The 135,000-nt window shown below is 47.5% G+C and overlaps 1 protein-coding gene across 1 annotated transcript; it reads left to right on the top strand.

Annotated features, from left to right (window-relative positions):
* Positions 1 to 56,246: 56,246 nt before the first annotated feature.
* On the top strand, positions 56,247 to 112,884 carry CD2 (CD2 molecule; the record flags this gene model as incomplete). The annotated part of the gene is made up of 6 exons (XM_082246338.1): positions 56,247 to 56,349; positions 98,173 to 98,496; positions 104,656 to 104,901; positions 110,284 to 110,428; positions 110,836 to 110,894; positions 112,763 to 112,884. The coding sequence occupies exons 1-6, from the start codon at positions 56,277 to 56,279 to the stop codon at positions 112,882 to 112,884; spliced, it is 969 nt and encodes a 322-aa protein (XP_082102464.1). The 5' UTR covers positions 56,247 to 56,276.
* Positions 112,885 to 135,000: the final 22,116 nt, after the last annotated feature.

The raw sequence follows: 135,000 nt of genomic DNA, 5'->3' as shown, positions 1-135,000 counted from the left end.
TTACTAGTGATAAGTACCCCACAGGGGAATCCTCCATAACCTTACTTACACTATCTATCATCTGCACTGTTGCATAGATTGCTAGCTCTTGACTCTACTACCATCTACCATCTGCACTGTTACATAGATTGCTAGCTCTTGAGTCTACTACCATCTATCATCTGCACTGTTACATAGATTGCTTGCTCTTAAGTCTACTACCATCTATCATCTGCACTGCTACATAGATTGCTAGCTCTTGAGTCTACTACCATCTATCATTGCACTGGGTTAGTCTCTCCTGTATGTCATCTGCTGTCCTTACCACCTGTTACCATACTCGATTACTAACCTATCTGCATTCTACCTATTACCATCTAGTACTCTCCTGAACAAACCTATTAAGTGCTTACCATCTCTATCACTGTTCACACCTGTCCCTTCAGCACATCACCTTCATACTGTCATATACATCCTATCACTCCAGGAACATCTTATTGAGTGTGTATATATCTGTATGTTGAAGCTGACAGGCCTACAGTGATGAGTCTGGAGAGTTGGATCTGGTTATTCAACACATCTCTACATGACTACTGAGTGGAGATTTTGCAGCTGCAAATCTAGCCTACTACAAAAACGCAGGAGCGTTACAGACTGGCACTATACTAAAAGTGTAGTGCAAGCCGATGGGGACCCTTTTCGTGCGGGAGCCAGGAGAAGGCTGGTTTTTTTCCGTGCTGGGTGCAGATTTTTTGCTGCCCCCCTGCAAAGTGCAGCCCTAGGCCTGGGCCTTGTTGGCCTAGGCCAAGATACAGCACTGAATGTAGTGTGAGGAGAGGAAATGCAAGAAAAGGACAGAATGCAGGGAGAAAAGAGAGTGCGGGGAGAGGAAAGTGCAAGGACAGGATAGAATACAGGGAGAGAAGAGAGTGCAGAGAGAGAATGCAAGAAAAGAACAGAATGTAGGGAGAGGAGAGAGTGCAAGGAAAGGACAGAATGTAGAGAGAGGCGAGAGTGCAAGGAAAGGACAGAATGCAGAGAGAGGAGAGAGTGCAAGGAAATGACAGAATGCAGAGAGAGGCGAGAGTGCAAGGAAAGGACAGAATGCAGAGAGAGGAGAGAGTGCAAGGAAAGGACAGAATGTAGAGAGAGGCGAGAGTGCAAGGAAAGGACAGAATGCAGAGAGAGGAGAGAGTGCAAGGAAAGGACAGAATGCAGAGGGAGGCGAGAGTGCAAGGAAAGGACAGAATGCAGAGAGAGGAGAGAGTGCAAGGAAAGGACAGAATGTAGAGAGAGGCGAGAGTGCAAGGAAAGGACAGAATGCAGAGAGAGGAGAGAGTGCAAGGAAAGGACAGAATGCAGAGAGAGGAGAGAGTGCAAGGAAAGGACAGAATGCAGAGAGAGGAGAGAGTGCAGGGAAAGGACAGAATGCAGGAAGAAAAGAGTGCAGGGAGAGGAGAGAGTGCAAGGAAAGGACAGAATGCAGGGAGAGAAGAGCGTGCAAGGAAAGGACAGAATGCAGGGAGAAGAAAGAGAGCAATATGAGAAGAGAGTGCAGAAAGGGGAGAGAGTGCAAGGAAAGGACAGAATGCAGGGAGAGAAGAGAGTGCAAGAAAAGGACAGAATGTAGGGTGAGGAGAGGAAATGCAAGAAAAGGACAGAATGCAGGGAGAAAAGAGAGTGCGGGGAGAGGAAAGTGCAAGGACAGGACAGAATACAGGGAGAGGAGAGAGGAGTGAGAGTGCAAGGAAAGGACAGCATGCAGGGAGAGAAGAGAGTGCAGAGAGAGAATGCAAGAAAAGGACAGAATGTAGGGAGAGGAGAGAGTGCAAGGACAGGACAGAATGCAGAGAGAGGAGAGAGTGCAAGGACAGGACAGAATGCAGAGACAGGAGAGAGTGCAAGGAAAGGACAGAATGCAGGGAGAGGAGAAAGTGCAAGAAAAGGACAGAATGTAGGGAGAGGAGAGAGTGCAAGGAAAGGACAGAATGCAGAGACAGGAGAGAGTGCAAGGAAAGGACAGAATGCAGGGAGAGGAGAGAGTGCAAGAAAAGGACAGAATGCAGGGAGAGGAGAGAGTGCAAGGAAAGGACAGAATGCAGAGACAGGAGAGAGTGCAAGGAAAGAACAGAATGCAGGGAGAGGAGAGAGTGCAAGGAAAGGACAGAATGCAGAGAGAGTGCAAGGAAAGGACATAATGCAGGGAGAGGAGAGAGAGTGCAGGGAAAGGACAGAATGCAGAGAGAGGAGAGAGTGCAAGGAAAGGACATAATGCAGGGAGAAGAGAGAGAGTGCAGGGAAAGGACAGAATTCAAGGAGAAACAAGTGCAGGGAGAGGAGAGAGTGCAAGGAAAGGACAGAATGCAGGGAGAGAAGAGAGTGCAAGGAAAGGACAGAATGTAGGGTGATGAGAGGAAATGTTAGAAAAGGACAGAATGCAGGGAGAAAAGAGAGTGCGGGGAGAGGAAAGTGCGAGGACAGGACAGAATACAGGGAGAGAAGAGAGTGCAGAGAGAGAATGCAAGAAAAGAACAGAATGTAGGGAGAGGAGAGAGTGCAAGGAAAGGACAGAATGCAGAGAGGGGAGAGAGTGCAAGGAAAGGACAGAATGCAGAGGGAGGAGAGAGTGCAAGGAAAGGACAGAATGTAGAGAGAGGAGAGAGTGCAAGGAAAGGACAGAATGCAGAGAGAGGAGAGAGTGCAAGGAAAGGACAGAATGCAGAGAGAGGAGAGAGTGCAAGGAAAGGGCAGAATGCAGAGAGAGGAGAGAGTGCAAGGAAAGGGCAGAATGTAGAGAGAGGAGAGAGTGCAAGGAAAGGGCAGAATGTAGAGAGAGGAGAGAGTGCAAGGATAAGGCAGAATGTAGAGAGAGGAGAGAGTGCAAGGAAAGGACAGAATGCAGAGAGAGGAGAGAGTGCAAGGAAAGGACAGAATGTAAAGAGAAGAGAGAGTGCAAGGAAAGGACAGAATGCAGGGAGAGGAGAGAGAGTGCAAGGAAAGGACAGAATGCAGGGAGAGGAGAGACATGCATAGGGCAGCGCCTCCTCACTTAAACTTCTCCCTTTTCTTACATACTGTTCAATGTACAGACTTAAAAACTTGTAGCACTGTCCATCCGAGTACCAGAGGAGCAGTGGGGTCCTGTGTCCCCATCCATCCCCATACAGAATGACCGGGATCGCCCAGAAACAGGCCAAGGGACAGGCCAAAATTCCCATATAGGGTTTCTAATGAAATTGACAAACAACGCAGTGGGGGTTTCGTCAGCAATGACGTTGACCCTGACGACGTCATCACTGACGAAACACATAGGGAGGAGGTTGGATGTGTGACGTCATTGTGCACCCAGGCATGGTGGCCATCTTTTAGTTTGGAAACAATCGGTTTCCAGGAGACAACCGCGATTTTATATTTGCTAAAATGTGAGTTTTATTACTTGGACATTTGAATAAATTCATTCTTATATGAACGTACTACCCCATGAGGTGTTCCTCTTTATATTTTTGAGCCACACGAGTCTTTGGAGAAATATGAAGAAGATCTAGTGCCATAAGGACCCTTGGGGAACGAACGGGGCCTGTGTCCCAACTGCTAAGGATAGTGTCATGCCTTTTTGACCTTCTGTACCGGAGGTCCACATCTTGGGGTAAGAGGCAGTGGTTCGGTGTTGGTGGTGGCTTTCCTTGGACCTCTACTTGATCAACCCTCGCACTTGCTTCTATGATTATATCTGATCTTATTATATTCATTGGACTTTCAATTTTAGCGCTGCACTTTTCTTTGTTAATGCAGTGGGGGTATTTGCATGGAAAGTCAATGCTATAGGGGAAATTGCACTGATAGCCAATGCAACAGGGGTATTTATCCCAATGGCCAATTTGAAGGGGGCATTTACCTATAGGGGAAATGCAATCAGGAAATGTAAACTGGTGGTCAATGCCACAATTCTATTTGTTCTGGTGGCTAAAGGGAGTACAGTATTTACCTCGAAGGCCAAGGCCGCAGTGATATTTCCACCGATAGCCAATCCCGTGGGGGCCATTTGCCCTGATGGCCAATGCCACAGGGGTATTTGCACTGACAGCCAGTGCAACAGGGACATTCGCCCTGATGGCCAATGCCACAGGGGTATTTGCACCGACAGCCAGTGCAACAGGGACATTTGGCCTGATGACCAATGCCACAGGGGTATTTGCAACGATGGCCAGTGTAGCAGGGACATTTGGCCTGATGGCAAATGAGAAGAGGGAATTTATCCAGATTGCCAGTGCAAGAGGGATTTACCCTGACATCCAATGGAACAGGAGTACTTACGACGATGGCCAATTTGAAGGGGGCACAGAATAAATGCAATCGGGAAATTTACACTGGTGGTCAATGCCACAGTTCTATTTGCTCTGGTGGCCAAACAAAGGGAATATTTACTCTGAAGGCAAATTTCACAGTGATATTTTCACTGATAGCCAATCCTGTGGGGGCCATTTGCCCCGATGGCCAATCCCCTAGGGGTATTTGCACAGACAGCCAGTGCAACAGGGACAATTGTCCTGATGGCCAATGCCATAGGGGTATTTGCACTTGCAGCCAGTGCAACAGGGAAATTTACCCTGATGGCCAATGCAAAGAGGGAATTTATCCAGATTACCAGTGCAAGAGGAATTTACCCTGCCAATTCCACAGTGATATTTTCACTGATAGCCAATCCCGTGGGGCCATTTGTCCTGATGGCCAATGCCACAGGGGTATTTGCACTGACAGCCAGTGCAACAGGGACATTTACCCAGATGGCCAATGCAAAGAGGGAACTCATCCAGAATACCAGGGCAAGAGGGATTTACCCTGACGGCCAATGCAAAGGCGTCATCTGCACTCTGGTGGCCAATGAAATTGAGGCATTTGCATTGATAACCAATGCCATAGGGGCATTTGCACTGAGGGCCAATGCAATGGGGTACTTACCTTGAAAGAAAATGTGAAGAAGGCATTTACCCTGATAGCCAATGCCACAGTGGTATTTAATGTGACAGTCAATGTGACTATGGTGTTTTTCACTGACAGAAGCATTTACCATGATGGCCAGTGGGACAGGGGCATTTCCACTGATGGCCAATGCCACTTGAGCAATTGTCCAAATAGGCGATGCCATGAGGAAGATATTATGGAGACTCTGAACTCTGCGTTACCTATCATAGAAGATGGACACCAACCTTTAGCATATTTTAGCCTAACTTGTTTTCTTCTACTTTCAGTATTTCGGTAATACGTGGTTTTGCTTCAGTGACATCCTGTAGATAAGGACCATCTTGAGAAAACATCGTTTTGAGATTAGAACATTTTCTTTAGAATGTTGATTTCTCAATATAATGTATCTATTTACCCTGATGGCCAATGTACCAGGTTTATTTACCCCAAAAGCCAATAAAAAGAGGTAATGTACCCTGAAGGAGAACGTGAAAGAGGCATTTCTATGGATTGCCAATGCAAAGAGGGCATTTACTCTCATGGCCAATGCAAAGGGGGAATTTCACTCTGATAACCAATGAAAGCATTGAGGACAAATACAATGGGAGCATTTACATTGTCGGTCAATGCAACTATTTGTACTGACAGGGACTTTTTCTATGGTGGCCACTTTACCTTTACAGCCAATGTGATGAAGGCATTTACCCTGATGGCCAACGCAACTGGAGTGTTTACTCTGATGGCCAATGCAAAGGGGGAAATTATCCTGGCGGACAATGTGGTGGGGGCATTGGCACTGATGGCCAATGCCATAGAAGCACCTCTGGGACGTTTTCACTGATAGCCAATGCCATGGGGGTATTTTCCTTGAGGGCCAGTAGGACAGGGGCATTTTCACTGATAGCCAATGCCATGGGAATATTTACCTTGAGGGCCAGTAGGACAGGGGCATTTTCACTGATGACCAATGTAATGGGTTTATTTACACCAACAGCCAACGTAAAAAGACAATTTACCCTGATCCGAAGCATTTTGTGACATTGTGATGTCACACTAATGTAAAGGGGCATTTGCACTGAAGGCCAAATACCACAGGGGTATTTGTCTGCCAATGTAACTGGGGTAGTGACAGACAATGCGATGGAGGTACTTGCATGGTAAGTCAATGCCATAGGGGCATTTGCACTGAAGGTTGATGCCATAAGGATATTTGCACTGATGCCACAGGGGCATTTGTCTGCCAATGTAACTGGGGTATTGACAGACCATGCGATGGGGGTATTTTCATGGTAAGTCAATGCCATAGGGGCATTTGCATGGATGGTCAATGCAATAGGGATATTTACCCTGATGGCCAATTTGAAGGGATCATTTGCGCTGTTCGGCAATACAAATGGGAAATTTACACTTGCAGTCAATGCTGTGGTTCTGTTTGCTCTGTTGGCCACAGCAAAGGGAGGGGCATTTTCACAGATGACAAAGGTGATGGGTTTGCTTACATTGACAGCCACTCTAAAGAGGTAATGTACCCTGAAGGACAAGGCAAAAGAGGTATTTACCCTGATCCAAAGCAAAGGGGGCATTTACACTGATCCAAGGCAAAGGGGGCATTTACACTGATCCAAAGCAAAGGGGGCATTTACACTGATAGCCAATGCCAAAGAGATGCCACCTGGACATTTTCAACAGGGCAAGAGCGTAATTTCCATGATGGTCAATGTGTAGAGGGCATTTACTCTGAATTCCAGTACTAAAAAGGAAATTACCCTGGTGACCAAATTGAGGGAGGCATTCACCCTGGTGGTCAATGCAGTGGGGGTATTTATCCTGACAGCAAATGTAATGGGGTATTGCCCCGGTGGCCAATGGCACTGGGGTATTCCCAATAAAAGTCAATGTGATAGGGTAATAACCCTGATGGCCAATGCATGTAATGGACAGAGACGTTCCCATAGAATGGAAGAGGAATTGCCTGTGTGTTGGGTATCTGGTATTGGTCTTCACACTCTGTACAGAGACCTTTCCTACCCTCCTTCTCCCCTCTGCCCTGGAGATCAGCAATCTCATTGGCTGATTCTAACTTTCGGCTAATTTTCTGTGACTGTAATTATTTTGTGATTATCATCTCTGGAGTCCGTCCTCCTCAGATGTCCTCTCCAACACCATTCTCTGATCGTTATCATGGCCGCCCATCTGCCCAGTCTGACCTACGTTTGGGTGGAATGAAGTCCACACCTTGGCTTTATAGGGAGGACCTGGGCTGGTGCTGATAAAATAAAAGGGAACCTATGACTACATAAACCTGGAGGCCACCATTGCCACCCGTCTTTCTGAAAATCCCCGTTCCCTCCCTGACATTCTTATTCTTTGACTTCAATGTATTCCAAGTCACTGAAATGCAGAAGGATTCCAGACAGCATGGAACCCAAAGGATCGACCCCAGAAGACGTTATCTGTGACGAAACTCGTAGGGCGGGTCCAGGACGGTCACGTCATCACGTTTTTCACATCCGATTGTCTGGATTCCAATCTGAGTTTTACACACGAGCTGAAGCCCACGGGAACGCCGTTATTTGAATATACATGCCTAATACATCTTGGATTGTGTAAGTGCAACCTTATTTATCCATTAACCACTTGCAGACCGCCGCACGACTATTTACTGCGGCAGCCAGCCACTCCTGGGCAAACCGATGTAGGGGTACGTCGCTCGCCCAGGAGCCTGTAGGGGGTGAGTGCGTGCCGCCGGAGGCGCGCTCCCGCCCCCGCTCGTTCGCAGTGATACCCGCGTGAGTGACCGCCACTCACGATCTCCCGCTGCAGAGGGAGGAAGGCAGGCGGCTGATGTAAACAAAACCGTCTGTCATTCTCCCTGATGTAAGTGCAGAGATCATACGATCCTGCTATGTAGGATTGTATGTCTCTGTGGTTACATCACAAGCCACGCCCCCCCACAGTTAGAATCACGCCCCTAGGGATACATTTAACCCACTGATCACCAATAAAGTTAACCCCTTCCCTGCCAGTGTCATTATTACAGTAACAGTGCATATTTATAGCACTGATTACTGCAGTAATGTCACTGGTACCCCCAAAAGTGTCAAAAATGTCAGTCAAGGGTCCGATCTGTCTGCCGCAATGTCGCAGTCCCGCAAATAAAATCGCAGATCGCCGCTCAGTCGTTCTGGCAGTTGCATTGATTGTTGGTGGCACCCAAAAATGCAGCCAGCAGATGCACATGTGAACAGAACATGCAGGTAAAAATCACGCAAAGCTCCACCCCCCAGGAGGCGCGGGAGCTTCTCATTTGTTGTACATTCAGATGAATGGCTGCTCTATGTTTGCAGCAGGAAAACATGCAGGAAGAAAGACGCATTGACATGCGGCGTAGATGTGACCGGGTTAGAGGGAGGATTAGTGCTAGGAGAGGGGATTGGGGGAGGGGGGATTTGTGCTGGGAGAGGATTTGGAAGGGGGGGGGTTATATTTAGAGGGGAAGTTTAGAGGATTTGTTCTGGGAGAGTGGGATTTGGGGGGGGGGTTATATTTAGAGGGGAAGTTTAAAGGATTTGTGCTGGGAGAGTTGGATTTGGAGGGGGGGGGGGTTATATTTGGAGGAGAAGTTTAGGTGGTAGAGGATTTGTGGGGGGGGGGGGGATTAGGGGAGGGAAAGGATTTGAGCTGGTTTGGTGGATTTGTGTTAGGAAATGGGATTTGGGGGGGGGGTTTGTGCTAGTAGGGATGATTGGGGGGGATTTGTGCTGGGGGAGGTTGGGGGGAGTATTAGTGCTAGGAGAGGAGATTGAGGGAGTAGGGAATTTGTGCTGGGAAAGCGGGATTTGGAGGGGGGGAGGTTATATTTAGAGGGGAAGTTTAGAGGATTTGTGCTGGGAGAGCGGGATTTGGAGGGGGGGGGGTTATATTTAGAGGGGAAGTTTGGAGGATTTGTGCTGGGAGAGCGGGATTTGGAGGGGGGGGGGTTATGTTTAGAGGGGAAGTTTAGAAGATTTGTGCTGGGAGAGTGGGATTGGGGGGGGGGGGGTTATAGTTAGAAGGGAAAATGTTGTGGATTTGTGCTGGGAAAGCGGGATTTGGAGGGGGGTTATATTTGGAGGAGAAGTTTAGGGGGTAGAGGATTTGTGCGAGGGGGGGATTAGGGGAGGGAAAGGATTTGAGCTGGTTTTGTGGATTTGTGTTAGGAAATGGGATTTGGGGGGGGGGGGGGGGGTTTGTGCTAGTAGGGATGATTGGGGGGGATTTGTGCTGGGGGAGGTTGGGGGGAGTATTAGTGCTAGGAGAGGAGATTGAGGGAGTAGGGAATTTGTGCTGGGAGAGCGGGATTTGGAGGGGGGGGGGTTATATTTAGAGGGGAAGTTTAGAGGATTTGTGCTGGGAGAGCGGGATTTATATTTAGAGGGGAAGTTTGGAGGATTTGTGCTGGGAGAGCGGGATTTGGAGGGGGGGGGGTTATGTTTAGAGGGGAAGTTTAGAAGATTTGTGCTGGGAGAGTGGGATTGGGGGGGGGGGGGTTATAGTTAGAAGGGAAAATTTTGTGGATTTGTGCTGGGAAAGCGGGATTTGGAGGGGGGGTTATATTTGGAGGAGAAGTTTAGGGAGTAGAGGATTTGTGCGAGGGGGGGATTAGGGGAGGGAAAGGATTTGAGCTGGTTTTGTGGATTTGTGTTAGGAAATGGGATTTGGGGGGGGGGGAGATTTTCTAGTAGGGATGATTGGGGGGGGGATTTGTGCTGGGGGAGGTTGGGGGGAGTATTAGTGCTAGGAGAGGAGATTGAGGGAGTAGGGAATTTGTGCTGGGAGAGCGGGATTTGGCGGGGGGAGGGGATTTATATTTAGAGGAGAACTTTAGGGGGTAGAGGATTTGTGCGAGGGGGGGGGGATTAGGGGAGGGAAAGGATTTGAGCTGGTTTGGTGGATTTGTGTTAGGAAATGGGATTTTGGGGGGGGGGGATTTGTGCTAGTAGGGAAGATTGGGGGGGATTTGTGCTGGGGGAGGTTGGGGGGAGTATTAGTGCTAGGAGAGGAGATTGAGGGAGTAGGGAATTTGTGCTGGGAGAGCGGGATTTGGCGGGGGGGGGGGGGATTTATATTTAGAGAAGAACTTTAGGGGGTAGAGGATTTGTGCGAGGAGGGGGGATTAGGGGAGAGAAAGGATTTTAGCTGGTTTGGTGGATTTGTGTTAGGAAATGGGATTTGGGGGGGGGGGATTTGTGCTATTAGGGATGATTGGGGGGGATTTGTGCTGGGGGAGGTTGGGGGGAGTGTTAGTGCTAGGAGAGGAGATTGAGGGAGGAGGGAATTTGTGCTGGGAGAGCGGGATTTAGAGGGGGAAGGGGATTTATATTTAGAGGGGAAATTTAATGGGGTAGAGGATTTGTACGGTGGATTAGGGGAGGGAGAAAATTTGGGCTGGGAGGGTGGGTTTGTGTTAGGAAAGGGGATTTTTTTTTGGGGGGGGGGGGGTTTGTGCTAGTAGGAATGATTGGGGGAATTTAAGCTGGGGGGGGGGGGGGATTTGGGGAGAGGATTAGTGCTAGGAGAGGGGATTGGGGGAGGGTGTAATTTGGAGGGGGGGATTATATATAGGGGAAATTTAAAGGAGTAGAGGATCGGTGCTGGGGGGGGGGGGATTAGGGGAGGGAGTGGATTTGGGCTGGGGGGTGTGGGTTTGTGTTAAGAAAGGGGATTTGGGGAGAGGGAGGATTTGTGCCAGTAGGGATGATTGGGGGGATTTGTGCTGGGGGGGATTTGGGGGGAGGGAGGATTGGGGGATTAGCAGAATCACAGGACCTCCATCTTCCCCTCTGACAGAATCTCCATTCTGCCTCTTTTGGAAACGATTACCGGGTGCCAGCGTACATTGGGCTTGCTGGATCCGCTGATTGGCTCCAGCTGTCCAATCACAGCAGGAGGGGGGGTCGCCGGTGGCGCGCTTGCGTGACCCAGACCTAAAGGAAAAAAACAAAAAAGACATACAGGGATGTGATTTGGCGCTGAAGGGTCGCCCGGCTGTACTTTATGTGCATGGGGGCGGTCCGGTAGCCGGTAACCGCGGCATAGCGTGAAATCACGTACCTGTCATAGGAATAAAAGTGTTCAAATTTTTTTTTTTTTTTAGGGACAGTGTAAAAATAAAAGGTAAAAAAAAAAATTAAAGCGCCCCGCCCCCGCAGAAGCGAACGCATACGCAAGTCCCAGTCCCGCCCACATATGTAAACGGTGTTCACACCACACATGTAAGGTATCGCCGCGATCGTTAGAGCGAGAGCAATAATTCTATCCCTAGACCTCCTCTGTAACTCTAAACTGGTAACCTGTAGAAATGTTTAAAGCGTCGCCAATGGAGATTTTTAAGTTTGTCGCCATTCCACGAGCGTGCGCAATTTTGAAGCATGACTATTTACTCGGCGTAACATTATATTTCACATTATAGAAAAAAATCAAGCTAACATTTTTTTAACTGCAGCGAATTTTAATTTTTCCAAAAAAATTGCGTTTAACTGCTTCCCGACCACCCGCCGCTTTTTTTCTGCGGTAGGGTGGCTCTCCTGCGCAATCCGATGTAGGCCTACGTCAGTCCCGCACGAGACCCTAGGGGTTGAGCGCGCGCCACCACTCGTCAGCAGGGAAGCCAGTGTGGATGTCAGGTGGCTCCAATTGCCGCATGACACCCGCGATCGCTCCCCGCTGAGAGAGAAGGACGGTCGGATGTTGTAAACACAGCTGACCGTTCTTCTCCCTGGAATGATCATAGAGCACCTATGATCCTTCTATATAGGAACACAGGTCTCTATGGTCATCTCAGAAGCCACGCCCCCCACAGGTAGAATCACTCCCCTAGGCTCACATTTAACCCCTTGATCACCCACAGTATTAACCCCTTCCCTGCCAGTGTCATTATTACAGTAACAGTGCATATTTTTAGCACTGATTACTGTAATGTCACTGGTCCCCCCAAAAGTGTCAAAAATGTCAGTTAGGGGTCCGATCTGTCCGCCGCAATGTCGCAGTCCTGCAAAAAATCGCAGATTGCCACCATTACTCGTAAAAAAATAAATAAAAATTACATAACTCTTTCCCGTAGTTTGTAGACGTGATAAATTTTGTGCAAACCAATTAAAATACGCTTATTGCGATTTTTTGTACCAAAAATATGTAGCAGAAAACAAATTGGCCTAAAATGTTAACACATTTTGATTTTTAATTTTTTTTTGTTTTTGGGAATGTTCTATAGCAGAATGTGAAAAATATTGTTTTTTTTTTTCAGAATTGTCGCTATTTTTTTGTTTATAGCGCAAAAAATAAAAATTGCACAGGTGATCAAATACCACCAACAGAAAGCTCTGTTTGTGGGGAAAAAAGGACGTCAATTTCATTTAGGTACAGCATCGCACGACCGCACAATTGTCCATTAAAGTCACGCAGTGCCGAATCGCAAAATAGGCCCTGGTCATTAAGGGGGCAAATCCTTCCGGTCTTAAAGTGGTTAAAAGACCGCTGCGCAAATACCGCGTGACAAAAAATATTGCAATGACCGCCAGAGTCTTTGCAAAAAAAAATATAAATAATGTTTGGGGGTTCCAAGTCATTTTATAGCAAAAAATACAGATTTTAACTTGTAAACAAGTGTCGGGAATAGTCCTGGTCCTTAAATGGTTAACAAATCACTGCCCCTGCCCCAGTTTTCTTTGCGTTGATATATTTTGCACCCACCATGCTTTTTTTTTTTTTTTTTTTACACCCCCTTGCCTATCAGCCCAAAAAATTGCCTTTTTTTTTTTTTAACCACTTAAGCCCCGGAGGATTTGGCTGCTCAAAGACCAGGGCCTATTTTGCGATTCGGCACTGCGTGACTTTAACGGACAATTGCGCGGTCGTGCGACGCTGTACCTAAACGAATTTGACGTCCTTTTTTTCCCACAAACAGAGCTTTCTTTTGGTGGTATTTGATCACCTGTGCGATTTTTACTTTTTGCGCTATAAACAAAAAAAGAGCGACAATTTTGCAAAAATAACAATATTTTTCACATTTTTTTATATGAAATTCCCCCCCCCCCCCCAAAAAAAAATGTAAAAATCTAAATTTTTTAACATTTTCGGCCAATTTGTTTTCTGCTACATATGTTTGGTAAAAAAAAATCGCAAAAAGCGTATTTTGATTGGTTTGCGCAAAAGTTATTGCGTTTACTAACAAAGGGAAAGATTTTTGTCATTTTTGCTGGGTTTTTTTTAACGAGTAATGGCGGCAATCTGAGATTTTTTTTTTGCGGTACTGCGACATTGCGGCGGACAGATCGGACCCTTGACTGACATTTTTGACACTTTTGGGGTTACCAGTGACATTACTACAGTAATCAGTGCTATACATATGCACTGTTACTGTAAAAATGACACTGGCAGGGAAGGGGTTAACTTTTTTGGAGATGGAGGGGTTATGTGTGTCCCTAGGGGCGTGATTCTAACGGTGATTGGCTGTGGCTTGAGGTGTAAGAACTTTGATCAACGGTCCTACATAGTAAAACCGTATGATCATTGTTTCTACACTGGGGAGAATGACAGGCGGCTTGTTTACATTAGCCGCCTGCCTTTCTCCCTCTCCACCGACGATCACAAGTGACCGGCGGACGATCGGGTCCGCCGGTCACACACGCGGGGGGGTCCGGGAGCGCGCCTCCCGCGGCGCGCACTCGCTCCCAACACCCTCACAGACTAGTGACATAGACCAACGTCGCTCTGCCTGTGAGGGGCTGACCGCCGCAGTAAATAGTCGTGCGGGGGTCGGCAAGCGGTTAATGGACAATTGCGCAGTCGTGCGACGCTGTACCCAAACGAAATTGACGTCGCAATTGTATACACTGTATTGTTTTTTTCTTTATTTGCTATTTTTTCCCCCCACGAAAGTGGGGTTACTCTTTAAGTGCATCAATGCTTTTTAAAGAACCCCAACGATAGCCGGCTGAAGAACATAAAAGAGTGCCCCTCCTTTAAAACATCCTGCAAATCCTCTTTTTTTCCTTCTCCCATTTCCTTTATTTCTGTGGATAATGCACACCTAGTCGGTATACACCTAGCATAGTAGCCATTAATGCAGTTTGGCAGTATAGTTCTTGTGTTTGGTAAATCAAGCTTTGTTTATTGCTCACTGCTGCTCTTCAGATGACCTTGTTACTGTTTTTGCTCATCTAGACGCCAAAGGGTTGATTTTCTAAACCTGGAGAGTGCAGAATCTGGTGCAGCTGTGCTTGGCAGACAATCAACTTCTAACTTTGGCTGATTGGATTCTATGCAGAGCTGCACCAGATTTTGCACTCTCAAGTTTTAGTAAATCAACCCCCGAGTGTCATCCTATGCCTAGCCCTTATTACTAATCATTGAATGTTGAATTGTGTTATTTCCATTGTTAATCCATTTCTATACTTGCCAACCATATCAGGTGACAACATATTAAGTTTTGCCTTTACTAACTGGTTCAGTGCCTGTTTTATTCGATATAGTGCTAGTGTTGGGTACTGAGTATTATTTTCAGTAATCTTCTGTGATATTGCATGCTTTGTACTCTCAACCTGGTGTGTCAGATGGGCTGAAGTTCTTAAAAAGGTCAAGGCAAAGAACAAACCTTAAAAAAGTGAACATCACAGCAATCACAGCACACAAAAAGTGTGAATGGTCAGACCTCCAAAGAGGAACAGCCTCAGTCTCTGAACCCCCTTGGGTGCAAGGCTGCTGACAGGGGCAAAGTACTTTAGTTGACCTAGGCTGAAACCAGGCAGACTCTGCTCCTTAGGGACTGTGTCAGAGAAATGGCCATGCTACTACTGGCAACTTTGCCAGTACTCCCCATGGCCGCAATGGACTCAGGTCATAGACTCATTCACTGGCCTATAAAAGGACTCTGCTCAGCCCGTCAAATTGCTGGATTGTCTTCAGCTCCTCCTGTTTCCTGAGCATTGCTACTTCCTGGATTCCTGTTTGACCCGGCTTGTTCCTGACCTGTCTGCTCTCTCTCCTGGCTTTGACCCTCGGCTTAGTTTGACCATCCCTGCTCCAGTTTGGCTCTTCAGTTATCTGACCTCGGCTTGGCTCACGGACTTGCTTCCTGTCTACCTGCCCTCCAGTACCTGATCTCGGCTTTCCCACAGACTTGTCTGGTTCTGGCCTTCCTGCTACACCTTTGGCTTGCACCTGTTGCAGCTTCCTGCCGAGCCCTGTGTTTGACCCCCGGCCGGTCTTACACCTACTGCCTGGTTGTTCCTGGTTCCTCCTTGGACTGTCCGGTGTATTCCTGCCCAGCACTCTGCCAGAGATCAGAGGTGACCGGGGGACATCGGAGGCGCCGGTCACTCGCGCAGGGATGTCAGGGAACGAGCGGGGGCGGGAACGCGCCTCCGGCGGCGCGCGCTCGCCCCCTAGAGGCTCCTGGGTGAGCGATGTACCCCTACGTCACTTTGCCCAGGAGGGGCTGACCGCTGCGGGACATATACTGACGGCGGTCGGCAAGTGGTTAAAAGACCGCTGCGCAAATACCACGTGACAAAAAATGTTGCAATGACCGCCAGAGTCTTTGCAAAAAAAAAAAAATATATATATAATGTTTGGGGTTTCCAAATTATTTTATAGCAAAAAATACTGACTTGTAAAGAAGTCTCGGGAATAGACCTGGTCCTTAATGTTCCTGCCCCAGTTTTTTTTGCGTTGATATATTTTGCACCCACCATGCTATTTTCTGCCCACCACCACCCTATTTTTATTATTATTTTTATTTATTTTTTTACTTTTTTAATATTTTTTTATTCATTTCTTTCTATGGGGTGTGGATTCGGCATCTGAACTTCTGAACCCCGGGCAGTTATTGGTCAACAACCAACCCCGGTGCTTGCGGTCCACCATGGAGGGAGAAGTGCGATTTATATCTCTATCTATCGCTATCTGTATGAGATTTTACCTCTTCCTCATTCCTATTAAAAACTAAAACCTATTTTCTGCAGTTTGACTTTGAAGTGGAACTGAATCTGAAAAGTGAAGCTGTGTCATGATGTACGGGGAAGCTAGAACCCCCATCATAAAAATATACCATTAATAAATGGTGCATGCTGTTCAAAGTCACTATGGAATTCCTTTTCTACAGTATCTCACAAAAGTAAGTACACCCCTCACATTATCTTTTCATGTGACAACACTGAAGAAATGAGACTTTGCTACAATGTAAAGTAGTGAGTGTACAGCTTGTATAACACTGTAAATTTACTGTCCCCTCAAAATAACTCAGCACACAGCCATTAATGTCTAAACCGCTGGCAGCAAAAGTAAGGACACCCCTAAGTGACAATGTCCAAATTGGGCCCATAGTGTTATAATTTTGTGTGGCCACCATTATTTTCCAGCACTGCCTTAACCCTCTTGGGCATGGAGTTCACCAGAGCTTCACAGGTTGTCACTGGAGTCCTCTTCCCCTCCCCCATGATGACATCACAGAGCTGGTGGATGTTAGAGACCTTGCGCTCCTCCACCTTCTGTTTGAGGATCCCCACAGATACTCAATAGGGTTTAGGTCTGGAGACATGCTTGGCCAGTCCATCACCTTTACCCTCAGCTTCTTTAGCAAGGCAGTGGTTGTCTTGGAGGTGTTTGGGGTCGTTATGTTGGAATACTGCCCTGCGGCCCAGTCTCTGAAGGGAGGGGATCATGCTCTGCTTCAGTATGTCACAGTACATGTTGGCATTCATGGTTCCCTCAATGAACTGTAGCTCCCCAGTGCCAATAGCACTCATGCAGCCCCAGACCATGACACTCCCACCACCATGCTTGACTGTAGGCAAGACACACTTGTCTTTGTACTCCTCACCTGGTTGCCCCCACACACGCTTTACTCCATCTGAATCAAATAAGTTTATCTTGGTCTCATCAGAGCACAGGAGATGGTTCCAGTAATCCATGTCTTTAGTCTGCTTGTCTTCAGCAAACTGTTTGCGGGCTTTCTTGTCCATCATCTTTAGAAGAGGCTTCCTTCTGGGATGACAGCCATGCAGACCAATTTGATGCAGTGTGCGGCGTATGGTCTGAGCGCTATGCTCAGGTCTATGCTGGTTTACTAAAGCTGTTAAAGCATATTTTAATGCAAAACTTTTTTTTTTTTTTACATTTTGGATGGAGTGCCAAGGGATTAAAACATCTGTCATTTTATTTCTGCCGGCGCCCCTGTAATACTGCATTCACACCTCGGCATTTTGAATCGCGGGCAGATTTGTCATGATTCTGCTCACAATTTTAAAGCGCTGATGGGCACTGGTAGGCAGCACTGATGGGCACTGGTAGGTGGCACTCATGGGCCCTGATAGGCAGCACTGGTGGGCACTGATAGGCAGCACTGATGGGCACTGGTAGGCGGCACTTATGGGCACTGGAAGTGGGCACTGATGGGCATTGATAGGCAGCACTGATGGGCACTGATAGGCAGCACTGATAGGCAGCACTTATGGGCACTGGTAGGCAGCACTGACGGGCACTGACAGGCAGCATTGAAGGGCACTGGTATGTGGCATTGATGGGCACTCATAGGCAGCACTAATGGGCCCTGATAGGCAGCACTGATGTGCACTGATAGGCAGCACTGATAAGCACTGGTAGGTGGCACTGATGGGCACTGGTAGGTGGCACTGATGGGCACTGGAAGGGGGCACTGATGGGCACTGATAGGCAGAAATTTTACTTTCACTTTTAACTGCAGAAGCTGGGCTGTGAGTGCAGAGTTACCACAAGGCTGAAAAAACTCTGGGTACAGTGATTTGAATATCCAATTTATCCTAAACCTTGGCATCTTTTCCCTCCAGAAATTAGTCGCATTACTGGATATACATTGTCTATCAGCCACACTACAAGCTCTCAAGCGCAGGGGCAATAACTTCTCTATTTTTCAGAGCGTTTGGCAGCGGGCGTGTGGTGGGCGTGATCACGGGAGGCTGTCATATTACATTCTCCCGGAACTGGACAACTGCACTGTAGCTGTCATTCGGCTATAGCACGGTCTGCAAGTGGTTAAGAAGACTCACCCAGACTATTTGTCCTGTTTACCATTATCATAGAAAAGTAAAAGAGGGGAAATCTTCCAATGGGGACACTAATTCTGGTGACCTGGGGGGAGGGGGGGGGGGTCCCGGGGTCCCCCATGATATTCCCTTAATTTGCAGGGATTTACTCTCACGTCCTGTTTGGATATGGGACAAGAAGTGAAGGAAAATCTCTGAAATTGGACACAGATGGTGAAAAAAAAAAATCTGACAGGGGTTATAACCCTCCCTTACTCTATTCTAAATAATACAAAAAGTTTTGCCCATAGTTCTACTTTAAAGTGTAACTCCACTTTTGTTAAGAAAAAAACATTCCCCTCTGGGTGATCTCTGTACATGGCAGGGATTATAAAGAACTTTGTTGCAGATTCCTACCTTTTGTTATTCTGAAGAAATCATTGTTTGTTCCTCTGTGCTGAGTGGGTCTAATGGGAGTGGTTTCATAATTATCTATCAGCTGTGGCAGCTGCAGGGCTCTAATGAGGAAATCTGCTGGGCCTGCATCCCTTTAGACGTGTTCCTATTGGGAGGATCTCACCAAAAATGAAATTTTTATTGCAGGGGATGCCAGAAATCTGACTTGTATCTTAGTGCAGACTTCTGGGAAAATTGGTGAGCCAATCACACAAGCAGGAAATTATGTTTCTGGGGGTGTGGTCAGTATACATTCTGTGTACAGAACAGCTCCAGGCGGCCATATTGCATTTTCAGAAAATTACAACAGCTGCAGATTGAAAAGTAATGGTCATTTTTAATAACATTCAATTACAATATGATTTCTGTCGCAATTGTATACACTGTATTGTTTTTTTCTTTATTTGCTATTTTTTTCCCCCCACGAAAGTGGAGTTACCCTTTAAGTGCATCAATGCTTTTTAAAGAACCCCAACGATAGCCGGCTGAAGAACAACATAAAGGAGTGCCCCTCCTTTAAAACATCCTGCAAATCCTCTTTTTTCCCTTCTCCCATTTCCTTTATTTCTGTGGATAATGCACACCCAGTCGGTCTACGCCTAGCATAGTAGCCATTAATGCAGTTTGGCAGTATAGTTCCTGTGTTTGGTAAATCAAGCTTTGTTATTGCTCAGGGGAGGACTGGGCCAGGGGGGCGATTGCCCCCTGGGCCGCTCTGATGTCCTGTAAAAAGGCTGCACCGCTTCTGCCACAGGCATGCCTAAAGGATTCCTGGTGGAGAGAAGTCCCTGCCACTGACGTACTGAGTGCGGGTTGAAGACAAGGACATTTAACTGCCGAGTTTCTGGACTTTCGCTCTCTCCCCTTATTCTCCCGGTCTCCTTACAGGTGGCGGAACGGGAGGTCCAACTTTGAGCCATCGTTGACTCTGGGGCCTGCAGCTGTTTTCTGGACATTTCTTTGGCCAAGAGACTCCATAGTCCTCTTATCCCTAAGACACAAAGGCTTGAAGTCCATCTCGCCGATGGGTCCCTACCCAGTTCCGGACCAGTTATCCTAGAAACTGGACCCATCCTCACCACAGCAGACTCTGGTCATCTGGAGTTTATCCGTTTTGATGCCCTTTGTTCCCCCATGTTTCCCATCATCCTGGGACTTCCTTGGCTGCAAGCCCATAACCCCCAAATCAATTGGGCCAAGAAGGAACTCACCTTTTCTTCTGCCTACTGTCAGCAGCATTGCTTCTCTCAAAGACCTAGTGGGCTTGCTAGTTGCTTGTCTGTTCAGCCAACACCTGAGCCACTCCTGGATATCCCACCTGCTTATGAGGACTTCAGGGACGTCTTTGACAAGAAAAAAGCGAAGATCCTTCCTCCCCATCGGCCTTACGATTGCCCTATAGAATTGCTTCCCGGAGCCGAGATTCCGTTTGGAAGGATATTCCCCCTTTCTGAAAAGGAACTGGAGGCCCTACGGGTCTATATCGATGAGAATTTGGAAAAGGGGTTTATTCGCCCATCTTCTTCTCCTGCAGGTGCTGGTATATTCTTTGTGGAAAAGAAAGATGGCACCTTGAAACCCTGTGTGGACTATAGAGAGCTGAATAAGGTCACTATCAAAAACTGGTGTCCGCTCCCCCTTGTCCCTGAACTCTTCCAGAGGTTTCCGGACCGCCCGGGTCTTTACCAAGTTAGACCTGCGGGGAGCCTATAACCTTGTCCGGATAGACAAGGGAGATGAGCAGGCATGTGGAAGACCGCATTCAGAACTCGTTTTGGACATTATGAATACCTTGTCATGCCCTTCGGCCTGTGTAATGCCCCAGCCACATTCCAGCACCTGGTAAATGATATCTTTCGGGAGTTTCTTGACCACTTCGTCATCGTATACCTTGACGATATCCTCATTTTTTCTGCCTCACTGGAACTCCATCGGGTTCACGTTAAAAAAGTCCTTTCTACCTTGAGAAAACACGGACTCTATGCCAAGGCAGAGAAGTGTGACTTTGAAAAGGCGTCCATTCAGTTTTTGGGACTCATTTCCACCGATGGGATCGGCATGGACCCACAAAAAGTGAAGGCGATCCTAGATTGGCCTGCTCCTTGTGACAAGAAAGGTGTTCAGAGATTTGTGGGCTTTGCTAATTTTTACAGGCGTTTTGTGAAAAATTTTTCTTCCATCATTTTCCCCGTCACCCAGTTAACCCGTCATCAGTCCCGCTTTCTGTGGTCTCAGGAGGCCCAAATGGCATTTGACAGACTTAAACAGCTATTTATCTCTGCACCCGTCCTACAACGCCCTGATCCGGCTTTGCCCTATGTGTTGGAGGTCGATGCCTCGGAAGTGGCCACCGGGGCAATCCTGTCACAACGTCAAGGGCCCAAATCTCTCCTTCATCCTGTGGCCTTCTTTTCTAGGAAAATGTCACCTCCGGAGAAGAATTATGACGTTGGCGACCGAAAACTGTTGGCCATCAAATTTGCACTAGAAGAGTGGAAATATCTATTGGAAGGAGCCACCCATTCTATCATGATCTTCACGGACCACAAAAACTTGGAGTACCTCAGGACTGCCAAACGTTTGAGACCACGACAAGCCCGATGGGCGCTGTTTTTCTCCAGGTTTAACTTTCATATTTCTTATTGACCTGACTCCAAGAATGGGAAAGCAGATGCTCTCTCCCGGATGTTTCCAGATACCCCAGAAACAGCAGAACCTGATACCATCCTTTCTGCCCATAATTTTCTCCTTATCCAGCCTGACCTGATGACGGCAATCCGACAGGCCTCAGCCCTTTGCTTGGATCCTGAAGTACCCTCCTTGGAAGAACAGGAAGGGCTGCTGTGGCATCAGGATAAAATCGTTATCCCTCCCCAAGTAAAATATTTCATGACAGTAAAGAAAAATGCTGGGCATTTTGGGGTGCGGAAGACTTCGGAGCTTATCCAACGCTCTTTTTGGTGGCCCAACCTTGGGCAGGATTGCAAGGATTACATCGGCTCTTGTACCATCTGCCAACGTAACAAGGGGTCAAGTACCAAGACTTGGGGTTTGCTAAGACCACTTCCCATTCCTGAGCAACCCTGATAAAAGATTTCTATGGACTTTATTGTTGAACTACCCCCTTCAGAAGGATTTTCCACCCTCTTGGTGGTAGTGGATCGCCTTTCAAAAATGGCCCATTTTCTACCCATGGTTGGCACACCTTCAGCCCTGGACACAGCCAACATATTCATAAGGGAGATAGTCAGGCTACATGGTCTTCCAGACAACATTATCTCAGATAGAGGAGTGCAATTTACCTCCAGGTTCTGGAGGGATCTCTGTAAATCCCTGTCCATTGAAGTTTCTCTTTCTTCTGCATACCATCCTCAGAGCAATGGGCAAACAGAGAGGACTAATCAAACTCTAGGACAATACTTACAATGTTTTTGCACCTGTTCCCAAGACGACTGGGTCTCGCTCCTCCCCTGTGCGGAATTTGCTTACAACAATTCTCTTCATGCATCCACCAACCAGTCCCCTTTCTGGGCAAATTATGGATTTTATCCCTCCTTCCTGCCTAACACCCTTCCGGAAGCATCAGTTCCTGCTGTCCAAGATTGGATCAGCTTAATTCAAACCAATTATCAAACCCTACAGGAAGCCATGCGTAAGGCCCAGGAGGACTATAAAAAGTTTCACGACTGTAAAAGAAAGAAGGGTCCGAACCTCAAGATTGGAGACAAAGTCTGGCTGTCAGCCTTGAACCTTAAACTCTCATGCCCATCCAGGAAGCTTGGGCCAAGGTTCATTGGTCCATTTGAAGTCAAGAGGGTGATCAATCCTGTGGCTTTTGAGCTGGCACTTCCCGACTCCTTTAAGGTACACCCAGTTTTCCACATCTCCTTGCTCAAACCAGTTGTCCCCAGTCCATTTCATGGGAGAGACGAGCTACCTCCACCTCCGGTCTCGATCGAAGGGGAGACGGAATTTGAAGTTGAGATCATACTGGATTGCCCAAAGAGAGTGAGGAAAACTCAGTATCTTATTAAATGGAAAGGTTACCCCCCTGAAGACAATTCCTGGGAACCCGCTAGTAACCTGCATGCCCCCAGGCTGGTACAGGAATTCCACTGCAGATTCCCAGGAAGCTTGGCACGGTTGGGCAACCAGAGGCTGCCCCTTGGGGGGGGGGCACTGTCAGAGAAATGGCCATGCTACTACTGGCAACTTTGCCAGTACTTCCCATGGCCGCAATGGACTCAGGCCATAGACTCATTCACTGGCCTATAAAAGGATTCTGCTCAGCCCATCAAATTGCTGGATTGTCTTCAGCTCCTCCTGTTTCCTGAGCGTTGCTACTTCCTGGATTCCTGTTTGACCCGGCTTGTTCCTGACCTGTCTGCTCTCTCTCCTGGCTTTGACCCTCGGCTTAGTTTGACCATCCCTGCTCCATTTTGGCTCTCCAGTTATCTGACCTCGGCTTGGCTCACGGACTTGCTTCCTGTCTACCTGCCCTCCAGTACCTGATCTCGGCTTTCCCACAGACTTGTCTGCTTCTGGCCTTCCTGCTACACCTTTGGCTTGCACCTGTTGCAGCTTCCTGCCGAGCCCTGTGTTTCACCCCCGGCCGGTCTTACACCTACTGCCTGGTTGTTCATGGTTCCTCCTTGGACTGTCTGGTGTATTCCTGCCCAGCACTCTGCCAGAGACCGCCTGCCTACCATCAGGATCCTGCCGGCAACCAGTGCTTCTGTGGGTGCTACACCCTCTGTCTCAACCCCAGGGGTGTGCCGCACACAGCTGCAAGGGGAGCCCTCTCTGCATCTCGGCCTCGAATCAGGTACATGACAGACTGTGACAGTACTCACCGTCACTGGGAATTAAAGTCAGACACTATGTGTGGGGCCCTTGGAGTAATGTTACTTTGGATTCAAGTCCATGTCTCCCCAAAACAGTCAGACTCATAGCAGATGCTAATATCATCAGCTCAACCACCTGTCTTCCACACATTGAATATGTTGATTTACTCACCCGTTATCTACTGTGGGTTCTGTGTTTACACTTATGATAATGTGTATTGTACTTCAGGAGCTCAAGGATGGCAGTCTGCTAGTTAATTGGCTCAGGTTGATTGAATCATTGTCAGCTATTAGTTACTGGTGGTCTCTTCCTATTGTCTGTGTATTGAGACGTGATGTGTTTTCTGTTAAGCCGTCCCATTGTTAGTTGTTAATGAACTCACATATTGTTCTTTCCAGATGGCTAGATAATTAGTTCAGGTTAATTCTATTTCTGTATACAGTTTCATCTGCATATGATAATGTAATCAGGCACCTGACCTGGTGGGGTAATCTGATCAGGAGGGTGATGTCCATCCTGTATATATTCAGGGTGAGCTCTTCAATAAAGGTCCCAGTTCTCTACAAGCCAAGTTCTGTCTACTTTTGTATGGAGGCAGCTGGAATATTTGATATCTATGTTACATAGTTACATAGTTACATAGTTAGTGAGGCTGAAAAAAGACACAAGTCCATCCAGTTCAACCTATGATGTGTGTGTGTGTTTGCTTTTAACCGTACATTGTATACCCCTGTATGTTGTGGTCTTTAAGGTGTCCATCCAATAGTTTTTTGAAACTATCAAGGCTCCCCGCTGATACGACTGCTTGCGGAAGAGAATTCCACATCCTTACCGCTCTTACAGTGAAGAACCCCTTACGCACTTTAAGGTTAAACCGCCTTTCCTCAAGTTTTAGTGAGTGGCCACGTGTCTTATTGTATTCCCTTACTCTGAATAGTTTGTTCCTTATGCTAGGGTCACCAGTACAGTATTTGTACATTGATATCATATCCCCCCTCAATCGTCTCTTCTCCAGAGAGAATAAGTTCAGTGCTTGTAGTCTTTCCTCATAGCTGATGTCCTCCATTCCCCTAATTATTTTTGTTGCCCTTCTCTGGACTTTCTCCAGTTCCAGCACATCCTTCCTGAGGACCGGTGCCCAGAACTGGACAGCATACTCCAGATGTGGCCGGACCAGAGTTTTGTAGAGTGGAAGAATAATCTCTTTATTTCTGGAGTGAATCCCCTTTTTTATACATGCCAGTATTCTGTTGGCTTTGCTTGCAGCGGCTTGGCATTGCATGCCACTTCCAAGCCTGTTGTCTACCAGTACCCCCAGGTCCCTTTCCATCCTAGACTCACCCAGAGGTTCCCCCCCTAGTGAGTAGCTTGCTTTCTGGTTTCTGGCCCCCAAGTGCATTACTTTACATTTTTCTACATTAAATCTCATCTGCCATGTAGTTGCCCACCCCGTTATGTTATGTTATGTTCAAGACTGGAGGAAGTCGTATACTGACCGAAGCCCACAAACACAGTGTGGGTCGCAGTTCCGTTACAGGGACCTACCAAATTAGTCCACAAAGAACTTGGTGAGAACCAAAGAGAGACCCACAATGAGGGAAGGAAAATATAGCAACATTTTTTCCTGAAATCAGGGCAGGCCTAAAAAATCCTGCACGCTCCATATCTGTGAGTAAAAACATATGCAGTACAATTTTGTGTTCAATAAATAAGTGAAACATAAAAATAGTGCAGTACACATAACAGGCCTTTCAGCCGGTATAAAGACTGCTCTAAGCTAGCCAAAAGGTCTGCTGAAGAAGCGTGTACATGTAAAGTAACGTGAATTAAATGCCAGTAAAAACTTACTGGGGTCCCAAATCTATATTCATTTTCTGGACCAACACCCCCAGGGGGCACATCAGCATGAGTTCCTTGTGCCTTTTCATCTCCTGGCCAGACAAGGACTGCTCCATCCCTACTAGAAAGACTTTATTACTTTGGGTGAGTCCTACCTACAAATGGGGATAAGCCTGGTGCACTTGGACTGAACCAACTTGGAAGGAAAGGATCACCCCCCAGGGCCCAACCTAATACATCCAGAATTACTACCTGGTGCCCCCTGTGCAAGGAACAATCTCATTCTAAAAACAGATAAGACGAGATACAACACTTGATCTTAGCCAAAATGTAGAGTAGCTCCTCTTATGTGCCTGACCTCCCCAGGTGTCTTTCCATCTCAGGTCCCCCTAGTGTCCCTCCCGTACCTATCTTAGTTACTTCCATTCACTATCATTAAGGGATCTCTGATTGGTCCAAAGTGCACAATCAGGAAAGTGATTGGATAGTAACTCACAACACCAACCCCCCCCCCCTTTTGATATGATAAAGGCTTGAAAAAGTATTCATCCCCCTTGAAACTTTCCGTATTTTGTCATGTTACAACCAAAAAACGTAAATGGATTTTATGTGTTAGACCGACACAAAATGACACATGATTGTGAAGGGGAAGGAAATTGATAAATGATACAAATAAATCTGTGAAAAGTGTGGCTGCGTTTGTATTCACCCCCTTTACTCTGATCCCCCTAACTAAAATCTAGAGGAAGCAATTGCCTTCAGAAGTCATCTAATTAGTAAATAAATTCAACCTGTGTGTCATTTATTCTCAGTATAAATACAGCTGTTCTGTGAAGCCCTCAGAGGTTTGTTAGAGAACCTTAGTGAACAAACAGCATCATGAAAGCCAAGGAACACACCAGACAGGTCAGGGATAAAGTTGTGGAGAAGTGTAAAAAAGGGTTAGGTTATAAAAAAATCTCCCAAGCTTTGACTGTGACAGTATTCACCGTCACTGGAATTTAAAGACAGATAAGTAATGGTTTGGATTGCTTCATATTTGCCAGCAATATCTCCATATAGAAATATTAAGATTTATTCCCATTTGCCATGAAATCTGTAATTCCTAAATGCTGTGTATATTACATATCTTTCAATGTCAGCAAGGTTTTCCTTTTGTTTGTGTATTGGGAGGGAATGTGGATTGCCCTGTCTCATTGTAAGTGCTAATGACCTCCCATTGTTCTGTGTCTGGCTATTGTGTACATTGATTGCCCCCTGGGGGCTTCTGTCTCATTGCACATGGCAGTCCTTCTGGTCAAGCTATCGGACCAATCCCTGCTGACTCATTTTCAAGTCCTCATTTGCATGGCTAAGGAGGACCTGAAGGAGGACCACAGGTACTTTACAATTGACCAATAGGAAAGCGGTTGATGGGGGCGGGATGTTCCAAATTCTGTATATAAGTCTTGTTCAATAAAGTTGTTCTAGAGTTCCTTCACCTCAATCTAGAGTTCTGTCTCTTATTGGGGGAATCTGCTGCAAGGGATTGCTATGTCCTCCATACTCCCTTGGATAATCACTGAGCTCTTGTAAGAGCTTGTGTAAGAGCTTGTTCTGCTGCACTCTCTAGGGAAAGAGAGGTTCACCCACAGGAACCTGGAGCCTTGTCGTAGGTCCAGGGTGGGTAGGAGATGCCAAGACCCTAACCAAGCTGCGGCGGTTCGTGGGGTCTGAAGTGGTTACGGTGTCTGGTGGAGTGCTTGGAGCTCTCGGGAAGCACTAGGAGCATCTGTCAATGGAGGTACCCGCTCAGGGGTGCCCTGTTCCGTTACATTATCTCACGGAGAGCTGTTCAATCCATCATAAGAAAATGGAAAGAGTATGGCACAACGGCAACCCTACCAAGACATGGTTGTCCATCTAAACTGACCGGCCGGGTAACCCTACCAAGACATGGCCGTCCACCTAAACTGACCGGCCGGGCCCCAACCAAGACATGGCCGTCCACCTAAACTGACCGGCCGGGGCCCCAACCAAGACATGGCCGTCCACCTAAACTGACCGGCCGGGCCCCTACCAAGACATGGCCGTCCACCTAAACTGACCGGCCGGGCAAGGAAAGCATTCATCAGAGAAGCAGCCAAGAGGCCCATGGGAACTCTGGAGGAGCTGCAGAGATCCACAGCTCAGGTGGGAGAATCTGTCCACAGGACAACTATTAGTCGTGCGCTCCACAAATCTGCCCTTTATGGAAGCGTGAGAAGAAGAAAGCCATTGGTGGAAGAAAGCCATAAGAAGTCCTGTTTGCTGTTTGGGAGAAGCCATGTGGGGGACACAGCAAAGATGTGGAAGAAGGAGCTCTGCTCATAGGAGACCAAAATTCCACTTTTTGCCTAAATGGAAAATGCTATGTGTGGGGGAAAACTAACACTGCACATCACCCTGAACACACCATCCCCACTGTGAAACATGGTGGTGGCAGCATCATGGTATGGAGATGCTTTTCTTCAGCAGGGACAGGGAAGCTGATCAGAGTTGATGGGAAGATGGATGGAGACAAATACAGGGCAATCTTAGAAGAAAAGACTTGAGACTGGGGGGAGGTTCAACTTCCAGTAGGATAAAGACCCAAAACATCCAGCCAGAGCTACAATGGAATGGTTTACATCAAAGCATATTCATGTGTTAGAATGGCCCAGTGACAGTCCAGACCTAAATCATATTAAGAATCTGTGGTGAGACTTGGAAAATTGCTGTTCACAGACGCTCTCCATCCAATCTGACAGAGCTTGAGATATTCTGCAAAGAAGAATGAGCAGAAATGTCCTCTCTAGATGTGCAAAGCTGGTAGAGACATCCCCAAAAAGACTCGTAGCTGTAATTGCAGGGAAAGGCGCTTCTACAAAGTATTGACTCCGGGGGGGGGGGGGGGGTGGGGGGGGGGGTGAATACAAATGCAGCCACACTTTTCACAGACTTATTTGTATCATTTATCATTTTCCTTCCACTTCACAATTATGGCCACTTTGTGTCGGTCTATCACATAAATTTCGAATAAAATAAATTTACGTTTTTGGTTATAACATGACAAAATGTGGGAAATTTCAAGGGGTGTGAATACTTTTTCAAGGCACTGTAACTATTCTGTATTCATTACAATCTCCCCTTGGTGTTCAGAGAAATGACGTCTCTACCAGTTTAGAAGTTTATTAAAAGTATTCTCCGCCTCCGGCCATCACACATGGACCTTTGGGCTATGAGTTGGTCAGGTTACCATTTCAGACCCATATGACCTTCATGGAGATCACACCAGAATAATAACTGATCCCCATCAGCTGTCTTTGCCCTTGAAGATGAAGACGAGATCCTAATCATAATATGTGGTTTTAGCTTACTACTGAAAACATCTACAGGAAATCCTTTATAGTTCTTGAGAAACATTACATAAGCAAGAAACTGACCAGTTCTGACCCCGGGTGCCTCACCTATATACTTTTGTATTTACCTATTCAAATACATTGATCACATACAGTGCATCACTTTTTCCACATTTTTTATGTTACAGCCTTATTCCAAAATGGAATAAATTCATTATTTTCCTCAAAATCCTACAAACAATCCCCCATAATGACAACGTCAAAGTGCAAATTTATTAAAAATAAAAAATCCCATGTACATAAGTATTCACACCCTTTGCCATGACACTCAACATTGAGCTCAGGTGCCTCCTGTTTCCACTGATCATCCTTGAGATCTTTCTACAACGTAACTGGAGTCCACCTGTGGTAAATTAAGTTGATTGGACATGATTCGGAAAGGCACACACCTGTCTATAGAAGGTCCCACAGGTAACAGTGAATGTCAGAGCACAAACCAAGCCATGAAGTCCAAGGAATTGTCTGTAGACCTCGGAGACAGGATTGTATGGAGGCACAGATTGGGGGAAGGGTACAGAAACATTTCTGCAGCATTGAAGATCCCAATGAGCACAGTGGTCTCCATCATCTGTAAATGGAAGAAGTTTGGAACCACCAGGACTCTACCTAGAGTGGGTCGTCTGGCCAAACTGAGCGATCGGGGGAGAAGGGCCTTAGTCACGGAGGTGACCAAGAACCCGATGGTCACTCTGACAGAGCTCCAGTGTTTCTCTGTGGAGAGAGGAGAACCTTCCAGAAGAACAACCATCTCTGCAGCACTCCACCAATCAGACCTGTATGGGTGTGGCCAGACGGAAGCCACTCCTCAGTAAAAGGCACATGGCAGCCTACCTGGAGTTTGCCAAAAGGCACCTGAAGGACTCTCAGACCATGAGAAACAAATCTCTCTGGTCTGATGAAACAAAGATTGCACTCTTTGGTCTGAATGGCAAGCACTATGTCTGGAGGACACCAGGCAACGCACATCACCTGGCCAATACCATCCCTACAGTGAAGCATGGTGGTGGCAGCATCATGCTGTGGGGATGTTTTTCAGCGGTAGGAACTGGGAGGATTGAGGGAAAGATGAATGCAGCAATATACAGAGACATCCTTGATGAAAACCTGCTCCAGACTGGACCTCAGACTGGGGCGAAGGTTCATCTTCCAACAGGACAACGACCCTAAGAACACAGCCAAGATAACAAAGGAGTGGCTACGGGACAACTCTGTGAATGTCCTTGAGTGGGCCAGCCAGAGCTCAGACTTGAACCTGATTGAACATCTCTGGAGAGATCTGAAAATGGCTGTGCACAGACGCTCCCCATCCAACCTGATGGAGCTTGAGAGGTCCTGCATAGAAGAATGGGAGAAACTGCCCAAAAATAGGAGTGCCAAGCTTGTAGCATCATACTCAAAAAGACTGGAGCCTGTAATTGGTGCCAAAGGAGCTTCACCAAAGTATTGAGCAAAGGGTGTGAATACTTATTGTGAAGGAATCCGGACACCACCGACTGGGTATCTCCGCCAGTAACCTGCTTCCTAAGCTCTGGAACACGGGATCTGTGATTCTGGCTATAGTTACCAACTTTAAGACTTTTATAAACACTTTGAGAATACAACATGATTTAATTACACAGATCCACCCACCACATCACACAATGTTTTCTATACGATCCCCAATACACATTATTCTGTGTAATTTAATCCCCTAGCAGACAGACAGGTGGGCACATTAGCACACTTAACAATAGGTGAATGGAAAAGCTGTCTCAGACCCTATTTTAGACAAAAACACTTCAATGATTAGCAGACATGGTGTCTCTCATAGTTCCTGGACACCCAAATTAGGAGCTGCACTTCCTGTGCCTGACAGTGTAAAGAAATAAGATAGATCTCCATATTTCCTGATAGATATGGTTAATGCATATTATTGTCCCATTTGAAGTAGTCCACACCATATTCTCAGTGTTCACCACCCTCTTGGTCACCCTGCATCTATAAAAGATGCAGAGTGACTTAAACATAAGAGAGCCCCATAAGGCTGGGCATGGTGCCCCCCAACCTCTCTAAAGGAATTTGGAGTCCACAAACTCCATGCCCAAAGTGACTCCTGTCACACTTATGTACATGGGAGTTTCTTGTAGTGGGTTGTATACATTGTACAGATGGGCCACTTCACAGGCAGGACACCCCCCAGGCACGTTATTTACGAGAATTTAGCATTTTAATTTTGCCCTTTAAGCATTAATAAAATCCCTGATCCGCATCAAGCAACATTTTTAATACTTTTATTTTTGTTTTGATACATGTTCCCTAGAACAGTGCCCATCCCCCATATCATTTTCTTGACAATCCCTTGCCTAATCATTTAGAACAATGTTTCCAAACTGCGGCCACAGGCCAGATGTGTCCCTTCCCTTGCCTTTATTTGGCCCTTAGTGCCCCATCATTGGTGTTAGTGGGAGGACTAATACCCCATCAATGGTGTCAGTGGGAGGAATAGTGCCCCATCATTGGTGTCAGTTGGAGGAATAGTGCCCCATCATTGGTGTCAGTGGGAGGAATAGTGCCCCATCATTGGTGTCAGTGGGAGGAATAGTGCCACATCGTTGGTGTCAATGGGAGGAATAGTGCCCCATCGTTGGTGTCAGTGGGAGGAATAGCTCCCCATCATTGGTGTCAGTGGGAGGAATAGTGCCCCATCATTGGTGTCAGTTGGAGGAATAGTGCCCCATCATTGATGTCAGTGGGAGGAATAGTGCCCCATTAATGGTGTCAGTGGGAGGAATGGTTCCCCATCATTGGTGTCAGTGGGAGGAATAGTGGCCCATCATTGATGTCAGTGGGAGGAATAGTGTCCCATCATTGGTATCAGTGGGAGGAATAGTGTCCCATCATTGGTGTCAGTGGGAGGAATAGTGTCTCATCATTGATGTCAGTGGGAGGAATAGTGCCCCATTAATGGTGTCAGTGGGAGGAATGGTTCCCCATCATTGGTGTCAGTGGGAGGAATAGTGGCCCATCGTTGGTGTCAGTGGGAGGAATAGTGTCCCATCATTGATGTCAGTGGGAGGAATAGTGTCCCATCATTGGTATCAGTGGGAGGAATAATGTCTCATCATTGATGTCAGTGGGAGGAATAGTGTCCCATCATTGGTATCAGTGGGAGGAACAGTGTCTCATCATTGATGTCAGTGGGAGGAATAGTGCCCATCATTGGTGTCAGTGGGAGGAACAGTGTCTCATCATTGATGTCAGTGGGAGGAATAGTGCCCATCATTGGTGTCAGTGGGAGGAACAGTGTCTCATCATTGATGTCAGTGGGAGGAATAGTGCCCATCATTGGTGTCAGTGGGAGGAGTAGTTTCCCATCATTCAGCTTCGGGTGTGGCTGCAGGAAGGTTCTCTGGCTGTGTGTCTGGAGCTGCTCCAGGTGATCTGTTTGAGAGGGGAGTCTGGTAAAATCTCTCCCAGCTCTGCTGGCCCCTATCTGGGGAGGCCATGCAGGCCAGCAGGGCCTCTCCTGCTGGAAGCTCTCAGCCATCCCCTGGGCAGATGGATGACATACCTGCTCCTGGACAAGCCATGGCTGGGGATCTCTCTGCCCCTGGTGAGGATGAGGATACCGAGTCCATTCGGGAGCGAGTGGTGGCCGGGATCAAGGTCCTGAATAGGGAGAGAGACCAGCTCTACAAACTGAGAGCGGAGTTGAAGCGTCTGCGAAAGCAACGTGAAGGTTTGTACAGCCGCAACCGTGGATCTATGGATCCGGAAATCCAGTTGGCAAAGGTCCGGGTTCAACACCAGGAAACCATTGTGTCCATGATGGAAGGTAAAGAGGGGCCCTTTAAGGAAAAGTTTTGCAATGACCGCAGATTTGCAAGGATGGCAAAGATGGAGGTGGAGGAGGGGACCCCAAGTTCTGACCCCCTGCCCCCCCAAGGTGAGGTAAGCAACCCGTTGCCTTCTCAGGGCTCAGGAGGCATGCTGACAGTGATCCAGGCAGTGGAGTCTCCATTACGGGCGGATCAGCTGGTGTTTGGTGAGGAGAACTTTCCTGACAATGTGCCTGATAAGGTAAAACCTAGCAAGTCACAAGTGACTGATAAAACTATTTTTGTGCCATTTAACACCTTGGCTAATACTGATGTTTTGCCCAATGACACCCAGGCTGGTAATATTATATCCAGCAATACTTCAGCTGCTGATGTTTCCACTGAGGAAAAATTGCGTTTAAAAAATGACATTGCAGCAAAGGAACTACAAGAGCCAGAACAACCAGTTAACCCCCCTTTTGCTGAGTCAAAGGCTGTTTGTCCAGTCACAGCTGCTGTCTCTATACTGCAGCATCAGGACACCTGTGGTACTACAGCAGAAACTGTGATAGTGAATACTGATTGTTCTGACATTTCTTCCAACACAGGTGTTCTGAATAATCCTACTAATGTTTGTGTAATGGGAAATCCTACTGGCTCAGTACAAGCAATTAATAATAAGGATAATAATAATAATGTACCAGCTAAAGTTACATCGGTGTGGGGTCTTGGCCCTGATAAGCCTTCTTTTGCTCAGGTGGTACGCTCTGCTCCTGGTAATATTATTAAGCCAGGGCTGCAGCCAATGAGGAACCCTGCTTCCAGGCAGAGATTTACACCACAAACTGCCACTTTGAGCACCCCTGGTTCCGGTCTTGGGTCTCTGGCTTCTGCTGGGGGTCCAAGACGTAATGTCGTTATACTTAAATGGGAAGGTGGTGCAGTCTCTCCAGCACGGCGTGTGGTGGTGGATATGATTTTGGAGATGGGCTTTGGGGCGAATGACCTTTATGCCCTAATACATGTAGCTGGGAGCCGGGAGTACACAATCAGCTTCACCAGGCCGGAGGGTCTTGACCTGTTCTGGGAACGATATGAGGCTCGGTGCAGGTCAAGACCCGAATGGGAAGATCTGGCACCAGTTGCTGTTTCGCAGAGATCAACGGTTAAAAAAATAACCATCATCCTCAATAATGAGAGTGTTCCTGCTCGGGACCTAGAGGTCTGGTTAAGGAACTATGGTGAGGTTTTGACAAGGCTAGAAAAAATCCTTGATGAACGTGACATCTGGACCGGGGGTTGGTCAGTAACGGTTAGGTTGGCCAGGGATGGGAATGTTGTCCGTCACCTGCCCTCCTCGGCTTTCATAGGGAGGGATAGGATGACTATTTTTTATCCTGGTCAGCCAAAGCTATGTCACCGCTGTGGAGAAAAGGGGCATTTTAGCTCCTCCTGTTCAGCCTTAATATGTTCAGTATGTCGGGGACAGGGTCATGTGGCCAGGGACTGTACCCAGGCGATAAGGTGCAACCTGTGCCTGCGCCTTGGCCACCCCTACAGCCGATGTCCGGAGGCCTGGCACAACATGGAGAAGGAGGTAGTAGATGAACTGTTGAGGCTGGACGGGATGGAGGATGAGGCCCCTGGTGTACCATCCTCCTCAGCGGTGACTGACCCCCCAGGTCCTGTTCAGGATCCCTCCCCAGTTTCTGTGGCCAACCCTCCTGTGTCTGTAGGTATTCCTTCTGTGACTGTCTCTGTGTCCCCCCAGCCTACTGTACCGGCTCCTCTTGTGTCAGAACCTTCTAAGTCTGTCCCCCCTGAGTCAGTCTTGCCCCATGAGTCATCCCCTCCTAGGTCTGACTTAAGGGAAGGTCCCCCCCCACCAGGAGTGGTAGAGGGTACCAAAAAGGGTGCTGCGGTTTCCTCTGTAAAGAAGTCTTCTGTGAAGACTTCAAAAAAGAAGAAAACAAGAGATAACATCTCTGAATCTGACCTGCAGTACCTGGAGGAGAGAAGGAAGGTTGTGAGGCGGAAGAGACAGGCGGTGAGGACGGAACAGGGACAGGATGCCCCAGTGTCTGTCCCCAACCGTTCTAGGGCTTCTGCATGGGATATCTCCACATCTGGAGCTTCTTCTGAGCAAAATTCTGATTCAGAAATGGAATTGGAGGAGGCCTCAAGAAAGAGAGAGGCTTCTGGTGATGAGCAGCAGAGGGGAGCTAAGAAGCAATCCACCCAATAACCCAAATGGCGGTTCCCCCTCCGTTAAAAGTGGTGACAATAAATGTTGCCAGCATTAAGTCGGTAAGAGCTCGTTCTATGGCCTTCTTTTTGTTCAGCCAATTAGATGCTGAAATTTTATTTTTGCAGGAGACTAGGCTCACCTCCTTGGCAGATATTCATATGGCCAAGAGAGAGTGGAGGTATGGTCCATCTTACTGGTCTCTTGCGGCCGAGCCTTACGGCGGGGTGGCGGTGTTGTTTAAAACCGGCATGGTAACTGTCCGGCGGGTTATTGAGGTGGAGATTGGGAGATGTATGGTCTTAGACGTTCTTGTGGGAGGGCAGGACCTGCGCCTAATTAATATTTATGGGCCACACACAAAGTGGGACAGGAAATGCCTTTTTACAAGGATCAAGCCATTTCTTTTTACATCCCGGCAAGTGGTTTTTGGAGGTGACTTTAATACTGTGACTAGGCCCAAGGACAGGAAGGACTTCAATGACAGGCTGGGATATGATAGCGTTTTTTTAAATAGTATGGTTAGGGATGCTGGTCTTGTGGATGTGCACATTAAGCACCTTCCGGATGACACAGGGTTCACCTTTCATCGAGGTAATAGCCAGAGTAGAATAGATAGGTTTTTTTTGAAGGAGGCCTCTGCTTTCTCACCCCCAGTGGTGCAGGCAGTGGAGTTCTCTGATCACTGTATGCTATCTGTGGTCTTGAATGCTTCAGACTTCCCTCAGAGGGGCAAAGGCATCTGGAGATTGAATTCGACTCTCCTTGAGGAAGAACATGTTAGACAATCCTTTGAGGAATTCTTTCAGGCACAGGTGACCATCCTGGACTTTTGTAGCAGCAAGGCTGAGTGGTGGGAGCTGACCAAAAAGAGGATTGCTGGATTCTTCAGGGGCCTAGCCAATAAAAAACAGTTTAATAGATACATGACCTACCAACGTTTGCGGAGGAAGCTGGATATTCTTGTCTCGAGAGGAGGAGATCCTGGGGCAATCTCTGAAGTGAAAATCCTCCTCAGGAAGTGTCAATATGACCGGCATACCTCTTTGGTTCTGGAGAGGGACTATGGGAAATACCACTCGCCTGACCCTTACCAGAACTGCAAACAGGGTGTAGCTGTTAAGATGGTCGTTGGCCTTAAGGATAGTACAGGTTCCTTGACAAAGTCCAGGTCAGGGATCCTGGAGGTCGTGAGGTCTTTTTATGCTGAACTTCTTGGGAGGAAAGAGCTTGACCGTGACAAGATGGAAAGCTTTTTGGACTCTACTCCAGGTCTAAATGGTGGAGATGTCCTCTTGATGAATTTGACAGAAGAGATCACAGTTGAAGAGGTGACGAGGGCAATTGAACAGCTTGCCATCAAAAAGTCACCTGGACCGGATGGTCTGACGGCTGAGTTTTACAAAGCCTTTAAGTCTATTCTGGCCCCACATTTGGTAGAGATTTTTAACAGTTGTCTTGCTGAGGGGGTGCTTCCCCCTTCCATGAGACTCTCAGCTGTGATTCTTCTTTCAAAAGGTAAAGATCCTTCGATGATTGAGAATTGGCGCCCCATTAGCCTTCTCAATGTCGATAGAAAGGTGCTGGCGAAGATACTTTTCTGGCGCCTATCGGCAGTAGCAGAGTCTTTGCTTTCTCGCCATCAGCACTGTTCGATCCAGGGTAGGAGCACCTTCACAGCGGTTTTAGCTGTCCGGGAGGCCTTGGAGCAGTGCAGGGCTGCAGGCTGGGGAAAGTATTTACTGGCATTGGATCAGGCAAAGGCTTTCGATCGTGTCAACCATGAGTACCTGTGGTTGCTCTTTAGTAAGTACGGTCTGCCGGGTGGTTTTGTCGATTGGTTAAAAGTCTTGTATAAGGGGGCAGAAAGCTTCCCTCTTGTTAATGGTTGGGTTGGACAGTCCTTTGAGGTTGGTTCTGGGGTGCGCCAGGGTTGTCCCCTGAGTCCCCTGCTCTATGTGTTTGCAATCGACCCCTTCATCAGGAGGCTAGAGAGCAGCATGTTGTGTGGGGTACCAGTGGGAATCCCGGGTGAGCCGCCTTTGAGGGTTGTTGCCTATGCGGATGATGTGTCAGTGATTGTCACTGGGACAGATGAAGCGGAGGAGGTGGTCTCTCTGACATCACGGTACTCTGAAGCATCAGGCTCCAAGATCAATCAGGAAAAGAGTGAAGTTTTTTGGATGGGAAAGGAAGGTGAGGGGTTTGATCTCCCGGACAACTTTCCAGTGCCCCAGGAAAATATTAAGATATTAGGCATTGAATTTGGACCTGGCGATTATGGCCTCAAAAACTGGGAAGGCAGGCTGGAAGTTGCCAATACTAAGGTGGTCAACTGGAAGAGATGGAAGTTATCTCTGAGGGAAAGGGTTGATCTGATTAAGACTTACCTGATACCGATCTTCTTGTATGTCAGCCCTGTCTGCATCTTGCCAGTGTCTCTCTATGCTAGGATCTATAGTGTGTTCTTCCAGATGCTGTGGGGGAACAGACTGAACCCCATCAAGAGGAATGTTACCTATCTATCCAGGAGGGAGGGTGGCTTGGGTATGGTCAACCCCGTTCTTTTCTTTTCACTGCTATTTCTCAAGTTTAACATTGGTAGTATGCTTACAGTGGAACCTCCTGGATGGGCAGGCATGTTTAGATCTTGGTTTAGGCCTTTTCTGCGACTTTGGGAAGAAGGTGGCCAAGTGAAGAATCTCAGGGGTCATCGTGGTCAGCTCCCAGCCTATGTCGCTCCGTGTCTGAAGTTACTGCGGCAGTGGCGACTGTCGGCTGAAGATCTCAGATCCGCTCCGAGGAAAGTCCTTATGAGCCGAGTCTTGAGCGAAGTCTTTCATGACCCACTGGCCTTAAGGGATTGCCCAGGCCCAATTTTGAGGGAAGGGTTAAGACTGATTAATTTGGCTAGAGTCCCCCTTAAATTCAGGGATCTGGCCTGGTTGTGCTTCCACGGGAGGCTCTATGTTCGGGGCAATTTGAAATTCCGCAGTGGGATGGATCGTGGTTGTCCTCGGGAGGAATGTACAGGTGAGGAGGAGACTATGGACCATTTTTTGCTTCGTTGCCCTTTTAACATAGAGGTATACAAACAGGTTGGGCGGGCCCTCGGTGTTCCTTTCCTCTCCAGGCTGGGTTATGCTGAGTGGGTGTACGGAGCATTCAATACTGGTGGGGGCTTTTGTTTGGATACACTTTTTTTAGTTAGTTTAGTAGTCCGTTATTACACCTGGAACGCACGGTGTCAGGTCACCCTTCGGCGTAAAATCCTTCCTGTTCAGGTGGTGGTGTGTGACATTCTGCATGAGGTGGGGAAGATTCGGGCGCTTGAGAGAGACAAGTGGGGTCAGAGGGCTTGGCTGAAGGCGTGGAGGGGTTTCAAGCCTCCCTGACTGCCAGGAGTCTCTTTCCCGGGTGTGGCTTTCTGTCTCTTATCACCCTAGATTTTTTCTTAATGCTCAGTTTTTGATAAATGGCTGCATACATAGGTGATGGGTTGTGCCTCTTAGGCCCTCTCTGCTGCTTTATGTAAATAGTTTTCTAAAAATGTTGGAAGTGGATTATGTATATATTGTATATATTCTGCACATGAATGTGTATTCCTTTGTTTTCTGTTGGAATATTGTACTATAGTTATGTTTTTTACTTTTGTATAAAATATGTTGCTTGATTCTTTTCAATAAAAGATCAATAGTGTCCCATCCCTTGCCTAATCATTTAGAACAATGTTTCCAAACTGCGGCCACAGGCCAGATGTGTCCCTTCCCTTGCCTTTATTTGGCCCTTAGTGCCCCATCATTGGTGTTAGTGGGAGGACTAATACCCCATCAATGGTGTCAGTGGGAGGAATAGTGCCCCATCATTGGTGTCAGTTGGAGGAATAGTGCCCCATCATTGGTGTCAGTGGGAGGAATAGTGCCCCATCATTGGTGTCAGTGGGAGGAATAGTGCCCCATCGTTGGTGTCAGTGGGAGGAATAGCGCCACATCGTTGGTGTCAATGGGAGGAATAGTGCCCCATCGTTGGTGTCAGTGGGAGGAATAGCTCCCCATCATTGGTGTCAGTGGGAGGAATAGTGCCCCATCATTGGTGTCAGTTGAAGGAATAGTGCCCCATCATTGATGTCAGTGGGAGGAATAGTGCCCCATTAATGGTGTCAGTGGGAGGAATGGTTCCCCATCATTGGTGTCAGTGGGAGGAATAGTGGCCCATCATTGATGTCAGTGGGAGGAGTCGTTTCCCATCATTCAGCTTCGGGTGTGGCTGCTGGAAGGTTCTCTGGCTGTGTGTCGTTTGCTGCTGCAGGTGATCTGTGTAAGAGGGTGTGAGGTGAAATCCCTCCCAGCTCTCCTGGCCCCCTTCTGGGGAAGCCATGGAGGCCAGCAGGGCCTCTCCTGCTGGAGGCTCTCAGACATCCCCTGGGCGGATGGATGGCACCCCTGCTCCTGTGCAGCCCGTGGTTGGTGATCTCTCTGCACCTGGTGAGGATGAAGATGCTGGATCCATTCGGGAGCGAGTGGTGGCCGGGATCAAAGTCCTCAATAAGGAGAGAGACAAGCTCTACAAGCTTAGAGCGGATTTAAAGCGCCTGAGAAAGCAGCGTGAAGGCTTGTTCAGCAAGAACCGTGGATCAATGGATTCAGAGGTCCAATTAGCGAAAGTCCGTGTGGATCATCAAGAAACTATCGTGGCCATGATGGAAGGCAGGGATGGTCCCTTCAGGGAGAAGTTTTGCAATGAACGGAGGTTTGCAAAGATGGAGGTGGAGGAGGAGACCCCCGGTTCTGACCCCCTTCCCCCTCAAGGTGAGGTAAGCAGCCCATTGCCATCTCAGGGCTCAGGAGGCATGCTGAAAGTTATACAGGTAATGGAGTCTCCAATGCAGGAAGATCAGCTGGTGTTTGGTGATGTGGAGGACTTACCTGAGAGTGTGCCTGATAAAGTAAAGTATATAAAGCCCCAGCTTACAGATAAAACAGTTTTTGTGCCTTTTAGCACCTTGCCTAATGATGGGTTTCCTAATGACACTCCGGGTGATTCCCCTATGCTCAGCAATGTTGTGCCTGCTGCTGATGTCTCTAAACAGGAAAAGTTGTGTTTAAAAAATGACATTTCTGCTGAAGAACCACAAAACCCAGAAGAGCCGATTAACCCCCCTTCTGCTGAGCTTAAAACTATTTCAGTCACTGTTGTACAGGACTCTACAGCGCAGCAGCAGGAAACATCTGGTACTGCATCAGAAACAGTTATCCCTAATAACATTGCAGGCATGGTGGATCCCACCATTATATGTGGAACTGATAATGCTGCTTGTTTAGGCCAAGCTGGTAAAAATAATAATAGTAGTGTACCTGATAATGTGACATCAGTGTGGGGTCTTGGCCCTAAAAAACCTACATTTGCACAGGTGGTAAGCTGTGCTCCTGGCAATATCACCAAGCCAGGGTTACAATCAAGGAGGAGCTCTGCTTCTAATCAGGGTTTTCCCTCGCGGGCTGCCACTATGAGCGCCATTGGATCTGGTATTGGATCTATGGCTTCTGCTGGGGGTCCAAGGCGGAACGTAGTCCTCCTTAAATGGGAAGGTGGTGCAGTCCCTCTAGCAAGGCGTATGGTGGTGGACCTGATCTTAGATATGGGTTTTGGGGCTAATGACCTATATGCCCTGATACATGTGGCTGGAAGCCGGGAATACACAGTTAGTTTCACCAGACCAGAGGGTCTTGACTTGTTCTGGGAACGATATATGGCTCGGTGCAGGTCAAGACCCGAATGGGAAGGTCTGGTGCCAGTGGCAGTTTCCCAAAGGTCAACAGTGAAGAAAATTACTATTGTCCTTACAAATGAGAGTGTTCCTGCTCGGGACTTAGAGGTCTGGTTGAGAAATTATGGGGATGTTTTGACCAGGCCGGATAAAATTCATGATGAGCGTGGCATCTGGACCGGGGGTTGGTCGGTAACGGTCAGGTTGGCTAGGGATGGGAATGTTGTCCGTCACCTGCCCTCCTCTGCTTTTATAGGGAGGGATAGGATGACTATTTTTTATCCCGGTCAGCCAAAACTGTGTCACCGCTGTGGAGAAAAGGGGCATTTTAGCTCCTCTTGTTCAGCACTGATCTGTTCAGTGTGTCGGGGACAGGGTCATGTGGCCAGGGACTGCACCCAGGCGATAAGGTGCAACCTGTGCCTGCGCCTTGGCCACCCCTACAGCCGATGTCCTGAAGCCTGGCATAATATGGATAGAGAGGTGATAGATGATCTGTTAAGGCTGGACAGGATGGAGGATGAGGCCCCTGTTGTACCACCCTCCTCTGCGGTGACTGACCCCCCTGGTCTTGTGCAGGATCCCTCCCTAGTCCCTGTGCCCACCCCTCCTGTATCTGTAAGTTTTCCTTCTGTGTCTGTCCCTGTGTCCCCCCAGCCTACTGTACCGGCTCCTCTTGTGTCAGAATCTGCCAAGTCTGTGCCCCCTGAGTCAGTTATTCCTGATCAGTCTTCCCTTCCTAAGTGTGACCTTAAAGAAGCCCCCCACCCACCAGGAGTGGTAGAGGGTACCAAAAAGGGTGCTGCTGCGGCTTCCTCTGTAAAGAAGTCTTCTGTGAAGACTTCAAAGAAGAAGAAGAAAACAAGAGATGAAAGCATCTCTGAATCTGACCTTCAGTACCTGGAGGAGAGAAGGAAGGTTGTGAGGCGGAAGAGACAGACGGTGAGGACGGAACAGGGACAGGATGCCTCAGTGACTGTCTCCAACCGTTCTAGGGCTTCTGCTTGGGATATCTCCTCATCTGGGGATTCTTCTGAGCAGAATTCAGATATTGAAATGGAGTTGGAGGAGGCTTCAAGAAAGAGAGAGGCTTCTGGTGATGAGCAGCAGAGGGGAGCTAAGAAGCAATCCACCCAATAACCCAAATGGCGGTTCCCCCTCCGTTAAAAGTGGTGACAATAAATGTCGCCAGCATTAAGTCGGTAAGAGCTCGTTCTATGGCCTTATTTTTGTTCAGCCAATTAGATGCTGAAATTTTATTTTTGCAGGAGACTAGGCTCACCTCCTTGGCAGATATTCATATGGCCAAGAGAGAGTGGAGGTATGGTCCATCTTACTGGTCTCTTGCGGCTGAGCCTTACGGCGGGGTGGCGGTGTTGTTTAAAACCGGCATGGTAACTGTCCGGCGGGTTATTGAGGTGGAGATTGGGAGATGTATGGTCTTAGACGTTCTTGTGGGAGGGCAGGACCTGCGCCTAATTAATATCTATGGGCCGCACACAAAGTGGGACAGGAAATGCCTTTTTACAAGGATCAAGCCATTTCTTTTTACATCCCGGCAAGTGGTTTTTGGAGGTGACTTTAATACTGTGACTAGGCCCAAGGACAGGAAGGACTTCAATGACCGGCTGGGATATGATAGCGTTTTTTTAAATAGTATGGTTAGGGATGCTGGTCTTGTGGATGTGCACATTAAGCACCTCCCGGATGACACAGGGTTCACCTTTCATCGAGGTAATAGTCAGAGTAGGATAGATAGGTTTTTTTTTGAAGGAGGCCTCTGCTTTCTCACCCCCAGTGGTGCAGGCGGTGGAGTTCTCTGATCACTGTATGCTATCTGTGGTCTTGAATGCTTCAGATTTCCCTCAGAGGGGCAAAGGCATCTGGAGATTAAATTCGACTCTCCTTGAGGAAGAACATGTTAGACAATCCTTTGAGGAATTCTTTCAGGCACAGGTGACCATCCTGGACTTTTGTAGCAGCAAGGCTGAGTGGTGGGAGCTGACCAAAAAGAGGATTGCTGGATTCTTCAGGGGCCTAGCCAATAAAAAACAGTTTAATAGATACATGACCTACCAACGTTTGCGGAGGAAGCTGGATATTCTTGTCTCGAGAGGAGGAGATCCTGGGGCAATCTCTGAAGTGAAAATCCTCCTCAGGAAGTGTCAATATGACCGGCATACCTCTTTGGTTCTGGAGCGGGACTATGGGAAATACCACTCGCCTGACCCTTACCAGAACTGCAAACAGGGTGTAGCTGTTAAGATGGTCGTTGGCCTTAAGGATAGTACAGGTTCCTTGACAAAGTCCAGGTCAGGGATCCTGGAGGTCGTGAGGTCTTTTTATGCTGAACTTCTTGGGAGGAAGGAGCTTGACCGAGACAAGATGGAAAGCTTTTTGGACTCTATTCCAGGTCTAAATGGTGGAGATGTCCCTTTGATGAATTTGACAGAAGAGATCACAGTTGAAGAGGTGACGAGGGCAATTGAACAGCTTGCCATCAAGAAGTCACCTGGACCGGATGGTCTGACGGCTGAGTTTTACAAAGCCTTTAAGTCTATTCTGGCCCCACATTTGGTAGAGATTTTTAACAGTTGTCTTGCTGAGGGGGTGCTTCCCCCTTCCATGAGACACTCAGCTGTGATTCTTCTTTCAAAAGGTAAAGATCCTTCGATGATTGAGAATTGGCGCCCCATCAGCCTTCTCAATGTCGATAGAAAGGTGCTGGCGAAGATACTTTTCTGGCGCCTATCGGCAGTAGCAGAGTCTTTGCTTTCTCGCCATCAGCACTGTTCGATCCAGGGTAGGAGCACCTTCACAGCGGTTTTAGCTGTCCGGGAGGCCTTGGAGCAGTGCAGGGCTGCAGGCTGGGGAAAGTATCTACTGGCATTGGATCAGGCAAAGGCTTTCGATCGTGTCAACCATGAGTACCTGTGGTTGCTCTTTAGTAAGTACGGTCTGCCGGGTGGTTTTGTCGATTGGTTAAAAGTTTTGTATAAGGGGGCAGAAAGCTTCCCTCTTGTTAATGGTTGGGTTGGACAGTCCTTTGAGGTTGGTTCTGGGGTGCGCCAGGGTTGTCCGCTGAGTCCCCTGCTCTATGTGTTTGCAATCGACCCCTTCATCAGGAGGCTAGAGAGCAGCATGTTGTGTGGGGTACCAGTGGGAATCCCGGGTGAGCCGCCTTTGAGGGTTGTTGCCTATGCGGATGATGTGTCAGTGATTGTCACTGGGACAGATGAAGCGGAGGAGGTGGTCTCTCTGACATCACGGTACTCTGAAGCATCAGGCTCCAAGATCAATCAGGAAAAGAGTGAAGTTTTTTGGATGGGAAAGGAAGGTGAGGGGTTTGATCTCCCGGACACTTTTCCAGTGCCCCAGGAAAAAATTAAGATATTAGGCATTGAATTTGGACCTGGCGATTATGGCCTCAAAAACTGGGAGGGCAGGCTGGAAGTTGCCAATACTAAGGTGGTCAGCTGGAAGAGATGGAAGTTATCTCTGAGGGAAAGGGTTGATCTGATTAAGACTTACCTGATACCGATCTTCTTGTATGTCAGCCCTGTCTGCATCTTGCCAGTGTCTCTCTATGCTAGGATCTATAGTGTGTTCTTCCAGATGCTGTGGGGGAACAGACTGAACCCCATCAAGAGGAATGTCACCTATCTATCCAGGAGGGAGGGTGGCTTAGGTATGGTCAACCCCGTTCTTTTCTTTTCACTGCTATTTCTCAAGTTTAACATTGGTAGTATGCTTGCAGTGGAACCTCCTGGATGGGCAGGCATGTTTAGATCTTGGTTTAGGCCTTTTCTGCGACTTTGGGAAGAAGGTGGCCAAGTGAAGAATCTCAGGGGTCATCGTGGTCAGCTCCCAGCCTATGTCGCTCCGTGTCTGAAGTTGCTGCGGCAGTGGCGACTGTCGGCTGAAGATCTCAGATCCGCTCCGAGGAAAGTCCTTATGAGCCGAGTCTTGAGTGAAGTCTTTCATGACCCACTGGCCTTAAGGGATTGCCCAGGCCCAATTTTGAGGGAAGGGTTAAGATTGATTAATTTGGCTAGAGTCCCCCTTAAATTCAGGGATCTGGCCTGGTTGTGCTTCCACGGGAGGCTCTATGTTCGGGGCAATTTGAAATTCCGCAGTGGGATGGATCGTGGTTGTCCTCGGGAGGAATGTGCAGGTGAGGAGGAGACTATGGACCATTTTCTGCTTCAATGCCCTTTTAACATAGAGGTATACAAACAGGTTGGGCGGGCCCTCGGTGTTCCTTTCCTCTCCAGGCTGGGTTATGCTGAGTGGGTGTACGGAGCATTCAATACTGGTGGGGGCTTTTGTTTGGATACACTTTTTTTAGTTAGTTTAGTAGTCCGTTATTACACATGGAACGCACGGTGTCAGGTCACCCTTCGGCGTAAAATCCTTCCTGTTCAGGTGGTGGTGTGTGACATTCTGCATGAGGTGGGGAAGATTCGGGCGCTTGAGAGAGACAAGTGGGGTCAGGGGGCTTGGCTGAAGGCGTGGAGGGGTTTCAAGCCTCCCTGACTGCCAGGAGTCTCTTTCCCGGGTGTGGCTTTCTGTCTCTTATCACCCTAGATTTTTTCTTAATGCTCAGTTTTTGATAAATGGCTGCATACATAGGTGATGGGTTGTGCCTCTTAGGCCCTCTCTGCTGCTTTATGTAAATAGTTTTCTAAGAATGTTGGAAGTGGATTATGTATATATTGTATATATTCTGCACATGGATGTGAATTCCTTTGTTTTTTTTGTTGGAATATTGTACTATAGTTCTGTTTTTTACTTTTGTATAAAATATGTTGCTTGATTCTTTTCAATAAAAGATCAATAGTGTCCCATCATTGGTATCAGTGGGAGGAATAGTGTCCCATCATTGGTGTCAGTGGGAGGAATAGTGTCTCATCATTGATGTCAGTGGGAGGAATAGTGCCCCATTAATGGTGTCAGTGGGAGGAACAGTGTCTCATCATTGATGTCAGTGGGAGGAATAGTGCCCATCATTGGTGTCAGTGGGAGGAACAGTGTCTCATCATTGATGTCAGTGGGAGGAATAGTGCCCATCATTGGTGTCAGTGGGAGGAATAGTGTCCCATCCCTTGCCTAATCATTTAGAACAATGTTTCCAAACTGCGGCCACAGGCCAGATGTGTCCCTTCCCTTGCCTTTATTTGGCCCTTAGTGCCCCATCATTGGTGTTAGTGGGAGGACTAATACCCCATCAATGGTGTCAGTGGGAGGAATAGTGCCCCATCATTGGTGTCAGTTGGAGGAATAGTGCCCCATCATTGGTGTCAGTGGGAGGAATAGTGCCCCATCATTGGTGTCAGTGGGAGGAATAGTGCCCCATCGTTGGTGTCAGTGGGAGGAATAGCGCCACATCGTTGGTGTCAATGGGAGGAATAGTGCCCCATCGTTGGTGTCAGTGGGAGGAATAGCTCCCCATCATTGGTGTCAGTGGGAGGAATAGTGCCCCATCATTGGTGTCAGTTGGAGGAATAGTGCCCCATCATTGATGTCAGAGGGAGGAATAGTGCCCCATTAATGGTGTCAGTGGGAGGAATGGTTCCCCATCATTGGTGTCAGTGGGAGGAATAGTGGCCCATCATTGATGTCAGTGGGAGGAATAGTGTCCCATCATTGGTATCAGTGGGAGGAATAGTGTCCCATCATTGGTGTCAGTGGGAGGAATAGTGTCTCATCATTGATGTCAGTGGGAGGAATAGTGCCCCATTAATGGTGTCAGTGGGAGGAATGGTTCCCCATCATTGGTGTCAGTGGGAGGAATAGTGGCCCATCGTTGGTGTCAGTGGGAGGAATAGTGTCCCATCATTGATGTCAGTGGGAGGAATAGTGCCCCATCATTGGTATCAGTGGGAGGAATAATGTCTCATCATTGATGTCAGTGGGAGGAATAGTGTCCCATCATTGGTATCAGTGGGAGGAATAGTGTCTCATCATTGATGTCAGTGGGAGGAATAGTGCCCATCATTGGTGTCAGTGGGAGGAATAGTGTCTCATCATTGATGTCAGTGGGAGGAATAGTGCCCATCATTGGTGTCAGTGGGAGGAATAATGTCAAATGCTACATATACGCACAAACAAACTTAAACAAATGCATTGGGGTGCCTACGTATGAAAATGTTGATTGTGATATACATGTTATATATCACCACACGCCAGATTGGGAGCAATAATCCTAGCACCAGATTACCACTAACACTAAAAATTACCACTAACCCTAATGATTACCTCTTGTCAGGGAAGAAGAAGCCCAGGCACATAGTTATGTGCAGATGGAGAAAGCCTATTAGCCGAACCCATGGACAGAGAATTCCTGTTCACATGACTCGCGAATGCGCGCATGCGCTCTGTTCCTGATGTGCCGGCTAGTTACCGACCCGGCTTGCCTGAACGTGCTGTGTAACCGGCCATCCTTATATCTTCTGTCTGCTTCCAGTCAGCCTGCCCAGTACCCGCTGCCCTGCGTCACAATCCTGCCTGCATCCAAGTACGCACAGACCTCACATCTGCAGCCTTCACTATCCAAACTTCTAGGCACTCATGCCACTCCAGGCTTCTGTGCCTCCTGTTATATTATCAGGGGTACCAGGCCGGAGGTACTGGTACCCTTGATAATTGCCTTCCTCTCCAGGTCAGGCTCCATCTCCAGGTACGTGACACCACTAACCCTAACAATTACCACTAAGCCTAACCCTAATGATTACCAATAACCCTCACAATTACCGCTAAGCCTAACCCTAATAATTACCAATAACCCTAAGGCTCCATGTACAGGGGACGTTAGAAAAAACGTCCTGCAAAGCTAGTTCTGACGCCGGGAAAAAGCAGCTGTTAAATATGCTTTCAGTAGCCTTTTCCATTGGCGTTATTTCACGTTTGGCCACGTTGCTTTTAGCAGCGTTTTTTCTGCCTCCATTCAAAATCGATGGTTCCCTATGGAAGCCTATTGATTTGAATGGAAGTCGCACCGCAAGTCGGATCAGGATGATCCGACTTGCGACGCGACTTGCACTGTGAGAATCTTGAGGGGGAACTCCACACCAAAAATGGGAAAAAATCTGCGTGGGGGTCCCCCCCAGGTTCCAAACCAGGCCCTTTGGGTCTGGTATGGAATTTGAGGGTAGCCCCATGCCGAAAAATGGCGTGGGGTCCCCCCCAAAATCCATACCAGACCCTTATCCGAGCATGCAGCCCGGTAGGGCAGGAAGGGGGAGGGGACGAGCGAGCGGCCCCACCCCCCCTGGACCATACCAGGCCACATGCCCTCAACATGGGGGGGTGTTGGTGCTTTGGGGCAGGGGGAGCTCTGCACCCCCCACCTCAAAGCACCTTGCCCCCATGTTGATGGGGACAAGGGCCTCATCCCTACAACCCTGGCCGGTGGTTGTGGGGGTCTGCGGGCAGGGGGCTCATCGGAATCTGGAAGCCCCCTTTAACAAGGGGGCCCCCCAGATCCCGGACCCCCTCCCTATGTGAATGGGTATGGGGTACACTGTACCCCTTCCCATTCACCCCATAAAAGGCAGTGTATGGAAATAACGACAGGAGACGTTTTGGAAAGTTTATTAAAAATCTTCATCTGTTCTTCTCTGCTCTGGTCTTCTCCCTCTCCTGGTCTTCTGGTCTTCTGCTCTTTTTCTGTCCGCTCTTCTGCTCTTTTGCTGTCCGCTCTTCTGCTCTTTTTCTGTCCGCTCTTCTGCTCTTTTGCCCTCAGCTCTTCTCTTCTTCTTCTTCCTCCGGTCCTCCTCCAACGATGTCTCCGGTGATTATGCCGGTCTCCAGTCTCTGCAGCTTGTTATATAGCCATTGTGGGCGGGGCCCCCGATGACGTCATCGGGAGGCCCCGCCCCCTCATGTCACAGATGACGTCATCTGTGACATGAGGGGCGGGGCCTCCCGATGACATCATCGGGGGCCACGCCCACAATGGCTATACTGCATGCTCGGATAAGGGTCTGGTATGGATTTTGGGGGGGACCCCACGCCTTTTTTTCGGCGTGGGGCTACCCTCAAATTCCATACCAGACCCGACTTGTGGTGCGACTTCCATTCAAATCAATAGGCTCCCATAGGGAACCATTGATTTTGAATGGAAGAAAAAAAACGTATAACGTTCGGTCACGTTTGGTCACGTTCGGCCGCGTTTCTGCGTTTGAAACGCCGGGAAACACACGTTCTAAAAAATGTCCCTGAACTCAACTGCCTGCAAATGACTGTAAACGACCCTGTGTACATGGACAGATAAGATAAAATGCAGATGGGTTCAGGGGCCTCTGAAAAAAAACGCCCAACTGCTCCCAAACGGCCATTTACAACGTCCCGTGTACATAGAGCCTAACACTTACTACTAAGCCTAACCCTAATGATTACCAATAACCCTAACAATTACCACTAAGCCTAACCCTAATGATTACCAATAATCCTAACAATTACCACTAAGCCTAACCCTAATGATTACCAATAACCCTAACTATTACTACTAAGCCTAACTCTAATGATAACCAATAATCCTAACAATTACCACTAAGCCTAACCCTATGTTTAAGTCCCCGCTCACACTGAATCCGACTTTGTAATTGTGCATCTTCATGCAAAGCTGCATGTTGCAGCAACTTGGCTAACATCTGTGTGACTTCATGCTCAGATGTCTATGCAAGTCGCACCTGAAATCGCAAAAACTTGTGCAGGACCCTTTTTTAAAAATGGGGCGGCACCGCAAAGCCGCTGTTGCACCGATTTGGACAGTTCCATTGCCGACAATAGGGTGCGACTTGTCATGCAATTTGGACCTGGCAAACCGCATGACAAGTTGCACCGTTTTGAACGGGGGCAAAAAAAGGAATTGAAGTTTGAAAAAGCTGATAAGAAAAATATACTAAGAAAGAAAGAATGGAAGTTATTGAACCCTACTTCATGTCAGATCATACTGTATATTGCTTACCAAAAATCCTGGCAGTCTGTAGTCCCAAGCTGCCCTCCATGCTAATAGGGGAGGATTCTTTGAGCTGGTGTGTCTTTTCCTGAGAAAGATAGGTATTTCTGTCTGGTGAGTGCAGATCTGATCACTGTGGTTTATTCTGGTAAATGCGGATCTGATCACTGTGGTTTATTCTGGTGATTGAGGATTTAATGACTGTAGTTTATTCTGGTGAGTGTAGATCTGATGACTGTGGTTTATTCTGGTCAGTGCGGATCTAATGACAGTGGTTCATTCTTGTGAGTGTGGATGTGATCACTGTGGTTTATTCTGGTGAGTGCGGATCTGATGAGTGTGGTCAATTTTGGAAAATGCGGATCTGATCATTGTGGTTTATTCTGGTAAGTGCGGATCGTGATATATATATATATATATATATATATATATATATATATACATACATACAGAGGGAGAGAGAGAGAGAGAGAGAGAGAGATGTAGAGAGAGATAGATATATACATACAGAGAGAGAGAGAGATACAGAGAGATAGAGACAGGGGCGTAACTACAGGGGATGCAGGGGTTGCAATCGCTACCGGGCCCCATGCTCCAGGGGGCCCGGTAGCAAACCAGTGGGTGAACTTCCAGGATCGCAAGGGTCACACTTGCGACCGGACCCTGGCATTGCACCACTGTGGGGAGGCCCTAAGATTGCAAGAAGGGGGCCCACAAGATTGCAGGAAGGGGGCCCACTGCAGAACTTGTGAAAGAATCCTGCTGCGGGACCGTAATAAAAGGCCATGCAACGAGTGTAAAGAGCCCCAGGATTAGTGGGAAGAGCCCTGGGCTTGAAGGTAAGGGCCCCGGCCAGGGGTCTGGGGGGCCCTTCATGGTTTCTTGCATCAGGGCCCTGAAGGTTCTAGTTACGCCTCTGGATAGAGAGATAGAGAGAGAGAGAGAAAAGGTTTGAAGATAGATAGAAAAGGTTTGAAGATAGATAGATAGATAGATAGATAGATAGACAGACAGACAGACAGACAGACAGACAGACAGACAGACAGACAGACAGACAGACAGATAGACAGATAGACAGATAGACAGATAGACAGATAGATAGATAGATAGATAGATAGATAGATAGATAGATAGATAGATAGATGTAGAGTGAGATAGATGTAGAGAGAGAGAGAGATACAGAGAGAGAGAGATAGATAGATTTTAAAGAGCAATAGATAGATTTTTGAAAGAGGAAGTAAAGTCTTCCATTTTTTTTCCTTCCCTGCAAAGTAAATGCATAATGTGCTAGTATGCATAGCATACTAGCACATTATGTGACACTTACCTGCTAACGAAGCCCGTATTGTCCCCGCTGGCAGCCGCATCTATCTTCGCCCGTCTTCCATCCGGTGTCATGTGACTCGTTAGTGTTACAAGGTCTCAGGTGTGAATGGGGGGCAGGTGTGTTAAATTTGGTGTTATCGCTCTCACTCTCTCATACTGGTCACTGGAAGTTCAACATGGCACCTCATGGCAAAGAACTCTCTGAGGATCTGAAAAAAAGAATTGTTGCTCTACATAAAGATGGCCTAGGCTATAAGAAGATTGCCAAGACCCTGAAACTGAGCTGCAGCACGGTGGCCAAGACCGTACAGCGGTATAACAGGACAGGTTCCACTCAGAACAGGCCTCACCATGGTCCACCAAAGAAGTTGAGTGCCGTGCTCAGCGTCATATCCAGAGGTTGTCTTTGGGAAATAGACGTATGAGTGCTGCCAGCATTGCTGCAGAGGTTGAAGGGGTGGGGGGTCAGCCTGTCAGTGCTCAGACCATACGCCGCACACTGCATCAAATTGGTCTGCATGGCCGTTGTCCCAGAAGGAAGCCTCTTCTAAAGATGATGTACATGCTGCCCCCCCTATCCATGCGTCCGGCCCCTAATCTGCATGCAGGGGCGCCGGACGCATGGAGTTCAATGGGGCTTTTTTTTATTGCATCACCTGATTAGAGCCAGAGGCTCTAATAGGCTGCAGCAAAGGGTGGACCCGGGGCACCGAGCAGTGCGCTCCGACCCCACCCATTGTGTGACAATAGCGAATGAAAATTCACTATTGTCACACGGATCCTCCTCCTGGCCAATCAGGGAGCGGGTCTAATACCTGATTCCTGATTGGCCGCAAGGCAAACCTCATGCCATTGGCCGAGGAGGAGGCGGGAGCGGGAGGACTGGAGGAGACACGCCGGGGGATTGAGGAGAAGGCGGCGCCGCCACTGCTGATCCAGGTAAATGCACTGGTCTCGGGGGGGCCACACTGCATTGAAGGGGGCACGCACGCTAGTCTCTGCATTGAAGGGGGCATGTATGCTGGTCACTGCATTGAAGGGGGCATGTACGCTGGTCACTGCATTTAAGGGGGCATGTACGCTGGTCACTGCATTGAAGGGGGCATGTATGCTGGTCACTGCATTGAAGGGGGCATGTACGCTGGTCACTGCATTGAAGGGGGCATTTACGCTGGTCACTGCATTGAAGGGGGCACGCACGCTAGTCACTGCATTGAAGGGGGCATGTACGCTGGTCACTGCATTGAAGGGGGCATGTACGCTGGTCACTGCATTGAAGGGGGCATGTACGCTGGTTACTGCATTGAAGGATCCTCCTCCTGGCCAATAAGGGAGCGGGTCTAATACCTGATTCCTGATTGGCTGCAAGGCAAACCTCATGCCATTGGCCGAGGAGGAGGCGGGAGCGGGAGGACTGGAGGAGACGCGCCGGGGGATTGAGGAGAAGGCGGCGCCGCCGCTGCTGATCCAGGTAAATGCACTGGTCTCGGGGGGCCACACTGCATTGAAGGGGCATGCACGCTGGTCTCTGCATTGAAGGGGGCATGTATGCTGGTCACTGCATTGAAGGGGGCATGTAAGCTGGTCACTGCATTGAAGGGGGCATGTATGCTGGTCACTGCATTGAAGGGGGCACGTACGCTGGGCACTGCATTGAAGGGGGCATGTACGCTGGTCACTTCATTGAAGGGGGCACTCACACTGGTCACTGCATTGAAAGGGGGCATGTACGCTGGTCACTGCATTGAAGGGGGCAAGTACGCTGGTCACTGCATTGAAGGGGGCATGTATGCTGGTCACTGCATTGAAGCGGCACGCTGGTCACTGTTTTGAAGGGGGCACACTGGTCACTGTGCATTGAAAGGGGGCAGGCTGGTCACTGTGCATTGAAAGGGGGCACACTGGTCACTGTGCATTGAAAGGGGGCACGCTGGTCACTGTGCATTAAAAGGGGGCACGCTGGTCTCTCTGCATTGAAAGGGGGCACGCTGGTCTCTGCTTTGAAAGGGGGCACGCTGGTCTCTCTGCATTGAAAGGGGGCACGCTGGCATCTCTGCATTGAAAAGGGGCACGCTGGTCTCTGTGCATTGAAAGGGGGGCACGCTGGACACTCTGCATTGAAAGGGGGCACGCTGGTCACTCTGCATTGAAAGGGGGCACGCTGGTCTCTCTGCATTGAAAGGGGGCACGCTGGTCTCTACTTTGAAAGGGGGCACGCTGGCATCTCTGCATTGAAAGGGGGCACGCTGGCATCTCTGCATTGAAAGGGGGCACGCTGGTCTTTGTGCATTGAAAGGGGGGCACGCTGGTGACTCTGCATTGAAAGGGGGCATGCTGGTCACTCTGCATTGAAAGGGGGCACGCTGGTCTCTCTGAATTGAAAGGGGGCACGCTGGTCTCTGTGCATTGAAAGGGGGCACGCTGGTCTCTCTGCATTGAAAGGGGGCACGCTGGCATCTCTGCATTGAAAGGGGGCACGCTGGTCTCTGTGCATTGAAAGGGGGGCGCGCTGGTCACTCTGCATTGAAAGGGGGCACGCTGGTCACTCTGCATTGAAAGGGGGCACGCTGGTCTCTTGGCATTGAAAGGGGGCACGCTGGAATCTCTGCATTGAAAGGGGGCACGCTGGTCTCTCTGCATTGAAAGGGGGCACACTGGTCTCTGTGCATTGAAAGGGGGCACGCTGGTCACTCTGCATTGAAAGGGTGCACGCTGGTTTCTCTGCATTGAAAGGGGGCACACTGGTCTCTGTGCATTGAAAGGGGGCACGCTGGTCACTCTGCATTGAAAGGGTGCACGCTGGTTTCTCTGCATTGAAAGGGGGCACGCTGGTCTCTGTGCATTGAAAGGGGGCACGCTGGTCTCTCTGCATTGAAAGGGGGCACGCTGGTCTCTCTGCATTGAAAGGGGGCATGCTATACCTTAATTACTGAAGGACCCTTTCACACTTTTGCGAGCCTCAAAGTCACGCAATTTTTTACCGCGTGCAATGCCTATTACATTTTTCTGTTTGCGCCCCCCTAAAAATTTTGAGCGCCAGCCGCCACTGTGTGCCTCCCACTTTTTAAGGGACCAAAAGTAATGGGACAGAATAACAATCATAAATCAAACTTTAGCTTTTTAATACTTGGTTGCAAATCCTTTGCAGTCAATTACAGCCTGAAGTCTGGAACGCATGGACATCACCAGACGCTGGGTTTCATCCCTGGTGATGCTCTGCCAGGCCTCTACTGCAACTGTCTTCAGTTCCTGCTTGTTCTTGGGGCATTTTCCCTTCAGTTTTGTCTTCAGCAAGTGAAATGCATGCTCAATCGCGGATTCAGGTCAGGTGATTGGCTTGGCCATTGCATAACATTCCACTTCATTCCCTTAAAAAACTCTTTGGTTGCTTTCGCAGTATGCTTCGGGTCATTATCCATCTGCACTGTGAAGCGCCGTCCAATGAGTTCTGAAACATTTGGCTGAATATGAGCTGATAATATTCCCCGAAACCCTTCAGAATTCATCCTGCTGCTTTTGTCAGCAGTCACATCATCAATAAATACAAGAGAACCAGTTCCATTGGCAGCCATACATGCCTACGCCATGACACTACCACTGCCATGCTTCACTGATGAGGTGGTATGCTTCGGATCATGAGCAGTTCCTTTCCTTCTCCATACTCTTCTCTTCCCATCACTCTGCTACAAGTTGATCTTGGTCTCATCTGTCCATAGGATGTTCCAGAACTGTGAAGGCTTTTTTAGATGTTGTTTGGCAAACTCTAATCTGGCCTTCCTGTTTTTGAGGCTCACCAATGGTTTACATCTTGTGGTGAACCCTCTGTATTCACTCTGGTGAAATCTTCTCTTGCTTGTTGACTTTGACACACATACACCTACCTCCTGGAGAGTGTTCCTGATCTGACACACATACACCTACCTCCTGGAGAGTGTTCTTGATCTGACACACATACACCTACCTCCTGGAGAGTGTTCTTGATCTGACACACATACACCTACCTCCTGGAGAGTGTTCCTGATCTGACACACATACACCTACCTCCTGGAGAGTGTTCCTGATCTGACACACATACACCTACCTCCTGGAGAGTGTTCTTGATCTGGCCAACTGTTGTGAAGGGTGTTGTCTTCACCAGACAAAGAATTCTTCGGTCATCCACCACCGTTGTTTTCCATGGTCTTCCGGGTCTTTTGGCGTTGCTGAGCTCACCGGTGCGTTCTTTCTTTTTAAGGATGTTTCAAACAGTTGATTTGGCCACACCTAATGTTTTTGCTATCTCTCTGATGGGTTTGTTTTGTTTTTTCAGCCTAATGATGGCTTGCTTCACTGATAGTGACAGCTCTTTGGATCTCATATTGAGAGTTGACAGCAACAGATTCCAAATGCAAATAGCACACTTTAAATTAATTCTGGACTCTTTATCTGCTCCTTGTAAATGGGATAATGAGGGAATAACACACACCTGGCCATGGAACAGCTGAGCAACCAATTGTCCCATTACTTTTGGTCCCTTAAAAAGTAGGAGGCACATATACAAACTGTTGTAATTCCTACACCTTTCACCTGATTTGGATGTAAATACCCTCAAATTAAATCTGAAAGTCTGCAGTTAAAGCTCATCTTGTTTGTTTCATATCAAATCCATTGTGGTGGTGTATAGAGCCAAAAATATTAGAATTGTGTCGATGTCCCAATATTTATGGACCTGACTGTAAATCTTTCCCCTAGTTTGTAGACGATATAACTTTTGTGCAATATACGCTTATTGGGATTTTTTTTTTTTTAAACCAAATGTATGTACCAGAATACAAATTGGCCTAAATTGATGAAAAAATTAGATTTTTTCATTTTTTTTATTGGGAATGTTTTATTGCAGAAATGAAAAAATATTGTTTTGTTTTCTGAATTGTCGCATTTTTTTGTTTATAGCACAAAAAATAAAGATCGCACAGGTGATCAAATACCACCAAAAGAAAGCTCTATTTATGGGGAAAAAAGGACGTCAATTTTATTTGGGTACAGCGTCGCACGACCGCGGAATTGTCAGTTAAATTAATGCAGTGCCGAATTGCAAAAAACGGCCTGGTTTAAAACCTTCTGGTCCAGAAGTGGTTAAAATAAGTGTTTTTAGAATTCATCTCGGAGAGGGAAGTGAAAACTTTTTGATGTGTGAAGGTGGAGATGTCTCTCCTCTCTATAATGTGTATAGAAGGGGCCGATAGTCTGCCACCTCTGGGTGTGACGTGTGATGGTGGAGATGTCTCTCCTCTCTATAATGTGTATAGAAGGGGCCGATGTTCTGCCACCTCTGGGTGTGACGTGTGATGGTGTAACGTCTCTCCTCTCTATAATGTGTATAGAAGGGGCCGATGTTCTGCCACCTCTGGGTGTGACGTGTGATGGTGTAAAATCTCTTCTCTCTATAATGTGTATAGAAGGGGCCGATGTTCTGCCACCTCTGGGTGTGACGTGTGATGGTGTAAAGTCTCTTCTCTCTATAATGTGTATAGAAGGGGGCCGATGTTCTGCCACCTCTGGGTATGACGTGTGGTTGTCCTGTAGACTCGTCCCCCAGAAATGGCCTGACCACATTATTATTTCCTCTCTATACATCCTCTATTTGTGTCATTTGCTGCATGAGAGCCCCAAACACCATGAGATCCCAGACCGCTCTCCTCCTGCTCTGTGTCCTCCTCCAACCCTTGTCTGGTGAGTATAGACATTCCGGCCTTTTCTAGGATTCTGATTGGTTGTCCAATCCAGTCTTATATACATTGTATACTGTTATTGTTCTGGGGTTATACATGATGGATACTTTTATATCACTGCTGTAACCATGGAGAATATTCTATATAACTGAACCAGCCTGGGGAAGTATTTTATAACAAATAGAAAGTTTGGAGTTTAAATGAAATATTTTATTGATTAATTTACACTGAACAAAATTATAAATGTAACACTTCTGTTTTTGTAAAGTAAATAATATTGCTGCGCCAAGTCAATAAATCAATTTTTGAAGATAAAATATATATGTTTTATGTTTTGTGTTCAAATCTTATCACAATGAATCTAAATGAGTCCATAAACTGTGATATGAAGTGATAAATCAAAAACGTGAACCGTGATTATGAAATAAATATTAATAGTCCCAATTCACAGTGAAAAAAGTGACAGGTGATAACTGAAATAAATCTTCATCTGTGAATGTGATCAAAGGTGCTGCATGCTTCACTCCAGGTGCTCCTGGTGACAAGTGACAGATTAGCAGCTCACCTTAGAGATAGACTCCTGAGAGTCAATACACGCTCTGGGATAATCACAGTTGCCTGGTTCACCTTCCCATCACCGCCTCCTGATACTCTCTCCAGGTATATACGGCATCGGTATGGAAATAAAAAAGAATCTAGTGCTCTCTGATTTATAAGGCTAATTTATTGTACATAAAGAATGAAATCGCACTTATACTTTTAAGCACTTAGAGTAGTGCGGACTTTCAGAGTATCAAACACTGCCTGTGGTCTCCGGGAATCGGCGTGATGACGTGCAGGCTCCTTCCCCTGTACGCGTTGCGTCATAGACTTCGTCAGCTGCACATCATCACGCCGATTCCCGGAGATGTATATTTGTATACTTATGTTTTTGTCCCCCCAGCATGTTCTTCTACGTCTCCCCGGCATGTTCTTCTATGTCTCCCCGGCATGTTCTTCTATGTCTCCCCAGCATGTTCTTCTATGTCTCCCCAGCATGTTCTTCTATGTCTCCCCGGCATGTTCTTCTATGTCTCCCTGGCATGTTCTCCTATGTCTCCCCGGCATGTTCTTCTATGTCTCCCCAGCATGTTCTCCTATGTCTCCCTGGCATGTTCTTCTATGTCTCTCCAGCATGTTCTCCTATGTCTCCCCAGCATGTTCTTCTATGTCTCTCCAGCATGTTCTCCTATGTCTCCCCAGCATGTTCTCCTATGTCTCCCTGGCATGTTCTCCTATGTCTCCCCAGCATATTCTCCTATGTCTCTCCAGCATGTTCTCCTATGTCTCCCCAGCATGTTCTCCTATGTCTCCCTGGCATGTTCTTCTATGTCTCCCCGGCATGTTCTTCTATGTCTCCCTCGCATGTTCTTCTATATCTCCCCCGGCATGTTCTCCTATGTCTCCCCAGCATGTTCTCCTATGTATCCCCAGCATGTTCTCCTATGTCTCCCCGGCATGTTCTCCTATGTCTCCCCTCCATGTTCTCCTATGTCTCCCCTCCATGTTCTTCTATGTCTCCCCAGCATGTTCTTCTATGTCTCCCTGGCATGTTCTTCTATGTCTCCCCTCCATGTTCTTCTATGTCTCCCCTCCATGTTCTTCTATGTCTCCCCTCCATGTTCTTCTATGTCTCCCCAGCATGTTCTTCTATGTCTCCCCGGCATGTTCTTCTATGTCTCCCCAGCATGTTCTTCTATGTCTCCCTGGCATGTTCTTCTATGTCTCCCCAGCATGTTCTCGTATGTCTCCCTGGCATGTTCTTCTATGTCTCCCCTCCATGTTCTTCTATGTCTCCCCGGCATGTTCTTCTATGTCTCCCCGGCATGTTCTTCTATGTCTCCCCAGCATGTTCTCCTATGTCTCCCCAGCATGTTCTCCTATGTCTCCCCAGCAGGTTATCCTATGTCTCCCCAGCATGTTCTCCTATGTCTCCCTGGCATGTTCTCCTATGTCTCCCCGGCATGTCCTCCTATGTCTCCCCAGCATGTCCTCCTATGTCTCCCCAGCATGTTCTCCTATGTCTCACCAGCATGTTCTATGTCTCCCCAGCATGTTCTCTTATGTCTCCCCAGCATGTTCTTCTATGTCTCCCCAGCATGTTCTTCTATGTCTCCCCGGCATGTTCTCCTATGTCCCTGGCATGTTCTCCTATGTCTCCCCAGCATGTCCTCCTATGTCTCCCCAGCATGTTCTCCTATGTCTCTCCAGCATGTTCTATGTCTCCCCAGCATGTTCTCCTATGTCTCCCCAGCATGTTCTTCTATGTCTCCCCAGCATGTTCTCCTATGTCCCTGGCATGTTCTCCTATGTCTCCCCAGCATGTCCTCCTATGTCTCCCCAGCATGTTCTCCTATGTCTCTCCAGCATGTTCTATGTCTCCCCGGCATGTTCTCCTATGTCTCCCCAGCATGTTCTCCTATGTCTCCCTGGCATGTTCTCCTATGTCTCCCCGGCATGTTCTCCTATGTCTCCCCGGCATGTTCTCATATGTCTCTCCAGCATGTTCTCCTATGTCTCCCCAGCATGTTCTCCTATGTCTCCCCAGCATGTTCTCCTATGTCTCCCCAGCATGTTCTCCTATGTCTCCCCAGCATGTTCTCCTATGTCTCCCCAGCATGTTCTCCTATGTCTCCCCGGCATGTTCTCATATGTCTCTCCAGCATGTTCTCCTATGTCTCCCCAGCATGTTCTCCTATGTCTCCCCAGCATGTTCTCCTATGTCTCCCCAGCATGTTCTCCTATGTCTCCCCAGCATGTTCTCCTATGTCTCCCCAGCATGTTCTCCTATGTCTCCCAAGCATATTCTCCTATGTCTCCCCGGCATGTTCTATGTCTCCCCAGCATGTTCTCCTATGTCTGTGAACAGCCATGCGATGTAATTCTGGCAAGCATTGCATTGTCACTAAAATAGCAGAGGTGATTTTTAGCTAAAAACGTAAAAGAAAATGATACTGCCAAAAAACGCTAAAAATAACGCTGAAAAACTCACTACAAAGCTACAGGCATTTTTATAATGTCCAGAGTGCATGAGACCTAAAATGTGCAGTTTTATCACAAAGCACAATGCCACAGATGTGGCAAGTTTTGAGGGAGGGTGCAATTGGCATGCTGACTGCAGGAATGTCCACCAGAACTGTTGCCCGTGAATTGAATGTTCATTTCTCTACCATAAGGCTCCATGTACACGGGACGTTGTTAAAAGTCCCTTTGAATGCTGGAATTTTTAGAACGTTTGAAACGTCCGTTCGGTCGCGTTTGTACCCGCGTTTAGCAGCGTTTGCGGGCGTTTGCGTTTAGAAGCGTTCCTAGAGGTCAAAAAAATGATTCCCCTTTAAAATGGAAAAACGCGAACGCTAAACGTGGGTCATCGCGTTCGGACGCGTTCAGACGCGTTCGGACGCGTTTGTGCGTTTGAAACGCCGGGAAACACACGTTCGAACGCAAATAATTGCGTTCTAAAAAAACAGTCCCTGAACGCAACTGCCTGCAAATGACTGTAAACGACCTGGTGTACATGGACAGATAAGATAAAATATAGATGGGTTCAGGGGCTTCTGAAAAAAACGCCCAACTGCTCCTAAACGGCCATTTCCAGCGTCCCGTGTACATGGAGCCTAAGCCGTCTCCAAAGGCGTTTCAGAGAATTTGGCAGTACATCCAACTGGCCTCACAACCGCAGACCACGTGTAACCACACCAGCCCAGGATCTCCACATCCAGCATCCTCACCTCCAAGATGGTCTGAGACCAGCCCAGGACCTCCCCATCCAGCATCTTCACCTCCAAGATGGTCTGAGACCAGCCCAGGACCTCCCCATCCAGCATCTTCACCCCCAAGATGGTCTGAGACCAGCCCAGGACCTCCACATCCAGCATCTTCACCTCCAAGATGGTCTGAGACCAGCCCAGGACCTCCCCATCCAGCATCTTCACCTCCAAGATGGTCTGAGACCAGCCCAGGACCTCCACATCCAGCATCTTCACCTCCAAGATGGCCTGAGATCAGCCCAGGACCTCCCCATCCGGCATCTTCACCTCCAAGATGGTCTGAGACCAGCCCAGGACCTCCACATCCAGCATCTTCACCCCCAAGATAGTCTGAGACCAGCCCAGGACCTCCACATCCAGCATCTTCACCCCCAAGATGGTCTGAGACCAGCCCAGGACCTCCCCATCCAGCATCTTCACCCCCAAGATGGTCTGAGACCAGCCCAGGACCTCCACATCCAGCATCTTCACCTCCAAGATGGTCTGAGACCAGCCCAGGACCTCCCCATCCAGCATCTTCACCTCCAAGATGGTCTGAAACCAGCCCAGGACCTCCACATCCAGCATATTCACCTCCAAGATGGTCTGCGACCAGCCCAGGACCTCCACATCCAGCATCTTCACCCCCAAGATGGTCTGAGACCAGCCACCCGGACAGCTGCTGCAACAATCGCTTTGTATAACCAAAGAATTTCTGCACAAACTGTCAGAGATCGTCAAAGGGAAGTTCATCTGCATGCTCGTCATCCTCATCAGGGTCTCCACCTGACTGCAGTTCCTCGTTTTAACTGACTTGAGTGGCCAAATGCTCACATTGGATGGCGTCTGGCACTTTGGAGAGATGTTCTCTTCACGGATGAATCCTGTTTTTTACTGTACAGGGCAGATGGCAGACAGCGTGTATGGCGTCATGTGGGTGAGCGGTTTGCTGATGTCAACGTTGTGACATGAGTCACTTTGGTTGGGGGGCTTGTGGAACCCCAATGGCTTTAGGGAGGTTGGGAGACCCCTTGTCCAGCATCCCCAGTCCCTCTTATGTGTAAATCACCCTGTGTCTATTAGGGGCACAGGGTGACCAAAAACCCCAGTCAGGCCAGCTCTGCACTAATCAGACTCTTGCTAGTGGGGGTGGGGGTTTGTTGTTGTTGAATACCTGCATTCCATTGTTATATTGTTATTATGGGATGGGTATGTTGAGTGGATTGACTAAGGGTTGTCCCTGAAGTGTTCATCTCCTTGTGCTTTGTGTTTGAATAAACAGTTCATTCTGGTTTCACTCCAAAACTTGTACTGTCTAGTTCTTGGTGTAACTATAGCCAGAATCACGGATCCCGTGTTCCAGAGCTTAGGAAGCAGGTTACTGGTGGAGATACCCAGCCGAGGTGTCCGGATTCCGTCACATTGGTGGCAAGCGGTGGGATGCTTCCTGCAGTCTGGGACATCCAAACCTCCACCGGGATCCAAGATCGGGATAGCAGACTCTGGTGGCTACAACGGAGATATGGACCTGGCACCAGAGTTTGAGGGGGTGCTGCGGATCTCCCTTTCTGTATACCCCAGGACGGTCTCTGCGGATCAATACCTGGAGCTCAGGCAGCAGATTCGGGTGGGGCTCTGGAGTGGCGCCCTCCAGCTTGCTGGTATATACCAGGGCAAGTGCTTTCCAACCCCTGGGGAACAGGCCAGTGATCAACGGAAGTTGCGGATGGCATTCCTGGGAGAGCGGCCCCAGGAGCAATGGGTTTCTAAGTTGGACAGGCGGGTCCAGCAGGAGATAGAGCTGGACAATCAATATCGGGCTCTGCAATGGCACACAGAACAGAAATATTTAGGAGAGACATCAGAATGCTCTCCGGAGGGATATGACTTTGGTGGCCCTGGATTACTGTGGGAGAGCCTTACAGATGTGTTTGTGTTTGGTGACGAAGGGGAACCTACCCTTGAGAACCTGCGAGAATACAGAGAGGCTATGCTCCGTCTCACAGGGGTCTCAGAGCTTGAACCTGATCTAGAACACTTGCTAAGGAAAGAATAGCATCTGGAAAGGGCATACAGGAAACTGCTAGAATGCGTTCAGCAGCATGCCTATGAGTCGGCAGTGGAAACTCCGGAGATTGTTGTTCCCAAAGCTGAAGTGCTGACAACAGGGCAGAGCTCTGCTAGCCTCTGCCCAGCACCACTAACATCTTCTGGATTCCACAGACAGGAGATGGTGAACCTCGATCCCCAGACACCACCAGAGACTGGGGATTTAATAGACTTTTCTATTGAGGAGGAACAACCCGGTGAGCCTCCTGCAGAAGAGCTGACTTCAGAGCATGGCGCTGTGGACCCCTGCATACAACAATCGATGGCCCTGAAGGATTTGTGCAAGGTCACCAATGTTTCACTTTACTTCCCAGTGGAACAGCTGGAAGCTGGGCAGAATGCTACTGGCCTCTGCCCACAACAGTCACCTTTGCAGGAGTTCCAGGGAGAGAATGCAATCGGCACCTCACAACTGCAGCTTGAGCTGATATCAGTGGATGGGACTGCGGTATTCACTGACAGCAATCCAGCAGAAGAGCTGGCAACATGGCAGAGTGCTGCTGGCCTCTGCCCCCAACTAATAGAAGATGGATTCCCTGTGGTAGTGGATGGGACTTCGGTTTCCACTTACACAACCCCAGAAAAAGGTCTGGCATTGGGACAGGAGGATGTCAGCCTTGTTGTACAATCACTGGGGGATTTTCATACAGAAAAAGTATATGAGACTACTGTCTCCACCTGTGTACCCCAGGGATGCTGGGCAGTCGGCCCAGATCCCCAACAGCATGATGAAGTGAGCCCAGCCCCCCTGTCTTCTCTCCAGCGGCTAAATGGACTCCAGAGAGAAGGACCAGTCCACACTTCTATACAGCAGGGGTTGTGTTCTACAAGAGAGGCAGAGGTTGGCTGGGTGAGTAACGATCTGTTCCAGACAATTTGTTTGGGGTACTGTGTGGGTGCAGACATTGGGGGACTGGAACTACAGACTAACTTCAAAGTCAACCCGTTTGGGGTCTCCTTCTATGTTAGTCTCCTGCCGAAAGGGGAGATATGTGACGTGAGTCACTTTGGTTGGGGGGCTTGTGGAACCCCAATGGCTTTAGGGAGGTTGGGAGACTCCTTGTCCAGCATCCCCAGTCCCTCTTATGTGTAAGTCACCCTGTGTCTATAAGGGGCACAGGGTGACCAAAAACCCCAGTCAGGCCAGCTCTGCACTAATCAGACTCTTGCTAGTGGGGTGGGGGTTTGTTGTTGTTGAATACCTGCATTCCATTGTTATATTGTTATTATGGGATGGGTATGTTGAGTGGATTGACTAAGGGGGAGGGGTTGTCCCTGAAGTGTTCATCTCCTTCTGCTTTGTGTTTGATTAAACAGTTCATTCTGGTTTCACTCCAAAGCTTGTACTGTCGGGTTCTTGGGGTAACTATAGCCAGAATCACGGATCCCGTGTTCCAGAGCTTAGGAAGCAGGTTACTGGTGGAGATACCCAGTCGGGGTGTCCGGATTCCATCACAAACGTTGTGTATGGAGTGGCCCATGGTGGTGGTGGGGTTATGGTATGGGCAGGTGTATGTTATGGATGGAGTGGCCCATGGTGGCGGTGGGGTTATGGTATGGGCAGGCGTACATTGTGGATGGAGTGGCCCATGGTGGCGGTGGGGTTATGGTATGGGCAGGTGTATGTTGTGTAATGAGTGGCCCATGGTGGCGGTGGGGTTATGGTATGGGCAGGCGTACATTGTGGATGGAGTGGCCCATGGTGGCGGTGGGGTTATGGTATGGGCAGGTGTATGTTGTGGATGGAGTGGCCCATGGTGGCGGTGGGGTTATGGTATGGGCAGGCAGGGGTGTACCGTGGGGTTGGCGAGAACGGTGCCCAGCAGGGGCGCAGGCTGAGGGGGGGGCACAAAAACATTGGCAGTGTAGCAGTAAATCACCGCTCCTCCGTGCAGCCTGCGCCCCCGGTGCCCCCCTCCTTTTCTTTACCTCACCTTCGACTTCGGAAAAGGGTGCGCCCCGAGCCCCGCCCACCCATTGTGTGACAATAGCGAATGAAAATTCGCTATTGTCACACAGATCCTCCTCTTGGCCAATCAGAAAGCGGGTCCTAGACCCGCTTCCTGATTGTCCGTAAGGCGAACGCATGCCATTGGCCGAGGAGGAGGCGGGAGGACTCGAGGAGACGCCGGGGGACTGAGGAGAAGCCGCCGCTGCAGGTAAGTCTCTCTGCATTGATGGGGGCACGATGATCTCTCTGCATTGATGGGGGCCCGCTGGTCACTGCATTGATGGGGGCACGCTGGTCACTGCATTGATGGGGGCACGCTGGTCTCTGCATTGATGGGGGCACGCTGGTCTCTGCATTGATGGGGGCATGCTGGTCTATGCATTGAAGGGGGCACACTGGTCACTGTATTGATGGGGGCACGCTGATCCCTGCATTGAAAGGGGGCAGTGATCCCCCCTTCTAGCACAAATCTTCTTCCCCCTTGCTCCCTCCCAGCACAAATCACCCTAAATCACCCTTCGGCACAAATCCCCCCCCCAACAAATTTCCCCTTTTTTAAACAAATCTTACACACGCCACCCCCCAAATTCCCCCTTCAGGTCAAAACTCGCCACATTTTTCCTTTCACCACAAGAACCTGGTGGGGAGAGAGAACACAGCGAGACCTCATCCAATCTCTCTCCTCCTCTCCAGCTCAATGCTGACCGTTGTAGGAAAGTTGATGTCAAAATTTCTGTCAGATTGTAGCGGCAGGTAGACTCCACATGGCGCCCCCCCACCTCACATGATACCACTGCGCCCAGGGCTGCCACCCCTCCTGCCCCGGATCTCTGAAGTGTGGAAAAGACTCGTACTTTGTCATTGAGCGAAACTGAACAATTTCATGGAGATTATTCTGATTGGTCTGGATGGTAAATCCAGTCATAGGGAAATGGGGAGATTGATACGGTTGTTATAGTGCAATCTTTTCATTGTATTTTGATGGATTTATAAATTGTTGTGTGTATGGTCACCATTAGATCCCTTCTTCAAGTTTTAACCATTTATGAAAATGGTTCTGAACTCCTCATATTTATACCCAGAGATACGAGGAGGAGCAATAAGATATAAATAATAAAATTAAAATTAACAAAAAAATGAAAGGTGTTGTACAGGGTTGGGTTATACAGATTGGATCCGTTTAGAAGTGCTGTTGGGGTAATTGATTTGAAAATCCAGTAATGGCTGACCCACCCCCGAGGAACCCATAGATAGACGCTCTCCTTGCTTTGAACTTGTTAAGCCCCGTTTAGCTCTCTAAAGTGTACAGAGTCCTACAACCTTCAGTTGCCTCGTATCTCCTCCCGCCTGATGCAGTTTCCCATATCTGCCCCCTTTGCCCTTCTCCTCCCCCCTTCTCTTATACATTTCTTTCACCTCTACCCTCCATTTTCCCTACAGGCTGGAATCTGTTTTTATATTCCATGATTGGGTAAGGCTATCATACCCTAGACCGGTGTTCTCCAAACTGTGGCCTGAGGGCCGGATGAGGCCCCTTTGCTTGCCTTCATCCAGCGCTTGGGGCATTTTCCTCCCACTGATGCAAGAAACTGTTCCTCCCTCTGACACCAATGATAGGGCATGGTTCCTGTCACTGACACCAACAATGGGGCACTAATACTCCCATTGACACCAATGAAGGGACACTATTCCTTCTGCTAAGACCAATAATGGGGCACTATTTCTCCTACTGACACCAGTGAGAGGGTATTATTCTCCACTGACACCAATGATGGGCATTATTCCTCCCGCTGATACCAATGATGGGACACTATTCCTCCCACTGATACCAATGATGGGACACTATTCCTCCCACTGATACCAATGATGGGACACTATTCCTCCCACTGACCCCAATGATGGGGCACTATCCCTCTCACTGATACCAATGATGGGACACTATTCCTCCCACTGACACCAATGATGGGACACTATTCCTCCCACTGACACCAATGATGGGACACTATTCCTTCCACTGACACCAATGATGGGACACTATTCCTCCCACAGACACAAATGATGGGACACTATTCCTTCCACTGACACCAATGATGGGACACTATTCCTCCCACAGACACAAATGATGGGACACTATTCCTCCCACTGACACCAATGATGGGGCACTATTCCTCCCACTGACACCAATGATGGGACACTATTCCTCCCACAGACACAAATGATGGGACACTATTCCTCCCACTGATACCAATGATGGGACACTATTCCTCCCACTGACACCAATGATGGGGCACTATTCCTCCCACTGATGGGACACTATTCCTCCCACTGACACCAATAATGGGGCACTATTCCTCCCACTGATACCAATGATGGGGCACTATTCCTCCCACTGACACCAATGATGGGGCACAATTCCTCCCACTGACACCAATGATGGGGCACTATTCCTCCCACTGACACCAATAATGGATTATTATTTCTCCTCCTAATGCCAAAGATACACTCTTTACTGTCCACTGACACCAGGGCCATTCCAATTGCCACTGGCCACAGTCCAGTAAACAGGCCCCTTGTTTAGAAGGTGTGGAGACCCTTGCCCTAGACAGTAGAAACCAGGCTCATGATTTGGTTTCTATTAGCTAAGACACATTTTTATTGCTGTTCAACATGTTGATGTTAGACATAACTCACGGAATGGCGTTACTCATTGAGTCCCCCCCCCGCCCCCCTCCCTTACTTGTGGGCTTTGAGATTCTATTGATGTGGTTTTGCACCGCCGTTATGCTCTGCCTGTAGAATTGCTCCTTGTACCTCACTCAGAATGTCTTTAATTTTTGCCTGATCTCTTGGTGTTCATTGTTTTTTGTATCTTCTAACGCTAACTGTGTTTTTTTTTATGAAATCCTTTCTGATAAATAAATGATGAAATTAAAAAAAAATAAAAAATCAGTGGAAATGACAGTGATAGATGAAATCTCTGTCCCGGATCAGACCACAGTCTGGAGGTTAGAATTTGTGTACGGATTGTCATTCCTATACCAGCCACTTCCCCATCAGTGATAGGGCCTGGAGATGCCGTGTCCTTCGCTGCAGAAATGGGCCGCAACAGGCAGTGCCGGGACAAGGTCACCCAGTGCAAGGGCAAAGATAGGAAACTTCCCCCCTACCCCACCCCAGCAGCCCACCAACCCACAATCCCTCACCTATCAGACACCACAACCCCCCAATAGGGGCAATAGGGGCCAATAGCAGTGCATGCAAAAATTATGTAATGTTTGTGGCCTGCAATAAAATAGTGAACTGAAAGTTTAGAATCAGTGCACAAATATGGGGGGGGGGGGGGATGTCCCTGGGCTAGAGGTGTCACTCAAAGGAAAAAGATATGTCCTTGAGTCAGTGGTGTCACTGAAATGAAAAAACGAACTGGAAAGAAGTCATCAGCAGTCACTTCCGGTTCCGGTACACCTTCCATCCATCCCTAAAAAAAAAAAACAACAAAAAAAAAAACACAACAAAACAAGAACAGGCATAAAACAGTAACTAATATTTGTCCAATACAGTCCTCCAACTCAGGAGATTTACATGGCTTCTTCCGCGTCCGGATGTGAGAACAACTTCCAGGGACGCTACGGGGAGAACATGGCAGCGGATCACTTTCGGCGGGCCCGTCAAAAGTCTCGTAACCAGTCTTGCAGCTGAAACCGGTCAGGAGGGCGACAGCGTAGTTGAGGACGGGCACCCAGTGACTCGGGGCAGGAGGAAGCAGGGCTGGCCGGAATGGACACCGGCGGGGCCAAGAGGGGATCCCCTAGCTCAGAGGGTGCACAGACCTCTGGACCAGGGCTGGAGGGCTCTGTTGGAGCTTAGTTCAAATCTTCAGAGTCCCCCCAAGCATCAGTCTCAATGCATCCTGATCCGGTAGGAGCAGATCCTTGAGACACTGGAGGTGCAGCCGATGTAAGGGATTCAGGCAGCTGAGAACGAGGACGCAATTGGTCTGTATGCCGTCTACAAATGGAACCATCTTCCAGGCAGACCCGATACATTTTGGGTCCCAATGTCTCTGCGACGATAGCAGGAAGCCAACGAGTGTTGGAAGCACCATAAGATTGGGCCCATACCTTTTGCTGGGCTGTAAACCGGGGAATCTCGTCGTGTTCGACCCTCTTGTCTTGGGACTGCCGTATATGTTCCTGGACCGTTTGAGGGCGGAGCATGTCCAAAACAGTCCATGGCTGCCAACCCAAAAGAAGTTCAGCTGGAGTTTTCCCAGTGGTTGCATGTGGTGTGTTTCTGTAAGCAGAAAGGAAGGAGTCCAGCTGCTGGGGTGACAGGGATTGTTGTTTACTTGTAGCCACAGTAGCTTTGAAATAGCGTTTGAAGGTCTGTACAAACCTTTCTGCTTGACCATTTGTAGCCGGGTGGTAAGGTGCGGTCAACTTGTGTTTGATGTTGTGGGCAGTCAGGAAACTCTGAAACTCCTGGCTTGTGAATTGTTCACCGTTGTCTGTGACAATTTCTCTGGGGTATCCAAACATAGCAGCGAGATGTAACAGTATGGAAATCGTCACCTTAGTCATCGGCTGGGTAACAGGAATGACCTCAGGCCACTTTGAATGAGCATCAATAATGATCAAAATGGTGTGTCCTCTGATCGGGCCTGCAAAGTCCAAGTGTAGGCGAAACCAGGGAACCGTGGGCCAAGTCCAGGGCTGGACGCACCCTCAAGGAGGGTCTCTTGCAGTTTGTGCACATCCAGCACACGCATTCACATATGTCGTGATATCTGAGTCGAGGTTAGGCCACCACACATAGCCTCGGGCCTTTTGTTTCATATGTGTGCCCCCGGGATTACCAGTATGTAGCAAGTCCAGAATGTGTCTCCGGAGGGTCTGTGGAACGATCACTCGGTCTCCCCATAAAACACAGTTGCCAGCCACAGTTAGTTCCAGACGCCTACGGAAGTAAGGTTCATAATCCTGTGTGACAGTTGCAGGCCAACCGTACCGTACCCAAGAGAGTATTGTCTTAAGGAAGGTATCCTTGGCTGTATGGGCTGCTACCTCCCCAGAAGACAGAAAGGAGAGGCTGGTCTAACGACAACTCTTGACTGGTGGAGAAGAGTCTGTTAATGTCCTTGTAAGACGGGACATGGCGTCTGCATTAGCATTGGCATCATGGCTGCGATACTGGATTTTGTAGCTATAGGCTCCCAAGAATAGGGCATAGCGTTGAAGACGGGCCGCAGTCGTCTGGGAGATGCCTTTGTCAGGGCTAAAGATCTGAAGGAGTGGTTTATGATCAGTCAGTATGGTGAATTCCCTACCATACAGGTAAAGATGAAACTTTTTAATTGTCCATATGAGCGCTAGAGCCTCTTTGTCAATGTGAGAGTAATTGATTTCTGCTTTTGTCAAGGACCTGGAGGCGAATGCCACTGGTTTCTCCGACCCATCTGGTGAAACGTGAGATAGCACAGCCCCTAGACCATAGGGTGAGGCATCACAAGCCAAGGTGAGAGGCCTTTGGAGGTCATAGTGCACGAGCATGCGTGACGCCAACAGCTTTCGCTTAGAAACTTCAAAAGCACGTTGGCATGCAGCCGACCAGTTTCATCTGGAGTGTTTCTCCAAAAGCTTGTTCAACGGGAACAAAGTGTGTGCTAGATCTGGCAGGAATTTGTGGTAATAGTTCAGCAAGCCCAGGTATGATCGCAGCTGTTGGTTGGGGCTGGAGCTTTTACTAAAGCATCAACTTTGGCTTCCGTGGTGTGTATACCCTCTGCATCCACAAGGTGGCCACAAAACTCCAATTTAGGTACCATGAATTGGCATTTCGCCAAGTTCACTTTTAGACCCTGCTCTTGGAGTCTCGCCAACACAAGCTCCACGTTACACTTGTGTTTCTGGTCCGTCAGGCCCGTGATAAGCATGTCTTCTAACAGGCACTGTGTGAAAGGAATGTCCGCCAAAATCTCATCCATTTTGCGTTGCCAAATGGGGGGGGGGGGGGGGGGCGGAGGCTACACCAAACACCATCCGATTGTATTCATACAGTCCCTTGTGAGTGTTGATGGTTAGAAACTTGCGGGATGAAGGGTGGACCTCAAACTGTAAATAAGCTTGCCTGAGATCAAGCTTGGTGAACTTTTGACCTCCTGCAAGAGAGGCAAAAATGTCATCTACTCTGGGTAGGGGATACTGGTCTATCTCCAGTTGAGAATTTAGTGTCATGCAGAAATCGCCACAAATGCGTAAGTCCCCATTCGCTTTCTTTACTGGTACAACTGGTGGTGCTCACTCGCTGTGCTCTACCTTTGAGATGACACCTTCTTCCTCCAGCCGGCTTAGTTCAGCTTCCACGCCTGCTCGGAGTGCGAAAGGTACCGTCTGAGCTTTGAAGAACCTAGGCTGGGCGTTGGGTTTCAGCCTGAGTCTCACACAGTCATGCTTTATTTTCCCCAAATGGTTATCAAAGACTTGCGGGAATCGCTGTTTCAGGGATTCCACCCATCCCTCTTTATCTCCTGATGGGATGGTCACGGTGTTGCAGGGGTTGATGGCGATGTCTGGCATGCCAAAGTGAGCAATCCAGTCTCTCCCAAAGAGAGGGGGTCCCCCATGTTCTAGGATCTATAATGGCATTCTCTTCATCTGACCCTTGTAGGATACCTGTAGTTTCACGTACCCCAGTGGGTGGAGTATCTGCTTTGAGTATGTCTGCAGTTTGATTGGTGTTGGACGGACAGTTGTTCGGATCAGAAGTTTTCTCCATTGTTTCTGGGTGATAACTGAAACTGCTGCTCCTGTGTCTACATCCATCTTGAGTTTCTTTCCTTCCATGGTTACCTCTACAGTCATTGCAGAGGGTGCTGAATGCATATGATGTATGTCCAATCTGTGGAGCACTTCCTCATCCTCTGATTCAGATGATGATGTATATCTTCCCATCACATATGCCTTTGTCCTGGTGTTCAGAGGTTGTTTATTTCGCACCTGCTTACTACGGCAGACTCGTTTCAGATGGCCTGCCTTACCACAATTATGACAGAGCTGATCCTTAAACCGGCAGACTTTGTGATCATGGTCTGTATTCCCACAACGGTAGCAAGCTGACTCCCGGCTTGGTGAGGGTCTATATTTCCAGTTTGCTGCTGTTGGCTTGACTGCTGTTCTGCAAACTTCCTCTTTAACCTCTTCCCTTCTGCTCTGGGGGTTCAATGCCTCTGTATCTTTCACAGCCATTTCCATCACTGAATTGCCTTTGTCTCTTTTGGCTAGACTCACTATTTAGTCCCATGACAAACTTATCCCTCAGTGCAGTCGGTAAATACTCCCCAAAAGAACAGGTTGAGGCTAGTCTGAGAAGGGCGAGCACATAAGCCTTAATATCTTCACCGGCTGTTGCTGCCGCTGATAGAACCTGAATCTCTCTGTAATCTCTAGTGGTTTAGGCTGGAAGTGATTCCCTAACAGTGTCAGGAGCTCTGCCAAAGTCTTAGTTGCTGGTTTTTCAGGGAAAAGGAGATCCCTAAGAGTGTCATATGTCCTAGCACCAACCAGTGTCAGAAATACTGCTACTTGCCTGTCGCCTGGGATGGCATTTGCACAAAAATACTGTTCCAGTCTCTCAATCCAGGAACTCCAGCATGTCTGTTCTCCATCAAATTCACTTAATGTCCCGATCAATGACATTTTCCTGCTGAGCTCTGTGGGTGTTTGTATCCAGCTGACAATCCAGAGTTTTTTTCTTCTTTTCTTTTCTCACACAGATAGTAACCTTGTAAATCCCATCCTCGTCGCCACTGTTATATTCTCCGTGTTGTGAGAGACACAGGACTCTGATCTGGAACAACGGATGTTTATTCAGGACTCACTGTACACTCCAACATGCATTACAGGACAGCTCTGTATATCAATGCATCCCTTACATGTCTCTAAGTTGGCCACTCTGCCCCTTGACCCTTGTCATCACTCCTGGGTGGAGCCAGCCTTAAAGTAACAGTACATGTGAAACCCTTCAGGTATAACATCTGGTGTGCAGGGTGAAGCAACAGCAGGGTTAGCGGGCGGGGTCCAGACTGGAGCGGAGCAACTAGCAGACAGCACACATAGTGTGCAACATGGGAACGCTATAGCAGAAGGTAAGCAGGGACTGGAGAGAGAGGACTGAATGGCAGAGGATCAGCAGAGCTGGGGGACCAGGGCAGGAGAAAATAGCAGATATCACACGTGGTGTGCAGTGTGGTCACAATATAGCGGGAGGTGAGTGGGACCAGAGAAGGAACAGCAAACAAGAGGATCAGCAGAGCTGGGGGTACTACTGAGAAGGGGATCTGCTGAACAAGGGTACAAATGAGCTATGTTGGGATCGGATAAGTTGGGGTACTACTGAGCCGGGGGTTCTACAGGGACCCTTTACAGTGCCATCTAAATAATATCATGGACCCCTGGGCAAAGTAAAGCACTGGGGGGCCCTACTAGGGAGATTGTTTCTGGCGAGGCGTTATGCGTGTGCCATGGCAAAAAATAGGTGTGGCTAAATTATGTTATGTATTGGGTATGACTTTTTAATGGAAACAATGTACAATATAAAGGTAAAATATAGAAAAACACTAAAAAGAAGAAAACATGCAATAGCAAGGACCATAAACAATCCATCAGATTGAAGGAACTAGAAATTAATGCTGCGCTATGGTGATAAAATTGTGCCTCAAAAATGCTGCTGTGCATAAAAATCAAAAGGATTTTGAACGTGATGATACAGAGAAACAGCGCAAAATTGATAATAATTGGCAATAAATTAGTAAACAGCTAAAGTGCTTAGCGTGAATAAGTAAATAAATACACCCAAATAACAAATCACATACTCAATCACTAAAATGCACCCGTGAAGTGAATATGCAAAATTCATGAAAAATACAGTCCATAAAAGCTCAATATAATAAGTAAACTCAGAAAAAATAGTCCAAAATATATTGCAAAAATGCTTTAGCGGGTAGCCAGTGAAAGGTATCAACCAAAAACCAAAAAAAGACAAAAAAAAAAACAAAACACACAAAAATGTGCAAATTCATGCTGCCATGGTGTAGTGATAAAGGTGACTTTTCCTCTCCCCCAGGACGTTGCACTTACCGAACAAAATAATACAATGACAACACAATACTGTCTAGGGGTCCATTTTGTCCGGTAAGTGCAACATCCTGGGGGAGAGGAAAAGTCACCTTTATCACTACCCCATGGCAGCATGAATTTGCACATGATTTCCAGCACTTGAGCACTTTTTTTTGGTTTTTGGTTGATACCTTTCACTGGCTACCCGCTGAAGCATTTTTGCAATATATTTTGGACTATTTTTTCTGAGTTTACTTATTATATTGAGCTTTTATGGACTGAATTTTTCATGAATTTTGCATATTCACTTCACGGGGTGCATTTTAGTGATTGAGTATGTTATTTGTTATTTGGGTGTATTTATTTACTTATTCACGCTAAGCACTTTAGCTGTTCACTAATCCATCAGATTGCATATGTAGCGGAGTAGCAGTACGATCCACGATATCTCCACTGGTAGTCAGGCACAGCATACAATAATCCTGGTAGCGTATAATATTAACAACTCTATAATAACCAGCAGACACATGGCTTGAAGGTAAACACTAGACTGCCTTGTTTATTGAAAAACACAGGGATTTACACTCAGCCAAACCCCTCCCTCTTCGAGACATTCCACACACAAAACTGAACATCCCATAATACCTTACTCTGCCAGACAAACAATAGGACAATATCCAGTGGCTGTGTTTGCCACACGGGGTCTCCACAGAGGGGCAGCAGGGGTTTCCAATACACATTCATGAGCCAGTAGCTAACACAATACAAAATCCTACAGGTGCTGCACGGGTTACGTTTACACATACAATACACACATACTACAGTTGGACAATCATTCCTGACAGAATACTCTGTAGGTGGCGATGCTTGCCACAGCATATAACCAAATAAACAAAGAGCATGTAACCCATGCAACCGGGGGTGTGAAATGACATAAGGGAATCGCGTTCTGGGATCAAACATAGATTTTGAGTGCGCCATATTGTAGGCTCCTAAAGGCACATTTGATGTGTAGAAGGAATGGGAGGAACATTGCTGGGACTCTATCATGTAGTTCCAGCTGTAGACCAACCACTTGAGGGGTTTATTGCGGAAGCAGTCACGGTTACGGTCAGCCGCAACACCCCATTAGGCAGGGAGCTTTGATGCTTCCTCTGGAGATTTTAAAGTATACGTGTGACCTTGATGCATTATGGTTAGTTTGGTAGGAAATCCTCATTGGTATGTAATGTTACCCTCTCCTAGCTGGGCAGTGATGGACGAAAACGGCTTATATTGCTGTATTTTTGCAGCTGAGAGGTCAGCAAAAATCTGAAACTTGGAGAAGGGGGTCTGGACGGTTCCCCATCTTTCTGGTGGCTATGAATGCCCATTCTTTAATATGAAAAAAAAAATTGATTGTGATTACATCCCTGGGCACAGAATCTGGTAGTGAAGCAGGTTTGGCCAGCCTATGGGGCTTGTCGAGAATAAAATTCTTGGGTTTTTCCAGGGGAAGTAAAGCTTTTAATATTTCCTGCAAGTATAGGATCAGCTCAGGAGTGGTAACAGATCTGGAATTCCCCCAAATTTCAGATTCTTACGCATTAATCTGTTCTCAAGATCTGCGATTTTGGTTTTTACCCACTGAATATCAGTGCTGTGCTCCTGGAACCAATCTGCCAAGCTATTATGAGCTTGTGCAAAATCAGTGGTCGAAAAAAGTGGTCGAAATCTCCAATTATTCCTGGTGTAGAGTCCCCTGAAGTGGTTGGAGGTCTCGGCAAGCTGGAGTTTTCGGCAGAACATCGGCCCTTTGGATGGTGGGGAAGAAGTCCATGAGCCGTTTTGGCTGGGTGTAGCCTGCTGATTGCCGGGTAGAAGTGCTACCAAACATTTCGCTGCAAACGGCACAATATTCGGTCCGAGTCTGCGGGTGTCTGATGACAGGCGCTGCTGTTTAGTTGCCGATCCCCGCTGGAGCTCCCTGGTTAAGCAGCCATATCGTTCCATGGCCAAGCTCTGATTCCCCCCCCCCCCCCCCGGGCGTGGCTTTTTAAATCTGATTAGAAACAAGAAATAAACACAACTAGGGAATTATCCCAAATTAAATTTACCCCCTGTGTATACTGTCCCACCCTCTCTACACACTGCCCCCCTGTACACACTGTCCCACCCTCTCTACACACTGCTCCTCTGTACACAATGTCCCACCCTCTCTACACACTGCCCCCCTGTACACACTGTCCCACCCTCTCTACACACTGCCCCCCTGTACACACTGTCCCACCCTCTCTACACACTGCCCCCCTGTACACACTGTCCCACCCTCTCTACACACTGCCCCCCTGTACACACTGTCCCACCCTCTCTACACACTGCCCCCCAGTACACACTGTCCCACCCTCTCCACACACTGCCCCCCTGTACTGTCCCACCCTCTCTACACACTGCCCCCCTGTATACACTGCCCCACCCTCTCTACACACTGCCCCCCTGTACTGTCCCATCCTCTCTACACACTGCCCCCCTGTATACACTGCCCCACCCTCTCTGCACACTGCCCCCCTGTACACACTGTCCCACCCTCTCTACACACTGCCCCCCTGTACACACTGTCCCACCCTCTCTACACACTGCCCCCCTGTACACACTGTCCCACCCTCTCCACACACTGCCCCCCTGTACTGTCCCACCCTCTCTACACACTTCCCCCCTGTATACACTGCCCCACCCTCTCTACACACTGCCCCCCTGTATACACTGCCCCACCCTCTCTACACACTGCCCCCCTGTATACACTGCCCCACCCTCTCTACACACTGCCCCCCTGTACACACTGTCCCACCCTCTCTACACATTGCCCCCTGTACACACTGTCCCACCCTCTCTACACACTGCCCCCCTGTACACACTGTCCCACCCTCTCTACACACTGCCCCCCTGTACACACTGTCCCACCCTCTCTACACAGTGTCCCCCTGTACACACTGTGCGACGAGCCAGAACCACAGGGGCGACACGTGAGGTGCACGGTGGGCCAGTGAGAGACAGCAATAATACAGTTCATCGGTTTACTCACGGTTAGCAGAAAGCCTCCCTGGGCTGGTCGCACAGTGAAGAGGAAGACAGCACGAGATCCTCCGGGGCACGCTCTGTGATAGGGAAACGCCAGCCAAGATGGTGGTTGAGGTGCCCGTGATGACAGGGGTGTTTAGAGTGCTTGTGGTGGCTGGGTCCCTTGATGGAATTTGTCGTGACGCCAGTACCGTTAATGGTGGTACAACCAGTTGTAATAGCAATAGTGAAGAATGAGGTAGACAGTGGTAGAATACAACTTTTACTGTGACTGGTTTTGGTTGCAGTACAAACATCCAGTTAGAATACAGTCTCTGGGTAAATAGAGGAATTTTGCAGATCCACTGTTAATAGGCTTTAGTAATGCTGGACTCAGGCTGTGGTTCAGTATAATGCTTACTTGTTTCTGATCCCTTTAGAATCCAGTGACATTGGTGAGCTTGCCAGTGGCTAAGAAATCCTTCACCTTTATTCTCAAAGGTCTTGCTGCCGTTTGGTGGCTTTTACCCTTTGATTTAAGCAGTTCCAATTTGTCCCTTCTCTGGACTGACCTTCACTAACCTTCTACATGGTGCTTCTCTCCTCACACTCACTTCCTGAACTAACCAACTGACCACAGATAAACCTGAGCTGGGATAGATATCCCAGAGTGGTGCTATCCCCATCTTGTGGTGGGAAGTATGAAGCACACTTGACCAGCCTATGAACAGGGATTAACAAATGACAAATGCAAAATGACATGCAATACAGCGATGACAAAGAAATAAATACATTTGCAGTTCCCACGTGTCATGAGTGGGACGCTGCATACCCCCATGGTAAAACGTGTGTCGACCTCGACACATTTTTGACTCGATGTTGTGTCTTCCTGTAAGATATAAGAGAAAGGGAAAAGCATGCATGCATAGGAAATAACAACATAACCCCAATCTTGTACTTCTTGTATCTGCAAGTAAAATGGGTTAGGCAAACATATCTCAGGCAACAACGAAATGTGACAAAAGGTGACAAAAAGGGGTGTAGTTTTTCCTCTAAAGACTGGTGATGTATGGCAAAACCAGAATAGTCCACGATGAGATGGAAAAAGGAAAAACAAAACAAAAATAACATCTCAGGAGGCTCACAGGGTATGAGTCCGTTCCCTGGGCACAGGAAAACGTCAAAAGAAGAATATCACGGAGGCTCAGGTATGTGAAAGTCTATCTCCGGGTGCAGGCTTGAACGTTGCAAAACAGTAGGTAAGTAGTCCTTTTAAAAAGTCCTTTAAAGGAAGTGAACATGACATCACAAGTAAGTCTTCTTCTCACTTTGGAACTTCAGACGATGTAAGGATGCATTTAACGATGAGATGGCAGGGCTGGTAGTTGTCTTCTTGGCTGCTGGTGCAGGAAATCCTTAAAACGGACAGGTGGTTGTCCTCTTGTAGTCCTTTCAGATCTTCGTAGCGGCTGAGTTTCTACAGGCCTTGTTTCAAGGGAACTTGGTGTCTCTTGAGCTGTAGTAGACACTTCTTGAGATAGCTCCTCTGGTTGAAGTGCGTTTGTATTGGTCTTGGCAGGCACTAAGATATTGAGCCATGGTGTAAGGAACCATTGTAAAGGATCAGAGTCTAATAATGCTTTTCCAAAGGACTGTAGTGGATTCTCTGAATCAGATGATTTTGTAGGCTCTGGTTCTATGGATTTTGTTTCCTCTTGGACAGCTTCTTCTTGAAGAGTTTCTTTTTGAGAACTTTCCTTGAGACATAACTTAAGGCGATTGCGATGTACTACACGTGATTTGTTTTCTTTGGTGATCTCATAAGTATGAGTCTCTGGATTGAGAATGGCTGTAATGGTGTAAGGTTCTCTCTCCCATTTGCTATCTAACTTGCTGGTGCGATGGTCGTTTTTTAACCATACATGGTCACCTATTTTGAGAGGTTCTGCTTTGGCAGATTGGTTATAATCTTTTTGTTGCTTTTCATGAGCATGTTCCATGCGATGTTGAACAATTTCTTGTGCATCAATTAGACGTCTTTGGTGCTCACTCACCCAATCAGTCTTTGGTAGAGGGTTGATTGCATCAGGCACTTGTACGCCCAAAGTATGGTCAGCAGGTAGTTTACCTTGTCGGCCAAACATGAGATAGTAAGGTGTATACCCAGTAGAACAGTGAATGGTGTTATTGTAGGTGTACATCAATTGAGGCAATAGAGTAGGCCAATCACTTCTTGTAGCAGGTGGTACTGCTCTTAACATCTCAATTAAAGTTTGGTTCATTTTCTCACAAAGTCCATTCCCTTGGGGGTGGTAGGCTGTGGTCCTGATTTTCTGGCAATTGTGAAGTGTACACAGTTCTTTGAAGAGTTGTGACTCAAAGGCAGATCCCTGATCTGTAAGGATTCTTTCTGGGCATCCATATGGCAATAGGAAATGTTTCCAGAAGGCATCTGCAGTTGTCTTAGCAGTCAAGTCCTTGACAGGTACGGCTACAACAAATTTGGTATAATGATCAATGATGGTCATGGCGTATGTGTAACCTGAACGACTTGGTTCCAGCTTCACATGGTCAATTGCAACTATTTCTAGCGGTGTTCGGCTTACAATGGGATGTAAGGGTGCTTTTTGGTCATGTTTTTCATTTCTTCCAACAGCACAGGTGGAACATTCTCGACACCACTGTTCAATGTCTCCTCTCATCCCAATCCAATAGAATCTTCTACGGACGGTAGCTTCTGTCTTCTGCACACCAAAGTGTCCCGATTGATCATGATACATCTCAAGAATGATTCTTGCATCTCGGCGTGGTATTAAGATTTGGTATAGACGATCCCAGGTAATTGGGTCTAAAGTTCTTCTTAATAGTAGGCCCTTCTGTAGGAAGAGATGTTTTCTGTGTCTCCAAAGTTTTGACAATTCTGGATCAGCATTTCTTCTGCGAATTCTTTCAGGTGTTCTTCCGCTGGTGAAGAAATCTTGCAGTTCTCCCAATACTCTGCTTTCATTTTGCAGCTTGATCCACTTTTCTTTGTCCACTTGGGATCTTAGATCCACTTGTTGTTGAAGGTTAAGGACTTTTCTTCCTTTGATGGTGATAATGTCTTGTTGGGCAAAATTTTTGTAAAAAGCTGGCATTTCTACCTCTTCCCAAACATCTTCCTGTGTAGTAGGGTCTTCTTGGGTAGGCAGACGAGATAATGCATCCGCATTTTCATTTGCTTTTCCTGTTCTGTATTTTATGGTGAAATCGTAGTTGGCTAGGCGTGAGGCCCATCTTTGTTCCAATGCTCCCAGCTTAGCGGTATTAAGATGTGCTAGCGGGTTGTTATCTGTGAAGGCCACAAATGGTGTTGCGGCAAGGTAATCTTTAAATTTTTCTGTAACAGCCCACACGAGTGCGAGGAATTCCAATTTGAAGGAACTATAGTTTTGGTCGTTTCTTTCAGTACCTCTAAGAGATCTACTAGCGTAGGAAATTACTCTTTCTTTACCTTCTTGTACTTGCGACAGGACAGCTCCCAGACCTTTCTTACTAGCATCTGTGTAAAGATGAAATGGCTGCTGGTAATCTGGATAGCCTAGGATTGGTGGTTCTGTTAACTTCTTCTTCAGGAGCTGGAAGGCAATTTCTCTTTCTGTGTTCCATTCAACTGGTATTGGAGACTTTTGGTACCTCTTAGGATGTCCTCTCAGAAGTTCTAGTATTGGCCCCGCAATTTGGGCAAAATGAGGAATAAAGCGTCTGTAGTATCCTGCGAAACTGAGAAAACTCCTCACTTCTTTCACTGTAGTAGGAGTAGGCCAATTTCGAACTGCGGCTATCTTTTCTGGATCCGGTTTAACACCTTCAGAGCTTACAATATGCCCTAAGTATTTGACTTCTGACTTCAGTAGATAGCACTTAGATGGTTTGACTTTGAGTCCATGTTTAATGAGGACTTGAAAAACTTCGGCCAAATGTCTCAAGTGATCTTCATAAGATTTGGAGTAGATGATGACATCGTCTAAGTACAACAGGACGGTTTCAAAATTTTTGTGTCCTAAGCAACGCTCCATTAATCTTTGAAAAGTTCCGGGCGCATTGCAAAGTCCAAAAGGCATGTAGTTGAACTCAAATAGGCCCATAGGGGTGGTAAATGCAGTCTTTTCACGATCTTCAGGTGCCATTGGTACTTGCCAGTATCCACTTGTTAAATCAAGGGTAGAGAAGTAGGCTGAAGATCCTAAAGCTGTCAAAGATTCCTCTATGCGTGGTAAAGGGTAAGCATCCTTGTGGGTGATTTGGTTAATTTTTCTGTAATCCACACAGAATCTGATGTTACCATCCTTTTTACGGACAAGGACTAGAGGTGCAGCCCATGGACTATGGCTGTCTCTAATGACATTGGAGTCCTTCATCTCTTGGATCATTTGCTTTACGGATTGGTACATAGTTGGTGGTATAGGCCGATATCTTTCCTTGATCGGTGGGTGTGAACCTGTAGGGATGGAGTGCTTGATGATATCCACTTCTCCATAGTCTGTGGAATGCTTACTGAAGGCACAGTGAAGCTCCTTCACAATTTTTAGTACTCCCTCAATTTGGTTTGCTGGTGTGGAAGCATCTCCCACATGAAGTTCTTTCCACCAGGATGTGTTTACATTTTGGTCCTGTGGGTTCTGGCTCTTTTTAATTTGCTCTGTGGTAGCTGTAGCCACACTGATGACATCTTGAAAAGTGACTTGGATTAGCTGTGCAATAGGACGGTGTTTTGTTAGTGTTACACTGCTATCACTCAAGTTTAGGAGTCGTATAGGCACTTTACCTTCAGAGACGGTTACTAGGCTCCTTGCAGCTCTAACTAGAGGATAGTCTTCCAAAACAACAGGCTCTACCAGGGCTTGGTAGTCTTGACCTTGAATTCCGACTACAGCTCGGCACCACAGAAGAGTTTCGGTGTTGGGTTTGAGGATCACAGGTTGCTTATCCCGGATGCGGGCACAGCAAATTTCTCCTTTTTCGTTGGTGAATCTCTGTTGCGCATTTAGTACACGGATGGTTTGTTGGATAACCTTCTTAGAATCAGGAGAGGCAGTAGGCACTAACTGGTGCAAGGCTTCTAGCATCTCAACATAACAGTTCCTGAGGACATTCATTCCTAGGACTATTGGAGGGTTAGGGTTATTGTCTCTGACTCGTACCACAATAAAGCCTTGTCGAGGAAGTGTAGTTCCTCCTACTTGAATGGTAGGTTCCCAATAACCATGGACTGGTACGGGTTTGCCGTTACTGGCTATGAGACTCAGCCAGGATTCTGGAGGCTGGGTAAGCTGATTTTGATCCCAATATTTTTCAAAGGCTGCTTGTTGGATAGTGGTGACTTGGGATCCAGTGTCAACTAGGGCAACAAAAGGAACTCCATTTATTTGAAGTGCCACTTCAGGACGGGATCCAACATATCTTGGCATCCAGTGGGGATCTTCTGGACCTATTGGTTTAACTCCCGAGGGGTGGTCCTTGGCCTCGGGGGTTTCCCTGTTTAACTGCCAGCAGGTTGCGTCTGTATGGCCTGGCTTGTGACAGTACGTGCAGATAGGCCGCTTAGGGGTACTAGTGCGGTCAGGGGGGCGTCCGCCAGAATTTCTGGAAAAAGTCTCTCTATAATTAGAGGGGAAGAGTCTTCTGGACACAGGTTTCTCATCCTCTAGCATTAATGGTTTCTCCCATTGTTCCAACTTTCGGTGGACTTTCTCCAGACTTTTTGTCAGGAAATGGACTTGCTCAGTCAAGGCAGCAACTGCGTCAGGAACTGGAGCTTGGGTTGCCTGACTGACTATAGGTAAAGACTTTACAGGGGTAACCAGCTGTGATACAGGCACTTCAACAGATCTAACAGGTTCTGTTGGTGGGCTTTTTCCCAGTATGCTGATAGCTAATTCTTTAAAATCTAAGAAGGTAGCTCCTGGATGTTGGGCGGCTAACATTCTTAGTTGGCTTTTTAGATTGTCTGTATTGACGCCTTCAATAAATTGTTCTTTTAGGGTTTTGTCCTGATTCTCTGCCTCACGGGGGTCTACTTGGACAACAGCTCTAAGGGATTCCTGCAAAGATAATGCAAAGTCTCTGAGTGACTCACCAGATTGCTGTTTCTTGCTGAAGAACCTCATCTTGACCTCTGACACGGTTCTGGGTTCAAAGGTGGTGTAGAGACGTTCAAAAATCTGCTCCATGGTCTTTCTCTCTGAGCTCGGCCAAGATTTCACTTCTCTGAGCGCAGCTCCTTCCAATTGCGCAAGAAGAATCTCCATCTGTTGCTCTGAGGATACAGGGTACAATCTGAACACAGCAAGAATTTTTTCTTTAAAGTCCATTAAAGTATGAATTTCTCCAGAATATCGTGGGAACCAGGGGGCCCCAAAATAATAAGGCATGGTTAAAGGCATTAAGCTTGGTGCTGCAGCGGTTGGTATTGTACTGGGACCGACTGCGGCTGCTGCAGGGGGTCCGCTGAGGTCAGGCTGCACGTCATCTTCCTGCACAGACATGGTGACAGCAGGTGAATTATAGTTAGATAAGTCAAATGCGTTTTTAGACACTTTTTGTGCGGCGTTGCTATGGGCGACTGCTGTCTTGCGGGTGTATGGCCCTTTAAGAATTTAATGTCGGCTGAATACAATGCTGCAGCAATGTTGATTTTGGGTCTCTGGCAGAGTTCCTGCTATTAGTGCTGCTTATAGTTAGTAGAGGCAGCTGACAGGTTGCGATTACTGCTCGGAGGATGGCAAGCAATGCGATTATTTTCTCTTCTTTTGCTCGCATGCGAAGTCTCGCGACTTCTGGGGCGTGCGCTTGTCACAGTCTCCTCCCAGGATTGACACAGCAAAGGTAAGGCGGACTGGCCGGACAATTTTGCATAAATGGGTGGCACCAAAATTTCCCGCTATTCAGGGGGTGTCACTAACTTATCCACAGTGATGGCGCAGAAATTTTTAAACAAGAAGGTCTCCGGCAGCCATTTTAAGTGAAAAGAAACAGTCAATTCAAATACAGCAAGCAGTTTTGTTGACACACCAATGTCTGATTTCCTCTCTTTGGATGCTGCGATTTTTATGCTGATAACTGGGATAACACTTCCATGCGACTTTGAAACAGTTTAAACAGTTCTGTGGCCCCACACAGTGTGCAATAAGTAAACAGTCTCTCAATAAAGCAAAGGGGCTTATTCTGATGCGACAGTCTTTTAGATAAGGCGCAGGGGTTAATAATCCTGTTCGTGACGCCAAATTTTTATGCGACGAGCCAGAACCACAGGGGCGACACGTGAGGTGCACGGTGGGCCAGTGAGAGACAGCAATAATACAGTTCATCGGTTTACTCACGGTTAGCAGAAAGCCTCCCTGGGCTGGTCGCACAGTGAAGAGGAAGACAGCACGAGATCCTCCGGGGCACGCTCTGTGATAGGGAAACGCCAGCCAAGATGGTGGTTGAGGTGCCCGTGATGACAGGGGTGTTTAGAGTGCTTGTGGTGGCTGGGTCCCTTGATGGAATTTGTCGTGACGCCAGTACCGTTAATGGTGGTACAACCAGTTGTAATAGCAATAGTGAAGAATGAGGTAGACAGTGGTAGAATACAACTTTTACTGTGACTGGTTTTGGTTGCAGTACAAACATCCAGTTAGAATACAGTCTCTGGGTAAATAGAGGAATTTTGCAGATCCACTGTTAATAGGCTTTAGTAATGCTGGACTCAGGCTGTGGTTCAGTATAATGCTTACTTGTTTCTGATCCCTTTAGAATCCAGTGACATTGGTGAGCTTGCCAGTGGCTAAGAAATCCTTCACCTTTATTCTCAAAGGTCTTGCTGCCGTTTGGTGGCTTTTACCCTTTGATTTAAGCAGTTCCAATTTGTCCCTTCTCTGGACTGACCTTCACTAACCTTCTACATGGTGCTTCTCTCCTCACACTCACTTCCTGAACTAACCAACTGACCACAGATAAACCTGAGCTGGGATAGATATCCCAGAGTGGTGCTATCCCCATCTTGTGGTGGGAAGTATGAAGCACACTTGACCAGCCTATGAACAGGGATTAACAAATGACAAATGCAAAATGACATGCAATACAGCGATGACAAAGAAATAAATACATTTGCAGTTCCCACGTGTCATGAGTGGGACGCTGCAACTGTCCCACCCTCTCTACACACTGCCCCCCTGTATACACGGTCCCACCCTCTCTACACACTGCCCCCCTGTACACACTGCCCCACCCTCTCTACACAGTGTCCCCCTGTACACACTGTCCCACCCTCTCTACACACTGCCCCCCTGTACACACTGTCCCACTCTCTCTATACACTTTCCCCTGTACACACTGTCCCACCCTCTCTACACACTGCCCCCCTGTACACACTGTCCCACCCTCTCTACACACTGCCCCACTGTACACACTGTCCCACCCTCTCTACTCAATGCCCCACTGTACACACTGTCCCACCCACTCTACACACTGCCCCCTGTACACACTGTCCCACCCTCTCTATACACTGCCCCCCTGTACACACTCTCCCACCCTCTCTACACACTGCTCCCCTATACACACTGTCCCACCCTCTCTACACACTGCCCCCCTATATACACTGATCCTCTTTTCCCCTGTACACACTGCTCCCGCTCCTTTTTTACATTACCCCCCTTCCTGTACACTGCCCCCTGCCATAAATGCCTCACCTAGCCTATCAATGGCTTGTATATATGTATGTCTGTACACAGTACAGAGTGGACAAGAGGGCACAGTACAGGGCGGGTAGGAGGGCACAGTACAGGGGGAAGGAGGACACAGTACAGGGTGGGTAGGATGGCACAGAACAGGGGGGGAAGAGGGGACAGTAGAGGAAGGGCAGGAGGGCACAGTAAGGAGTGAACAGGAGGGCACAGTACATGGAGGACAGAAGGGCACTGCAAAGGGCGAGCAGGAGGGCACAGTACGAGGCGGGCTGGAGGGCACAGCACACAGGGGACAGAAGAGCACAGTACAGGGCAAGCAAGAGGGCACAGTACAGGACAGGTAGAAGAGCACAGTACAGAGCAGGCAGGAGGGCACAGTACAGGGTGGGCTGGAGGGCACAGTACACAGGGGACAGGAGGACACAGCACAAGGCGGGCAGGAGGGCACAGCACATGGCACAGTACAGGTAGAGCACAGTACAGAGCGGGTAGAAGAACACAGTACAAGGCAGACTGGAGGGCACAGTCAGGTCATTATTATGTAGGGCAGTATACAGAGGTCAGTAGTATGTAGGGCAGTGTACAGAAGTCAGTAGGATGTAGGGCAGTGTACAGAGGTCAGTAGCATGTAGGGCAGTGTACAGAGGTCAGTAGTATGTAGGGCAGTGTACAGAGGTCAGTAGTATGTAGGGCAGTGTACAGAGGTCAGTAGCATGTAGGGCAGTGTACAGAGGTCAGTAGGATGTAGGACAGTGTACAGAGGTCAGTAGCATGTAGGGCAGTGTACAGAGGTCAGTAGCATGTAGGGCAGTGTACAGAATTCAGTAGCATGTAGGGCAGTGTACAGAGGACAGTATTATATAGGGCAGTGTACAGAGGTCAGTAGGATGTAGGGCAGTGTACAGAGGTCAGTAGCATGTAGGGTAGTGTACAGAAGTCAGTAGTATGTAGGGCAGTGTACAGAGGTCAGTAGGATGTAGGGCAGTGTACAGAGGACAGTAGGATGTAGGGCAGTGTACAGAGGTCAGTAGTATGTAGGGCAGTGTACAGAGGTCAGTAGTGTGCAGTGCAGTGTACAGAGGTCAGTAGGATGTAGGGCAGTGTACAGAGGTCAGTAGTATGTAGGGCAGTGTACAGAGGTCAGTAGTATGTAGGGCAGTGTACAGAGGTCAGTAGTATGTAGGGCAGTGTACAGAGGCCAGTAGTATGTAGGGCAGTGTACAGAGGTCAGTAGGATGTAGGGCAGTGTACAGAGGTCAGTAGGATGTAGAGCAGTGTACAGAGGTCAGTAGTATGTAGGGCAGTGTACAGAGGTCAGTAGCATGTAGGGCAGTGTACAGAAGTCAGTAGTATGTAGGGCAGTGTACAGAGGTCAGTAGTATGTAGGGCAGTGTACAGAGTTCAGTAGGATGTAGGGCAGTGTACAGAGGTCAGTAGAATGTAGAGTAGTGTACAGGGGTCAGTAGCCTGTAGGGCAATGTACAGAGTTCTGTAGGATGTAGGGCAGTGTACGGAGGTCAGTAGGGCAGTGTACAGAGGTCAGTAGGATGTAGGGCATTATACAGAGGTCAGTAGGATGTAGGGCAGAGTACAGAGGTCAGTAGTATGTAGGGCAGTGTACAGAGGTCAGTAGGATGTAGGGCAGTGTACAGAGGTCAGTAGGATGTAGGGCAGTGTACAGAGGTCAGTAGGATGTAGGGCAGTGTACAGAGGTCAGTAGTATGTAGGGCAGTGTACAGAGGTCAGTAGGATGTAGAGCAGTGTACAGAGGTCAGTAATATGTAGAGCAGTGTACAGAGGTCAGTAGGATGTAGGGTAGTGTACAGAGGTCAGTAGGATGTAGGGCAGTGTGCAGAGGTCAGTAGTATGTAGGGCAGTGTACAGAAGTCAGTAGGACGTACGGCAGTGTACAGAGGTCAGTAGGATGTAGGGCAGTGTACAGAGGTCAGTAGCATGTATGGCAGTGTACAGAGTTCAGTAGGATGTAGGGCAGTGTACAGAAGTCAGAAGAATGTAGGGCAGTGTGCAGAGGTCAGTAGTATGTAGGGCAGTGTACAGAAGTCAGTAGGACGTACGGCAGTGTACAGAGGTCAGTAGTATGTAGGGCAGTGTACAGAGTTCAGTAGGATGTAGGGCAGTGTACAGAGTTCAGTAGGATGTAGGGCAGTGTACAGAAGTCAGTAGGATGTAGGGCATTGTACCGAGGTCAGTAGAATGAAGGGCAGTGTGCAGAGGTCAGTAGTATGTAGGGCAGTGTACAGAAGTCAGTAGGATGTAGGGCAGTGTACAGAGGTCAGTAGTATGTAGAGCAGTGTACAGAGGTCAGTAGTATGTAGGGCAGTGTACAGAGGTCAGTAGTATGTAGGACAGTGTACAGAGGTCAGTAGGATGTAGGGCAGTGTACAGAGGTCAGTAGGATGTAGGGCAGTGTACAGAGGTCAGTAGGATGTAGGACAGTGTGCAGAGGTCAGTAGGATGTAGGGCAGAGTACAGAGGTCAGTAGGATGTAGGGCAGTGTACAGAGGTCAGTAGGATGTAGGGCAGTGTACAGAGGTCAGTAGGATGTAGGGCAGTGTACAGAGGTCAGTAGGATGTAGGACAGTGTACCGAGGTCAGTAGCATGAAGGGCAGTGTGCAGAGGTCAGTAGGATGTAGAGCAGTGTACAGAGGTCAGTAGTATGTAGGGCAGTGTACGGAGGTCAGTAGGATGTAGGGCAGTGTACAGAGGTCAGTAGGATGTAGGGCAGTGTACAGAAGTCCACACATCTAAAAACGCAGAGCATTTTGCGGATGTGGGAACTCACATGGTGATGGTGCAAAAGCACGATGCAATTTCAAGGACACTGCGTTTTTAAAACGCTGCATGCACTTTTTTTCTGCAGGAAATGCAGACACATCAGCCCATTCAGATGAATGGGCTGCTGCGCCCATGCAAACCCTCATACATGTGAACCAGGCCTAAAAGCATAACACCACAACAGCCAGGTCAGGGTTTAGGAGCAGCCTATGGGGAGAAGGAAGCACATACCTGGTCCTGATTGCCAGCTGAGCTCCGCTCACCATCTGTGGGCTCCCAGTACAGCCCGTTACCACTCCCACTGTCAGCAGCTCCTACCCTGAGGCGTCCTGAGCATACCATACAGGCAGCATGGCATGAGGTGGGGTCAGTGACAGTAGTTGCATGAATGTCAGAAGCATCTGTGCAAGTTGAAGGAAATGTCCTATAATCTTGAATGTCCTTAAGAGATTAATGCCTGTGTCATTGTGCAGTCACATGAGGGGGGAGGGCATCTTTTGATTGATCGCCTGCTGCTTCCTATATCTACTTGGGAATTTCTATCCTGCCTTTCCATCACTCCACCTTCTTCTTTGTTCTCTGACATCTTGCTCCAGCTGTCATGGGTGGCATGAAGTGTGGCTAATCGTTTTCTCTTCTAACAGCTGGGGGGTGGGGGGGGTGTTGGCATGTAATTTCTGTGTCAGCTGTGGGCGGCTGGGTTGGGGCCATAGGCACGTTGGAGCATAGTGTGAAAGCAGTAGCTGTCTGAGCAGACATGACGTCACGACCTGCTGGTTGCCAGCCACTGGTCACCCCCCGCACGTGACAGCGCTGATCCTGGAGCTGCTTTTTTCAAGGGACACTAACAGGCATATTTAAAAGGCAGAGAATCTGACATTCACCATACATTCTCTGCATGTAGGCAGGGGCAGTCTACTTTCTCCCCAGCAGGTGGTGTAATTCGGCAGCCGAAGAGGACATCAGGAGGAACATGGTTCCGTTATGATTTCCTGGGTCACTGGGGAAGCAATCCAATTGGATGCTGCCACCCCCATATGACTTAAGCAGCCATCCTGGGTCAGACAGAGCCTATTTAAGGCCCTGGCTCCCAGGTTTGGCACGCATTTTGCGAGTGGGCAGTGTAGTGACAGGTACCCCATCTATTAGGGACAGTAGTAGGATTAGGGAGAGGTTCCAGATGAAGAGGGAAAGAGCAGAGACGCATATCTTCTGAACACCTTCCAGGGTACTAGATGGCCACGCTGCATTCTGTCCCCTCTCATCAGACGCTGTCAGTCCAGCTGGAATCTGCTTTTTCCACTGGGGAAGCGACCGAATTGGATGCTGTTGCCCCATGTGACTCGAGCAGCCATCTTGAGTCAGGCAGAGTCTATTTCAGGCCCTGGCTCCCAGGTTTGGCACACAGTTTGAGAGTGGGCACCTTCCTGATTGGGTACTAGATGGCCATGCTGTATTCTGTCCCCTCTCAACAGACGCTGTCAGTGGCATCTGCTTTTTCCACATGGCTAGAAACTGTGAGTACACCTGGCTGGGCAGCCTTTCCACTGGTTTGTTGTGAACTGTTACTGCATTACTTCAATTCAATATTGCACCTGCGAATATGAGAACTTTCACCTCCGCACCACAGGGCCAGATTAACGTAGGGGCTATTGGAGCTGCAGCTCCAGGCCCCTACCTTTTATATAGGCCCCAGGTTGGCCATATTCACTGTTACCGCTCTTCTGTCACTTGTAAACACAGAAGTCTGGCTTCTATGCTCGCTTCCCCAGGCAGCTCCCTCAGAACCTCCCCACACAGCGCGAAGGCCGGACAAGGAGGGACAGTTGCCGATGCATGGATGTGTTTATGGGCTTCAGAGACAGCATCCCATGTGGAATTAGGCATGCATGGCTGCACCCTTCCTCCTCTGGGTGCATGCCAAGGCACAGCCCTTAAGGCCCTTCAAAATCCTCAGCACCAAGCCCATGATGCTCTTAATCCGGCCCTGCCGCACCATACTGCACCCCCACCTACATGCAGGTGAATCTTCTGGGTCAGTTTGTCTTAAATGACAATGATTGGTGAAAGTCACATACACTGCTTTATAAATACGCCTCATAGGGTTTGTCTAATGTTTATCTGGAGGTTTGCGGTATTATCTTTTCTTCAAGAAAAAGAGGAAGGAAATCTCTAATCTCCTATCGCATGCGCAGCCTACACAGCTTTCAGTGAGTGTTGCGTGTTCAGCCAGCAGATGGCACTGTTCCACCTCAGATGGTTCTCAGTGATCCATCCTCACCTGAACAGGACCTAGTGCTTTTTTTTGTCAGCTATAATAAAGTTTATATTATACATTAATATGTGAAAAATTTTTTTTTTTTTTTACAAATCAACATTGGATGCTGGCTGCGTCTGTTTCTGTGTGCAGTGCATGCTGGGATTTCTGACAAGAAAGCCCAGCACCATCTCTGCGCTGACATAGTTGCCAACATTTGAAAAAAATGTCCAGGGACACTTTGCAGCGCAGCTATCAATTACTTACCACACCCACTTCCCTGAAGCTCCTCCCACTCCGCATAATTAATCCCCGCCTACTTATCAGATTATAGGGTCTACTTCATAAAGAGAGAATTACAGGAAATTGAAAACTTAAGGCCAAAGTAGCAGAGTTGGAATAATTCTCCCATTCAGCTGCACTTCTTCTCATCACAATTCCCTGCAATTCTAAAGTGTGAAATGTGCTCAGGTGTGACCATAGAAACAATGGAATATGGAAATATAAATAAAGTGCAAGGTGTAAATAAGTATGATTATACTATCTGCTATAATTAGGTTTTATTGTACTTATTTACACCTTGCACTTTATTTATATTTCCATATTACATTTTTTGTATGGTCACACCTGAGCACATTTCACACTTTATTCACACACTTTGAATTCAGCCCTCTGTAGGGTGATAATTTTCATTTACATAAAACAATGCGGCATCCTTTCCTTCCTAACACATTACCCAGTCCATACCAGTATAGATCCTAACACATTACTCAGTCCATACCAGTATAGATACTAACACATTACCCAGTCCATACCAGTATAGATCCTAACACATTACCCAGTCCATACCAGTATAGATCCTAACACATTACCCAGTCCATACCAGTATAGATCCTAACACATTACCCAGTCCATACCATCCTGTTTTCATTTTTTTGAGCAATATATATATATATATATATGCACACACATACACGGATATGTACACACATTTATCTAGAGCTAGAAAACTATATATATGTATCAATTAACATAATTAATAATTATATCTATAAAAAAACATTATTAATAGTAGTAATTAATGGAGTGTGAGGCCTCCAGCTTGTCGGAAGGTGCTCTGCCTCCCCCTGCTGGCGGATTTTGGAAAGTGCACCATGCTGACACCCTGCCTCCGGTGACATGGTTAATTTGCGACGGACGGGAAGAGTGAGCAGGCACAGAGACTAGAACACCTAGCTGGGTTGAGAGTGACACTGTGTGGCACAAAAAAAAAAAAAAAATTTAAATGATTTACATTGTCCCTGATTAACAATGTAAATTACCCGGGACAGGCTCCTATTTCCGGGATTGTCCCGGGAAAAACGGGACAGTTGGCAGGTATGCGCTGACAAGGAGTTCCTACAGATTGAAGCTCCAGACGGCTCTGTCAGTGGGGTCCTTCAGCTGTGTGTGTTGTCTGAGATCCTGCTATACGTGTCTTCACAGCACAGCGGCAAACCAGGAATCTGTTACTCTGGCGTACCAGACTCACACTTCCACCCGCTGGCTGCATGTGATGGATATAGCACCCTTCTAGATAGGTGCTAGGTAGTGAGTATATCTTGCTCTGCCTGCTTATCAGGGGAGCAGCAGGCAAAACCTATTTGCTCTTTCTGCTTATCAGGGAGCAGGATTTCTAGTTAGGCCTGCTCCATGTGATATGATATTTAGTCAGTTAGGAGGATGTTATGTCCACCCACCAGGGGGGTGCATTGCGTTAAATGCACCCAATGTGTATATATTTTGTACAGCAAAATGGTAAAACATATATTTTTTCACTTAATTTATTAATTGTAAATTTCTTCTTTCCCTTTTCCCCCTTTTCCAGGTTTGTGGGATGCTCTTTGAAAATTTTGATAGGATTTTTGTAGGAAGCGGCACCCTCAGAGCCAATGGGGACATGGCTCATTTTTGGTGGGGGGTGAATGTAGCACCCTCCTAGAAAGGTTCTAGGTAGTGAGTATATCTTGCTCTGCCTGCTTATCAGGGAGCAGGATTTCCAGTTAGGCCTGCTCCATGTGATATGATAGTTAGTCAGTTAGGATGTTATGTCCACCCACCAGTACGGAGTCTTGTTTGGGGGGGGGGGGGGTGCATTGCTTTAAATGCACCCAATGTGTATCATATTATGTACAGCAGAGGTAAAACATATTTTTTTTTTCACATAATTTATTAATTGTAAATTTGTTCTTTCCCTTTTCCCCCTTTTCCAGGTTTGTGGGATATTCTTTGTAAATTTTGATAGGATTTTTGTAGGGGACGGCTGCCCCAGAGCCAGTGGGGACATGGCTCATTTTTGGTTGGGTGGATATAGCACCCTCCTGCATAGGTGCTAGGTAGTGAGTATATCTTGCTCTGCCTGCTTATCAGGGGAGCGGCAGGCAAAACCTATTGGCTCTTTCTGCTTATCAGGGAGCAGGATTTTTAGTTAGGCCTGAGCCCAGGAGTGTGGGGCTGAACCCAGAGGTCCAGGAAAGCTGACTGGTGGAGTTGAAGGCAGAGTGACTCCGGAAAAACAGTGTCCGTGAATACAGAGAAGCTTGCCGGGAGTCTGCCCAGGAAGGGGACCACTCCAGTGGATAGAGTCAGTGGACGGGCATCAGCACACACAGTAAGAGAGAAAGGGGGTGCCAAATTTAGAACCCTGAAGAGATAATTCAAGCAGGAACACTTAAAGTATCTTCACTTCAGTGGCAAGGTGAAGCAGCAGCCTTGCTGCATTGTAAGTAAGTTGTCCTTGACATTGTGAATAGTTATCAGTTGGAGTATCCCACTCAACCCTTCTCCTATCCCAGTTCTACAATAAACTACAAAACAACATCCCCTGGGCTGTTCATTGTCTGAGCCAAGCATTTAAAGTGATAAGTTTCCATAGACTGTTGCTATGGGTAACCCAGGGGAATCCAGAAAGTGTAATTCTCAGCAGTCCCCTAGGGGGCAGTGCTACATATATATGAGCCAAAATGTCATATTTGCTTAAAAAAAATAAGAAAAAATATCTTCAAAATGTTGTTACATCTGAACATTTTATGTAAACTCGAATCAGTGCAATGTATGACGGCTCTTCTGCTTTAAGGCTCTGGGGAGGTCTGGTGGAGGATGGATTCCGGAGCTCCCAGAGGAAGTCAATTGAATATAAATTCTCTATCCCAGGGTTCCAATGTCATTTTTCAGGTGACCCTTTACAGTTTCGTGAAAAATTAGGGTGTTCTCCCCAGTGGAATTGTGGGAAGGGATACCACAGCTAAACCTAAAGTTCAACTCTAGCTTAGGCTTTTTTTTTAAGTGTTGGAGGAGTACGGAATGGTTAGACAGGTAATTACTGCTCTCCACGAATGTGTTGCAGAGATGACCCCACTGGAACAGGAAATGGAGGTTTGTTCCAATTGAGCACCAACAGCAAAAAAGCCATGGGACTAAATCCTTCCCTACTCTATGCAACAGATAAAAATGTTTTCTGAAAAGGAAATACTTAAATCTAAAGATCTGGAAAATATTTTAGTAAAATAAAATTTCATACATGGCAACTGTCCCAGATTTGCCGGGACAGTCCAGCATTTGGCCCTCTGTCCAGTTGATGCTGTGTCCTAGGCCATGTCCCCGGGATCACAGTGTCAACCTTGTTTGAGTTACTGCACATGCACAGTAACTAAAAAAGTCAATAATTGTAGAGATCTGGGCCATGAGTAGGTGGTCTCTACGTCTTTAGATATGGGGTCAGGGTATAAGAGGGGCTTTGCGATTGGCTAGAATTGGCTCCAAAGGCACAGGTCCCTGTCCTGCTCCCGTCCTTTTGCTAGAACACTATCCCTCCTGCTGAGGCCTGAACCCTGCGCCATATTGTGCCCTCTCCATGCCTGAGGCCCCCAAATTACATTCCTGGCCATTGAGCTTTGCATCCCAAGGAAGGAATGTCCACACAAATGAGTAGATTTGCTGCACCCTACTGATGGAATTCAGGAAATGGCATAACAGTCACATAACATCGACATACATTCAGGAGTCAATTGACAATACACAGTCAATCACACTTAGTGGACGGTCCGCAGTAGTCACATGTGAATGCATATGCATCACTTTAAGCAGCCATCTCCCTGTAACAGTCTCTCCTTTCACCCGGAGTCATTAGTACTCACAGGACTGGGCTCTTACCTTCTCCATAGCTTCACCGCTCCCATGATCCTCCAGGGAAATAACCTCACTCAGAGAACTTTTGGCCTGCCCTAAAAGGCCTTTAGCAATCTGCCCTAGCCTCCACCTCCATAAGGATCAGAAAGTATACAGATGACTCTTCTAGGTACAAGTCTACTCTTCCCTGGCTTCCTGCCCTGTCCAGGGCCTCCACAAGCTGGTTACATATGTGCTGGTGTGAGGTGCTTGACTCAAATGCCCAAGTGCACCAGGGCTGCTCCCAGGCTGACCATTATCTGGGCACTGACCCACCCATGAAATCACTGCAGGAGGTCTCTAACTTAAAGGGGCCTAGCAAATGAGGACACTATCTTCTGTAACCAGACACTATTCTGAAACAGAAATGTATTTATACTTTAGTGATGCGCTGCCCCTTCCTATCACAAATTAATTACTGCTCCTTTAAGGCATGGGCACTTCCAGCCACCAGTCACAGATATTGCTCAAACCAGAAAGTAACATTTCCTATTGTGCAATGCATTAATCAAACTTTCACCCTTTATTCAAATATATTGCACACAGGTAAAGTAATGTCACCAGCTGCGCTCGATGCGTTGCGTCACTGGTCATGTGACTTCCTCAGGGAAAGCGCATCACTAAAGTACAAATACATTACATATCAGTAAGGTAATAGCAGCAGCTTTATCTATATAGAAATATAATTAATATCTTTTAGTTGTGGGAGCGCAGGAGTAACATGCATCTATATATATATTCTGCAACAGCACACTCCTAGTGGCAGACTAGCTAACTGCACCAGCCTACATGGGCAGGATCAACCCATAGGTTAAGCATGATGGAAGGTCCCTGCTTATTTAGGGCGTCTGTGAGGGCCCCAGGCCCATAAAGATGGTGTGATTTGGACACATCCACCTCTAAAGTGGGCAGACCAGTGGCGGCTGGTGCTTAAAATTTTTTTTGGGGGGGGGGGGGGGCCCAAAAAAGAAAAATGTAATAGGTATTGCTTCGCGGCAAAAAACGCGGTAAAAAATTGCGTGACTTTGAGGTCATGGTACAGGCATGGCACAGGTCATGTCACAGGTCATGTCACAGGTCATGTCACAGGCATGTCACAGGTCATGTCACAGGCATGTCACAGGTCATGTCACAGGCATGTCACAGGTCATGTCGCAGGTCATGTCACAGGCATGTCACAGGTCATGTCACAGGCATGTCACAGGTCATGTCACAGGTCATGTCTCAGGCATGTCACAGGTCATGTCACAGGTCATGTCACAGGCATGTCACAGGTCATGTCACAGGCATGTCACAGGCATGTCACAGGTCATGTCACAGGTCATGTCACAGGCATGTGACAGGCCATGTCACAGGTCATGGTACAGGCATGTCACAGGTCATGTCACAGGTCATTTCACAGGTCTTGTCACAGGCATGTCACAGGTCATGTCACAGGTCATGTCACAGGCATGTCACACGTCATGTCACAGGCATGTCACATTCAGGTCACAGGTCAGGTCACAGGTCATGTCACAGGTCAGGTCACAGGTCATGGCATCGCTGCAGCAGCTTCAATTACTTACCTGCTCTCCTGGGCTGGCTCGCTGACTCCACACTCACGCTGCCTGCGAGACGTCCACGGCGGCTGCTCCTCTCCTCCTCGGTGGTGGGTGAGTGGCTTCTCACTCTCCTCTTCGTTCTGCGGCGGGCGGCGGGAAGGTGAGCGGCTTCGTTCTGTGGTGGGCAGCGGGAACCGGTGGGAAGGTGAGCGGCGCCAGGTCTCCTCTCCTCGAGACTCCTCTTTGTTTGCGGTGGCGGGAAGGTGACCGGGCGGTGACGGTGAGTGACTGATGCACGCATCGGCACCACCCCCAACGAGGACCAATCATGATCCAGGACATCACAAAAGGGGGAGTTTCGGAGCGCAGTGCTCTGCGCCCAGGTGACCCCCCAGAAGGCCGCCAATCGGCGCCTCTGCCAGGTGGAAAACCCCACCCCCCCATAGCCACCAGTGAGTCCGGCGCCCCTAGTGGGGGGGGGGGGTAAGTCCCAGTTTTAGCAAGTTCCCTAACTTGGGTGTAGCTAGTAGGTGGAGTATTGTACCCCTATGTAATCTGGCATGGGGGGGGGGGGGGGGTCTTAGACAGCATCTATAGCCCTTTAGAGTAGGCCATGAAGACTCTGAAGGAGAACTCATTAGTGGAGGACCTACAATGAGGGGTGTGGGAGAGTTCTGTGTTCAGGTACCTGTGTCTGATGTGGAACTGTGTACTGTATATGGAGCTATGAAGTGGAATAATGCAATGTTAAGCTTTGAGATATGTTTGTAGGCAGGTGCAGTCTTCTTTCTCCGGTACAGAAGGTGCTCTTTCACAGCGGCATTTCAGTTTGGCGAGGAAGCCAAGAGAAGCATAATTCCTGTATGGTTTCCTGGGTCACTGGGGAAGCTATTCCATTGAATGCTGCCAACCAATGGGACTCTAGCAGTCATCTTGGGCCAGGCAGAGCCTTTTTAAGGCCCTGGCTCCCATATCTGTCGCATATTTTTGCTAGATGATAGAGGCCTGTCTGGTAGGGACAGAACTAGTGACAGGGAAAGGTTCCGGACGAGGAAGGAAAGCCCAGGGCTTGCAACTTCTCTGGACATCTTCTTGCTTGGGCACGAGGTGGCCAGGCCACATTCTACCCCTCTCTACAGCCGCTGTCAGTTTGGCTTAATCCTACTCTCTTCACGCTGTTGGGCCTATGAGTGTTCCCGGTTGGGCTGCCTTCCCACTGGATTATTTATGACCTGTCTTTGCATTATTTCAATACAAGTTCTTTCATCCCATGGGGACTGTGTGTTATTGCCGCTGAACCACGCTGCACCCCACCTACATGTTGGTAGTACAGTAAAACCACCAAAGGCTACTTGTGTGGACATTCCTTTTATTCTGATGGACCTCAGGCCAGGAGAATGTGAGTAACAAGATGGCTGAGGTTCTCCCTATATAGGTGTGTGAGTACCCTACTCCATCTCTGAGCATGAAGGAGATGGGAGGAGCCCCTAGCCTTGCTGTCAGCAAATCAGGGTTTCTTACATGTGGGCAGAGGTAATGGTGTCCTGTGATCCGTGACCATAATCATGGTAAGTAAGATTCCCTAATCTAGGCAGAACTCCGCTGAGCAATAAAGAATGGTGTGAGAGTGAAGTCTCAGTATTACTGGGCTTTGTGCGGGTGGACAGGGAGCTGGGGGCAAGGCTGACGTGTAGAGGGTGGCCTCACAGCATCCAGATGAAGGGACACAGACAAGTCACCTTGGTGGAAGACACAGGTTAGCCTGAGGTGTGGAATCTAAGTGCCAACTGGTTTTCACCAGAGCCTCAAATGGTAAGGATGGACTTTGCTGCGTATATAGCACCAGGTCACGGTCCGCAGGGTCGCCCCACCAGGGGGTGAGCGAGTCCAGATCCTATGGCACAGAAACAGACAAGGATAAGGCAGGAGAATGGTCACAGGACAAGCTGAGGTCAGGGAAAGGCAGCAGACAAGCGAGGTAAGAGACAAGCCGGGAGGTCAATCAGGAATACAGCAGGTTTTAGGATCAGGAGAAGCTGCAGACAAGACGGCAAAGTATGAGTTTGCCTGCTACCCTTAAATAGGCCATTGGGCGCCAACTGCAATAGCTATCGCGTGTGCATGCGCATGCGCACATTGGCGCGTGGACGTGGGCACGGGCGATCGCGCATGCGCACTGGCGAATGCCTGTTCCCCGCTAAACGGGCAGATAGATAGATACAGTGCGCCTCTGCAGTGCCATGGAGGAATGCCTAGTGCGTTCCTGACATTGGGGAATCTTTCTATAGATCACTGACATTGTCCTCCTGTGTTTCCAGCCAATTCCCAAGACTTATACGCCGCTGTCGGAGAGAAGATTGTGATCCCTCTGGAGACGAAGCTAGAATTTACAAGTCCACCGTTCTGTAATATATTTACATGGAAATATCAGCCATCGCCTGGTCAATCCCTGAAGCACATCGCAGATATGACCGATGTCTGCCAGAAGACGGACTGCATAAGGCCTGACTGTTCCCTTTCCAATAACGGGAGTCTGATTCTCCATCGTGTCACCCACCAGGACTCCGGACTCTACATCATCTCCACTTTCCATATTAATAAACAACCAAATACTAAGAAGAACTTTCTGCTCCACGTATTAGGTGAGTGCACATCCAGATGTCTGCTGATTCAGTATGCACCCCAATAGTGCATAAGTCATAGCACCCTTCACCATACCCATGCTGGGTTTATATACTGTGTGCTGTTACCCCTGAAGGAGCCGCTGGAAATTGCCCAGGTTCTTTTATTTGGCCAGTAATTGCCCTGCAGCCAGGCACACGGTCTCAATCACTCTTCAGCTTAACCACTTCTGGACTGGAAGGATTTTCCCCCTTAATGACCAGGCCATATTTTGCGATTCGGCATTGCGTTAATTTAATGGACGATTGCGCGTTTTCCCCACAAACAGAGCTTTCTTTTGGTGGTATTTGATCACCTGTGCGATTTTTATTTTTTGCGCTTTAAACAAAAAAAGAGCGATAATTCTGAAAAAAATAAAAACAATATTTTTCACATTCTGCTATATAACATTCCCCCCAAAAAAATGTAAAATCAAAATTTTTTCATCATTTTAGTCCAATTTGTTTTCTGCTACATATTTTTGGTAAAAAAAAATCGCAATAAGCGTATTTTGATTGGTTTGCGGAAAAGTTATCGCGTCTACAAACTACGGGAAAGATTTTTGGGAAGTCATTTTTATTTATTTATTTTTATTAGTAATAGCGGCGATCTGCGACATTACGGTGGACAGATCGGACCCCTAACTGACATTTTTGACACTTTTGGGGGGACCAGTGACATTACTACAGTAATCAGTGCTAAAAATATGCACTGTCACTGTAATAATGACACTGGCAGGGAAGGGGTTAACATTATGGGTGATCAAGGGGTTAAATGTGAGCCTAGGGGAGTGATTCTAACTGTGGGGGGGGGGGGGTGTGGCTTGTGAAATGATCATAGAGACCTGTGTTCCTATATAGAAGGATCACAGGCGCTCTATGATCATTCCAGAGAGAACGGTCAGCTGTGTTTACAACATCCGACCGTTCTTCTCTCTCAGCGGGGAACGATCGTGGGTGTCAGGCAGCAATCGGAGCCACCTTACCCATGCATCGGCTTCCCCGCTGTCGAATGGGGGCGGGAGCACGCCGCCGCCGGCGAGCGCACGCCCCCTAGCTCCCTGCTTGTGACCGACGCAGCCCCGCGTCGGTTTGCGCAGGAGAGCCACATTGCCACAGTAAATAGGCGGCGACCGGTTGGGAACCAATTAATAACCAGTCTAGGGGTGTTCTTTTTGTTTCTATTTCTTGAGTAATTGGGATAGCGATGAGAGAATTGGAGTGGGATACTCCTAAAAGAGAACTACTTTATGTACATGTTGAGGACACTGATCTCCTTCCTCCAGGGCTGGTGCTACCTAAACCTTCTCCTTTATTGAACAGTTTCACACTCAATTTATACACACATGAGCACATCCCCCTCCTGATCATATTACTACACACAGGTCAGGGGTTGCCTGATTACATTATCATATGCAGATTAAATTGTATACAGAAACAGAATTAACCTGAACTAATTATCTAATCATCTGGACAGAACAATGTGAGGTCATTAGCCAACAGTAATATTACTGCAGCAGTGCGGCTCCCCTGAGTCCAACGATGTAGACCTACGTCACTGGACTCCTAATGAGGCACGCTCCCGCTGTGTCTAAACAGTCGGGCCGGAGGAGGAGAGGCAGCGATTGCCGCCTCCCTTCCCCGATCGTAGGGGGAAACTGTAAGAAGACCCGCCTGCTTATGTAAACAAAGCAGACGGGTCTTCTCAGTGACAGACAGGAGGAGATCACAGGATTCTGCATAGCTGAACCTGTGATCTCTGTCTGTGTCACAGAACCCCCTCCCCCCACACACGTCAGTAAGCATGAGGCATACATTTAACCCCTTGATCACCCATAGGGTTAACCCCTTCCCTGCCAGTGTCATTAGTACAGTAACAGTGCATATTTTTAGCACTGATTACTGTAGTAATGTCTCTGGGCCCCCCAAAAGTGTCACAAATGTCAGTTAGGGGTCCGATCTGTCCGCCGCTATGTCGCAGTCCCGCAAAAAATCGCAGATCGCCGCCATTACTCGTAAAAAAACCCAAAAAAACAATAAAAATGGCATAAATCTTTCCCCTAGTTTGTAAACGCGATAACTTTTGCGCAAACCAATCAAAATACGCTTATTACAATTTTCTTTTCCAAAAATATGTAGCAGAAAACAAATTGGCCAAAAATGTTAAAATATTTAGATTTTAAATTTTTTTTTGGGAATGTTCTATAGCAGAATGTGAAAAATATTGTTTTTTTTTTTCAAAATTGTCGCTCTTTTTTTTGTTTATAGTGCAAATATTTAAAATCGCACAGGTAATTAAATACCACCAAAAGAAAGCTCTATTTGTGGGAAAAAAAAGGACATAAATTTTGTTTGGCTACAGCGTCACACGACCGCGCAATTGTCCGTTAAAGTAACGCAGTGCCGAATTGCAAAATAGGGCCTGGTCAGGAAGGGGGCAAATCCTTCCGGGATTTAACAATGGGACAGGCAGACTTAACACAATACACATTCCACCTCAATAGATAGACAATGGGACAAGACTGCCAATGACAGTCTGTCCGTCGCCTACATTGAAGTACATGGAATACACATCTAGGTGTCACAGACTCCATGGCAACAGGCCACAGGTCTCACAGTGCAAAGTGGGATCAAATCTCCGCATTTCTTGAGAGCCACCATTGACAAATATCACTCTCCCATCTGAAGCCATCCAAAACCATTCTCCCCAAGTATCTGCCCCTCACTCCCAGTGACAGGGAACACGTCACAGTTGGCAACTATGCAGGGGCCCATGTATGTCTGGGGCTCCTGGGTTGCTCCTCGGGCCAGCGCCGGTCTCCTGGCCGTCTACTGATCCTGGCTCTTCTTTGCTCACCGGCCTTGACATCAGTGCAGAAGACGACTGTAGGCAGAAGACTTGCTCCTGTCCATTGTATGACCTCCTGCGTGGGTCAGCCAACCATGCTGCTGGGATTGTAACCTTGGGGAAAAGGAAGAGCAGCGCTCACATTCTACACACATGGCTTCACTCTTCACACATGGCTTCACTCTACACACACAGCTTCATGCTCCAAGCTCAACTAACCCTGCTGGAGAGACGGGTAACAATGTCCACTATATTAGCATTGTGGTATCCAACCCGCAATCTCCCCTGTCCTTGTGTCCCACATTGGGGAGGGAACTAGATGTCAGCTGACTGTGAAGGGGGAGGGGCTGGAGAAGACCCCATTGGCCTGATGTCAGCACAGGTGTCTCTGCAGCCACAGACAACAGGACCTAGTCCGCTGCCTGCAGATAAAATGAGTTGTATATATTACCCTAGCCTGTCTGTATACTACCCTAACCTGACTGAACCAACACGCCCCTTCCTGAGTCACAGTGACAGCAGTGTGCAGCAGTACAGATCACAGACACGCCCCTTCCTGAGTCACAGTGACAGCAGTGTGCAGCAGTACAGATCACAGACACGCCCCTTCCTCAGTCACAGTGACAGCAGTGTGCAGTAGTACAGATCACAGACACGCCCCCTCCTGAGTCACAGTGACAGCAGTGTGATGCAGTACAGATCACAGACACGTACAAAGTGCAGGGCTCAAGAGGATGCTATGAAGAAAGTGCAGGGCTCAAGAGGATGCTATGTACAGAGTGCAGTGCTCAGGAGGATGTTGTGTACAGAGTGCAGGGCTCAGGAGGATGCTATGTACAAAGTGCAGGGCTCAAGAGGATGCTATGTACAGAGTGCAGTGCTCAGGAGGATGTTGTGTACAGAGTGCAGGGCTCAGGAGTGTACTATGTACAGAGTGCAGGGCTCGGAACGATGTTATGTGCAGGGTGCAGAGCATAGGAGGGTGTTATGTACAGAGTGCAGGGTTCAGGAGTGTGAAGGCAGTGTCATGTTAAGAGCATTATAGTCCCCCGGGCAATGCAGTGCACTGGGGCCCTTCCTACACAATCACCCACGAGAATAAAAATGCAAATTATCGATAAGGCGATATTTATTGGTACAGCAGTGAAAGGCTACTGACAGCTTCCAACTTCGGTGGCTGGGTCAGGTGAACACACACACACGGACGGGAGTCAGACTCAACTGTCCTGTGTGCGCCTGTTCCCGAGGAGGCAGACAGGCATTCCTGCAGTTGTGGGCTCCCCCTCCATGGCCCAAGTTGCCTGACAGCTGCAAAGGTTTGACAGGCGCTTGCCATCTGCTAAGTTCGACGACGGGATGCACACAGGAATCAGGACTAATGCTTGGCTTGTGCTGGGCAGGTGGGGCCACCCAGGCAAGTGGGGCCCCCGGGCAACTGCCCGGCATTCCTATTCGGTAAGATGGCCCTGCCTGAAGGATGACCAGCAGCTGGCTCAGCCCCATCCCACCCCCTCCAAATCTCAGAGCTCCAGTGAGCGCTGGAGGGGCTTAGCAGAGAGCCGGTGATTGACAGTCACCTGCTCTCTGCAGACAGAAGACTGAGAACTGAACAATGAGCAGCGTTTGATCGCTCAATTCTCAGTCCTATAGGCTACAAGGGGTAGATGTAGCATCCACCTAGGTGAGTATGAATGTTTGTTCTTTTTAAACGTGAACTTCTCTTTTAACCACAACAAAAAAAACTTAATCTATGATCCAAGGACAGGTATATGGCAATATATGACATTTTTCTTCTTGGGTTTTGTTATTCTTAAAAATCTCCTTATGAATGCCATTCTGGTAATACTGATTCCTGGGCCTGAGAATGTGCAATCCAGGGATTATATATTGTTATCTGGTCATTGATTGTTTCTAGCTCCCTATAGACAAGGAGAAAGTGAAGTTGTATATAAATGAAGCAGGTAAAAATGGTGTGTCATCCATCTCATAAGCAAACGTGAGCTTCAGGGTTGGTGCACCTCCTCTGTGGTATATGGGGGCTGCTCTACAGGGGCAACTAAACACGTATTTACACAAATATTCACACAAGATCTGGCAGCTGCTGAAGTTCTCATTACAATGTTCATGTTGGCCAAGACTGGAGGACCAGCAACAAAACATCACACTTTTTGACTTAGTTCTCTGTAACGGATCAATCGGCACCCCGACTGGGTACCTCCATTGATGGATGCTCCTAGTGCTTCCCGAGGGCTCCAAGCACTCCACCAGACACCATAACCACCTCAGACCCCACGAACCGCCGAAGCTTGGTTGGGGTCTCACCATCTCCTACCCACCCTGGACCTACGACAAGGCTCCAGGTTCCCGTGGGTGACCCTCTCTTTCCCCAGAGAGTGAAGCAGGAACAAGCTTTTACACAAGCTCTTACAAGAGCTTAGTGATTATCCAAGGGAGTATGAAGAGCATAGCAATCCCTTGTAGCAGCTTCCCCCAATGAGAGACAGGACTCTAAACTGAGGGTGGAGAAGAACTCAAACTTTAATGGTACAGCTGCTCTTTTATACAGTTTTCTCCCACAAGGTTACCGCCCAGGTGGACCTTGTTGGGAACAGGCCCTGAAATTCATAATCCAATGAAAAGAGAGTTTTACACTCCCATACAGTGTACACAATCCCTCCCCTCTGCCTGATTACAGTATCTTATGCAGATGAAAGTGTATACAGGAACAGAATTAACCTAAACTAATTAGCTGGCCATCTGGACCATCTGGCCATCTGGACAGAACAATGAAATGTCATTAACATTTAACAATGGGTCAGGCACAATCCACATTCCATTTCAATACACAAACATTAGGGAAGCCTGGAGGGACATGGAATACACACATTATTTAGGAGTCAGACTTCATGGCAATGGTTTATAACAGTCTAAGTCTCCCAGTGCAAAGTGGGATTAAATCTCCATATTTCTATATGACTGATATTGCTGACAAATATTACTGTCCCAGTAAGCGATTCAAACCATTAATTATCTGTCTTTCACTCCCAGTGACGGTGAACACCATCACATTCTCCATGATCAAATTTGTCTCACTTTGTTCTAATTCGCAGTCTCTAGAAATCTCCCCCAGGTTTCAGCCCAATGCCCAGTTGATCCTCCATTTTCAATGGCATTTATGACTTTTTTTAACGTATGGCATCTCTTTTACTTTATTTAATTGTCTCTTCTCTCTCTCTCTTTCCCTCCTTGTTCTCCCTTTCCCCGATCTGTCTCTCCACCTATCTTCCTCTCAGATGGTGTATCAGATCCTGTTGTGAAGCTCCAATGTCTCTCCAATGACAGTCTTCTAGTCACATGTGCTGTGGAGAAAGGGACAAAACCCCAAATCCTTCTGACCGTCAATAGAGAAGAATTCAGAGAGTCTGAAATGGGTCATTTCAACGTGACAACGTCATTACCTCCTCCCTGGAACATTAGCTGCTCTGCAAACAATGAGGTCAGCCAGAAGATGACCAATGTCTTCCCCAAGTCCTGTCAAGGTGAGTAGATGTCCAATGTCTGACATAGCCAAAAGCTGTTCTTTTAGATTTAGATCTAGATTTTGACCTACCATCTATGGACCTTAGCAGAAATGAAGATTCCTCAAACCAGGCTACATTTTTCCAGTCTGTCCGGTTGTGGTGATCCAGTGCCCGCTGCAGCCTCAGCTTCCTGTTCTTAGCTAACAGGAACCCAACATAGTCTTCTGTGATAGTAGCCCACCCAGGGCAGCCATCAGAAATTTTTGGGCCCCACACAGCTTTAGGCCTGGGCCAACCAGGGCCCGTCCAATGGCGGTCCCACTGAATCTGCCCACTGGTGATCCTACCGAGTCCTTCAGTTTATCCACATTTTTTAACACTCTTACAACTTATTATGAAAATAAATCCAATTCAGCAAAGAGGCATCCCCATATAATCAGCAAAACAATGGCCCAATCCAGCAAAGGGACATCCCAATCCAGAAAAGAGAAGACCCCGTATATTCTGCAAAGAGACATCCCAACCCAGCAATGAGACATCCCAATTCAGAAATGAGACATCCCAATACAGCAAAGAGACATCCCAATCCAGCAAAGAGACAGACCCATATATTCAGCAAAGAGTTGAGCAAGGCTGCATTGGCTCACTCTGTGGCTGCCCTGCTCTAGCAATTGCTAGTTACTACAGCAGCAACCACTCGGTCTCATTGGTTGGGGCCTGGGTGGCTGGGCCCCTTGATACGTCCGGGCCCCCTACATGTGTATGGCCTGTCCCCCCCTGATGGCAGCCCTGAGCCCACCCACCTCAAGGTTCCACGTATTGTACATTCTGGGATGCTTTTCTGCTGACCTCAATAGTAAAGATCGGTTATCTGAGTTACCAGAGCCTTTCTGTCAGCTTCAATCAGACTGACCATTCTCCTCTGACCTCTCTCATAAGCATGGTGTTTCCACCCACAGAACTGACACTTACTAGACGTTTTATTTTTCACACTATTCTGAGTAAATTCTAGAGCAGCCTTTACTTCAGAGGAACCCTTAAAATAGTCTTCTGGGCTGCTAAAACCAGATTCTTATATTGGTGGCCAATGGGATCAATGCCCACCCTACTGTCAGAATATCACCCTTACAGACAGCTAGAAAGATTATTGGTGTCATGCAGATGGTCTTCCAAGTGATGTTGGCCAAAACTATGAAGGCCCCATTAAAGGGAATATCAATCAGCCCTGGCTCAAGGAACCCCTAGAAACCTCTGGAGGAACCCTAGGGTTCCACGAATCCCTGATTGAGAATGGCGCCTCCAGAGATCGATGGTGGTGAAAATTTTTGGAGATCAACAGTCAAACCAGCCTGTCTGAAACCAACAATTACATCACAGTCACAATCACTGAGATTACACTTTTCTCCATCCTAGTGTTTGATGTGAACATTAACTGAAGCTCCTGACCTGATTTCAGGCATCACGCTGCCCCCACATGATTGGCTGATTAGATAATGGCATTTATAAGCAAGAGTATAGGTCTTCCTAAACTACTGCTTGATGAATGAACATGTACTGTAATATTAAACTATGGGAGCGTGGACCTCATTACTCAATCTGCTGGACATTTTATTGAACCAGAAAAAAGGTGGTCTTTTTGGCCAACTGGTGAAAGTTAATCCCATGTCAAAGATCACCGTGGCACATGAGGGAAGAATCCCAATGTTTCATTTTGCCATTGCTCTAATAGGCAAGAGCTTTATTTATTATTATATGCTGTTCTAACTTCCTTATTAGGGCAATGGTGTCAAATGGGGGGGGGGGGTCCTTTGTTTGACACCACTGTTGTAATAGGGATGGACCAGCTGGTTGGATATTTGGAGAATCTTCAAAAAATTCAGAACAGGCTGGGCAGGTGCAGCAGGTGGCATCGGCAGCCAATGGTAAGCTGGGGAACGCTGAGGCCACTGTGTCAACTAGCAGTACGGGAAATGATGTGGTAATCACTTCCACATTTGTCTCTCTGTAGTAAAGCAGTCACGTTACTTCTGCTTACCACTTGCACCAAGGGGAGTCCAGTATAGGACTGGTGTGTCCTCTGTTTTGGGCTCCAGGGCCTATCCTGAGGGAGCCTGTGTCTAATATGACACAGAGTTCTATTGAGATTTCAGCAGCCATCTTGGAAGCAGAAGGACTATATAGAACATAATCTTCTCACAGGAAGGCCCTTGGTTGCGAAGAAGTAAGTAAGCAGGGACAGGTACCTACGTCTTAGGGATAGTTAGGCCTTGCTCCTTAGTAGGAGCAGGTTGGAGCCCTGGAAGTCAATTTGTAAGATTACTAAAAGTAGGACCAAGTCTTTGGACATGCTTTGATAGAGCAGTCGAGCTGTTAACAGGGTTACTGAAGAAAAGAGAATTAGTCAGTCCAAAGATTAAAGATGAAATCCAGGTTTGGTAAGATTTACATAGTTAAATAAGAAATGGATGAGACGTACTCTAAATCCTACTATTGCCACATCCCCACACATTGCCACATATGTATATATGCAATAAAGAATAGAAGAGAGGGGAATGAGAGAATCCCACAAATCAATGGGGTCTCTCAACCTCTCAAATAAATTGGGACTTTATAGGCTACTAGTAAGTGCTGATTCTGGTGGGAATAAATACAACAATCATCTAATAAAAATATATCTCATTTATTTCACATAGACGTACAAAATATAACAATAGACATGTGTACAATAAAACATGATAAATACATGCACATGAGTCATAAGACAAAGTTAGTTAACCACTGGAGCCCCAATGCCTCCAGTAACCAAGGCAACTCATATAAGATATATGACAAGTCATGATAAGAGACCATACAGATATGGGGTTCACTTGTGGTAAACGTGGAATCGCGACGCGTTTCGCTTGGTCGCTTCCTCAGGCGATTCCTGAAAAATTGTCTACAGAGCAGGCATTATTTATATACTTAACGCCTTGATCAGAGTGGGGTGTCCAAATAGTGTGCAGACATATCTCATATGGCTCCACTGTTTTGTGCCTTATTTGCCGCCAAACATATACTGGTAGTCACATATATGGTAGTGGGAAGCATCCATTTGTTGCAGAGGAATCGGTCTATCCAGTACACCCCTCGCTTTAAGGCAGATGCTAAGAGGGAATTGTATTGCCAACAGAGAAACCCGGTCCCATATGATACCACCAACGGCCTCTCCTCAAGGAGCTCACGCTGTCTCAGGGTTACTGAAGCAAAGAGAATTAGTCAGTCCAAAGATTAAAGATGAAATCCAGGTTTGGAAAGAATTACATAGTTACATTGGTCCAGCTTGGATCAAACTATGTATATACCATACCTGTGAGATACCTATAGAACAGTCTTTCTCAACCTTTTCAACACAGAGGAACCCTTATATTAACTCTCCGGTCTCAGGGAACATCCTTCTAAAAATGACTATATCTATGTGACGGACTCCGGACACCCCGACTGGGTATCTCCGCCAAGAAGCCGCTTCCTAAGCTCTGGAACATGAGATCCATGAATCTGGTTATAGTTACTCCAATAACTCGACAGTACAAGTTTTGGAGTCAACCAGAATTAACTATTTATTCAAACACAGGCACAAAAAGATATACACTCTGGGACAATCCCCCCTCCCCCTTAGCAGCCAATCCACATATACATATACATCCCATAATAAGCTGATCTTAAGGCAGACAGAAACAATAGAACAATGGAATACAGGTACTTAACAACAACAAACCCCACCCTACCTCACTATCTAGCAAGGGTCTATGAGACACTCCTGCAATATTCCATCAATCTGAAAAGTCAAATTGTTTATCTTCATATATTTCCTGAGGGACACTGTTCAGAAATATCATTGTCCCAAGTAAAAGAGTCCCTCACTCTTTCAACACAAACCACACATATAGAACCCAGGATAACCGTGGTAACATGAAATGCGGTGTGGTTGTAGAACGAGTCTGATTAGTGCAGACCCGACTGGGGTTCTTGGTCACCGTTTGCCCCTAATAGACACAGGGTGATTTACACATAAGAGGGGCCGGGGAAGCTGGACAAGGAGTGTCCCATCCTCTCTAAAGTAATCTGGGTTCCACAAGCACCCCAGCCAAAGTGACTCCTGTCACAATCTACAACTCATGATACATTAGTGTGATGGTCAGTGGTAAGAATTACCCCCTTATAGATAGATAAAAAGATCAATGGTGTCAGTAGGAACTTATCTGAGAGGGAGAAGTTTCTCATTGCTCACAGAACTGCTAGCAACCTCAGGAGTTCCATGGAACCCTGGCTGAGAAACCCTTCTCTAGAAGCTAGAAATCACTATAGTAGACACTGCTACTACACTGCTACTACAGTAATCTTTACTAGCCTCTTGGTCCCATGCCGAGTACCTCCCCTGCAGTATTCTAAACACAGACTGGGCAAACTCTTGGTGCCCATGCCAAGAGGTTAGCCTTTTGGCATGGGCACCATTCAGAAATCACTTTGCATTCTCTTAATGGATGCAAAGTGTCCTTTGATTGGATATGGAGTGGCGGGGCAATGATGTCACACTCTCCACCTCATCCAAACATCAAATTTAAATTAATTGAAAGAATGCAAAGCAATCTTTGAATGGTGCCCATGCCATTACACTGACCTCCTGTGTTTAGAATACAGCCCCTCGGCATGGGACCTGGAAGCTAGTGGAGAACACTGGAGTAGCGTTGCAGCAGCTTTGTCTATACAGTATTTTCCAGTTTCTAGAGGGATGCCACAGGTATGGTATATACATAGTTGATCCAAGCTGGACTAATGTAAAGATTGGCATACCTAGAATTATTTTAGGGCACATGCCTCACACACCCTCCTGTCTCTGAAGCTGAAGGTCTCATGCCTCCACATTGTTGTTCATTGTTGAACACGATCTGTTATTATGGCGTGTACGTGAAAATGAAACATTGTTCTTGTAATTGCTGGTTCCTGTTTTGGATAAATGTCTGTTAAAGGAAACTCAAAATTACCTTATTCCCTTGCAGCCTCTGTCGTACAGCAAGCATCAACCACATCTATCCTAAGGAGGTATTTTATTACTGACCTTTCCAGAAAATACCAGTTCTCTGGTTGTCATGCTGATCCAATAGGTTCAGTGCTTTCTATGTCACTGATCCAGAACAACTATAAATATCACTACCAGTTCCCTGATCTGTATTCTTGTCCTAGGTCAGTGAGTCAGACAGTACTGAAGCTAGACCCAGGCTGGCAATGAGTATTGTCAGAGAATGGTCATCTTTTAAAAGGGTCCAATGGAAACACAGTCCTCTTCAGGACCCACCAATAGCAGTAATATGAATTCTCTCCAGTGAAGGATCCAATTTTAGATCTGTTTCTCTGTCTTCGCAGACGCTCTCTTGGACCCAGTTTTGGATTTTTCCTGCCATGTGAATAATTCAGTGAGCATCTCCTGTCTTGTGAGGTCGGGGGCAGACGCTTTCTACTCGTGGACTGTAGATGGGCAGCCCCTGCAGAGCGACACCAATTCTTTATGGTAAACCTAGGTTTGAAAGAGATTTGAACCAATTCGGTTTCTCTTTCATTACCACCTATTCTAATCAGCATCGCAACATTAAACGTATTTTCCCCAAACATTAGAAGGATCTTAAAAATTATAAGTTACTGGACCCTAAATTGGCGGATAAATCCCAGGTTGTATACCAGGGGTACAACCTTTGAGATTATATGTAGCCCCTAACATCATAGACAATCCTAAAAGAACCACTTTTTTCCAAGATCTAAAAGGTTTATTCCCGTGTAAAAAGTGTGCTGTATGCCGTGTTATTTATCTAACTGATAGAAGGGTGTGTACCTTTCAATCCGATATCACGTTTAAAATGTCTGACATCATATCTTTTATTACATGTTAATCCACTAATGTGGGCTATCATGTCCATGCAGCCTTCAGTATGTGGGCCGTACAATAAGGACTATGCAAATCAGAGTTAATGAACTTCTAGGTAACATCAGACGAGGTTTTCCAGGACATAGAGTGTCCAAACAGTACGCATGTTATCACATGAAAAAACCTGATGGAACCCTAATTTTGGGGATAGATCCTTATTCTTCACATTGGAGAGGGAGTCATGTCCGGCGAGAGATCTTGAAGATCGAGACTCGCTGGATCTTTGACCTCAAAAGCAATTCACATATGGGTATGAACATAGAGAGGGACGTTAACAGTTTTTTAATGGGTGATTGTATTCATTTTTTGTTTTACATCATTTAATGTACAGCCATAGTTTGATGTTTGTGTTTTTAATATTATATTGGAACTATTTGACATTTTTTGCACTACATATGTTATCCATTGTATATGTAGTATTTTGGGTAATTGTGATTGCTTACTTTTATTAGTCCACTAGATGGCGTCTTCACAATGCGTGACATTGGGATTTATTTTTATATATTATTTATTAATGTTTTACTAAGGCTCTATATCAGAGGCAAAGGCAGGCAATGCGGCCCACTGCCCCCTGACAATTTTTTTTTTGCTGGGGAGGAAGGAAGTCGAGTCGGGGGCACAGCCACAGAGGAAGCCTCGGAGGGGATCATCCACTAGTTGTGTTAAATTAGTGCTGGGGGGGGGGGGGGCGCAGCAGCATGGGAAGGGCACATCGGCGTTTTATTACTTGTATACCTTAACTAATAGTATATATTTTATATGCGGCCTGAGAAAATTTCTGTACACTCAGTGTGGCCCAGAGAAGCCAAAAGGTTGGACACCCATGCTCTATATGATAATAGAATAGAATCTTGGCCCATAGTGGGGTCATTTTTTTTTCTTCCTTTTTTCCTTATATATTATGCTGTGTAGCCGGTCATTTACGGCTTTTGTGCTATTTAAAGCATGTTCACGTCTGCCGGCCACGCCTCAGAAGACATTATTATATGACGAAACGCGCAAGACAACTCCCATGACATTACCTAAGCACGCTGTACGCCGCGGCCATCTTTTTTTTTTTTAAATCTTTTTATTGGTATAGAATAACAAAAACCAACAACATAATACAACAACAAAAGTGGTGCATAAGATACAATTGCAAGGCACATGAAGGGTGAGCAGAGCGCCGTCACCCACAAGACAGACGTGGAGACTCATGATGTTTACATCAGGCGTACACAGAAGAGGTAAAAAAACACATCTGGCACAGAATAGACAATACAACCCAGGGAGGCAGGGCGACAGGCCTAGATCCCACCAGTCACTCTAAGCATGCAGGCAGTGCAGTCGAGGAGCCCTCTAGCCATCGCAGCCACACAGGGTTGTATTTTTTTGGGCAGCCTCTGCGGCCATCTTTTTAATATGACACGCTTGTATGCTTTTATGTAATGTGAGTGAATCTTATTACAATAAATAGTTTGCTCAGTTGGTTTAGATTTATTTCTCTATTGTAGCATTTTATTTCTTTGAGGCTATGGGTTCATACGCTATTTCGGAATGGGAAGCTTGCTGCACCATGAGCGTGAAGAGTGCCTAGAATTAGATACTATGGTGGCAGAACACTGTGTGCACCTGGTTCTGATTCCAAATCAAGTCTCTTATATGCTGTTGTTGACCTCTCTATAATCTAAGGGTCAACACCATCCGGTAAGCAGGATTGCCTCTTCTTTCCACGCTGGTGACGTGTGCACCTTTCTCACCTGCAGTTGGTGTGGGGACTTTTCTTCTACATCTTTGCAAGCTGTAACCTGTGGATTTTATTAAATAATATTTGATAGAACTTTTTGTTGGCGCTGCACCCTTTTTATTATACTATGGCCATGATAGGAGTATTCAGGGTCCAGGGAGCACATTCTAATGATAATGTCCTCCTGTGTCTTACAGATCCGGAGTTGGGAGTCGCTGAGCTCTGTGTGAAGGTTGTTCTCTTTATCATGTACAATGCCCTGCTGTTACGAGGCATATGGGGGATAAGGAACGCAGCTGCAGACACAGCCCGTCAGTGAAGACTCAGCATATTATGTGTGCCATCTCTCTCCATCTCGCCACTATACGCCATGGTGTGCCTCTTACCTGCGTCATGTACCAAGCCTGGAGACACTTTACTTCCAACCTATTTCATGTATAGTGATTAGTATATGTTTTATTTACTATGGTCACGATACATAAATACATTGTTTATAAAGCATTTAACTTTTTATGTTTCCCAGGCTCCCCTTAGCTGCTTTCCTGAAAAAAGCTTGTTGTTTACAAATTTGGGTCGTCAATAAGGTTAAAATGAAAAAGCATTATTATGAAACCTCTCCTCTCATTGTAGTCTGCCATCACCTGTGAAAGCTCTATTCATGGCCATAATGGTGATTCTACAGCTTCCATACTTACCTAGTCTCTGCAATGTATATCTGTGCAGGTCAGGAGTTTGACTTTACAGTTCACTGGCCACATGCTTGTTTCAGGACAGTGTCTCAGAAAGGGGGGGGGGGTACGACTAGCAACTTGACAAGACCAGCAATGTCTTCCTTCATATTTCTTCTGGCCATGGAGTCCATTTAATACATTTTACTACAAATTGATGTGATTGTATACAAAAAATGGGATAGAGAAGGATGGGGCTTTGCGGGCCAGTGGGAGTAGAAGGATCACACACAAAACCAACTTGTATAAAACAATTTACATTTTATTGAGTTAGAGATAAAAAACATGGGCAAACATGCACATGTTCACAAGGACAGACCACATAAAAAGAAAATTCCTATAAAATCAATCAATAAGAGTCATTTGAACATAGAAATACATCCCGTAGGGGAAAAAAACCCAAAAGCCTGTGTAGGATGGAAGATAGGTCTCAGAATGGAATGCGGTCAATGTAGGTCCCCAGCAAGCCAACGCATTTCGCTTAAGGCTTCCTCAGGGCCTGAGAGACCATGACAGACCGGTATTTCCGTTTTAATGACTCAGGAGGTGGCAAGTTGTAGCGACACATAGAACAATAAATATCACTCCTTCAGTATTCATATACAGCCTCCATATTGTACATATATTCACATGTTTGTCTAAGCTTAAGTGTCCAGCCTCTCAATCACCGCAAGAGCAACGCTTTTTGTACTAGAGGGCAATTTATTAAGATTGGTAGCCAGAGTTATATATACAATATTCTCATACAATTCAAAATACAAAGCTATGTGTGAAAAAATCCTAAGTAACCAGAAATGTTACAAAAAAATCATGCCAATCATGATCGAAAAATATTAAGAGGAATTTTATTCCAAAGTGGACAAAGCTGGCAACGAGGGAACTATATCTCCAACCTTATGGAATTACATTCGATCAAGGCACCCAAGGACCCCGACCTTTTACTCATTACTAGAGTTGAGCGGACACCTGGATGTCCGTGTTCGGCGGGTTCGGCCGAACTTGAAAAAAAAGTCCGGGTCCGTGTCCCGGACTTTTTCCGAACTTTACACGGACACCGAACCCCATTGAAGTCAATGGGGACCCGAACTTTCAGGCACTAAAATGGCTCTAAAACACCAATGGAAAGGGCTAGAGTGCTGCAAATGGCAGCAAAACGTAGGTAAGAGCATGGCAAGTGGATGTGGATAGGGAAATAACTTAAAACAACAAAAAAAAACAGAAAAATAAAACAATTTTCTTCATCTGTGAAGGACGAGGCCCATATGGAGTAGGAGGGAGGTTGAGGTGGCGGTGGATGTGGCGGTGTAGGTGGAAGCGGCGGTGGAGGGGGACGAGGTAGCCAACACTGCTTTTTTTCAGTCATTTTAAATTAGGGTACACCCCAAAAGAGTGAGAAAGATCAAAAATATAACAACAATGGCTGGGTAAGGTCGGTATCCATCTCTATTCTGCACAAGGTACGGAAAAGTCCTGTGGGATCCATGCCTGGTTCATTTTAATGAACGTGAGCTTGTCCACATTGTCTCTGGACAGGTGGCTGCGCTTGTCTGTGATAACGCCCCCAGCCGTGCTAAATACACGTTCAGATAATACACTGGCTGCAGGGCACGCCAGCACCTCCAAGGCGTAAAGGGCAAGCTCAGGCCATGTGCCCAATTTGGAGACCCAAAAGTTGAAGGGGGCAGACCCGTCATTCACTACATGTAGGCGTGTGCACACATATTGCTCCATCATGTTGGTGAAATGCTGCCTCCTGCTAAGACGTTCCATATGAGCTGCTGGTGCTGCTGTTTGTTGTGGCGTGCTGACAAAGCTTTTCCACATTTCGGCCATGCTAACCCTGACTTCTGAGGTGCTGGCGGTGCCCTGGTTGCGTTGGCGACCTCTTCCTCCTCTGCCTTGGCCTTGTGCTTCCACTGTGGCCCCACTGTCAGGTGGGAATGCCAGCAGCATCGCGTCTACCAGCGTGCGCTTGTACTCGCGCATCTTGCGATCGCGCTCCAGTGAGTGAATTAAGGACTGTACGTTGTCCTTGTAACGGGGATCCAGCAGCGTGGCCACCCAGTAATCAGCACAAGTTAGAATGTGGGCAACTCGGCAGTCGTTGTGGAGACACTGCAGCATGTAATCGCTCATGTGTGCCAGGCTGCCCAGAGGCAATGAAAGGCTGTCCTCTGTGGGAGGTGTATCGTCTGTGTCCTCTGTATCCCCCAGCCACGCACCAGTGATGGCCATGAGCTGGCCTGGGTGCCACCCTGCTGTGAACATGGTTCCATCTCCTCATCCATCTCCTCATCCTCCTCATCCTCCAGAACTGTGCCCCTGCTGGACAATTGTATCCCTGGCGTTTGTGTATGCAGGAACCCACCCTCGGAGCCACTTGCGAATGACTGCCCTGAAAGCCTTGGAAATGTTACCTCTTCATCCTCCTCCTCATCCTGTGCCACATCCTCTTCCATCATCGCCCGAATCATTTTTTGAAGGAGGCATATAAGTGGGATAGTTAAGCTGACAACAGCGTCATCGGCATTGGCCATGTTGGTGGAGTACTCAAAACAGCGCAACAAGGCACACAGGTCTCGCATGGAGGCCCAGTTATTGGTGGTGAAGTGGTGCTGTTCCGCAGAGCGACTCACACGTGCGTGCTTCAGCTGAAACTCCACTATGGCCTGCTGCTGCTCGCACAGTCTTTCCAGCATAGACGGCTCGCACTTTCTGAAGCAGCTCTGACATATCGGGGGAATTTTTAAGGAACCTTTGCACCACCAAATTCAGCACATGCGCCAGGCAAGGGATGTGCGTATAACTGGCTAGGCCCAGAGCTGCTATGAGATTTCGCCCGTTATCGCACACCACCAGGCCGGGCTTGAGGCTCGCTGGCAGCAACCACTCATTTGTCTGCTGTTCCATGCTCCTCCACAACTCCTGCGTGGTGTGTGGTTTTTCCCCCAAACAGGCAAGTTTTAAAACTGCCTGCTGTCGTTTACCCCTGGCTGTTCTGAAGTTGGTGGTGAAGGTGTTACACTGACCGGATGAGGAGGCGGTAGAGAATGAGGAAGCGGAGTAGGAGGAGTTAGGAACAGGAGGCAAACTGAAGCGCCCTGCAATTCTCGGTGGTGGAAGGACATGCGCCAAATTGCTATCCGCCTCAGGCCCATCCGCCACTGCATTTACCCAGTGTTCCGTTAGGGAGATATAACGCCCCTGACTGGTCCACGTATCGGTAGTTAGGTGGACCTTGGCACAGATGGCGTTGCGCAGTGCACACCTGATTTTTCCCCCCACTTGGTTGTGCAGGGAAGGGATGGCTTGCCTTGAAAAGTAGTGGCGGCTTGGCACGACGTACTGTGGGACAGCCACCGACATAAGGCTTTTAAAACTGTGTGTCTCCACCAGACGGAATGACAGCATTTCAAAGGCCAAGAATTTTGAAATGCTGGCATTCAGGGCCAGGGATCGCGGGTGGGTAGGGGGGTACTTCCTCTTCCTCTGAAGTGTTTGGGAGATGGAAAGCTGAACGCTTCCACGGGACATTGTGGAGATGGTTGGTGACCCAGGTGGTGGTGTTGCTGACAGATCGTCTGTTTGCGGGGTGGCAGGTGCCAGTATCACTACATAGGTGGATGAAGAGGCCAAGACTGCAGCAGAAGAGGAAGCAGGAGGAGCCAGAGACCTTTCTTGGTTTTGAAGGTGTCTACTCCACTGCAGCTCGTGCTTTGCACTTAGATGCCTGATCATGCAGGTTGTGTTCAGGTTGAGAAGGTTTATGCCTCGCTTCAGGCTCTGATTGCACAGGGTGCAAACCACTCGTGTCCTGTCATCAGCACATTTTCTGAAGAAATTCCACGCTAGAGAACTCCTTTGAGCTGGCTTTGCTGTGCTCGCTCCCTTGCTGCATTAGGCAGTAGCAGGCGTAGTGTCTAGGGCACGGCCGCTCGCTTCTGCACCCTGCTCCCTCTTCTGCTGTGCTGGTGGCTCTGTGCGACCACCGCCTCTTCCTCCAAACTACTCAGGTCACCTGCATGACCTTCATTCCATGTGGGGTCGAGGACCTCATCGTCCTCCATATCATCTTCCACCCAGTCTTCACCCCTGCCCTCCTTGTCGGTCTCCACAATTCTGAGTGCCGCAGCAGTTGGCACCTGCGTTTCGTCATCATCGGAGATGTGCTGCGATGGTCCTTCCATATACTCATCTTGAGAAATAAGTGGTTGGGCATCGCTGCACTCAATCTTTTCCACTTCTGGGGCAGGGCTAGGTGGATGGCCCTGGGAAACCCTGCTGACAGAGTCATCAAAAAGAAGAAGAGACTGCTGCATGACTTGGGGCTCAGACTGCTTGCCTGATTTGCGAGGGGGTGAGGTGAAAGACGGTTGGACATCGGCTGCAGGTGCCAACTCTGACCTTTCTGCAGTAGACTGGGTGGGAGACAATGTGAAGGAACTGGAGGCACTGTCAGCAACCCAATCTACTATCGCCTGTACTTCTTCTGGCCTCATCACTTCTAGAGGCGCATGATGCCCTACCAAATACTTCTGCAGGTTCTGTCGCCTACTCACACTTGAGGAAGGTGTTTCACTTGTGCTTGTAGCTGGCACAGATCGACCACGTCCTCTCCTTGCAACAGGAGCTCTACCAGCAGCACCACGACCCAGGCCACGGCCCCTATTTGACGGTCTCCTCATATTTCTGTAATTTATGATCTTGCCCTAGAAAGGTGTTTATTGAATAGCGGAACAAAACAACAACAGTATCGCACGGGTGTATCTCACAGTCAAATATGCAAACTATGCCACAATTTAATTTTTTACACTCCAAAAGGGTGTATATTGAATAGCGGAATAGAAAAAAATTTATAAAACGGTGTATCTCACACGTACAAACACAGACTAGGCCCCGATTACAATTTTTTGTACCCTAAAAGGAGGATGAGGATGAGGATGAGGATGAGGAAGAGGAGTAGGAGGAGTTCGGAACAGGAGGCAAACTGAAGCGCCCTGCAATCCTCGGCGGTGGAAGGAGATGCGCCAAACAAATTTATAAGGTGTATCTCACACGTACCGATACAGACTATGCCGTAATTTAATTTTTTACACTCCAAAAGGGTGTATATTGAATAGCGGATTAGAAAAAAATTTATAAAACGGTGTATCTCACACGTACAAACACAGACTAGGCCCCGATTACAATTTTTTGTACCCTAAAGGCAGGATGAGGATGAGGAGTAGGAGGAGTTCGGAACAGGAGGCAAACTGAAGCGCCCTGCAATCCTCGGCGGTAGAAGATGCGCCCCAAAAATTTGGAAGGTGTATCTCACACGTACCGATACAGACTAAACCGCAATTTAATTCTTTTTACCCCAAAGGGTGTAGATTGAATAGCGGAATAGAAAAAAATGTATAAAACGGTGTATCTCACACGTACAAACACAGACTAGGCCCCGATTACAATTTTTTGTACCCTAAAGGCAGGATGAGGAGTAGGAGGAGTTCGGAACAAGCAGGAGGCAAACTGAAGCACCCTGCAATCCTCGGCGGTGGAAGACGCGCCCCAAAAGATTGGAAGGTGTATCTCACACGTACCGATACAGACTATGCCGCAATTTAATTCTTTTTACCCCAAAGGGTGTAGATTGAATAGCGGAATAGAAAATATGATATCAAAAGGTGTATCTATCTCACACGTACAGACCCAGACTAGGCCCCGATTACTATTTTTTGTACCCTAAAGGCAGGATGAGGAGTAGGAGGAGTTCGGAACAGGAGGCAAACTGAAGCACCCTGCAATCCTCGGCGGTGTAAGATGCGCCCCAAAAATTGGAAAGGTGTATCTCACATGTACCGATACAGACTATGCCGCAATTTAGTTCTTTTTACCCCAAAGGGTGTAGATTGAATAGCAGAATAGAAAATATGATATAAAAAGGTGTATCTATCTCACACGTACAGACCCACACTAGGCCCCGATTACTATTTTTTGTACCCTAAAGGCAGGATGAGGATTAGGAGGAGTTCGGAACAGGCAGGAGGCAAACAGAAGCACCCTGCAATCCTCGGCGGTGGAAGATGCGCCCCAAAAATTGGAAAGGTGTATCTCACACGTACCGATACAGACTATGCCGCAATTTAATTCTTTTTACCCCAAGGGTGTAGATTGAATAGCGGAATAGAAAAATTTTTATAAAACGGTGTATCTCACACGTACAAACACAGACTAGGCCCCGATTACAATTTTTTTTACCCTAAAGGCAGGATGAGGAGTAGGAGGAGTTCGGAACAGGCAGGAGGCAAACTGAAGCACCCTGCAATCCTCGGCGGTGGAAGATGCACCCCAAAAGATTGGAAGGTGTATCTCACACGTACCGATACACACTATGCCGCATTTTAATTATTTTTACCCCAAAGGGTGTAGATTGAATAGCGGAATAGAAAATATGATATCTAAAGGTGCATCTATCTCACACGTACAGACCCAGACTAGGCCCCGATTACTATTTTTTGTACCCTAAAGGCAGGATGAGGAGTAGGAGGAGTTCGGAACAGGCAGGAGGCAAACCGAAACACCCTGCAATCCTCGGCGGTGTAAGATGCGCCCCAAAAATTTGGAAAGGTGTATCTCACACGTACCGATACAGACTATGCCGCAATTTAATTATTTTTACCCCAAGGGTGTAGATTGAATAGCGGAATAGAAAATATGATATCAAAAGGTGTATCTATCTCACACGTACAGACCCAGACTAGGCCCCGATTACTATTTTTTGTACCCTAAAGGCAGGATGAGGAGTAGGAGGAGTTCGGAACAGGCAGGAGGCAAACTGAAGCACCCTGCAATCCTCGGCGGTGGAAGATGCGCCCCAAAAATTGGAAAGGTGTATCTCACACGTACCGATATAGACTATGCCGCAATTAAACTCTTTTTACCCCAAGGGTGTAGATTGAATAGCGGAATAGAAAAAAATGTATAAAACTGTGTATCTCACACGTACAAACACAGACTAGGCCCCGATTACAATTTTTTGTACCCTAAAGGCAGGATGAGGAGTAGGAGGAGTTTGGAACAGGCAGGAGGCAAACTGAAGCACCCTGCATTCCTCGGCGGTGGAAGATGTGCCCCAAAAGATTGGAAGGTATATCTCACACGTACCGATACACACTATGCCGCAATTTAATTATTTTTACCCCAAAGGGTGTAGATTGAATAGCGGAATAGAAAATATGATATCAAAAGGTGTATCTATCTCACATGTACAGACCCAGACTAGGCCCCGATTACAATTTTTTGTACCCTAAAGGCAGGATGAGGTGTAGGAGGAGTTCGGAACAGGCAGGAGGCAAACTGAAGCACCCTGCAATCCTCGGCGGTGTAAGATGCGCCCCAAAAATTGGAAAGGTGTATCTCACACGTACCGAAACAGACTATGCCGCAATTTAATTATTTTTACCCCAAAGGGTGTAGATTAAATAGCAGAATAGAAAATATGATATAAAAAGGTGTATCTATCTCATATGTACAGACCCAGACTAGGCCCCGATTACTATTTTTTGTACCCTAAAGGCAGGATGAGGAGTAGGAGGAGTTCGGAACAGGCAGGAGGCAAACTGAAGCACCCTGCAATCCTCGGCGGTGGAAGATGCGCCCCAAAAATTGGAAAGGTGTATCTCACACGTACCGATACAGACTATGCCGCAATTTAATTCTTTTTACCCCAAGGGTGTAGATTGAATAGCGGAATAGAAAATATGATATAAAATTGGTGATTTTTCAATAGCACATGTGAACACAGCAGTGTCTTATGTCAGTCAGCTCTGCAGCAGGCTATGAAGGGAAAAAAAAGGAAAATTCCCCTTTAAGTTTGTAATTTTTAAATAGATTAGTACAGACTATGCCACAATTTAATTTTTTTTAACCCAAAAGGGTGTACATTGAATAGTGGAATAGAAAAAAGTGTATAAAATTGAAAATCACTCAATAGCACATGTGAACACAGCATTGTCTTATGTCATAGTCAGCACTGGAGCAAAAAGGCTATAAAGGGGTAAAAAAAAAGAAAAACCCTTTTAACTTGTAGTAAAATAGATCTAAGATGAACGCTGCACACAACTGACTGATAAAAATAGATTTTTTTTCTCCCTCCTCCTCAGTGGGCTCAAGTGAGGGCAAAAAGATTGTTCACTGCACCACCCCCCCACACAGCAAAATCGATGTATACTGTCCCTGCCTAATCTCCAGCCTGTCCCTAATACAGTATGCTCAATAAGATCGTTCACTGCACCACCCCCCACACAGCAAAATCGATGTAGAAGACTGACCCTGCCTAATCTCCAGCCTCGCCCTAAAATGCTCTAATAACTTTCTCTACCTGCACTCCGACCTGTCCCTGCATTCTTTTCAGACACAATTTTTCACAGAATCACTGTCTGTCCCTAATCAGCAGCCAGCACTTATGATGTGTGCTCTGTCCCTAAACTACAGCAGAATGACGCGGCGCGCTGGGGCTCTCGAACTTAAAAAGACATGGTCACATGCTTCAGATGGCCAATCACAGCTACTAATACATTAATAGGCATGGCTGGGATGGCTTAAGGCACACCAGTTAAACGCTTGTTGATTGGCTGTTGAAAGCCCGCCATTAAAAGCGCGCCATTACATACAAAACAGGAAATAAAATGACCGAACACGGATTTTAAAACCGAACATACAGTAAAGTTTTCGGGTCCGTGTTCGGGTAACAAAAATCCAATTATTCGGTACGAACACGAATAATACAGTCCGTGTTTGCTCAACACTACTCATTACCAAAAATCCATAAAGACTCAGTCAACCCACCCAGAAGACCGATGGTATTAGGAAACGGGAACATATCCGAAGCAATGAGTAAAGTAATTGATGCGTATTTAAAACCGCACGTTACAAATTTAACCTCATACACTAGAGACACCATGCATCTGCTGCAGATCTTAGACAACATGGTGATCCCAAATAACTCATTTCTCATTACAGTTGATGTCGAGGCATTATATAATAATATACCACATGATAAAGGCCTCCAAACAATCAAAAATGCCCTCAGCAAACAAAGTACACACGACGAGAAATTCAACAACTTTATCACCACTATGCTTGAATTCATCCTAAACCGGAACTTATTTTCGTTCGATGGCCAATACTATCTTCAAGTATGCGGGGCAGCGATGGGCACAAGTTGTGCCCCATCATATGCAAATTTATACTTAGGAGCCTGGGAGGAAGAGTTTCTGACAAAAGAAGAAAACGCACGGTATACAGACAACATCCTTATATGGCAACGCTATATAGATGATATTCTAATAGTATGGACAGGACCAGAGGATCAGATTAAAGATTTGAAAGTGGCGCTAAACACAAATACGTACAATATGTATTTTACCTTGAACTACAGTCAGAACAAAGTTCCATTCCTAGACACGTGGGTCTATAAAGAACAAGATGGACAAGTAAAAACAACACTATATAGAAAGGAGACCGCTGGCAATTCAATCCTACATGCCACCAGCTTCCATCCCACTCCACTAAAAAAGGCTATCCCCTATAGCTAATACCTTAGGATCAAACGGAACTGCACCAGCATACAAGATTTCAAAAAAGAGGCCAACTCATTAACCACAAGACTTATGAAAAGGGGCTATGCCAAAACCTCACTCAGGAAAGCCTACAATAAGGTTAACTCAAAAGACAGACAAGACCTACTGTTCAAAAAATCACAAAATGACACAAGAAAGCCAGACCAAAAAACGCAAATCATCATGAGGTACACCAACGAGCATAAGAAAATTAAAAGTATTTTGGAACGACACTGGACTAGCTTGAAAGAAGACCCCACCGTGAAGGATTTCATAACAGACCACCCCCTATTACATATAGGAAAGCAGAATCGGTCAAACAAGGACTGGTTCATAGCGAGTTAAAAGAAGGAACACATAAGGACCCATGCAAAACCAAAGGCACATACCCCTGTGGATCTTGCAACCAGTGCAGAGTTATAAAAAATGCATTAGAACAACACTACCGAACGGGGAAATCTTCGAACCCAAACACTACGCCAATTGCCGTACAAGGGGCATAGTGTACATGATGAGATGCGAATGCAATGCCTTCTACATAGGTAAGACAAAACAAGAATTTGGAAAGAGGATCATCAAACATGTCAATACTATGGAAATGTGCAGTTTCCACTTACCCCTAGGACGACACGTTGCTTACAAACATGCATACAAAATGCCTGAAATATCCTTTATAGCCCTTGAACGAATCCATATCCCGAGGAGGGGGGGGGGGGGGGGCGATTGGAACAAAACCCTGCTCCAATTGGAAATGAGATGGATCAAACACCTCAGAGCGACAACCTTCCCAGGCTTTAACGAGTCAGAGAGTTACTGTCCATTTCTGGAGGGTTTCTCATCAGGAAAGACAGACTAATGGGACATACCCAAGAATGAAACCAAAAAAAAGGAAAAAAAAAATCAAAATAAGATCCATTCACTAAAAAACTTGTCTGGACACTGGAATAAAAATCCCGGTTTGAATGCGAGATAGAAAAGAGTAACTATGGACAAACTCGCAGTCCTTACATCATCATCTACTCACCAAAAACATTGTCCCAAAAATGGGCTTGCAAAAACAAAGAAAAAAGAATCCCAAAAAGATCCAGTCACTAAAAGACTCATTTGCACACTCGAACAAAAATTCCTCTTCTTCTAAAAAACAATGCATCAGTGAGAATTAGAAAAGAGAAACTATGGACAACCCCCTGATTCGCATATTACCATCCATTCATAAAAAAGATGGTTCCAGCAAGCTGTCCGAATAAAGTCACCCAGTCGGAGGAAATGAAAAAATTGACCATAACAACAAACCTCCCCCCCGAGATCCCTCCATAAACTTCCAAGTGGATACCACCACTTATCCCTCCTCCATCCATCCATCCCCTAATTCAGATTAACACTGCTGTTAAAACTATCAAAATATAAATGTGTATTATGTATAAATTTAATGAACACTATCATGATTTATTATTATTGTTTACAAGTACTGAAATGTCAAAAATCCTTGTTGGAAGTTGCTCCCCAACTAGCACACCCGGCACGGTAAGCCCCTGTAAGGGTCCTCCCTTCAGGGGCATTTTTAGACATAGTGACAGCCACCTACAACGGCCCCTCCGGCTTCTCTGCAAGTTCGGACATCCTATGTTCTCATCCATGTCGGCGGCCGAACCTGTCAATCACAGTGGTGGAACCTGGATGCGCACGCATCGAGCCGACGCAGGCGCACCAGGAACACACACCAGCTGTGTGTGATCAGGATCAGACGTGTGGCGCCTATGGCGCATGCACGACTCTGATAAAAGGGCCGGGGAATCACCGTCTCTCTCACTCCCATCTCGGACAGGGAGCGGAGAGGACATAGAGCGGCGATCCTGGAAGACTACTGTAAGTTGATTTTCTCACTATACCAACCAGCAGCGATGCAATCACAGCCCAGCACTAACCAGAGAATCTCTGTTAAGGTGCAAACCAGCGGAAACAAACCTAAAGGGAACCTCCAGGTCACCACCTAGGATCTTTTCCAAATACTGAAACAGAAGGTATTTTCACACATATAGAATGGCAACTTCTAAAATGATTCAGAGAGCCTCTATTTCCAAAAAAATTTAAGTGAAACAATCAAATACCTCTTCACACAGAGCGGTGCAAACTCTTCTAAGAGGATTGGATCTAGGCACACCACCTGACCCATACAGCCACCCGGTGAGATCTTTACGACCCACCTTGGCCCATATAATAATATATATATGTAAGTACAATTTGATATTCTTTTTTCAGACAATATAATTGTAAGGAACATGGAGACTTCATTTTCACAATATATTTCAGGAAACCGCATAGTTTCTCGCTGTGCTAGGAGGGAGCCACCCCAATATACAAGGATTAAAACAAAACTATGTATGTATACTTTGGAACTACTCACCACATTGAATAAAATCAGGTGGTGCAAATATGTTATATCTAACATCTCAACTGTATTAAATCTACAGAACTGGTGACTGATACCCTTGAAAAAGGCTCCATAGGAGCCGAAACGCGTTGGGAACATAGGAAATACTCTCTGATCTGGAAATCCAAGCACGAAGCATGGAATGACAGAGAGATACATCCTTAAGTCACCATAACCACGTGTCACAACTTTCTACCTATCACACCCCTTCACAAGGGTCCATAACCCTATCACCTTTTGTACCTACCCTGTACATGCTTTTTTTTTTACATATTAAATTCTACATTTTTTACTTTCTTTATACCTGTCAAATTCATTTACACTTGCCTTAAAAGTCCCATTTAAAATTGGCTTGAGGTACCAACAAACCTACACAACCTTTACCCAGGGACGACAGCAAAACCCAACTACAGATAGGATAATAGAGATCAAAACCCTCCCAGATTGTTTCTTTTTTTAACTAGTAATGACGGCGATCTGCGATTTTTTTTTTTGCGGGACTGCGACATTGCGGCGGACAGATCGGACCCCTAACTGACATTTTTGACACTTTTGGGGGGGGACCAATGACATTACTACAGTAATAAAAATATGCATTGTTACTGTAAAAATGACACTGGCAGGGAAGGGGTTAACTTTATTGGTGTTCAAGGGGTTAAGTGTGTCCCTAGGGGCGTGATTCTTACTGTTAGGGGGCCTGGCTTCTGAAGTAATCACAGAGACATGTGATCCTACATAGCAGGATCAGCCTCTGTGCCTACTTCAGGGAGAATGACAGATGGTTGTGTTTACATCAGCCGTCCGTCCTCCTCTCTCTGCTGTGGGAGATCGCGAGTGGCCGGTGGTCATCGGAGCCGCCGGTCACACGCGCTGGCTCCCCAGTGAGCGAGTGGGGGCGGAGTGCGCCACCGGTGGCGCGCGCTTGCCCTGTACAGGCTCCTGAGCGAGCAATGTTATATTACGTCGCTTTGCATAGGAGCGCCTGCCTAAAACCCCTTAGCATTAACCTCTTGCCGACAGTAATCCTACTGCGGCAGTGCGGCTCCCCTGGGTCCAGCAACGTAGACCTACATCGCTGGACTCCTAGTGGTCTCGGCGGCACGGAGGTGCGCTCCTGCTGTGTTTAGACACAGCGGGAGTCGGGCCGGAGGAGGAGAGGCGGCGATTGCTGCCTCCCTTCCTCGATCGTCTGGGAAAGTGTGAGAAGATCCACCTGCTTGTGTAAACAAAGCAGGCCGATCTTCTCTGTGACAGGCAGGGACAGATCACAGGATTCAGCATACCTGAACCTACGATCTCTGTCTGTGTCACAGAACCCCCTCCCCCCACACACGTTAGTATACATGAGGCACACATTTAACCCTTTGATCACCCATAGGGTTAACCCCTTCCCTGCCAGTGTCATTATTACAGTAACAGTGCATATTTTAGCACTGATTATTGTATTAATATCACCGGTCCCTCCAAAAGTGTCAAAAAAGGCAGTTAGGGGTCCGATCTGTCCGCCGCAATGTCGCAGTCCTGAAAAAATCGCACATCGCCATCATTACTAGTAAGAATAAATAAAAATGACATAAAATCTTTCCCCTAGTTTGTAGACGAGATAACTTGTGCGTGAACCAATCAATATACACCTATTGGGATTTTTTTTTTTAACCAAAAATATGTAGCAGAATACATATTGGCCTAAAATGATGAAAAAAGGGCGAGGTGGACATGTCTAGCTGAGCTCCGCTCCACAGCGAGACTTCCCACCGCCTATACCGGTGACCAGCCATCCTTTTCCCTGCCTGGGAGCCATCCACAAGCCGCCGACATCCCTCCTCACCCCACCATGGTGTCTGGGGGAGCAAAATCCCGTCTGAAGAGCCGCAACATCCGCGATGTGCTGGGGAGGGCATCTTCCAAGATGGCGCCGTCTCTCCCCTCACACTCCAGCACCGGCTTCTCCAGGGCCCCCAGAAACAACCTACCTCACCCAGATGAAGGTGAGTCGGACACTGACAGGGCCGGACTGGGAATAAAAACCAGCCCTGGAAATAATTTCATACCAGCCCCATAGCATTATTATACCGGCCCAACAGCATAGCGTCATTATTTTCTTGATCTTAAAAGGGAAAACCATGCATTTTAAAGCACATGTGAAGCGTGTATTATATGTAGATAAGACAGATATAAAATCACATAGGGTTTTATATCTATATGTATATAGACAGATACATACATACTGTACATAAGAGCAAATTCCAGTTAAAAGTGGAGCAATTATCAAGAACAGCCCACTTATTGTGATGGTGATATATTACCAGAATAAAAAATAATCAAAGTCTGCCTTTACATGAGGGTCCGCAGAGTTCCCCCTTGCACTGTAATGGTGAATCCTGCAGACTGATGTAAAAGGGAACCCCAGGAACTCTGGAAATGTGACCAGAGACCACCTTCTGCAGAAAGAAGGGGGGGTTACTGTATTCACTTCCCCCTTACGTCACTGACCCCTACTCAGACTAGTCTGGCGGAGCTGTCACTGACCTCCTCTCAGGTGCACCGTGCAGGGCTCAGTCAGTTGGTTCCAGCTTGTTGGCTCTGGGTTTATCCTATAGTCTTCTCTCCACAGTCCACATACATGTTACGTCTCCCGTGATCCCCATCCTGGCGTCACTCCCACTCCTGACTCCTCTACACACTCCCCCTCAGAGACTGCAGACATGATAAAAGACAAGAGATGGTCATAGGCTGTGCGGATATGTTACAGGAGATGTCAGAGTTTGCAGACATGGTACGCGAGATGTCAGAGGTTGCAGACATGGTACAGGAGATGTCAGAGGTTGCAGACATGGCACAGGAGATGTCAGAGGTTGCAGACATGGCACAGGAGATTTCAGAGGTTGCAGACATGGTACAGGAGATGTCAGAGGTTGCAGACATGGTACAGGAGATGTCAGAGGTTGCGGACATGGTACAGGAGATGTCAGAGGTTGCGTACATGGTACAGGAGATGTCAGAGGTTGCGGACATGGTACAGGAGATGTCAGAGGTTGCAGACATGGTACAGGAGATGTCAGAGGTTGCGGACATGGTACAGGAGATGTCAGAAGTTACGGACATGGTACAGGAGATGTCAGAGGTTGCGGACATGGTACTGGAGATGTCAGAGGTTGCGGACATGGCACAGGAGATGTCAGAGGTTGCAGACATGGCACAGGAGATGTCAGAGGTTGCGGACATGGTACAGGAGATGGCAGAGGTTGCGGACATGGTACAGGAGATGTCAGAGCTTGCAGACATGGTACAGGAGATGTCAGAGCTTGCAGTCATGGTACAGGAGATGTCAGAGGCTGTAGAGGAGTCCAGTCTTACCCGCCCCTGGTGTAGAAAGGCGCGCTTCACCACCCCGACCAAGATCAGTGCCCTTCTATAAAAATGACACCGCCCAGTGCCATTATGTCATTACTGGCCTTCCCCGGCCTAGCTGCAGCCATATACTATACGGGTGCCACCAGGGCTGGTGGAAAGATTTTTGACACCCTAGGCAACCCCCCCAGCTAGGAAGCAGGGCCAAGAGGAGTGAGCTGGGTACGGGCCTCCTGTATGAGGCCCAGGCCCCATAAGTTCAGCAGGAGGGCCCATGCAGTAGGAGGAATCAGATCATGGAAAAGGGGGGTGACTGATTACAGGAACCGATCCCCTGTATGGGTCTCCCTGCAGCAGCTGAAAGCTGGCTTTTCCTCCTCCCTCTCCTGTTGCTTTGGTTCTTGCAATTGCCCTCCTCTATACTGATAACCCCCTCCTGTCCATGATCAGATTCCCCCTTTTCCCTACTGCCCAGGCTCCCCTGTATGTGTCCCCCTTACTTGCAGCGCTGCTGGCTTCATCTTCTCTCCCTCCCACCTGTTTTCAGTTGCTGCAGAGGGAAGGGGGTAACCACAGGAGATCTGTTCTAGTAAACCACTGTTGATGACCACTTTCCGCCTGCTGTCCTTTGTGCCCCTACAGCAGCTCTGACGCTTCTTCTCTTTTTTCTGCTGCCGGCTGCTGCAGGGTAGGGGAGAATAGCTTCAGGATAAAAAACAGGTCTGGTAGGCTATACAGGGCCCCATAATGTCTAACGGCAGCCCTGGTTGTAGTGGTGAGGAGGGTGAGATCAGTGGCAGTGCTGAAGGGGTGGGATAAGTGGCAGTGGATGTGGTGAGGGGGTGGGATCAGTGGCAGCAGTGGTGATGATTATGGTGGTGGTGAGGGGGGGTTGGGATCAGTGGCAGCGGTGGTGGTGAGGGGGGTGGGATCAGTGGCAGTGGTGGTGAGGGGATGGGATCAGTGGCAGCGGTGGTGGTGAGGGGAGGTGGGATCGGTGGCAGCGATGAGGGGGGTGGGATCAGTGGCAGCGGTGGTGGTGGTGAGGGGGTGGGATCAGTGGTGGTGATGGTGAAGGGGGTGGGATCGGTGGTGGTGGTGGTGAGGGGGGTGGGATCAGTGGTGGTGATGGTGAGGGGGGTGGGATCGGTGGCAGTGGTGGTGGTGAGGGGGTGGGATCAGTGGCAGGGGTGGTGGTGGTGGGGGGGTTGGATCAGTGATGGTGGTGAGGGGAGTGGGATCGGTGGCAGCGGTGGTGGTGGTGAGGGGGGTGGGATCGGTGGCAGTGGTGGTGGTGATGAGGGGGGTGGGATCGGTGGCAGCGGTGGTGGTGATGAGGGGGGTGGGATGAGTGGCAGCAGGGGTGGTGGTGAGGGGGGTGGGATCAGTGGTGATGATGGTGAGGGGGGTGGGATCGGTGGCAGTGGTGGTGGTGAGGGGGGTGGGATCAGTGGTGGTGATGGTGAGGGAGTGGGAATGGTGGCAGTGGTGGTGGTGGGGGGTGGGATCAGTGGCAGGGGTGGTGGTGGTGGGGGGCTTTGGATCAGTGATGGTGGTGAGGGGAGTGGGATCAGTGGCAGCTATAGTGGTGAGGGGAGATCAGTGGCAGTGGTGATGGGGGGTGCCATCCTCCCCACCGCCACTGCTGCCCCCCCATCCTATCAGGGATAAGATCTGTGGGGGTGGTGAGATCAGCAGGGGGCAGTGGTGATGGAGGATGGGATCAATTGCACTGCTGATTACTGTACTTACTTTGTCAGTCGATTCAGCCTAAGTGCCTCTTCACATGTGCTGCCCTGCAGGTATAGTTCTTCTGACGTGCGGCGGCCGGGTCTCCCAGCAGAGAGCAGAGCTCCTCCTCCTCACTCTATTGGTCGTCTTTCTGCTTCCACCGGCACCTTTAGCTTCTCTCGCTGAAGCAATGGGCGGAGACGAGAGGATATGCGGTCTGCAGTGACACTGCTCACTCAGCCAGCCTCCCCTTAGCAGCGAGCAGACAACGGTGGCCAGACCACTCCTCCAGTCATACAGCGGCGGAACAGAACATGCAGGCGGGCGGCCGTGAATGGCGGGCGGCCGGAACTTGCGGGCGGGTGGCCGGAACTTGCGGGCGGGCAGGTACTCTGAGTGCTGCTGCTCTCAAAGTGACCCCAGGGCAGTCGGCCTACTGGGAAATCTCCCGGTATCCCGGTAGGCCAGTCCGGCCCTGGACACTGATGCCCCACTTTCCCAAGGGGCCACAACCTATCACTTCACGCAGGCAAATCTAATACAGCATTTTGAGCGCATCTTACACAAAGCCCTGCAACAGAACTAAGAACAAATCACAGACATGCTCACAAAAGAGATCAAGGAACTAGACCAACGCACCTCAGACCTTGAAAACAGGGCCGATGAACTTGAGGTATGCATTAACAGAGAAAAAAACCTAGCCCTACAAGCCCAATTAGAGGACCAGGAAAACAGAGCCAGGCGATCCAACATCAGGATCAGTGGGATACTGTCACCGCTCTCTTCCAAGAACTCTCTCCCTCCATTGAGCGCCTTGAGATGGACCGTGTCCACAGGGCCCTGGCCCCCCGCAAACCTGAGGGACCACCCAGAGACATTATAGCCAAATTACATTACTACAGAACAAAAGAGCAACTTCTACAAGCCGCCAGGCAAAAAGGCACCCTCCTATTCCAAGGCTATACATACCAGCTTTTAACTGACCTCTGTAAAGCCAAGATCACTAAACGCAGAGCATTCAAACCCCTGTTACAGATCCTGCAGCAAAATTGGATCATTTATTCTTGGGGCTTCCCATTCTCTGTGAGAATAACCTACCAGGGGCGCAAGCACACCTGTAAAACAACTGAAGAACTACAACATCTCCACGAGTTACATCTGTCAACCCCCCAAGAAACCCCCATCTCTCAACAGCACCGCCGGCACTCTGCATCATGCTCTCCACTGAAACCTTCCGCCTCAACGTCAACTACTCCAAAACGTAGTCGTTTCATCTCCCCCCTACCAACATCTGTGGACTCCATGGACTTGTCGTGGAAATTAATAGGGCTTGGAGCATAGAAACCCGGAAGATTAATACGCACCAAACATTATTAATAGCTTGTACTGAAAAGTACAATTGTACCGCTCTTTTGCATAAGGATTTTCCAAGCGCTCGGCGACAAAAAATGGAACAGAAAGGCTGGGTCATTTCGATGCCATCTGCCAGGTCTCTCTCTTGGTATGTATGTGTGTGTGTGTGTGTGTAAGAGCAAGTGTTTGTGTGTAAGAGTTTCTGTGTGTCTGCATGGATGAATGGCTTTGTGAGCGCGCGCGCGCGTGTGTGTGTGTGTGTGTGTGTGTGTGAGCCTTCCTGTGTCTTCTGTGTGTGTCTCAGGGCAGGGCTTGGTTTATTTACAGCAAGTGAACAAAAGGGAGTTACAGGGAGTGGCTTCACAACCACCAATCACAGAACATGTATACATTCAAAAAACACAATAGAAACTGTGGAGTACATGCCCATGAATGGACACGAGTGAACAAAGGGCTCAACTGCCACAAGGGGCACATGGCTTTTCATTGTTCATTCATGTCAATCCATAAACATGTACTCATACTTATTAGTGGGTACAATCATACATAGTAGCAGTGTTTCAATCACACGGATCTGAATGTGACTAAAAGATGCCCTCTATTAATCTTGGTAAAATGATAGGAAATTTTACATATCACAAACATAACTCAGCAGTACAGGGCCCCGAACTGTGGACACAGATCTGTGCAATGGACTCTCTTTGCTACAAGTATTGTGCCATCTCATCCAATGGAAGCTTTTCACTAACAAGTCTTTCCTGCAATGACAGTTAAAGCGATAATCACTGTAAATAGCGATTATCGGTAAAACCCGACATTGGGAGACATTATGACTATTTAACTAAAGAAAATGTCCACAACCAAAATTTCCACAACAGACTGAAACTCCATACAGCTCAAGACCCTGGATTTCCTCCTTGGTTCGACTCGATCAGTTGCACTCCTCCAGCCCGCTGATTACATTGAACAGTTAACTCTTTTCTGTTTTGCCTCCTATTTCAGCATAGTTGATCTCCCACGATGAACTGTTGTTGCTGTGGTAGGAGCACCCCAAGATTCGGTTGATCTTCACCGGCACAAGGACCTACCCCAAACTTGCGAGTACCTCCCAGGCTGGTAACTATGGCATTCTTGCAAAACTTTTTCTGAACCACAGACTTTGATTTGTTTTTTGACCATTGTTTTCCCCCCATGGAAAATTATTTTTCCTATTTTTCTATATCCCCCCTCCCTTACTTATTTTCCCCCTTTAAAAGAGAAAGAACAGAAGACGCGGTAAAAGGACAGTAAGCACGGAACTTTTCATACGAAAGGGGGGGTTTTTGTTTTTTCTTTACTTTTTCTTCCCCCCCCCCCTTTTTTTGGTTTTTGGACTGCTTCACCATACCTTTTGCCACAGTTTTTTATGGCTACTCTGGGCTCAACCCTAGGTTCACCATGGAACCCGATTACCCGACTCCATGAACTGTTTATTATTGCAAATGATATTTTTTTTTTCCTTACCAATGCATATTACCTCTGGTCACCAACTAGATATCTCACTGTCTAATACTCCAACAGGCGGTTTGTATCCTGTCGGCCGTCACTGCTGCCCCTTACTCGCCTCCAGAACCCTCCCTTTGGAGACTTCCCGAGGTGACACCACTCCCTCTGCGCAGATGGACATCCTCTGCTCAGACGGAAAGATACTTACTCATATGATTGCGTCCTTATCTTCACATATTCCAGTGCCTCTCTTGACCCCCTCTTTCATCCTCTGCTGTACTCCACGCCCTTCCTCTCCCCCCTATCCTTCCTCCACCCTTCTCGCGGGGGGGCTCATTTGACGTACCTCAGTTTTTCATTTTTGGCTTCTCTCCCCTTGCCTCCCGATGGCCTCCTTAAATGTATTGTCACTTAGGGCCTAATTCAGTATAAGTTTGGAGTAGAGCTGCTCACTTCTCCAGAAATAACTCCAGCCTAAACTCATTGCATCCTAATTAGGTAAGTGGCTGGAGTTAAACCATCAACTAGATGCTTTAATGAATTCGGAGTTGGAGTTAACTTAGACTGAATTCGGGTTTGGAGTTAACTTAGGCTGAATTTGAGTTTGGAGTTAACCAAATTCCCTTTGTGTTTTTCATAAAAGGAAATTTGTCTATTCTGAATCACTATTACACAGCAATGTCATCTATTATGGTTTATTTTAATTTTAAGGTATAGTTATGTATCTTATGTGTTTTAACCTTTAGATTTTCTAATAGCAGACTACACAGCTGTCTAATTAGCAGTCTTCATTCTTTATTCATCTGAAACTTTCAGGCATATCTGATTGTATTCAGCACTTTGGTGTAGTGGGCTAAGCTCACAGCTAAAGATTGCTAGGTCATGAGTTCAAGGCCAGACCATGATAACACCCTGTGTGCCATAATTTTTTTTGGCCACATAGTAATACATTGGCTACATCACCTAAAATTGCATGTCAATGGCCATGTATATTCAAGAAACAAACATGCATATGTGCAGAGTGCAATTATGCATTTGCCAAGTTTCAGTATTTATTTATAGCTGTCTAAAATTTAGGAAGGTGATGGCACACTTGGGATTTGAACTCATGCTCTCAGTGTTTATAGCCAGGAACACTAACCACTGAACCATTGAGCTGAGCATGATTACCCCTGGAATATTTATTCCCATGTTTCAATAGTTAACCACTTCCTTACAGGGCAGTTACACCCCTTCCTGCCCAGGCCAATTTTCAGCTTTTTATACTGTTGCATTTTGAATGACAATTCCGCGGTCATGCAACCTTGTACCTAACACAAATGTATCACAGTATTTTCATTAAAAAAATAGTGCTTTCTTTTGGTGGTATTTGATCACTGCAAGGTTTTTTTTCTATTGGCAAAAAGAACACCTAAATGTTTGACCCCTAAAATAATGTGTTTTTGTTTATGTAATAAAATTTGGTAAATCAATATGTTTTTTGTTGCACTGACGAGCATTGAAGAGGCTGCGCTGGCAGGCACTGATGAGACACTAATAATATGCAGCACTGATAGACAGATAGGTGGCACTGATATGCAGCATTGATAGGTGGCACTGATGGGCAATGATTGGCACTGGTGGGCAGCACTGAAAGATGGTAATGATGGGCAGCACTGATGAGGAGGGCACTAACAGGTTCCCTGAGCACTGATTGGCATCAATGGTGGCATGGGTGGGCATCCCTGGTGGCTCTAGTGGCATCCCCCAAGGGT

The sequence above is a fragment of the Pelophylax lessonae genome, assembly GCF_965119305.1.
Source record: "Pelophylax lessonae genome assembly, chromosome: 2".
Taxonomy (NCBI): domain Eukaryota; kingdom Metazoa; phylum Chordata; class Amphibia; order Anura; family Ranidae; genus Pelophylax; species Pelophylax lessonae.
The sequence above is the reverse complement of the archived record's forward strand: the minus strand, read 5'-3'. Positions and strand labels throughout refer to the sequence as shown.